The sequence below is a fragment of the Lonchura striata genome, chromosome 19 (genome assembly GCF_046129695.1).
Source record: "Lonchura striata isolate bLonStr1 chromosome 19, bLonStr1.mat, whole genome shotgun sequence".
NCBI lineage: Eukaryota > Metazoa > Chordata > Aves > Passeriformes > Estrildidae > Lonchura > Lonchura striata.
Window position 1 is genome coordinate 4,520,007 of NC_134621.1, and position 119,891 is coordinate 4,639,897.

Below are 119,891 nucleotides of genomic sequence, written 5' to 3' on the forward strand. Positions count from 1 at the left end.
GTGAGTGCTGATGCTTGAGCTGCTGGTGAAGAGCAGATCCTTCCCACGAAGGGGCTGAAGGCAGAGGGCCCTGCTCTGCCTCAGGAGCCACAGCTGCAGCAGATGTTGAACACTGCAGATGAATTAAAACTGGGCTTCAGTTCCTAAGATGGGAGGGGAGCTTGTGCTGATGCTCACAGATGTGTCTGGTCACCTCACCTGGCCCTGTCCACCAGCAGCTCCCACCAGCCCCACCCCACCTCCCACTGCTGCAATTTCCCTCTTCGAGGTAAGCGATGCTGCCACTGCAGTTGAAAAAGCCAATTTAGGCTTCAAGAAGCATTGTGATAAAAAACCCAGTTATTTTAGTGATGGATCCCTAACAGGAATCCTGAAGCCAACCAGAAAAGCTCATGAGCACCCACCTTCCACAATACTCGGTGTCCTGACTTTCCAGGTGTCCTCCTTTCTCCATCTGAGCTGGAGAACGTTTATGTTGCCCCCTGTAAAGGATCTCTGGTGTCACCTGCAGACCCTGACAGCCCCAGGGCTTCCTGACACCCTCTGCCTGCCCTTCATCCCTGCAGCATTGAGCAGCAAGGAGGAACCAGCTCCCTTCTGCCTTTCCAGCTGTGAGAGAAGCCCAGTTGCTCCCTCTGGGTGCTGCCAGAAGAGCTCAAGATACCAATTTTGCACCTTTTTTTTTTGAAACACATCCCCCCAGCACCTAAAAGAGCCCAAGCCCACAGAACATGAGTTTTCCCAGAAGTGTAATTGGGCTGCTTTTACATTTGCAGGGCTGATAAAGGCACATTTTCCAATACAAAGGCAAGTTCACCACCAAATTTTTAGGGCAAAAAATCAGAGAGGTATTAGAATTTTTCTGTAAATACTTATGAGAATATAAAAGGTTTTAACTTCATCTTGGATTAAAAAAAAAAAATTAAAAGGTTGTTTAATGAGTTATCTTTCAGGCAACTTCTCCAAATTACTTCCACCAGGGAAGAACACCAGGTGAACTCAAGTTCTTGCCTTGGATCCATACCTTGCTCTCCCTGCCTGCTGGATCAGGCTTTTGTCACACAAATTTGCTGTTTTTAAGAACAGAGAGCAGGGACTTCAGAGGCAGGGCGAGCAGATTTCAGTGCAGATGGCTCCACCACAGCTCACAGCCACATCTGTGATGAATCTCGCATTTATAAATCAGCGATTCTGCGGTGGCAATGTGGCCTAGAAATTTTTGCCCTAGGAGGAAAAACATGTCGTTTTATAGTTCACATGAAATTATTGCTCTCTCTGCTGACTACCAGTCCGAGTGCCAATTACTGATAATTACAAGTGATTGCAGGGTTAATTATTTTCTTCTCTTTTTTAATGCCATGCCAGCTTGCAACAGAGCCTTTCTTCTTTCTGTCCTGCCACCACAGCATGCCTGGAGACAGCTTTGGGGTTTTTTCTAGGTCTTTATTGCACAGTTACAGCCAAAATCCTGCTGGTTGGAGCACATCCATCTCCTTTTTAAATTCTGTAACAACACACATTACTAAAAGAAAAATAAAACACTTAATACCATCACTGCCCTGTACACTGTAGTGACAATATCCTGCTATGTGGCTTGAATAAAAGGAATATGTAATAATGTATTATTAATGTACATTTAATTTATTGCACTAAATGATGCTTAATGTAATTCCCTGTTCAATTAAAAATGCCAGATGAAATCCTGCCATATTTTCTCCATCAGCTTTTCTCCCAAGGCAGTATTATCTACACATGCCCCCTGTTTTCCAGTAGATGTTCCTTGTCATGAACATGTTCCTAAAGGAAAATCACTCTGATGAACATCCTCGATGAACATTTGCCTCTGGGACAGACTGGCAGCAAGAGGGAAGTGGGAACACCAGAGGGAAACATCAGTAAAGGATCCAGGATACAGCCTCAGCCTGGGGGACAATCCTGTCACCCATTTGGGGACAGCAGGGCGTCCCAGGGGTCCCTCAGCTCCTCACCCACCTGCCAGAGGCTGAGCACACACTGATGTCTTCCATGCAAAACCTTTTTCAGAGCTCTGCTGTTTACCAGCAACACGGAGCACAAGCCCCAGCCAAAGAAAAAACTTCAAATAAACAAAGACCAACTATTGGAAGTCATTGGTGTCCATGGTTCTCGCTTAGAACAAAAGGAAGGAAGTGGAATATAAACAGTCAGAGGAACAGCAGTGCAAGGCTCAGAGGTGAAAAACTTCTCCTGCAGGAATGTGGTGAGGTAAATGTTCCTCCCAAAGGGAAGAGGAGACTTTGGTGGAACTTTATTGCCCTTTCAGGCAGTCTTGAGCCTCCCCAGCAATTTATTTATCTGAACATTTAACATCAGAGAGTCTTGTGGAGCCCTGCTGAGAAGATCTATATTTCTCATTCCCACTCTGGAGATATTCCAGAACTGTCTGGACACAACCCTGTGCCAAGTGCTCCAGGAAAAACTGCTTGAGCAGGGAGACTGGGCCACTGCAGTCCCTCCCAGCCTCACCCATCCTGTGATTCCCTGCAGGTACCAACTCTGGGCTCTCCTGGGCTCACACCATTCCCCCAGAATGAGCAGCTCGTACCCTTTGAAGACTCTCTGGGCAAATTACAAAGCCCACCTGTTTGAGGGGCTTCACAGGAGCTAATTTCTCCCCTGCAATGGAGAAGAGCTGGAAAGGAGCTCATGCAGCTGTTGGCTGCAGCCACCACCTCCCTCACTGCTGGAGCTGTCATCAGCAAAGCCCTGGCATGGCCCAAAGCCTTGGCAAGGAAGACTCTTGCTTTCCTTTTTGTTCATCTCAGTGCATAACTCCCCTAAACAAGACAGTGCAGCAGCAATCCAACTAAAACATAGCTTCAGGTGCTCCCATTCCACGGTTTGAGGTGGGGCTGGCAAGGGCTGCCCTCCCCACCTGCTCCCTCGGCCCAGCGAGACAGAAAATAAAAGCCAGTCCTGAACACACAAAATCCCTTCCCACACCAGCATCAAAGCAGGGCAGATCTCTAAAGCACAACAAGCAAATAGGAGAGAAAATCAACACCTCCGGGCATGGAGGTGGAAGAAAAGACTTCAGAAGAGAGAGGGAGAGCAGAACCAACTCTGCCAAGGATGACTTCATTACTGCAGCTCTCCTGCCTCTGCTGGGGCAGAGACACAGACTTGAACGTGGAGTTTCAGCTAAGACAAAGCTCCTCCAGCTATGAGACACCCCTGCTTAGGAAGGAGATAGGCAGGGAGAAGCCCTGTGGTGTTCAAGGAGCAGAGACTGCAATTCTTGGACTATGGCATGATGAAAATGGGGCTGGTTTTACTCTCCTGGCTATGGTTAGTATCACTTTGGAAGGAGAGGTAGAAATGAGTATCTACAACTTTCAGTCACAAGTGCAGCCTGAGCAGTCACTGTTGCAGCAGCATGAGGAACTTTTTCTCTGTGTCAGCTCTGAGTTTGCCTCGGGACACACTGGGGCAGCAGGGCCCAGCTGAAGTCCTTGAGGGCTGTTTAGCACCCAGGCACTGACAGCTCAGCAGGTCACTGAGCCCTCAGCTGGACTCACACAGCCAGAGCTCCAAGCAAACCAGTCCCAACTCCTGACTGGGGGCTTCAGGCCATGTTCCCAGGCTAGGAAGGATCCGTTTCCCTCAGGACATCACCCTTGTGTGCCTGATGTTCCCTCCAGCTCCTCTGACTGGCCACAGCCCAGTGCGAGTCATCAACCTGTCCAATCCCATTTTCAGAGCTGGGAAAAAGGCATTTCCCTCAGAACTGCAGTTTCTAACCTGAGTATCCATCTATTACCTCTGATACAACATGCAGGACAAACAAGAGCACTGAGTTATTGGCTGAAATTTTGTTATACAGGGTATCAACCTGTTATTTCTACCTTAAGTCTCCATAAATGCAAAGTCTTGATGAGGAGTGACACAAGCTACATAAAAAACTGAAAGGAAAAAAAGAAAAACCAACCCCAAGCCACTGAATTCCCAGAATCTTACACTTTTGCTGATCTGGCAACCATCTCTCCTATCACTGCTTTATACACTAAGACAAAGAGGCTCTGGGTAGAAATTTAACTAAAGAAATGCAGACACATCAATGACACCAGGGGCTTTTTAAAAAGACTCTTTGATTTTTATACAACAAAATTTTCAACTGAAAATAACTTTTCACAACAGTGGAGCAAGCAGTAACTGCCATGTGTGCATTCACAGAACATCACAAGCTAAGACAAGGATGGACAACATCACAAACAGGATCAGACACTCTCCTCTACTTCTGTCCAACCTCATTCCATGGCAATGGAAGTGTTTTCTGCACAGGTCTTTGCAAGTGAGTTCACAAATCAAACCTCTACAGCTTGAGGGTTCTGCATAGAAATCTCCATCCCTGTGAGATGGTAACAGGATGTTCCAGCACAGTTTCCTCAAGAGTTCCACAGTTTCACATGTGGTCACTAAGATCTACACAGAGAGCACAGGGTACAGGTGTCAGTGCTAGAACAAAGAGTGAGCTCACACTCACTGATGCAGTTTGCTTCAAGTGTCTGCTACACATCTGGACGTGGACACTGAGTGGTTGTCTCTGCTTCAACTCCCTCAGAGCTGAGCTGATTCTGCAGGGAGGCACCTACACAGGCTGCAGGCAGCCCTGGAGCACCACCTGGAACACACAGGGGTAACACTGACAGTCTTTCACTGCTTGCCCTTTTAATTTATTTTCTTTTTCCCCCCTAAACCAAACTTGCAAGTAGGTAAGACCTCAATGCAGTAATTAATAAGCAATCTTTTATAAGCTGACTCCAGATGCCACCTTCCTCCAGCACAACACAGGTAGCCTGGTTCTTCCCCCAGCAAGCAAAGGCAGAGGCATGGTGGTCAGAGGTCCATTCCTGGGGGCACAGAGCTGGCATCCTGCTTCTGCCCCCAGCCTTCCAAAGGGGAACTGTAGGCTGCTTCAAAGAATCTTGTCATCTTTTACCAAAGGAGAAATCCACCCTTCCCTTCCAAGGACAATGGCTTCAGTGACAAACAAGTCCAAAACTCCAGGCCCAGCACAGCAGTCACTGCTTGGCCTTTTTTACAATGGTGCCCACAGCTGAGATCACTGTGGTTTTGGAGCCACTGGCACTGGTTGTCACTGTGACAACACCTGGCAGTGTTGCAGTGGTGGTGAGGATGGTGGGCTGAGCTATCGTTGTTACAGGGATGGCAGAGTCCCACTTGCTCTTCCTCTTCTGGGCATCTGTGAATTTGATTAAAGCAAGCACATAAGGATTAGCATTAGAGGTCATCAATCCCTTCCTAACACCCTGTCATGTCAACCCTTAATATCCCACTGCTTGACTAAGACAGCTTCCTTACACTAATTTCAGGATACACTGGCAGTAAATAGTGAGGAGGAAAGACAACTTTTCTATTGGGGTACCAGGACTCTAGACTTGAACTCCAGCAAAAGGGGAGACAGGAGCACTCCCTGCCCCAAAGCAGATTTAATTTCAACAGAGCACATGTATCCCACTTGCTCAGCTACAGGCACTGGACACACTCATCAGCCTCCAGTGGTTTTTGTCCCTTCCCTGCAGTTTCCAAGGCAGGAGAATAATTTCCAAAGTTTCCAAATCTCAAAATCTATCAGTTCCAGGAATACTCTACAACCACAGACAGCAGCAGGCTTCTTGACCCACTAATAAGTCTCTTCACTACCCCATCTGGCCCCAGTCTTCCATTCCAGGATAGCCATGGACTACAGGGACTAGAGGAAAGCTAGTCCATCTCCCCTCAGCAGAAACTCTCCCTTGCATTATCTACAGGATCATTAAGGAGCCTGCAGGCTTCAGGAAGCACTAATCCCAGCATTATGCAGCTTAAGGGATACATTCACAGCTATTCTTTACCTCCCACAGTGGTGCTGGATGTCGTGGTGGTTGTGGAAGCAGCACTTGTTGTAGTACCCTTTTTAGTGCCAGTCACAAATTCAATCTGGGAGAGATGCACAGGAGAAAAAGATTAAAAAAAATGAATTGTTATGATACACAGCCTTTTTTAACCCACTGCACCTCTCTAAGTTTTTTTAGAACAGCTTTAGTGTGATGTAAGACATTGGACTGGCCTCTGAGATGCCCATCATGTGGGGAAGGAAGACATAGACCTCAGGCCATGAGAATTAAGGATTAATTAAGCTGCAACCCAGCTCCTAAGCCTGATACAATAAAAATGTGTTTGTCTACTGGTACAAGCACAAGATTTGAGACAGCTCAGACAGGAGAGATCCTGGTCATTTACCTCTATATTTATACAGTTAGAAGCTCATATTCATTTTCCTGTAAGGAACATGCAAGGCAAGTCCCTGCTTGTAGAATTTATGGTGGCTGCACCACAGCAGGAAACCTGGCAACAAGAGCTCCAACAGCACTGCAGCCTCAGAACTGCAGATCTGGGCAAGGGCATGATCAGATACCTGGGTTACTGTGCAAAAAAAACAAAACAAGCAGCAAGACACAGCATGCACTGCACAAAAAACCCTCCATGTACTGGAGATGGAAGGAGCCTTCTGCAGCTTAGGTGGCAAATCTCTAACATTAAACATGTTCTAATGCCAATCACTTAAAAGAAACACAGGACAGGAATGAAATATCTTCCAAAGCCTGTGTTCTTTTTGGGGCATATCTAAGAATAACTGTGCTTGTCACAAAATGCACAAAGTTAAAATAGGCCCAGTTTTTCTGGAAATTGGATGCAACAAGTTAATACCACGGAGAACAGAAAGCAGGTATTGTCTCCCACTGAGACATGGTGAGGAAATTAAGCTTTAACTAGGCTAGGCACCAGGCAAAATGTCATAAATTAAGGAAAAAGCTGTTCTTTATTCATTATCTTGCCTGTATCTGACTTACTGAATGCCATTTCTAGAGCTCTGGTTTAAAAATACTGACAAAACAACAGGAAATCCAGTGGAACAAACAACCTATAAATGGACCTATAAGGAAGGGCAAATAACTTGATCTGTGAAGTATGGGTAAAGACATGCAAGAAGAAAGGAGAGATCTGGGATAAAACAAGCAGTTTTAGCACAGAAATAGCAAAGCAACAGAATGAAATTCAGCAGGGAAAGGAACAAAAGCCTTGCACCTGCATCTCTTTAGGTTTTGAGCAGGTACCTTTGTGCGTTCCTTCTTGGCCTTCTCCAGTTTGTCCATCTCGATCTTCTGGGCTTTAGCTGAGAAAGAGCAGAAGATGGGAAGCACTAAGAACAGTAAAATTCAACAGTTCTCATTCACAAATTCCCATGATAAAAAAAATAGATTCAAATTCTAGATAGAAAAATTAAACTGCCATGAAAGCAACTGCTGCTTTTTAATCAAAACACTGCAGCACTAATTTAATGATTTTAGAGATGAAAACATCACAGAACCAATTTAAATTAAAAGCCTTTCCAAACTGATGAAGCATCAATAACATTCAGGCACATCCAACCAGAATGGAGTCATTAAAGAGCAGCATGTGATGACTTCTCATTTATACATAAAGTGAAAACTCCAGTGCAGTTAATTAAGTACAAAACACAAAGACCTAAGCTAGGACAAAGAAAAAGACTTCCTGGAATTACCTAGTGCCTCGTAATATGAATCCTCTGACCAGCCATGAGGATCAAACATGTCCTGAAAAAAAAGAAATAAATCAGATTAGAGCTATTCCCACAGAAACACAAAACCCAGTGCAAAAATGTTTTACGTATTTCTGCTCTCTGATGATAATCAGAGGTGACAATGACAATCATCACTGATTTCTTCCTGTATCCCAGTGACACAAAGGTCCCATCAGACCTTCTTTTATGGGACTTTTATGTTCTGTTGTGAATGAAGAAACAGCTTTGAAGAAAAAAGGATGCTGGGGTAAGTCATGCATTTTTCTGTTACTCAGATTTTTCCCCCCTCAAGGAGTTCCATTCAGAGCTCCACACTTCAGCAGTTTTTGTGCAGAATCACTGTAGCAAAGGTTGAGGCACTGAGGCTCAGTGCTACACCAAAATGTTCACTTCACTGCAGAGGCTCAGACTGAGGTTGCCTTACAAGAGTCTAAGCAAGCAGGCTGAAGAAAGCTTGAGGTGAGACTTTACATTTCTGTGTTACCTTTACCCACTCCTTTTCCAGTCAAAAGTGCTGCCCCTCACCTTTGGATAATTGGTTCCGAGTTCATCAATGGAACAAAACTGGATCAGCTTTTCATAGATGCTGCAAAGGAAAAGCAAGAGGTCAGAACGGAACCAGGGAGGTAGAAGGGAACAGAAGTGTTTCAGATGTGCCAACAGAGAGAGGCTGTCACCTCTTCACACTAGTGGAATGAGAACCTGGGAAGCTACACCTGCTATGATGGATGTGGCACCCTATTATTCACAGTATTTCCTATTCCCCAAAACATCTCCCAGCTCCCAGAACAGTCACATCTTCTAAAGTACTTCATCTCAGGCCTTCACATTTAAAATTGAATAAACACACCAACTTCCAGCTGCTGCTTCCCCAAACACAAAGAAGAATTTTACTGTTTCAGCCACAAAATTGAGAAAGACAATTTGTAAGCAGTAGTCCTTCCTGTTCAGGATCCTTCTGTGACAACTCCAACAAAGAAAAAAAAGCTTCAAATTTGCTCTGTAGTGCTGTGGTCACATGAAAAGATGGTGGCTCACCTGGGATTGCGAAATTCCTTTTTCCTCTGGATGATGTAGTTCATATCCATGCCCTCTTTCACTTTCCTCTCATACAGCTTTTGAATTTTATCCTACAGGAGAAAGATTATAGGGTGAGCCAGGATGAAAAGGAGCAGCACACCAGCTGATTACTGTGGAAAGAAGCCAACTGAACCAGTGACCTCCTTGAACAGAGCTAGGATTTCACCTTTACACCAGGGCCAGGCTGCTTAAGAGACACTTCTTCCTTGAATGTCTGAAGTACCTTCATGAACTGTCTGTTTGGTAAAGAAATTCTCTTTGCACTTACTGAAGGCTTTAGTGATTAAAGATCTACATACAAGGCACAGACTCCTCTTTCCCAGTCTGTTCTTTCCCTTTACAGCCATGACACAGAAATCCAGAGGTTCTCCCACAACTCCCAACACCCACCTGCAGCCTCAGGTGAGCACCTGAGAAACAGCAGCTGGGCTACACTGCCCACAGGGCAAAGTTCCTGCTCATCTGTTAGCCAGGCAGAGCCAGAGCCAAGTTCTGCTGGAGAACTCAATCCAGTGTGATCATCAGGTATTGCTGGGGCTGCCCACTGCAGCCAAATGCTCTCAGGGACAATGTGCTCATAAATCCCTGCTTTGGTACCAGTCAGATGGAATCAGCTTCTCTTTGCACATCTCCCACAAGGCACAGGCCCATGCCAAAGGCAACTTAACTGACCCAGGTTGCACATTTCAAGCAGTCTACTCTCCAAAAGGCTAAAAGATTTAATATCAAACATGATTGTTTTCCTTCCTCAGTAAGGTGGATGAAAGTACATAAAAGTATTCCTACTCTGGTGATGGTAAAGGGACAGCAGGGGCAGGAGCTTTCAGATCAGGGAGTTAAGTGGCACTGTTAAAATATCTTCAGTAATTTGCATTATCTTTTATTTATGATAGAAATTTCTCATGTACAAGAGGCACATAAAACAAGACCAGAGCTGGGGCTTCAGTCTTTCAGGATGGGAGAAGCTGAGTCAATTTTCCTTTGTTGCTTCTGGATAAGTCACTTCATGTCTCCCTCCCTGGACAGTCAAACACAGAGCTGACTATTGTCTGAGGGCTTGCTGCAGCCTGAATAAAGGAGGATTGTTAAGAGCTGATATGAAACTCAACGACCTTAAAAAAACTTCTATAAGATAAATTTTCATCAGGTTGTCACAAAATCAGCAAGAGGAAATGACACTATCTCCATGTCCAGCGACACGTTGTGAGGTTTGAAGGAACAAACTGCAAAAAGGTGAATCTGGGGAGTAGAAATGATTGAATAGGTATTCCCTTTTAACCCCTCCCCATGGAGTAGCAATGAAGTTCCCAAAGCCCAAAGATGGGCAACTAGTCAGTCAACTTTATAATAAGAAATCCTCCCTTTGGCAGAGTTCAAAATACAGTTTATCAGAGGAAAAAATTGACAAAAGAGCAAACTACCAAGTGAAAGGCCCAGAATGTTTTGCATTTCTAAGGAACAATCCCATCTCCTTGCTCAAAGTGCTCTAAGATGTGGTTTGACCTGCCAACAGAGGACAAGTTCCCCTTTGATGTAACACACTAAACTTCTGTCAAAGGGGAAAAATTCTGCTTTACTCTGTCTACTCCATCAAGTTCTGTGCATTCCTCAGGTCTAACACACTCCAGTTCATTGATGTCAGAACAGTAAAATCCTCCTGCAGCACTAGAGGAGGTTTGGGTGTGCCCAGGTATGGTGTGTGGAGAGGAAAGCATCATCTGGATGGTGAGGCACTCTGAATCACCACTGCATGTTAGGGGCAGCTTTATAGAGCAGTCCAGGAGTGATTCTTTACTTGTATTTCTGCTGGGAAGAAAACCAGAGTTAAAAGTCAAGCGTGTGTTAGGAGACAGCAGTCCCTGCTCTTTCATTTGCACTCCATGAGGAGAACACAGAAGTTTATTGCAAACTTGGTCACTGCTGTTATTTGGGTGTGCACCAGAGAAAACATGTGTTTGTGTTCTTTTGTTGCCTCTAAGCTATCAGCCTTCTCTCTCAATGTTTACCATCCAGAGACATGTAGGTGGAAAAGGAATCCAGGCACTGCTGCCTCAACTATTCCAGTTTAGGGGATTTTGGGCCCGTAGAGAAAAACAATTTGTTCTTTGCCAGGCAGCTGAATTTGCTGAGGTAAGAGGAAAGCAGCCCTGACACTAAACATTGCTTCTGTGTCACTGCTGGGATCAAGACCTGTTTTAAAGCATAAGTAACCCACAGAGGGTGGAAAGCAGCTTAAAGCTACTTTGAAATTCCTAAACTAGAACTGCTGTAAAGCCTAAAGCATTAACACAATGCATTCATAAACTCAGTGTGGTAAAACCCAGCTTTAATGCTGGAGCTTTGCCTTGTGCAAAATTACTGAGCAGGGTTCCTAAATATGCCCTGAACTACAAATATTAAAAAAAAAAAAAAAAAAAAAAAAAGTGGAGTTATACCAACCTGCAATTGGTTAGAACATCTGCCAGGAGGCTCAGGAGGGATTTTGATCTCATCTGGAGACATGTTCCGCACTCTCTCTGAAAAAGAAGCTGGAGAGAGCAAAGTGGGATGAGTTCTGGCACTACTGATGGGCATTTCAGCCATACAAGTCATTAAATTTGTTTTATGTCAGCACTACTCCCTCACTGGGAACCCAGGGCAAAGGTGATGAGAATGCTGACAACTGGTACTTGTGGTGTTTTCAAGGAGCTGAGCAAGAAGCAAGTAAAGAATCTGAAGGTTGGGTTATTAGAAGAGGGGATGTGGTGCTTGCTTTATTGATACCTACACTCTTGGAGAGAGAATGGGACTGTGCATGTGGAGGAACACAGGATCCATTTTATGCAGTCTGGTTCTTTGCCATTTTGGAGGAGATAATCACTTGGTGAATATTTAGTTCAGGACATACCTGGATGAACCAAAATGGCTCAAGGAGAAAACAACACTCCCCAAGGCTGTCAAGAGTTAACCACAAGAAATTACATTTCATCCTTTAGTTAACACTTCCTTAACAGGCACTTTGATCTTTGCTTACAGAGACAGACTATTGCTAGAAAGAACAACTCATCCTGCAGGACTGGGAACAGCCCAGTCCAGATTGCCAAATTTCCACAGCTGTTTGTACTGGGATATACTACTAAAGTACCTGACTGCCCTATAAAGATTAGTTCACAGTTATCAGCAAAAGAATCAGCCACATTTCCCTCCATTGCTTGCTACTTTCCCACTATTATGGGAAAACCCAGGCAGTTCTCTGGCCAAGCCTTGGAGCAGAGCTTTGTGCCCCATTTAAGCAGCTGGGATTGTTTTCAAGCATAATTTGTCCAGGGAACACATCCCAGAATTGCTCCGTAGTGGATAAGAGACCTGAGAGCAGCACACAAGTCACATCCACCAAGTTTTTCCCATGTGCAGCTCCTCAGTTACACACTGCTCAGTAAAGCTGCCTGAGCTACAATTCCAGCACCCAGAGTTCAGCTCCTCTGGATAAAGGCCAGGAGGGCCCAAAGGCAGACAGGGCTGTTGGAACCCTGGGGAGCTAAGGCTACAGATAAACAACCCCACACATGATCAGTGCTGCTACAGTTTCCATGTCCTTTGTAAAAATGTGAAGCAGTAAGGACAATATCCTTTGGAGAGGAAAAGCTGGCAGGCGACCACTCATTCTGTTTGATCAAGATGTTGCTGAGGGTGAAATTCTTCAGCAGTTGCCAGTAACGAACAAAAAGTGTCCTTTGGCATTTTCCAAGTGGGAGCCTTTATGGAAGGAGGAAAGCTTGCCAGAATCCCCAAAGAAAGGCAGGCAAAGGGAGCTCCCTGACAACAAGGCACACATTTGTTACAGGTTACAGCTGCTGGTGGGATGGGAAGGCCTCTGGGTTAATTAGAGCTTCAGGAAACCCAGAAAGACAGTGGCAAAGACACAGAAGTGTGGGTAATACAGCACACAAGGCTTGCTGGGAAAGGTAAAAGCTGATTAGTGGCTTAAGAGGTTCACAGCAGAAGCATTAAAAAAAGACCATTAAATCCAGATTTCATAAGGAAAGAAAGCACCTGTGTAAAAAAAAAACAAACAAAATCAAGCCTAGTTCCACATTAGACATCCCACAGGCTCCCTTGTCTTTGCAGGTGAGCCACAGAGAACAAAACATTTATGAAAAGGGAATTTATGCTCATATAAACTCAGGAACTCTGGGCAGGACTCTATTTTACCAGCAAAAAAAGTCAAAGTCATAAGAATATCTTCAGCAATCCATCCCAAGCCCCCTTGAAAAGGAAATAATTTTGGAAGCATAACAAGAGCTCCCAATGAGACAATATATTTTGATGCATGACTTTTCAGGTTTGGTGCTCATCTCTTTTGTTTGAGCCTTGTGAAAATAATCCTTTATCAGCATTATGGGGGAAAACATCTTTTAATGGTTTACAATGAGCTGGAACTGAAGAATCTTTGCATCCTGCAATCCCACCAGAGCTGGAGGCAGCTGAACACTGCCAGCAGCAAGGCAGGACATGCACCTCATAAACTGAGCACAAACTTGCAGCATTACTCAGTTATTTCATCACTTCGCAGCCAGACTGAGGTGCCACATCATTGGGAAGAACAAGGTGAGTTTAAGGTGGAGTTTAACCCCTTTGGGCTTATTTACAGTAAGGAAGTACAAATTATCCATGCCCTCCAGCAGTCCTCAAACTTGCTCCCCACACAGCCAGAATGGCTGATTCCACAGCATCTTCCCACCAGATCTTTCCCTAGAGGAAGGGGCAGCTGGGGTTATAATCCTGGCACTTGCATGTATGCCCATATGCTCCTGTATAAAACATTTTGTGTTTTCCAAGTCCCAAGGGCAACTTTCCACCATCTCTACAGCAATAACTGCAGATGAACAGCTCACAACAAGGTGTGTCCTCACAGGATACATCCAACTGCTCTGTGCATCCTGTTATTCCTGTCAAGACCAAAGTTTTACTTTGACATGAGTCACAGGTAGTGACACTGGCTTCAGGCCCTAATTTGCCCTGTGCTTTGCAGGCTCACAGCCCAGAGATCTCCAAGTGTGGACCTCAGGAAGTGGCTGTTGGCACAATTAATCACTCCAGGCACACCCAGATTCTGGCTCACAGTAAGTAAATATCTTCCCCAATCAGATTCTCAGTCCTGACAAAGAACTAAGGCTGTGAAGCAGATCCCATGAGTCAGATGGGGATGCAAGAAAGCAGAGGCCACTGCCCCTGAAAGCTTCCTGCTGCTAAAGGACACTGCTGCTGGTGCTTAGTCTGTGCATTCTCCTTCCACAAGCTGACCTAAAAATTAAAACCTTCATCAGCACAAGCAATGGGTGTTTGTAGCTTTTTGGGCAGTCAGCACATGCACTGTGGTAAAGGAGAGCCACTCCTCTGCACAGGCAAGTAACTTGCAAAGACTCAGCATTTCAGCAGTCAGTGAAGGATATTTCACTGATGTCAAGGATTTGCTCTTGGTAAGGAACTAAAACTAATAAATGGAAATGCTGCATTTAATGTGCTTCAGTTTGAGATAGACCTATACCAAATAGAAGAAGACAATCTGCAAAGCAGGAGACAAAGTGGCACAGTGCAAACTGTGAGCACCACTTCCAGAATGAAATGACTGCTCTCAGTCCAAAGGCTGTGCTGGAGACATTGTCAGAGAGCACACAGGAATTTTGTTTCCTGCAGATGGGTAGGAATGTTTTCCTAGTGCAGAGAAAACCAAAAGAACAGAGAGCACAGGAGCTGGCTGTACAGGACAGACATGGTATGGATTGTGGCTCTTGGATTAACACTGCTCCCAGGTGGGATGAAGAACTCCTGTCCCTTTCAGGGGTCACATATATGCTGTGTTTGAAGCAGCCACAAGGGATTAGAGGCAGGTTCAGGTGCCAGTTTCTTTCTAAAGGTCACACTATATAAAAAAAACAAGGAAAGGGTCAGAGCAACAAGGATCAGAGCAACAAGGGCTTCCCCTGGAGACATGCAAACCGGTGGTGCCTGCTCTCTAAACTGCATTCCCTGGCACTCTAGTCAAGGCTGCTTGGCAAAAACCAGGGTGTGGGGGGGGTTCTGATTTCCTGGCACCAGAGCAGCCAAATCAGAGGGAAGAACTGGAGACAACAACATGCCAGTGAGTCACCCAACCATGGAAGGACACCAGGTCCCTTTCTGCTCTGTGGGCTGAGAAATGCAGAGGGAGACCTGCAACTCAGCCATACTTTCTGCTCTTATGAACACTGACTTTGTGCTTAGATATCCCAAGGGCTGGAGAGAACATTTCTTAAAATCCAAAAGGTAAACAACCATGCAAAGAACTTCAGGGCAAAAAAACTCTACATCTTAAAAGTATTCTTTTGCAGAGCTGCAGGAAACAGCAAATGCAGTGTTGTGGCAGCACTATGAACACTTCAGAGTGGTACAAAAAGCCCAAAATGACAATGCTGATGTAGAAATCTATGAAAATAAGTTTTGCACATATTTCCTTCTCTACCACGGAGCTGAAGCCTTCCCTCTCATTCTGTCAGCCATTGGTTATGTGACCACTACTTTGGCAGAAGTCAGGACAACTGTCCTTTTCCCAGCAGCTCATCCCTGTTTTCTTTGTGCCAACTCCAGTGCTCACCTGGCATGCTCTAAGCACATCAGGGAATGGATCCAGCTGGAAGCCTCACAGGGGAAAAAAATAAAAAAGAAAGAAACAACAAAAAAAGAGCAGTGAAGATGGATCCCAGCTGGCCCCCACTCCCAGAGCTGCTCCAACATTATTGTGCATCCGGGGAGGTAAAACACAAACAGTGCTTTTGGCAGGAGCCTACATTTATTTAATACTTAAGCAACTGCACAATCACAGACTTTAATAAAAGTGATGCTGAAAAATGTAGGGTTATCTCCTGAGAAGGGCAGGCCTGTACTCTTTTAATGGAAAAAGCAGTTGTGGAAAACTGTCCAAGGAGGACCTTGATTTCCATAGACTGATAGGCAAAACTTGAGATGTCCAGATTGGAGCAGTTACTCACTTTCTGTCAGAAAAACTCACACCTTTTTCCATTAAAGACATTTAACTGTGAAAGCCCAAGTTTCCAGAAAGGGAGTGGTTCTTACATTACTCCAACTGTAAGTCTCTTGCTACAGTTCCTTTTCAACTAGATAAGATATGGTCTAATGGAACAGACCTACAGAATCCAGCATGGCAAGTATGCTGGCCTCTAATAACCTGGTTCTGCACAACAGCCACACTGCTGTTGGGAAAGGATATTAAAGATAAGATTGCAGAGACCTCAGTCCAGGTCTCAGATTCTCCAACACTGCTCACCCATGAGCTGTGACACTACCAAGTACTCCCTGTGCTGCTTTTAAAGCCATGTGCAAGTCTTGGTGAGACAAAGAAATCCAGTCTGGGCAGTCACTGTGGGGAAAGGAGACTACCAGAATTGTAACCTGAGCCTTACACCTTCAGTAAGAAAGGACTTTCCACTACATTGCTTCACAACTGCACAGCTTCACCCATATTTTCTGTTCAATACAGAGGAAAAGAGCAGTTGGCTTCCAGAGATTTTGGGGTACTTTTTAGCTGTTGTCTCATCCATGCTTCCAGGGTGCATTTTGAGGAGGATGAGTAGACTGGAGAAAGATTTCTGTTGTATTTGATGATGAGATTTGTTGAAGCAGTTTTGCCCTCTAAAGGCAGAAAATCCAATAGAGCAGTTGCAAAGTCTGGGCAGGCCAACTAAAAAGGACTTATAAATCCCAGACTTCAGTGATGGCTGCTGTAGGAGTCACAGCTGAGCACCTGAGTATTTACCATCTTAATTTACACTTACCACATTTTATGGCTGAAATATAAAACTGATTTAAGAGATGAAGCAACTTCCAAACTCATTACTTTTTAATTATATTATTACATGATACCACACAACTGCAGGAGTCATCTCAGGAAGAGAGAATCAGTTCAAGACAGTCAGAAATGCAATATAAAATGCAGTTTCTGTGCAGCTCCGAAGAGAACAAGCAGAGGATTGTATTTCAAGCTGACAACTCTGGACTTTCCAAATCTAATAGTGGTGCAATGAATAAATGAGATGTCACAAAAATCAAGTTTTAGTAACTATTAGAAAACACAGAGTACTATGTCAGCACAGCAGCTGCAAATCTGTAAATGGCTCACATTTAAATGGGGATACTTTTAGTGAGTTTTGGAAGCCACAGAACAAAGTCATCACTCTTGGTTCCATTGGCTCTGTCTAGACAAAGCTACACTTGGTTTTAAGCTTATCTAGAAAAACACCAACACTGCCCTTTACATACATGTTTTAAACATGAAATTATTTTCATAATTTTAGGTATGAAGCCTTTCTCCCAGAAGAAAAGTTCACTGAAAATATTAAGCAGTAATTGAAATTACAGCATTGCCAGGGCAGAGGGAAGATGCTTTTTACTTATAAGGTCTAGCTTGAATAAAAACCTGTGAATAAATACTTTTGAGTGAACTTACCAACTAGCTCCTGAGGATCTCTTTTCTCCACTTCTGAGAATTCCTGCAACAAAGGAGGAAGAAACAGATTTTAGTCAAGTTTACCTCCAACCTAAAAAGCTACACTGTTAATTTAGAAATGTACAACTTTTTTCTGAGACAAGAGAATAAAAATTAAGAATGAAATCCAATTTATTAGGTAAGAGGACAATGTCCAGACCCATGAAAGTCAAAGTCTAATAGGATGCTCCATTTCTTTGCGAAGCTAAATTTAATGAAAGAATTAAGGCTTTGTTTCACCAGCTCTTGGACACTGAACTCATTTGGAATTCCAGAGAAACTGCTGTACACAAAGCCTTTCCTCAAAACAGATCAAGCCATAGATTCTTCATTTTTGGTGACTGGCCCTGGGCACCAAGCAGGAGTCAGTGTTTTAGAGCACAGTTAGGTGAACACAGGCTGGATCCAGCCCACAGGAGAATCCTTTAGTCCTGGGAATGCCAACCACAGACCCGTGCAGCTCCCAGTGCTGAGCAGGATCAGCCTGGTGCACTCCCCAGAGGAATGTGACAACAGCCCAGGTGCTCCCAGAGCTCAGGGACTTCAGGGCAGCTCCTGATCAGCCTCTCCAGGCTCTGGGAGGCTCCTGGAGCTCTGCAGAGTCCCAGGCTGCAGAGGTTTGCCAGATGTGTGTGTATGATGCTAAATTCATCTCTGCTTTGGCTGACAAACCCTCTGCAAACCAAACTGCCAGGGAGCGTGGTGGTGATGCAGATCCCGTGTTCCTATTTTAGAAGGGTGATCCCACTGGCAGTTCTCTGGCTGCTGCTTTCCAGGAGTGATACAGCCAACCTGCACTGGCTTGCAGTGCTCTGTTTGGAGATGGCCACACAGCTAATCCTTGCCTGGTTGAAGAAATCAAGGACACTTCATTTGCAGATGTTTGCAGCAGAGTGTGCTGAGCAGGAGGCTTTATGTAGGATAAGACAATCTTAAATATGGTTTCACCATACTGAGACCAACACCCAAATATTTTGGTGCTTCTGGGAGATCCCAGGAGAGTCACAAGCAATATCAAGTTCAGCACAAATAAAGTTTCTGAAACATTACCAGCTGTATCCCAACATTGCCCTCTTCCTCTGCCTCCCTCCTAAAGACCTTTTGTGACTCACTGGACTGTTCGTCCAAAATTCCTCAGTGCCTCCAAACACTGAAGCCATTCATTGAACCTGACACTAACAGAATGGTGCCTCCTTGCTGCTTGGTAACAGCTCCCTGACCCCCTCCTTTTCTCCATTTCCAGTCAGGTGAGAGGTGCATCAGGTGAGGAGAGAGCAGTGAGGTCACCAAGGCAGATGTGGGAATAGCTTGTGCCAAACTCACTCTGAAAATGACCCATTTTCAGAGAAGCCAAAGCCCTCTGGAAGCAGAAAAACACATTCTTTGTGTGGCACTAACTGCTACAGGGCATTTTTTTATAGCCATTCATGGAAAACACAAAAAAAAAGAAAAAAAAAAAAAAGGAAAGCGCTATTTCTGCATTAGTACACTTGGATCACAAAAATACAAGGCTAAAGCTATTTTAGAAAAAAAGCTATTTTACAAAAAGAAAGAAGTACACAGAGGAACACACATCTTCTCCCTGGCCAGCTGGCCCCAGGCCCCTCTGAGACGAGCTGAAGTGTCACAGCTCCAACCCCTCTGAGACAATGCCTTTGGTGTGTGCATCAACAGCTCTTCTCCCAGAGAAAAAATTAAATAGGAGCATGACATTTCAAAGCAAAAATTTATGCCAAAGCAGTAGCTCTCTCTGGTGAGGGCACTGGACAGGAATCCAGGGAATCCAGACTGCGTTCTCCACAAACCTACGTGGATGAGGAGTTCACAGACTGGGTTTCAGGTCACCACTGGAGAAGTGGGAGCAGTTCTGTGGTAACTCATAGGCTGTGAGGACAAATCCAGATGACCATGGGGGCTGGAGAAGCTCACGCAGCTGCAGATGCAAGGTAACATCTGTCCAGGCACATACAGTGACTCACCAGCTGTAAACACATGTGTCAGGAGGCTGATCATTCCCTTTCAGGGGGAAGGGAAGATGGGTAATTAAAACTATTTCTCACCTTGGTTTGAGACAACAAGCAAATGTTTGTAGAGGTGAAAGGAGGGATCTGCTTTAGCTCCAACCTTGACTAAACTACATCCTGCACTCTTATCTCTTGTAAATTTTAAGTGGAACTGAGGGGGAAGTGGAAGAGACAGGCTACCTCCCTGAGCACTTCTTGGTCCTTCCTCATACCCAGTTCTGCATTTATTATTCTATTAAGCTTCCCATCTCCTTCTGCTCACTTCTTACAAGAGAAATAATCCCCCAAAATAGCAATATTGCCAGGCAGGCACTTAAGCAACACAGTGGCACAGACAAATTCAGGTCATTAGACATGGGCTACGTGGCCCCAAAAAGGCTGCTCTCTTATTTGGACCACTAACAGCTCTGCAAGGGGCTGTGCTGCATTTCTGACTTGTCCAGAAGCTCATTTTCAAGTCTCTTGTATGCCTAGAGTTAGTACCAAGCATAAGTACACAGCTCTCAGGAAACATGAACTAATATACTGACAGAGAATCCGATGGCTAAACCCTCTCCTGCCATGTACCTTATATTAGACAAAGATCTCGGAAATGTCAGCTGCTCTATGAGCTTCCAGAACCATCAGTAAGTTTGCTTTAACCAGAATTTTCTTCTTTAATTTGTATCCTTTAAGTCTGTCCTGTTTATAACAGGCTAAATCAAGCCAGTGCTATCAGGCTCCACTGTTTTGCCCTGGCCCACACTTTCCCACCACAGCCACTCCAACAAGTCCAGTCCCCACATCCACAGGCCTCAGCCAAGACATCAGAGAGCCCAGAGCTACACCAAGCAAAAGCAAACACGTTCAGCCCTGGATTGCAGCCACACCTCACTGCCCAGGGACAGGAATTTTGCTTAGTGATGAGTTCCTTCATACCCCCACCCACTGCTCCATCCTGAACGGGCTGGAGACATCAACACAGCTTTTCATTAACTTGGGCTGCTTTCAAACCTCTGAAATGCCTTCAAAAAACAAATGGATGACCAACTTCTCCTCCAGTGCTTGTTCATATTTGCTTAGTTTGCTGTTGAAAACTCTGAGGCAAGCACCAACAACTTGACTAAAGTTTGGCAGATGAAAGGTTTGAGATGTCTTGTTCAAAGCTCTGAGTACCTACTGAAGATCCAGAACGTTCCAAAAACTTCCAGTGGAGCAATCACATGAGAAGGGTTCTACACTCCCTTAGGCTAATTTAAGTTTGAGACACATGATGAGTACAATGAACTGATTAGGAAAGACAGCATAAAAACAACAAATCTGCAGATCTTACCTAATACATTAAGTGGAATGAAATGGAGAATCACTAAGTGGAAAAATAAGGTACAATAAATACTGGAAAGTTGCTACTTTTTGGTTATGAAAGAGAAGAAATATTTATGCGTGGATGAGAGATTTCTAAAGGAATTCCAAAGCATTTAAACAATGGAAATTTGAAGGTAACTGAATTTTATATAGGGAAGTTACCTAAACCCACTTAGGAAAAGGTGATCTCTCTGCAGATTACATCACCAATACCCACTGTGTTATGTATAAGTATCTCACATGGAGCATAAAATCAAGCAGGTGAGTGGTTCCAGCAGGAGGGATTTTATGTCAAAACTCCCTATCAGAGTAAATATATGAAATTACTAGAGATTTCAAGCATCTCAGAGCTAAAGGCATCACTTAAAGAGTTAATTTTCATTTGAATTCTGAGGCCTTTCAAAATTAAGGCTAAGACTTTGCTAGTGACAACTGTACCATAGAGTTTTTACAAACCAAACCACTGAAAATCTGTACAGAAGCAACTCTAAATTCACTTATTGCTCAACTGAGTTAAAAAAAAAATGATAAACAAATAAGCAAACCCCAGTACTGTGCTACATCATGAACTCAGCAGGTTGATTTTCTGGCTGCCATCTACTCTGCAGCCTTGATCTCACAAGATCAATGGTTCAAGGGCCCAAAGCCAGACAGCCCCATTCCAACAGAGCCTCTGAAAGGAGTCAAGGGATGGATGCCATGGTGCTCCAGAGCCAAGCTGGAAGACTGGAAACACAAAAACAAGCACGAGGGAGACTCCTTCCCCCTCATCTGGAGCCTAATAAAGAACAGACTGAAGGGCACAAGCTGCTATGGACAAAGTATTTAAAAAACCCCAAACTGCACCTTTTCCATAGATGTCTGTGCTTCCAACAACAATTGTGCACATCAGCTCACTGACAGCAGCCAACAGTTATGCTGTTACTAATCCTGTTTGAGTATAGGAAAACGTTTTTCATTTTTTCCACTTTCCCAAGACAAATGGTTTTTTTCCAAGCCCTGGACAAGATGACTGCCTGCAAGAACTTGGCTCGTGAGTGCTGGTTCAGTTTTCATGTATCATCATCAGTTAAAGAGGAGTAAGATGAAGGGAATGTGTATACACACACATAAGGAAAGTGCTGCATTTTGCCTGGAGCTTTCACCTCACTGGGGTGAAATATAGACCATCTTTTCAGTCCTACAGTGTCTCCATCCAGTTACATAAAAAACAGTGTCTGCTCAAGCCCCAAGGAAAATAAAAACAACCCAACACAATCCTCACAGCATGGAACAGAGATTAAAGGAAGGAAGCAAAACAATATGAATCTGAGACTGATGAATTCCAGTTTGGACAGGCTTGCCCAGAACAGCTTTATTTAATAGAAAGAATGGACAGACTTAAAACAATGCTCACTAAATCCTTGCTGAAACAAGACCCATAAATCCAGCTCAATGCTCACATCTAACATAACTGCTGGCATTAACTGTCACCACAAGACACAAATTCAAGCAATTCTTGCAGAAGCAGGTGCACATGTCAGTGCAGGTGCACTTCAAGCTACCAGGAGAAATGGCTCAAGAGACAGGAGACACAAAACCAGATCGTGATGGCTTTAACAAAGATGTGAATTTTAAGAAATGGTGAAGTTAATGTCAGGTTTGCCACTGCTCAGTTGCATTCCCAGCCTTGCAGCCAACTGCAGCTTCATTCTTCCAGTGACTTCCAGGTAATATTAAAAGCAACTAGCTCAGACAGTACCTTCCCTCAACATTTTATTTTTTTTTCAGCAAGGCTCTTGTGTTGCAGAATTTCTTCTCTCTCCCAACTACTTCATGTGATTGTTTGCACATAAATTTAATGCCAATTTAAACTGTCAGCCACAAAATGTACAGACTAGTCACATCATTATCAAGCAGTATATTAGTTTGAAGATATTGCAGAGAATTTTTCAGTACAGTGCTTCTACCAGTAGCCAGGGGATCTGCTGCTGTAACAGCTGTTACAGTGGATTTCTTGAATCTGAGCAAGTGCCAGCAACATGTTTTTGTAATTTTCCCTCCTCTCTACAATTCTGTGTAGTCCCAAAACACAAACAGCCTCACTTGGCTGAGTATGATGGAAAGAAATAATAAATTAGCAGAAAGTGTTAGAAGAGCTGTCTAAGCCAATAGTGATGATGGCCTTGCCAGAGCAAACAGGTGAAAAGTCTACATCATGCAGGCAGCAGGAGAAAGCCCTGAACCCTGCCTCATGCTTTTTTTTCTCCCCTTTCTTTTCTTTTTTAAAAGAACATGGTAGCAATTATGTTCTTGTTTTTCCTCTACAGAGATCAGAAGTGCTCATGGGAACAGAAGACCAGAAATGTCTCACTTAATATTAAAAGTGCATGACATGATTTCATTTCTTGCTCCCCAGATCTGCCTGATGTTGGTGTGCTCCCAGGCTGAAGGCAGCAGCGTGCATGTCAAGTGCATTTAGAGTCTGGGGAAGAGAAAGCCAGGCAACAGGAGTACAATGCTTTTATTCCTCCTCCCTCCACCCTTTTTCTTTTCTTGTATTGTGAGAGGAGAATCCCAAGAGAAAGCTTGAAACAAGCACATTTCCTACAGCCATATCCTGTTTGCCAGCTCTGCTACATAGCTCCAGGCAAAGCGCCCAGTTCAGCATAAGAAATTTAACTAAGAAAAACCTGTAGGGACCATGATCTACATACCAGGAGAAATACAGCAGCTCAGAAATAAGCCACCATATGAAACCCTGATACATCCACCCTTCAGTGACACTTATATATAGGCTTTACAAATCTGTTTGGAGATAGTCACAGACAGAAAGGAAAGGAGGAACAAATCAAACAGTCAATTCCTGTGCATAGCTGAGACTGCCTTTTACTTTTCCAGCTAAATTACATCTAAAAATACACATTCATTAATGAAATGAAAAAAAAACCCACCCACTGAAAAAATCCCAACCAAGACCTGGCAAAACATTTCAGCGAGAAAGAGCTTTAGAAAAGAAGCATTCATAGCATAAAGCCTTTAAATAACTTCTTTGAAACTTGACTCCATTCACCTGACATATGCTATCTCAGTATTTGACAAAGATTATTTGTTAGGAGTAATTTCCAGTCAAGGAACTGTGTGCCAGAACTTTTGCTTTCCATGTGGAGGTACAATGAGTAACACCTGCTTCCCAGTGAAGCATGGTCCCAAAGCTACCCGATTCCCTTCACAGCCCAGGAGCACAACAGCTTCCAGCAGCCTGCCCCTGATCTACACAGCCCAAGAATTCTTTCAAGTCCTTTTTGCTTACTACAGTGAAAAAGAAATTCATTGGTGAAGAACCAGCAAGACATAACAAGGTTGGAGGTGTCAAGGTACTTCGATGATTTTATTTTTTATAGTTTGTTGCAGTGTAGAATCAAGTAGAAGGTGAAGGCGGGCTGTGAAAATTCTGAAGCCTCACAGCAGCAAAGGAAAAGCTCAGGAGACAAAATTAACTTCTTGCACAAGCCTTCTCCACTAGCACACAGTACTAAAAATTCTTCATGGTTTGGAGTAGAGGCAAGGTGTAATAGCAAGTATCCTCAGCGAGAAATTCACTCCTTCATGAATGGATCCCACGGAGTTTATCCAGATTTTGCTCCTTCTGTACCCAGAACAGGGCAGCTGGAAGGAGCTATTTTCAGCTATTTGCTGGTATTTGAGGCAATGTTCCATCTGTGCTGACTGCTCAGCTTCTCACTGTGACATGCACAGACCTGCACACTCAGAACACTGTTTGAGAACAGCAGCCAGAAATAATTGCAGCTACAGAGCCAGACTTGAAGAACTCAGAGCTTTATCAGGTGAAATATGCAAGGGGAAGCAGCTCCAGAAAGGACTTTTCTTCAAGTTTAAAGACAAACAGAACAAGCCTGGCTCTTCTTTGGAAGAAGGCAAGCCACACCTGTGTCAATAATCCCTGGTATTCAGTACTGCAGGGAGTGAAGAGTCTGCTGCAACATGTATGCCCGGCGGGGAGGAAGGAACAAGCATGTCCACGGACATGTCTCATCTTCCAAACAGCTCCAGAGCTGGATGGAAGCCAGGAGCTCTCCAGGAGGTATTCCAAGTTCAGAGCCCGACAAGGCTGTGATCTGTCTCCCTCTCAGACAGAGCTGGAGACAGGAGTACGTGTGGCAAGGGGCAAAATAATCCCAGTTGCCAAATGTTGTTTTGCTTCCTGCACGCAGACTGCCTGTGATATTCTCTGGCAATAACCAAGATTCGCCCAGATATCAGCTGGTATCAGCTGGTTTCATGTCTGGGCAGTGCAAAGACAGCATTTGCAGCTGAGTTACCTCTACTCCTCCCTAAACTCTCTGCAAAACTCTCTGGTTCTCTCTATAGAGCTCTGAAAAAGCATCTGTTAAACCTAAAACAAGGGAAAAACACACAGAGTTGGAAGCATTTTACACAATTATATTAAAAGGAAGCTAAAACACAGAAAACAAATCTGAGATTGCAGTGCTTATCACTGGCACCTTCAGGCAAAGGAATGAGTGAGGAAACAAACCACAGGAGTTCTAACCTTGACCCCAACCCTGGGAAATGCACAGTTCATGTTTGAAAGTGTTTACAGAGGTATGCTCACAGCCATGCATAATGCAAGGATATTAAGTTAAGCACAGAACATTTCCCAAACATACTTTTCCCCTTCTTTGGAGCAAAATAATTACACCTGAGATGAAAGCTAATGAGTAGGTTCAAGTATTTTTTGAGAACCTGGCTTGATGAATGTGTGCTGAATTCAGAAAAATTAATATGCCATATCAAAGTAAGAGTTAATTTCAAGGATTACATTACTGCACACACACCCATTTACTGGTTCTCAGCACTTACCACTTTTACTTTAAATCAAGATAATTTTGGTATTTAAACAAACAGGTCAATGGGTAGGCAAGATAAAAAAAACCACCGCAGTCAAAAGCCTCTAAGTATTAGTACACACCTACACATCATAACACAGTAGAATTACTTTACAGGTATGCTGGATCAATAAAAGCTAAACATAATAAAGAGCTGATGATTATCAAGAGGAGGTACTTAGACATGCTTAGAGGCACAGTATTCCTCTGAAAATCTGACAGCCTTCTGAGAGATCCCAGCTTGGCTGCCTCTCCATACAACACCTCGAGCAGGCAGAGGGGACCCTTAAAACAAAATGAGGAAACGAAAACATCAAAGTAGCCACCTGTTCTGAAAAACTGCTACCATGTGTCAGACATTCACCTGCCAAGGGAGTGGCAAATTTCTTAGCTTTCCTGCACTGGCTGGTCCTGAAACAACAATGAAGGCTCAAGAGTTAATGATTTCCCTCTGGGAAAACTCCAGGAGCCAAGCTGCAGGGCTGGGCTCTGTCCTTGATCAACACTTGCAACCTGTTATTCATCCAGCCCTCCAATATGAAGCACAGAACCCCTCAGGTGAGGCTTGGAGCACAAGGTCAATATTTTAAGGTTCATTTTTCATTTTCCAGCAGGGCTGGTCCATTTAGTGAGCTCTGAAAGCTCATATCTTGTTACTGCATCAAGACTGTAACCAGAGCCAGCTGCTGGCCAGAGCCCCAGCACCCTGTTAACCCTGTCCTTCCAAACTAACACAACACCACATTTCACACCTAAGCCCAAACCTCCTTTAGTTTGTACCCAGGGCTCTGTCAGCTGAGGAAAGGGCACAAAGAACTCATCCAGGCTGTGGATTTCACTCTTTCAGCATCACTGTTAAAGAACAGATTTTGTTGACTATTTCTTCTCCCTTCCAAGCAGAAGGTTTTGTTTCTAAAGTGGTTTTAAGGCAGATGCTTGTTTACAATTGGTGACTGCTCGGGTAAAAGGGATTGTGGCCATTCACAAACCTGTCCTGTGCCAGAGCCTGAACATCCATCCAGCTTTGATTTCTGGAAGAGCAGTTAGCTCTATCCAGATTTGAATCTCCAATTTCCCATGAATGCCTGAAGCACTACAAAATTCAGTTACAGGATGCAACTGAATAAATCTGAATATATCTGAATCTGTTGCTAAAAAAGAAGGATTCTGCTTTTTGCTGCAAGCACAGTGTGTTTCTGAAGAACTCACAGATGCTCAGTAACATTAATTCCATGGGCTAGAAGTCTGCTCTGGAAGAATGCATCTAGGTGACTGATGAGGCTTAAATATTCTCCTCTTCCTGGCACACCTTTCCTCCAAACAGGTGCATAAAAACTTCTCTATCTCGCCAAGCAGTGTTTGACATGACAATGTTAGAACTTGGAAAGCTTATTGTGGCTTGTTCCTTGCCAAAAAAATTAAAACCACAGGAAAGCTGAAGTCCCAACCAGCACTTTGTATTGGCTTCCCCTCCAGTGAGGAACCAGGGCTGAACAGCCAAAGGAGTGCCCCTTCATCAAAACCAACGAGGGCAGATTCCCTAGAATCAAGAGAAAAACCTGAAAAACAAATATCTTCCCAGTGGGGCTATCTGAGGCAGGCTCTAAATTCCACTCTCCCCATCATCTCTTTACGAAAGAATTTTTACATCATTCCCCACTTTCTGTCCCCTCTGACTCCACCCACAACTGACTGCAACTGACTCTTCTGGAGGTTTTGTGTCTGGCACTATCCAAGTGCACAATGAGGCCAAATCACAGGGTGCACCAGCAGCAAAGGAACTGCTCCACACAACCTGCCTCCATTATTCAAGGTATAAGCTCTAGGTAGTTCATTCACAATATGTACAAAGAGGCAAAGCAAGGAAAAAAATATGTATCTTCAGTGCTTGAAATGACTATAATTGATGATTAATTGTATTGTCTTTTTCTCATTCATGCATTTTAAATTATTGACTTTCTGCCTATGGTCAGATTCAGACTTTGGAAAAGCCCTAGCCATATATAAAGAGCATGGGGAGTCTAAACTTGTTTCCAAGTCTCTGATGTCTCAATGAAACTAAGCAGGCACAACTATAACACTCTGCAGGTTCAAAACAAAATTAAGTTACCCAAAAGTGTAAGCAAGTTATAATCGAGGACCTCCCTTTTGGCTGCACTTTGGATTTACAGTAACTGCAACACCTGTTAGCTGTCACAGACATTACAAGCTCCAAGCAGTGAGGGTGGAGGAGAACACTGCCACTTGGTGGAAAAAGGGGATAGGAAACATTTGCAACTGCTCCAAGCACAAATACTTCCACAGGGATGTTCATCTCTCCCCATCCCAAGTGAATTTCCCAACAGCAGGGCTGGCACAGCTGCACCAGTGCCCCCATAGCCACACCCCAGCAGGGCACTGGGCTGCCTCCACAGCCCCACCTTGCCCAGTGCCAGCTAGCTCTACAGCTATCACTTAATATTAAAAAAAACAAAAACAAAAACAAAAGGCCAAAGGACACCATTCCAATTTTCACCTGTGTTTGAAGACACCAATTAAGGATGACATGGAAGTCTGAAGCTCAGCAGTTTCACACTCAAGGTCAGCTTTGCCTCCCTTCTACTCTTATCAAATTCTCACCTTTCATGCCACACTGGGATGGCAGGAATTGCATTTTACCATTATTTTATTGATTTCCTTTCATTCACGTTTTCAGTTCTTGCAGAGTTACTATTGCACAGTCCACCAAGATACAAAATGCTTTTTATTTTTAATATATTCATCATTTGTTTGCTTCCTCACTGAAGCTGAAATGCTGCTCTGTGGCCACATGTGGCTCTTCTTCAGAAGCACAAAATGCACCTGGACAGCAGCACACAAAACCCACTGAAAGCAAGAGGCTTCTTAAACAAGCCAACATGAAATGCCAGTGATGTATTAAAGCAGCACCCACACAATTCAGTGGTGAGGTTTCTGGCACGTATGATTACTCAGATAAGAGCAACTACAGTCTAATTCAGTTTTTTCTCTCTGCCAGACCTACTCTCCACTGCCCTGAAGTCCTACAGCCCTTTTAGAGAAGACAGGAATGCACACACTTGCAACAGGGCCCTACTACACAACTTCAAAAACTCTATTTACACCAAATTTATCTTCTAAGAAAAATCTATATTTCTACTTCACAGTGCACATTTGAATCCAGCAGTTTTTACAGAAGCATCTTGCTGGCATGTTACCAGGGCAAAAATGTAGAAGTGTAGAAGTAGAAAAAGGATAAAAGTGAGAGATTTCCTTTCCCTTTCTTTAAAAAAAAATCGTTCTTGCAACAAGGAAAGGAGAAAATACATTCCATTTCCAAGTCCTTGGGAGCCATTTCACACACTGAGACCTTACCAGCTGCAGTACAGCTGCCAAGATTTCCAGCTGTGTATCACTGTAAATCCATAAGAATATTGAAAAAAGGTGCTGCTATAAAATTAATTCAAATAGAATAGCTGAACACATCCTTTTGCCTTCATCTTAGCCTATCAAAGCCCTGTGGTAAATCAAATTCTCTACAGATTTTTGCTTTGCAGCACAGTCCTCTGGTTTTTGTAGCAGAGTTTAGGGACTGCCTGCATCCTTGAGGAAGCTGCTGGATAAAATAAATGCCCTTGCAATTGTTCAGCATCCCTGATGAACAGGACTGCTTCTACTGAATTAACATAAAAAATTTAAACACAGTTGTCTATAGTTTCAAATGGATTTGGTCTTTTTTCCTCCAGCTTTTAGCCTGATCCATGTCCTGTGTGCTGTTAAATACCTGCTGTTCAGCAGGAACAAGGTGAAATCCCAAGATAAAGATGATTTCAACTATTTATGATAATAACTATTATCTTATTTAACTTTTTAAATTTATCTATGACCTTTACAAAACTGCTTCGTTCAGAAGGACAGAGCTGGAGAGAACTGAATTGATTTTGACACCTTCCATGGCCTGTAAGAGCACAAGATCATTTATTCATTAAGTTGTTCTAAACAAAGAAATTATTCCAACTAACACTGGTCATACAGAATTCTGTACTGGATGCTGCACCTCCCACATCACTGCAAAACAGGTGAGATACTGTCAGCAAACTTCAGATCTAATGCACAACATGACCAAATTCATGAAGGCCAACCTTCATTGTAATCAACTGCCTTTGGCAGAAGCCAGAACTGAAGTCAGAAACACAGGTTAAAGCTACAAAAGGTGTGGAACTAACTACAGATCACAAATGAACACCAAGCCATGCTGTTAAAACTTACTCCTCTACTGAGCTTCCCCACCACCACCAGACCACACTTTCAAATACCTTTAGGTCACCAGCCTCAGGTTTTTCAGTCTCTGAATCGTCATCTTCCTACAAGACAAGAATTTACAGGATTAAGCTTAAAGAGCAAGTCTGGCAAGTAACTGAACTTACAGCAAAGGGCATTCAGCAGCCCAGCAGCAGTCCAAGACCCTTTCCATGGTGAGCAGTTTTGTCCCACCCACTCATAAACAGAAAAAAGGTCCTACAGTCAGGGGGAGAAGTGTTTGTTTGGTTTTGGGATTTTTTGTAGGTAAAAGCATCACTCAACAGCAGTTGTCCCTACAAAACTCATGCAGCTCTGGAATGCTCAGAATTAGACACAAGAAGCAGCAGAACTGGGGAAAAAAGCATTTGTCCTTTGATAATTCTGTCCTCTCCAGTTGGCAGGTGGTGATTGAAGAGCCTCTGTTCAGCAGTACCCACAGAAAAAGCAGCATTTGCAAGACCTGTGATAGTCCCAAGCATCAGCAACACACACAGGACACACAGCTGGCCTGCCACCAAACCAAACATGCAGCTTGGAGAGGGTCTGGCCTAGCACCAAGTTCCAGGGATCCAGCAGACACCACGTCCGTGCTGGTGCAGAGCTCTCGTGCCTTGCTTGCAGATGCTGTGAACCTCCACAGAAGGGAACACTGACAAATTCCAGGTAACAGTCTCCATTTCTTAAAAATTTATTTTATGAACCAGAAATAAACCAAAGAACTGGGCCAACTTCTGCCCTGTGAGAGCTTAAAATACTGAACACAGCACTGTGTGAAAAACCACACCAGGTGAGCAGGAAGCTCCAGCAGTAAACCTGCTGTCCCCTCACTGGGCATCCTCCCAGTACCCCCGTTTCTAGACATAAACACATTCTCTGGGTTCAAAACAAGTTTGAGGAGCAGAAAGTGTTTTTCACACTCAGATAACTCAGAAAAATGGTTTTTCTTCCAAACTTTTCCATAAATTTCAATGTTAGCCCCAAAACAAGAACTTGGTGTTTCGGCTTCAAAAAGGGCCACAAAAGAAAAAGTGAAATGAGAGGTGCAGCTGAAAGGAAGAATTTATAAGGAACTGCTCACCTCAAAGCATTGGCACATGAGCCAGTTCTGACAAGGCAAGCTAGAGACTGACCACACAATAACCTCAGTAAGTTTTAACTGACTGAATTAAGATGCCTCTCTTACAGGTTTGAGACACAAACTCCTTCACTTCAGCTACTCTCCAGCTTCCCTTTCTGAAAGATGCACATATGACAATAATTCAGTCCAGATTGTCAAAGGTTAATTACAGTGAGCATGTAACTAGCAAAGAACCAATTAAGTTGGTGTTTACCACAAATGAGATTGCTCTCCCCTCTACAGTCTCTATTATATAGATAAAAGTGACTTTCATCAAAGCAATAATGGGTTGATTTATCCATGCTGCAGACAGTAACTGAAACAGCTCCCAGAAACTTCTGACCTAGCAGGGAGTAAGAACATTAACAAACAAAGCAGAATTACTGAGAACTGCCTTTGAGTAAAAACAGAGGCTTTTCAGTCACTGCTAAAGTAGTTAAAACATCCACAGAGCAAAGCACTGGACAGCCTGAGAGCTTCTTTCTAAAGCAGCTCATAACCCCACACGCTATCAGCACAAGCAATGCCAAGGAAGCCTCCAAGTCTGCTCAGAGAATATTTAATGGGGAAAAAAAAAAAGGGAAGTAACTTGTGCAACCTGCACTGTAAACACAAACCAAGATCCACTGGCTGATACCAAAGTGATTGACTGATTGTCCTTTCCTGAACAGCAGCTGATGGTGGAGAGCTGCAACCTGCACCAAAAGCTGTGTATGCGATAAAGCCACTCCATTTACAAGCCCTTTACTAAACTAATACTAACTAAACACAGCTGACCTTGGCAAGCACCTGGATCACACACTGGGCTTCCTCTGAACTAGACAGACCTCCCTGAAGCAGAGTCTTGAAGTGCTGGATATAAAAAGAAGAATCACTGAGGCAGTAAAAAGGTTGACTGCTTTGCTGACGGAGACACCAGGGGCAACAGAACAGAACTGAAAACAAGAGACTGAGGAATTTCTTGGCTGCTACCTGGGCAGACAAATAGCAGAAAAGAATGTCTCCTAAGAGACTGATCCAACACACACAAAGCAGATTTCAGTGAGGAAAAGTTACAGGAGTAGCCCTGAGGTTCTGGCTATGTGGTAGAAGAAAGAACTGGAATAAGATGAAGATAACACAGTGGTAAGAAAAAAGCTGAACACAAAGGAAGGAGATGAGAACTTTCCCTTTTCTCCTCCAAACTTATTGTTTCACTCCCCCAGACCCAGGGCAGAACTACACATCCTTCAGTGTGATGCAGCTGCACTCACAGACTGTGAGTTCCAGGCCCTGTGCCCCCACACTGTTGTTATCTCAGAATTCAGGTGATATCAGACATGTGCCATGCACCTGTGACAGACAAAAGCCACCCACATGTAGACAGGACACTTACATCAAGGTGACTTGATGCAGGGAGTGCATTGAGCTACACACAAAGGAATAATTAAGACAGCAGAGAAATTTATTCTTTTCAATCCACCAGCTGACAGTGTGGTCCTCTTACAAAATTCTTATAGGTCAACTATGTTTAAAGAACAGCTTTTATTTGGAGTGACTATAACAGCCTTTTTCCCATAAAAGAGTCCAGCGACACCAACACAGTAACGAGCAACACGAGCTGTGCCAAGCTGCTGATGGGTGTCAGGGCAAATGCTTTCCACTTGAAAGCAAAGTGGAAAGGCGGAGCTGGAAAGTGCTGAAACCCACACCACGAGTCCAATATTCCAGGTTCCATCACGGGTCGCTATTCAGGGTTTTTAGTTGAAAGAGAAAAGCCTCTACAACCTATGTAAGGGGTCAAGACAAGCTGCCAAAGCAGGGAGGTACTTACTGACTGCCTGCTGTTCTCATCGTCCTCCTCTTCATAGCCTTCCTCATCCCCATCCAGGCGGGTAAAGTCATCTTCCCCGTACCCAACTGACACCAGGCCTCCTTTCTCTCCTAAGGAGGAAGGGAAAAGGAAAACGGTGAGGAAAGGGGAGGTGGCAGCGTGCGGGGCCTTCCCTTCACATAGGGGAAGGCGCCAGGAAAGCGCGGGGGAAGCCTGGCGCCCCAGCCCGCCGCCTGTCCCAGCCCCCTGCCCGCCCTCACCCGTGGGCGCTCCCCCATCGCTCCCCGCCGTGCCGGCCTCGCTGTCCGACTCCGGGTCCGAGTCCTCGGCGTAAACCGCCAGCGAGGAGAGAACGCTGCGCTTCGCCGCCGCCATCTTCCGCCCCGGCCGCGGCGCGCTTCCGGCGCGCGGGGATGACGCACGCGGCGCTGTCACCATGGCAACGCTGCCCTTCTTCCGCCCTCACCGGCTCCTGTTGCACCGGGGGAATCTCGGCCTCAGCGGCTTCCGTTACACCGGGGGAGTTCCGGCCTCACAGCCACCGGAAAAACTGCTCGGGGAGCTCACGGCCGGAGGGCGACACCCTCCGCGAGGCGGAGCGGAGCGTCCCCGGGGAGCAGAGGGGATGAAAAGTGCGCGGGCTGGGCCTTTAAGTGAAGGTTTTGACGTCATTTTGTGGCGCCGCGACAGCATCTGCCGGGTGTGGAGCGAGCGCGGAGGGAGGGGGCCGGGACAGGGCGGAGGTGGGACAGGGGACAGGGAGGGTACAAGGACACAGGGCCCTGGGAAGGAAGGAAGGAAGGGGGGTGGGTGAGAAGGAGCCGTACCCCCCTCCATGGTGGGTTTGGCTTGGGGGTCTGCCCCCACACCCCCTCCGTGTCGGGTTTGGCGTGGGGGTCTGCCCCCACACCCCCTCCATGGCGGGTTTGGCTTGGGGGTCTGCCCCCACACCCCCCTCCGTGTCGGGTTTGGCTTGGGGGTCTGCCCCACATCCCCTTCCGTGTCGGGTTTGGCGTGGGGGTCTGCCCCACATCCCCTTCCGTGTCGGGTTTGAGGCCCCCCGAGCTGTGCCCAGGGGAAGGGGATGGCCCAGAGTAAACACAGTGTGTCCCTCTGCAGTGAGGGGGTCTGGATAAGCGTCCCTGAGAGCCCCGACAAAAGGGGCAGTGTGGCAGGGAGGCCCTGGAGGAGACCGTGCAGGTGGCAGGGGTCGGGGTGGCAGCGTGTCCGGATCTAGCTCAGGTTCCTCTTCGCAGCATCCTTAGGATGAGCGGGAAGGCTCCCCCAGGCCTGGAGGGCAGGGTCCAGAAAACACTGCAGAAGGTCTTCGGGTTCGAGTCCTTCAAGACTTCCCTGCAGGAAAGTGCGACCATGGCTGTGGCGAGAGGTGAGGCTCGGCACGGGAGACGTGTGGAGCAGTGCTGGGTGTCCATCTCCATCCCTGCGGGGTGACACTGCAGGAGCTGCTGTTGTGCCTGCTGTGAGCACACCTCGCTGGACTAAGCAGCAGCACCCAGCCCTTCATGCCCTCCCCCACTCTGAGGTGGTTTTGGTGGCCCAGGGGCACGTGCTGCACACGAGCTCTGCATCTTTTCCTTTCACTTGTTTTGTAACACTGTCATTGCATCGTGGATATGGGAAAATGCAGCATTGTTGGAGTCTTTTCTAGCTGTCTCCTCATGCCCGCTGGTGTGTTTGTGGTTAGATGACATCAAACCTGTAAACATCCAGACATTTTCAGAGTAAAACTGTCATTGTGTTGAAGATAATACCAGTAGAGGACTTGATTTCTTGGCATAGCTGAGATCATCAGAATCATTGGGCCATAATCAGAAACATTTTTGTGCTGATGTTGACACATGCCCCAACAGCCAGCCAGCTCACACAAACAAGCTGCCAGCTCCCCCAGCAGCTTTCTCAGTGTGAGTCAGAACAGTGCCCAGTTCAGTTTCCATCTGTCACCACTCACTGCTGACAACAGACCTGTCAGAAGTGGGATTCTGGGTGCAAGGTGTCCCTACCTGTTAACCTGGTGTCACTGGCACCTTCCTGGCTTGAGCTGGATCCTGGTTAGTGCAGGAACAGTCACTCACTGCAGGATGTTATCAGTGTGGTTGAGATTTACTACTCCTGTTTCATGTGAGGGGGCCTTTCTGGGATAAGCTTTAAGAGGATATGGTGAAGTTCTGTCATAGGGCTGGTACTGTGGTAAGTGGAGGTCTGTAAAATGAGTGAAAGCAGCTTTTCTGGAGGAGATTTAGCATGAATAACTTAACTTCTCTTTATCTTGGTTTCTGTGTATCTTCTGGTACTTTTGTACAGCTGCCTCTAAATGTTTACAAAGCAATCTGAGGCTCTTTGAAGGAAACCACTGCTGGCATGCAAAGTATTGCCATGCTTTAGAACCTAAACTGAAGGGTTTTTCTTGCTGTGCCACCTGGTACATGCACACATGTGCTGTCACTGCCCACCCCTCCTGCCTGAGCCTGAGGAACTCAACACCACACAGAGGCCTTGAGCTTTCTTCTGTTGTTTTTGCAGGAGAGAAGGATGTCTTTGTGTGCATGCCCACAGGGGCAGGGAAATCCTTGTGCTACCAGCTTCCTGCAGTTCTGGCAGTGGGCATCACCATTGTCATTTCACCTCTGATTGCACTGATTCAGGTAACTGTCTCCTGTTAGCTGGGGAATAGCAGACAGGGAAGAGAAAACTCTGGAGGCACAGCAGCTGCCCTCTTGCCTTTCTGCCCACGAGTCTCTGCTGCTGACCTGCCTCTGGATTCTCTTGATGTCTCAGTGTGCTTTCCTTACCTTGGGATAGGTGAGGACAGCAGAGTATCTCTGGTATGATACTTTGCATTTCTCTAAAAGGATGGTTTTGCCTCTAATAATAACCTGGGGGTTTTTATAACTGAGCCTTTCTCCATTTTCTCCAGACATTAGGAGCAAAGCAGACTAACTCAAATACACCAAAAGATGGATCTTTAACCAGGAAAAAAAAAACCTGCCAATTTTACCTATAATCACTCCAGGAGTGGTGAAGTTGCCTTTGAAGGCACAATTCATTCTGCATCAAAATGTCTTTTTGTTGCAGTCAATCTGTGATGGGAAGAAGCTGGTTTAGTAGAGCTGCTCCGTGAGCACTTTAATCTGTGAGACCTTTTTCCCTCTGTTTTGCCTTTTCTACTGTTTCGTCACCTGTTGGGAGAAACAATCTCTTGTAAGAGCAGCTGTAGCATTGCTTAGACTTGTGCAGACCATTAGCACTGCATGACATCTGGTGCTGAAGGCTGCTGGTTTGGGATTTGTTCTTTGTGGAATTATTTTAACTCCTTTACAATCTCACTGTAATACACATTAAAAATGATAGCAGACTTCTCAGAAAGATACCATAAAAAGTGAATTTGTTTCAAGTGTGAGGATTACTGATGAAATTCCAGCATGGCCAATATCAGTGAAATGAAGGTTAAGATATCATTGATAAGAGCATTACAAACAGGTTGAGATGGGCTTGATGAGTCTTAGGGGAAAGAGCTGGAGTAAACCCCTAGAGTCTTCTCATCAAGCCCTGAGAAGGGGTTGCTGTGCCTGAAATTATCATGATGTATTTCAGTGTAGCCAAACTTCAAGAGTTCAGCCTGTGCAGTCCATTATAGGGAAGGCTGAACAGAAAACAGAAACAGACATTAAATCAATTCCTGAAGCCAGATATTGAATAAAATAATGAGATACTTGTTTTTCAGGACTCTTCACATCCTGAAATGTCAGGTGCTAGTCAAGTGCAAGTGAGCAGGGAAGTGAATTTATATGGCCAGTGTTCATCTGGATGTGATGCCACATTTTCTTCTTGGTTTTCATGACACAATTCTCATCCATGCTTCTGGTTCTGCTTCAGTGGTGATTTGCATGATCCCTTTATTTTGTCCTGTCTCAGTTGTGTTAGGACATTCTTCAGTTATGTAGGAGTGAGCTGCTCCCTGTTCTTGCAGGGTGGGAGTGTTCGTGTTCCATCTGTGACAACTCAATAGGGTAAATACTGAGAAGTGTTCAGGTCACTGTGCCTGTGATGAGTTGTTCTGCACAGATCCCTGCTGATGTTCCCTAGCAGCAAAAAGACTGTCTTAAAGTGAATGGATGCACAAAAATGCAGTTGAATGTAAGAGCTGGGTGGAGCTCACAAGTGAAGGAAAAGGCATCTAGAATTGAAGTTGTAACTAACAGGACTGTAGGTGTGTGTTGTCCTGGGATTTGATCCTGGAGGTGGAAGCTGGGGCCTCACCTGGGTCTCCCTACTAATCTTTCTTGGTGCTGGTGACTTCTTTATTCCCATTTAATTTTATTTTCTATTTTGTATTTACTCTAGGATCAAGTGGATCACCTGCTGGCTCTGAAGATCAAAGCCTGCTCTCTGAACTCCAAGCTGTCTGCCCAGGAGAAGAAAACCATCCTGGCTGACTTGGCAAGTGAGAAGCCTCAAGTAAAGCTCCTGTACATCACCCCAGAGATGGCAGCTGCCTCTTCCTTCCAGCCAACACTGAACTCCCTGGTGTCCAGAAACCTCCTGTCCTACCTGGTCATCGATGAAGCTCACTGTGTATCCCAGTGGGGACACGACTTCCGCCCCGACTACCTGCGCCTGGGCTCCCTGCGCAGCCGCATCCCCCACACCCCCTGCGTTGCCCTGACTGCCACTGCCACCAAGCAGGTCCAGGAGGATGTGGTGGCAGCACTTAAACTCAAGCAGCCACTTTCCACCTTCAAGACTCCTTGTTTCAGATCTAACTTGTTCTATGATGTGCAGTTCAAAGAGCTCCTTACTGATCCGTACGCCAACTTGAAGGATTTCTGTCTGAAGGCGCTTGAAGTGAAGGGCGCCACTGGGGTAGGTTGTACCTCTGGGAAGAAAACTAAACTGGACAAAATCTACCCTAATGGTCCCTGGCCTTCTAGGGGTTGGTGGGGCCCTCACAGGTCTGTGGCAGGAAATCAAGAGGTCCCGGCAAGGAAAGTGCTCCTATGTATTTTCTAAGTCATCTAAAAGTGCACACGTATGTTTTTTAGTTCCTCTAAAACAGGTAGAATGTGGAGGCTGTGGTCCAGTCAGAGGTGTCCTCAGAATGGGGTTAGTATAAAAGAAAATAGATTAGGAATACCGAACAAGCATTTCCACTTGGTTTGTCACATCTTCTGTGACATTGTATCCTTATGTTCTGCTCTTTTAGTGTTGTGAGAGTGAGCAGAAGCATTTGAAGTGTTGCATTTTCTGCTCTAACACTAATTCTCAAAAGAATTCTCTGCAGCTCTGATATAACCTCTGCACCTGGGTGTGTTTGTGAGATGCTTCTTGCATTGGTCTGCTAGGAGAGGATGAGGGGCTGTATTTGCAGCTTTTTTGTCTGACTTCAGGCAGTGTCCTGGCCTTTGTCTCCTGCCCCCAGGTGTACTCCGGCTGTGGCATCGTGTACTGCAGGATGAGGGATGTGTGTGACCAGCTGGCCATTGAGCTGAGCTACCGAGGGCTGAAGGCCAAGGCCTATCATGCAGGTACCTGAGTCTGCATCTATCACTGGCTGGGAGAACTGAACTCTGCCACCTGGGTTGGGGCTACCTAGAAAAAAGCTTTCTAGCATGCTCTGCACTCTGTGTGATGCTCACACACCAGGTCTGTGAGGTAAGTGCAGGCCCTTCACCACAGTGGCATTCCCTTGTCTCCAGAACTGCTGGTTTTGTTGGATTTTTCATGGCCTGAATATAACAACTGCTTTTATCCCGGGTGGGGAGCTAGATTTTTTCCTCTGGAATAAAAACAGCTGCTGCTGACTTCTGCTTGGTCCCAGGCCAGTTTAAACACTGGGAAGAGAGGAGTGTGTACACCAGACAATTTTAGTGAGGGAGTTTGCCTGTAATGGGGGAATGGATGAGAAAGAAAATCCTCTTATTTCTTTCATTCTTGCTTTTTTGGGGTTTTGTTTTTGGATTTTTTTTTTCTTCTTGGGGGTTGGGGTTTGTTTGTTTTTGGTCTGTTTTTTGTAGTGTTTAATTTCTTCTCTTTTCCTTCCCAGGGCTCAAGGCAGCTGACAGGACTTCTGTCCAGAATGAATGGATGGAGGAGAAGATCCCTGTCATTGTTGCAACCATCAGTTTTGGAATGGGAGTAGACAAAGGAAACGTCAGGTGTGTGAGGCTGAGTGTTGTGCACCATCAGAGACTGAAACCTGAGCAGGAGGAAGGAGAAGTCTCAGGCTCTGTTACCTAATCCACCTGACTCAACTGCCTGATGAACACTTGCTTAAACCAACAAAACCAGTGCTGGATGTTTTTTATCTTAGAAGCAGCAAAACAAAACCTGGGATGGCTTTGTAAAAACATTAAACACAGGGCAGCAGAGCTCCTCTTTGCCAGTCATCCTCAATATCAAGAAAATTGGAGGAATGCTTTTCTGCCACACCCTCCAGGGTTTGAGCGAGCTATCTCAGTGCAATCACAGCTGTCTCTTTCACTTCTCTTAGTGCAATAGCTGCTGTTTAAAAGCAGTGGAAAGAAAATCTGCACCTAAAATAATTCACCCACCCTCTATTAAAATAGTCAGAGCCAGCTTTTTTTGGAGATCTCTTGCAGTGCAATGAGGAAAAAATAGCCCTTCACAAATGGCAATAACCATATAAAAATACAGCTATGGTCCAAGGACTGAAACTTTGCACATGGTTTGCCATTGCTGTTCCCCTGAGATTGCTGTTCCCATAAGGGCTCTGGGTTAGAATCTCTGCCCTGCAATATGGCTGTGCTGAGTAATTATTGTGATCACTTACTAGAGGGATAATTCAGGTGCAGCTGAGACAACACCCACAACAGACCTGATGTCTAAAATCCACATACAGAAGCTGCTCTGAATACTGTGAGAGAAGGGCAGGATATCACTGAGCCAATCCCATCAGTTCACAACTGTGCCATCCTGTGCTGCCAGTTAACAGGAACCCATAGCAGAGACAATTTTACTCTTTGACACATCTTTCCAAGCAGAGAAGTGAGGAGTCTCCTAGCACATGAATTAATCTCCTGCTGAAGCACTCTGCCCTGTCAGGTGGTCATTAAAAAAGGCAGAGTGACTGAAATGTATAGGGCTGACTAAAAGTGAAATATAGCTGAAATATGCTTGTAATCTGGTTAGTTTACAAGGAATAGAGTTAAAATTACTCTTTACAGGCATTTTAAAAAGTTACTTAACTTTATACCCAAGCCTAGTTAACAAGGCACTGCTGCTTAGCCTTTGCTCTGTGTTGGCAGATTTCTGAGTATGCATGCATATGTTATCAAGTAAGATCAGGTCTGACAACTTCTGGAGGTGACTTTTCTGGACAAAAGGGAAAACAGAGGTGGTGTCCCTTTTTGTTCTGATGGAATCTGCTCCTCTCTCTTCACTGTTAATTCAGTTCTGCTTAAAATTATTTATCAATTTCTTCAGCAAACTTCCTGATGGGGTTTAATTGTGCAGGGCTCTGATGCTTCCTGCTTGGCCTGTTCCTGGGCTGTTTCTGTTTGAAGAAACACATTTGCTTGCTTTTGTCATTTAATCTTTAGCTACACCTATATGCATCATACCTGCCCTTGGGTCATGCTGGCTTTGAGGCAGACTTGAAAACATTGGCAGCATTACTGTGCAATCCTCTCAAAACAGGTACAAGCTGAATAGTCAGGTAAAAGCAGGTTTAAAGCAGTCTTGCAGTGCTGTGTTGAAAAGCTTCCTGCAGAGAGTACATAAAATTTACTAATGATTCTGTAGTCGTATTTGCTGGTTAGGAAGGTTGCCCTCATCTGCGAAGCACAATGAGGTGGAATTTCCCAAAATGAAGATTTTTGGCTTTCCTTTTAAAAGGAAGTATTTAAAAATGTGTTCCGTAATGGTGCAGTTGTGTCCCACAAAATAAATATGACTTCATTATTAATGCTGCATTTTATGGTAAAATCTCCCAAACAACTTAATTCGGTGTCCTTATTCTCAGTCTTCATAGCTGCACAGTTGTATGCATGCATACTCACGTGCTGATTCTTTTTTATCCATTTGGAGTAGCATCCTGCTCACGTGCTGTCCAGCTGCATTTGTTTTCTTACAGCTCTGCTGCTTTCCATGTCTTGTGTGTTAAGAGGACTAAAACTTCAGCGTGCAAATCTTCTTGCTGTGTTCCATCCTCTTTTATGTTTTGCTGCCCTGTTTTTTGCTGTTGCCCACAGACACCACAGTGGTGTGTGCAGTGCTCTGAGAAGCCTGCAGCCTCATGTTCCCTGTTTTACCACATACAGATTTGTTGCCCACTGGAATATTGCCAAATCAATGGCTGGATATTACCAGGAGTCTGGCAGAGCTGGGAGAGATGGGAAACCATCCTGCTGCCGCCTCTATTACTCAAGGAATGACAGGGATCAAGTCAGCTTCCTGATCAAGAAGGAGCTCTCCAACATCCAGGTGAGAGCTGCAGAACAGTACCCACCTGCCTGGATCACACTGCCTTGGCTCTGGTCTGGTTTGCCTGCAGTAATCTCTGAATATGAAAAGATGAAATGAAATGTTCTGAGGCTAGAGCTGTGTGGAGCCCCATTTCAAGGGATAGCAGAAGGAAGGGAAGTAGGGAAGGCAAAGGCTACCAGAGCCAGTTCTATTAGAGAGGAACCGAGCAGACAAGGGAGGTGTCTGTAGCTATTTGCCATGTGGCTCAGAAGGGTTGGATTTAATCATTACTAGAGTTACTCTATCTATGTAAATTTAAATTGAAGACTACAGTTCCTTGTCCCATCTATTTTCAGGAAAAAAAGGGCACCTTAAAAGAGTCTGACAAAGCTGTGATGACAGCTTTTGATGCCATTGTGAGCTTCTGCGAGGAGCTGGGGTGAGTGCATTTCTTTCACACACACACCACTGTTAATGCTGTGGAAAACATGCCCTGTTCTTCCAACAAACTGTTATGGCTAAGATCTTGCATGTGTCCCTGAGAAATCTCTCATCACTCCCACCTCCGAGTTAACTGAGACCTTGGGCTTGGAGTCTGACCAAGTCAGGGGGATGTTTAACTTCTCTGGTGATACATTTTAAAATATTCCATCTTTGATGATGGGTTGACTTAGTTGCATTTGCTTTTGTTTTGACTCTCCTCCTTCAGTACATCACTCCTCTCCTAAGGGGGCAGAGAGCCATGGGATGGGAGGATTTTGATTTAATGTTTCTGTAAATCTCAGCATCTCCACTCTGCAAAGTGTCTGTGATTCTCACTGACCTTAGAAGGACCTGATGGTGCTTAGAATGTTTCAGAAATAGACTCAAATTATGGATGTCCCCAGTCTAAATGCAGACTAGCAACCACAACATGTCTTGTTCAGGTTTAGTTCATGCCTTGTATGCTGTAATTGTACTAATTGCTGTTCTATGCTGGATCAGACATCAAAGCTGTCATTTTGCCAGGAAGAGAGCAGTGTATGTTCACTAACTGAAAATCTTTGTGTGTCATGCTTACAAGTTCTTCATTTTGTTTCATTTTTCACATGTGGGTCTGGGACAGCTTTTTCAGAATGAATGTTACACATGCTGCTTTTCTGGTGCCTTGGTGAGATGTTCTCTCCTTGTCATGTTTGGCAAACAAATCCTGGGTTTATAGGAGTCTTGCTTGTACTGAAGCGTGGCACAACACTGAGCCCTGGGACACATGAAGGGGCACTTCTTTGCCCAAAGTCATGGTGATGCTGTGAAGTAGCTGCTGGGAGACTTCTTGTTCTAATAATTTCATCCACTTGTCTGAGGAGCTCTGCCCTTTCTGGGGTGTGTTCCCAGATCACAGATGGCTGTTGTGGCTGGGTTTTGTATAATCATAGAATGGTTTGGGTTGGAAGAGACTTTTAAGATGACCTAGTTCAATCCTCTGCCATGGGCAGGGACACTTTTCCCCTAGACCAGGTTGCTCCAAGCCCCATCCTACCTGGCCTTCCAAGAGATGGGGAATCCCTAACTTCTCTAGGCAACCTGCCCCAGTATCTCACCACCCTCAAAGTAATAATCTGAGTAAGGAATATCACTGACATAATCAGAAATCACCCCTCCCAGACTTTTTCTTCCCTTACTCAGCTTGATCCATTCTTCCAACTGTATATCATGGGGTGTGCATCCAAGAGTCACATATTGCAGCACCCCTGACCTGGCTTCCCTGCTCGTAACTCCACAGGAGACTGAGGTGCTGTGGAAAGCAAAGCCACGTTGCATTTCTTTTTACATATTGAATTAATACAGTTCTGCTCACTATCCAAACAGTGAAAGCAAACTCAAACCTAACCTTGCAAGGTTATAATTAAGAACAAATAAAGACAGGCTGTGTACTGGCAAGTAAGTTTTTGCATAGTGTATTTAGGCCCGAGTATGACAGGAGAACAATGGTCTAAGCTACTTTTAGAGAGTGGGTTCAGACAAACCTTTCAGTGGCCAATTTCCTACTGCCCTTTTTCAAGGTGAAAAAAAAAACCCATCCCATGAAGCTCCAGCAGCAGAACACATCTTTATCAGCTTTAGGTGGTGGCTGACCATTTGCCATCTCTATCTGGTGGTTTTGCTTTAAAGATGAAAATCTTGAGAGATGAGTTTACTTTGGTATTTGCCAAATGTTGCAGCTCCTGAATCCAGACAGCTTTGTGTATTGAGTTTGCTGTGGCCTGCAGAACAACTTGCTGGCATTGGGACATTGTTCTTGATGCAGGGAAGTTTCATGGAGAGAAATAACCACCCAGGGGGTGAGATGAGAGTTTTCTATGAACACAATCAGGCTGGTTCTTGCTCAGTTGTACCAAGTTCTGTGTCCCCACTTTGCTGGCTATGAGCCATCCCGTCTGTGCCTTGGAGATGTGCAGCACCCAAAGATAGCAGCAAATAAAATGAGAGCAATAAAAACAAAACAGAAGATGCAAATCACCACCAGCCCTCCAAGAGCCCAGTCACTTGTTGCAATCAATCTCTTCAGGTCTTGCAGATCTGAGGATGCGTCTTGCTCGAGTGACATCCTGGCTTCCACCCTGCTGGGGGCAACAACAACAGGGTCAGGTCTTGTATTCTCTCCATACCCTCAGCCACAGCCCCAAAACCAGTGCAGGTATGCATGGTGTCTGTGCCTGCAGGCATCCCCCTCCAAAAGGGAGGGTCACCCTTGACAGAAATGGGAGCAGAAACTAGAGGAAATACAGCTGAGACTGGTTTAACAATCAGATCTGTGGAGATGTAAAGAGGAAAAGCTGCTTGCTCTACAGCATTTTGGCAGTTGAGATTTATTTTAATCATAGCGTATCAATATTTTCAATAATACAGTGTCTCTCCAGCATATTCAGTATAAACTTTGTCAGCTGTACAGCCTATACATGAAAGACAAGTATTCAGTGGGAGAAATTCCTTGATACTATTGGAAGGATCTCTAAAAGGGAGAGTTGGGGTCTTAAACTCTGAGGACACAATGGAGCTTAAATGAACACTTATTTAAAAACAAACAAGCAAAAAACTCTACCAGTAATAAGCAAGGATCACGTACAACTTTTCTTCCATAGGCTTAGAATAGTCCAGTTATGTTTAAAAGGGTGTCCTGCTAATGGAGTTTGCTTTATTAATGGTTTCTGTTACTCTGCAATAGAAACATAAGTTTTCCTCCTACAAGGAGGTCCAGTAATAATTTAAACTGGGATTTCACTTGCTCTTTCACTGATACTTTGAATAATGACTTCACAGTCAGCTTTCTAAAAAACATCCAGCATCTCTTTGTGAGCATCTTGTGGTTTTACTAAAGCTTCCTTGCTTCTCAAGGGAAAGGATGGACTATCTCACACTTCCTTGCAAATGTGACTATGCAGATGTAATACAGAAAGAGATATTGGTTATTTCTGAAAAGTTTCTTGACTTTCTGCCTCTTATGTCTGTATCCTCCATACTCTAAGAAAAAGAATTATACCTGTAAAGTGTTTCATCCTCAGCAGGCTGGATTTGACTTGAAGCACAAGCTCACACTTGCTGAAGTTTTTGTTTCTCAACAGCCAGATTTGTTCAGTTCATTGTTTGTTTTCTGGGTAGATGGCAAATCACTTTGCTTAGTCTTTAACCAACCAGCACACAGGACATCAAAGCTGTTCTGGATTCCTTTGCCTTCAAAAAGGAGGCAGCCTAGATTTAAGTTCCACAGACCCAAAGGCAGAAATCCTGTGGGACTGCACACCCCAGGAAGTTCCTGTCTCTTTTGCTAAGTGCAGTTCACCTCCCAGAACAGGAGAGCTGTATGATATTTTATAAATACCTGGTGCTGTTGTGATTTGTAGTAGGTGTTTCCTCTGTTGCCTCCTCTTCACCCCTCCAAGAGATCTTGGCCTGTGGTGAGGGACCCCTTGTACTTGGAGACTTACAGAGGTAGCCTGGAAGTTGCCTCTTTGAGCTGAAGTAAATGATTAACAGCTGATTAATTCCTGCAAAGGTGTGGCTAATCTAATCAAATCAAAGGCATTGAACCTAACTAAAAAGTCCTAATTCAGCTGCTCCTCAGACATTTCTTTCTCTTCATGGCTTTTTCCACTCCTACAGCTGTTGCAGGGCTTGTAAAGGCGCACTGTGGCCCCTGTTTGGGGCAGGCTGCAGGATGTGGTGGAGAGAAGAGGGCTGTGTTTTCTGGATCCCAACTGGGTCTGTGTTCCAAGCTCCAGTAGGAGACTGGAGTGAAGCTGAGCAGGACTGCCCTGCAGTCCAAAATTCATTCTGACAGTTTAGGTGGATAAACCCATTCCAGAGCATTGCACTGCTGTGAGCAGCAATAAAACTCTTCATCACTTTCCTGACTGGAGAAGACCAGAGGGATGGTGCTGGAGAGAGGAGGGACAGGAGAAGGAGGATTGTGGTGTGTGAGAGTGCCTGTGTGTAAAAGGAAACTTATTTTTCACAAGCCAAGCAAACCAGAGGGATAATGTTACAGAACAGAAGCTATTCCATTAAGTCATCAGTAGAACTTCAACCACTTCTGCTGCAGGGGTTGGCCTTGTTGGATCTTTGAGGTTCCTCAGGGAAAGAAACAATTTCAACACTTTTTATTATTACAACTGAAGTAACAGTATTCCTGTGCAGTTCCTCCTAGGCTTTCACAATATGAATGGCAGTTGCTATGTTAGAAGCAGCCTTGCCTTATTCTGTGCTTTTCTGAATTTCCCTCTGCAGGTTGAAACAGGAGGATCCATCCTCACTGCTGCTCCCTATAGGTGCCTGTATTTGAGTACTGATCAAAGCCAAAACACAAAAGTTTGTGTGAGTGCTGAGCAGGGGCCCAGGGACCAGCAGGTTTGTAGTCAGCAGAAGCTGAAGAGCTGCAGGAAGCTGGGCACTTGCTGGCATCATTCAGGCTACCCTGAATGCATACAAGAAAGCAGCAGATCAGGCAAACAACTGGCATGTCTGAATCCCAGCTGTAGGAATAGTCCAGCTGAGTGCAGTGGTACAAAATAGTCCAAAGCAGAACATTAAGCTGTGAGGTGCAAACAAGTATGTAGAAACTGACCCCCTCTACATGGTAGCTTGTCCTCTGCTCCAGAAAGCCACCTGAATCCTTTAGAGGATTGCCTGTTTTTCTTTCCTTCCCTTTCTTTAACAGTGCTATGTTTATTCTGTTTCTAATTCAGGAACTCGGAGTGGCTGAGATAAGACAGGAGCCATTTCTCTTGTTCCTCTGCCTGGTATCTGTCAGTGGTTTAACTTGTACCACCACTGGGAAACATACATTTGTGGCTTTTCTTGTTGAGATAAGGCCTGGCAGCTTGCTCTCAGTGACAGCAGCTTGTCAGCCCTTGGTGTGTGTCCAGCCTGCCAAGCTTCCCCTGCCTTTGCACAGGCTGGCTCCGTGCTGCTGGAACAGCCCTCAATGGGATGCTGTCCATGTCTGCAGCTGGCACTGTCTAGCACAAGCCTGGAAAGAAAGTGAGCTCTGTTCTTTCCCGGGTCTCGTGACTTAATCTAGATACAAAAACATCTGTTGAGTCTGTCTCTGCAAAACTGAGGCTCCTAATGTCACTTTGATTGCCACTCATTTGTGAGTGAAAAAAGGCTTATGTGACAGGACGTTGCTGTGATGCACCTCTGAATGTTTAAATTGATGCTGTGCTTGAGATTGTTTCCTCCTAACATGTTGGTTGGCAGTGAAAGGTTTGGGATTGCATAATAAAATTTTTCTATTTATTTTCTTTTTTTTTTTTTTTCTTTACACTTTGTTGTCTCAATATAACTGTGCATGCAGTAGCTCATGCTAGTGCAGACTGCTCTTGGTAGTTGTCGAGTTGAAGCTCAAATACTTATTTCTAAAGAACATCCTCATTTTCTACTGGAAAGTTTTGCTTTTTATTAATTTAAAAGTAACACTGGTAATTTCAGGAATTTTATTTTTCTTATAATTCTTAGACTATTCACTGTGTCTCTGGCTGCAGATATATTCCAACGTGCAGCAGTACAAAAATACCAAATACCTAGATCCAGTTTGCTGGCAAAAAATAAAGTGCATTAAATACATAAGAAGCTGATGTAATGTGCCTTTTACTAATATGGGTGCAGGCAACAGAGAAAATACATATCTTTACAGAGTTTTCTTTATTTTCTGTACCTCCTGAAGTGTAAAGAGTGTTTTAAAACCCATTGTTAAATCCTTGATGATTCTGTTCTCCATAGCTCGATGTTGACTTTTTTACATACACTTAGATGGGATACAGAGGCAAAAGATGACTTCTCTACATACATATAATTGTTTATACCTTCTCACAAAGGTGTGTCTCCCATTTGGGGCTGAAACACCAGTGGTTCAGAGTTTAGTACAGAATTGTGGCCTTCTTGTGCTGTGCCACAGCCTTGTATGTCCGTAAATCCCTTTCGGAAGTTCACCAGAGTGTAAACCAAACGTACACAGTGGCTGCAGCATGGAAAAGGGATTTATTTGCACTTGTTAACTCCAGCCCAACAGCCCATTCTTGGCTCTGCTCTGTCACAGTGCCCGCTGTCAGCTGCTGCACACATACCCTGAAGTGATGGCTCCCATCACGTGTCACTCCTCCGAAATGCCTCTGTGCTTGCTCATAAACACACCCCTGGCATCATGTTCATGTCTACTGAAATAAACTGCACACAGTGCAGGAGTCAGGCACACAGATCCCTCAAGTAAGGATTTGTTCATCTCCTGGAGTTCCCAAGCTCTGCAAGAACCATTCATCTGCAATAAGCAGAAAAGTGGAACCACAGGGGGTGGAGAGGGAGTATGTTGAGCAGAGAATGATCAAAATAAGCCATAGGATTGGTGAGTTTTTTCCCTTTTGCCTTCATGTTTCTATTTACAAAGAGTATTCCACATGATCTGTTTTCTTCTTTGGCAATTTCCCATCATCATATCACCAAGGAAACGACACCAGGGGCAGCTGTTACCAGCTGTACTCAGAGCCTCAGCTGGCACATCTGGATGAGAGGGTCCACCATTTGTTTTCAGCAGATATCTCAGCTAAATGTGTCTCCTGCAGCAGGTTTAGCCTTGATCCACGATGACCTGAGCAATTTGACCTCCCAGTGGTGTCAATGGGTTTTGCTAACACCCAGTACCATCCTTCTGGTGAGGAGAGCAGGCAGTGCCCCGTGTGTGGCTCTGTGCGTGGCCTCTGCTTTGCTCCATGGCTCTGTGTCCCAGGGGGAATCCTCAGCTGGTCCAGCTGCGGGGCTATCTTTGGAAAAGCTCTCTCTTTTCTCAGCAATCTGTGTCCATGCCCTACCACCCCATCCCAGCCCAGAAGAGGGACACAGTGATGATAAAGGAGCTTTACCTTTCTGGTCACAGTAGTGGCTGTTACAGAGAGAAGAAATTCCACGCTGTGATTTCTGGTCCTTTGAGTCATGTTAATTAATATTGTTATTGCCATTTTCAGTGGGCTAGTGTGGAAAGTCATTCCCATAGCACTGAAGCATGATGTCCAGGCATGTCCTCGATAGCAGGTTGTGTCACTTCATGAATGGGCAGCTGGGCGGACTTGGCTCTTCCTGTGTCTGGGATCAGGGCGTCCATCACAGCCACAGCAGCTGTAGCAGCAGCAACTGCAGGCAATGATCGTGAGCACCAGCACAGTAACTGCAAGAGAAACAAGGAATATTGCTTCATAGCCTAGGAGCAATCCCTGCAGAGTAACCCTGTGTCTCCTCCAAATTGTTTGGGGAGCAGCAAAATGAGCAAAGCCTGGTTCCTTGAGAATTTGTTTTGCCCTATATCCCCATCTTCCTCCTCCTAAGTTCCTGCTCCTTTGTATTGGTTTTCCATTTAATCTGGACAATCATTACCAGACATTTTGAGACCTTAAGTGCTACATTCCAAACCACATGAGGGTTTCTTTAGCCACTTAATGGGCTGTTGTTTAGGAGCTGACATGCAGTACCTAAGCACAGCTATGTTCCTGGAAAGGATGAAAGTCCAGCTTTGGATTTTTGAGTAACCAGACTTGAGAGAGTTGGTATTTCTGGCAGTTGTATTTCTGAAGAGTGAGTTCAGCATATTCTTTAAGCATAGAGACTTATGACTGGGTTGGATTTACTCTTCTGTATTTAGCTTGAAAAAATAAGATACTTCAAATGCAGGAGTTTGTTTCACAGAACAGTGGCCTAACTTACTGTCCTCTACTCTAGCTAGGATGGCTGGTGTTGGCAGGGATATGTTAGTTTATCTGGAGTAGAAAAGGATGACATGTTCCATCCAGCAGAACATGTAAGAGTGTGAGCATGCCTCTGTGTATGCATGTGTTCCTTTAAAGCCTGGACCTGGGCTGCCAGGTAACGTGACCTGTGGGGAACCAGCTGTAGGGATGAACCAAATAAAGCAGCAGGTATGATATTGTGAATTCCAGCCCAGGGAGGAGTGTCCAACTGAATACACACCCTTCCTTTGGCCGGGAGCAAGCCCTGTCTTTGAGGAGCAGGGCCTGTCTTCCTTCCTGCTTATTTTCCCATTGTATAAACAAACTTCATCCTCCTTGCTCCAGCAGTTCTTGATCCAGTTGTTATTCCTTCCATGCCATCCCCACACAGCAGGAGGCATCTTGCCATTACCAGAGGAGAATAAATAGGCTCATCTGAAGCATATTGGCTTCCACTGAGCCAACACAAGAATGACATTCAGAGCCCCTCTTAAGTGTCTTCTGTGGTAGGGAGATGCTCTACTACCATTTGTCATAAACTGTCTTCTATGCATCAGAACATTACAGCAGCTCTGGGTTGGTTAAAATATTGCTGATTTAACTAATGTTTAAAATGGGAGCTTTTGGGAAAGCTGCACTGTTTCCTGCCATGCCCTACAACCATGTAGAGGTACATGTTGAGTGTTAAAAAATTACCTAGGAATTAACCTGGGCTTTAAAGCACAGCCTAGAAAACAACAGCCAACACCACCAACCCACTTAAATAGCCTGTGGAGCAAGTTGCCCCCATAGGAGAGGAGAGAAATTCTGACACCCCTTTGCCTCCCCCCACAAACTCACCAATAAACAGAAGAACCACACAAAAGCTGACAATTTCCACTGGCTCAGCCTTGGGCAGTTTCTGGAGCTTAAGGAGAAACTTCTCACCAATGGCTTGAACTTCCTTCAGAAAGCCTTCAGAAGACATTCTGTCACGACCTCTCCAGGCTTTATGCTGCAGGAGAACCAAACAGAGAATAAACCTTTTCACTGACTAATGCTAGGGAGCTGCCAGCCTTCTTATACAGCCGGTGAGCACAAGGAAAACAAGTTTATCTGGTCTCAGTCCTTGCTCCCAGTAGCTAAGGTGGAGGACTATTAATTGTCTACGTGTTCTGGCTCTGTTTTAATTTCAAAATCCAGCTTCGAGGGTGTTTTTGTCAACTACTGTTAAGCAAAGTCCAAACGGTGTTTCTCCTACAAGGACACTTCTTCCAGCAGGCACTGAGTTAGACTGGACAGTGCCTGCCCTTGGCTCTCACCCAATCAAAGCATTTTTTTTCCCAGTTGTGCTAACTTGTCTTTCTAGAAACAAATGCAATTCGAACCCAACTTGAATTCTCAGTGCTGAACTCCACTGTACATAGTCTTCAGTTGTTTGTTACTGAGTTACACAAAGTAGACTCCCTTGAAGGCTTCTTCACTTTGAGCTACAGAACCCCCCTTCAAAAACAAAGGCATTTACCTCAATACAATAACATTAATAACCTTTTATTAACCAGTTTTACTGTATGTGATACTAAAAGTTAAAGTGTGCATTCACTAGGGACAGCTGGATGCTTTTTAAGCTCTTACAGATGAACGCAATTTTATAAAGAAAGTTAAATTTAGTTTTGGGTTTTTTTTGTTTTTTTTTTTTTTTAAGCCACAGAGAAGTATATGAAATGAACAGTGGATTCCACCCATCACTGCTGATGATGAGCAAAGCAAAAGCCCCTGGATCTGTTAGGGAGATACCTCCCTTGTGGAGCTAATCCCTCCTGCCCTGCTCAGTAATCTTAGGCCTTCTTTATTCCCAGAGTGATGATCAGGAGCTATTGTTACTGAAAATATTATTAGACTAACTAAAGTGCCTCAGTTTTGTCATCAATATTTGTTGGTCTTTTACCCCATGAACAAGATTTTAGGAGGCATTGCAACCAACTAGCTGGCATGAGACCTATGGATCTTCAAATTTTGCTTCAGTCAGGAATTGGAATTGGATATTTTTGAGAAATAGCCATAGTTCCACCTAAAACAAGTGTTTGGACAGGTCAACATTTGAATGGGTTATAACTCTTTATTTTATTACTATATCAAAATGTACTGGTTTGTGTGTGTTGTAACAGGCAACACTGGGTTTTGGGACTTGAACAATGTAATTTAATATCTTGATCTTGGTGATAAGACAAAGCCAAGTGACCAAGACAGCACTTGCAGAGCAAACCAGCTAGTTCCTTATTGCATATCTGGCTTGGTTACTCAAACAAATGGATGCTTGGAGTTCAATTTTTCTAAACACACTGAGGACAGAGAGACCTTGGCTGTGCCTTTGCATGCTGGGCTTAAGTACTATAGCGCCAAGTTAAATTAGTTTTGTATGTTTATGCAATTCAAAAAGGGTTTTCTTTGTTCTTTAAAATCCAAGCTAAGGAATAAAAATCGGAACCAGCTGGTTTCTTAGAAATGGGGGTGGATGGAAAATCTGCATCCACAGAAAGATCACTGTGCAACTTAGAAAAGAGGCAGAGCTGTGGTCTTTTGACCTGAAAAGGTCAGTTTTAAGACTAGGGTTAAATATTTCTTTCCAGATGATTGCATACCCCAAATGAGCTTCTCCAGAAACGGTTGTTTTATCCTTAGTGCTGCAGGATTCTGCATCAACAGGTTTTCAGGTTTGTTTCCATTCTTAGAGACGGTGGAAGAGGCAGAGGTGAAATGATCTGTATTTTCTGTTCTTGGCTCTAGAATAAAAACATTCAAATAATAAAATTTCTGGCTTTGACATTGTGAAAATGTTTGTTCCCTTTGGAGGTGTTTCTGCCTGCCCAGCTCTCCTCGTACCGAATTTGCTGTAAACTTCCATGCCATGCTTTGGCTTGCACCAGAAGCAAGGAGTATAAGAGCCAGGCTTGTGAAATTTGGTTATACAGGATAGAATTACTGATCAGGATTGCAGAACTCCATGTGGATTAGCAAAGTGTTTAGTCAAAAATTATAAAGCCTGTCTCTGTAATGGACATTCCACTCTGCCCATGGTACCTCATCTTGGAGCTAAGTGAAGGAGTTTTTATTCTAAATCTTGCAAGGAATGCTGCTTGTTTACTTTGGTCTGAATTATATCAGGGATAAAGTTTGATGATGGTGGTGCAGTCTCCAACCTACCTGTGAGGAAGCAAATGTTTTTCAGATTGACTGCACTTTCTGCTGTTTCCAAGGGCTCTCTGCTTTGGGATTTCTGCTTCTGCAGCAAGGTAAAAGGGTGAAGAATAAAATAGTTGTTAAAGGAAAAAAGTAAAACTCCCCCAAGAAAGTCAGTTACATTAATGGTAGTAGTATGTTCCATTCTACTTATGATGTAAAATCTTTGTTCAGGACTAGTTTTGATGTGACATTTTCCCAATTGATTTCAGTGGAACCAAGATTTTACCTTTGAGATGAGCACAAGGGTAAGGATAGTGTGATTTAAACCAGTTGTCTTATGCATCTGCTTCATTTACAACACAAAGGTGATGACATTAATTACTATAACAGAGTGGAGCTGTGAGAATTAATTCCTTTTGTTTTATTATATTGTGTTTAAATAAGCTTCCAGTCACCAGCCGTAGTAAAGGCCAGGTGGTGCAGGATATTCAGTTGAAGCATTATTATTAAAACATGGAAGTCTTAAGAGGTTTGAAACTTAAGGTTGTGGGCCTTAACTGACAGTTTACTTTCAGGATGTTTTAGAGCCTGGAAGAGCCACTTGAGTTAGTACCTCAGATATTCTCAGGGGTTTGTAGCAAACATAATTGTCTGCCAGTGTTTTCCTCAGTTGGGAATTTCTTCTTGCTCATCATTGTCCTTCCTCAAAACTTCACCCACTGAGGATGGGAACCCTCTAGAGCAGAGGAGATTTGGCTGTAGGGCAGCAGAGCTCATGTAACTCATCCATGTCATGGAAAAAATCCTGAATGACCACAGTGCAGTGTGGTCTTCATAACACACTGTCAGACTGATGTCAGGAAATTGTGCTCCACAGCTGTAGTTAAAGCTCACGTGAAGTGAAAATCAGATGAAGAGAGGCAAGATTAGAATCTCACACAGAAAAGAAAGTAACACGATGTCTTGTCACAGACAGTTTGTGACATCCTGCTGGCATGGGGTGGCAACCTGAAATTCATGGTTTTTACTTAAGAAAGAACTCATCTAATCAGTGATGCCAGTGGAACTAGATCATTAAACCTTTCTGCCCTCTAATGTTGCAAGGCCCAGCAGGAGGAAGGAAAAAAATCAAATCATTTAATTTGGGTTTACTTGGTTTTGATGAAAAAAAAGGCCCATTCTGCCATGAGTTATTAGCCTTGGTTGAAAGGACAGAGCACAGAAATGATGCAGGGGAATGGCAAACAGCTGCAGGTGTGCTGCTCAACTGCAAGGATTACATGACCCTGTAAAACCAAAGTGCATGTCCTGTGTTTAGGACTTACATAGATTTAGATTCCCAGAAAGCACTAATGCAGATTCATCTTGCTGTGCCCACTGAAGAAAGCTGTGAAAATTGCCATAATAGCACTGAAATTATCTTTCTAAGTTGTTTTAATGGACTCGTGCCATGCTGAAGCACTTAAAGAAGTTGACTGCTCAGCCCCTTGGAGAATAAAGCCATTAAAGAGCCTCAATCTAGACATTCAAGAGAAAAGCTTCCATCAAGGTTCCTTTTTGCTGTCAACTGGCTGCATGTGGAGGCTTCTTTTTCCAAGAGAAAGAGCTTTGGGGTGACCATGTACAGTGGGGTCTCACATTTCTGTGTCTGCCTGAAGCTGGTGAGGCTGCTGTGAGTCTTTTAGAATTGCTGTACATTTTGGTTTTTCATTTTTGCATTTGGGTTTTTTGGTCTGTCCTGATCTGTGTGGACACAGTTGCAATCCAAAGGTGAACTGTAGGAAGTGGGTGAGCTAAAATTTACTGCTGAGAATGAGACACTTGTTTAGGCATAAGCCTGGGGGTATTTGAGCAGCCTTTTTTAGTGCAAAAAACACAAATTTAAGTTTGTGGTTTAGTCCCAGGACTGCAAGTTAGTAAATACAGGCAGTCTCCCTGGCCTACCAGTGATGCTCCCTGGTTGTGTGACTTTGGGTAAGTCATCACATCCCACTGTTGGGTGACTTCATCTCTGCAAGACAGCAGAGCATGGAACCACATCAGAGATTTGTCTGTTAATTGTTGGGTGTTCAAGTTTCCAGCATGCTTGGGAATCTTTAGATAGAAAGGCAACAAGTCCCTGGTTTTGCAGTTACAAACTGAACTGGCCGTTATTTTGCTCAGTACTTTGTACACTTTGTTCACTGAACCTGTTTAGAATAGATGCAAATGTGGTTTCCACTCTTATTTGCTCCTAACTCAACCATGCTTCTCATACTGTTCTTGCCATAATCCTGATCCATTAGTTTTACTGTGCTTGTGTAAGTTTGTCACTCTAGTAACCTAAAATTGGAGATAGAGCTTTGGAGGGGAGGATTTTGAGGGGAACAAGAACCTGCCAATGCCTTTAGTCCTAATGCAGCAAGTCCCAGTGACAGTGAGTTGGCTCTTCTCCACTGCCCACTGCCCACAGCAAGACTGCTCCAGAGATCTTAGAAAGCAGAACCTTCTGATGTTCCCATCAAGTAGAATGCCACAGCAACAGTCTCATTGGAACCTTGTCTTTTCCTTAAGACTGGGGCTCTGAAGAAGCAACTGTTGTGTTGCTCTTACTCAGACTAGTCCAGTAAATTGGTTGAAATTGGACCTGTACAGGGATGGGAAGCCTGTATGGATTGTGGGGGCTTATCTGGTAGGAAATCTTACAAGGCAAGCCCAACCTCATGGAAGGAGGGTGCTAAGCAGCCAAAGCGGAGGGGATGCTTTTTATTCTGGTCTAAAACTCTAAAATAAGCTCTGACTGTACTTGGCCACTTTTTAAAGAACATGAAGGCTTGGCCAGTTTTTAAACATACCAGCTTTGTTCTTGGTCCCTGAAACGTCCTTCTGATTTTATATGGATAAGGTCTGCAGTGCTTCCTGTTCTCAAACAATGCTGGGTTGCTAGGTGTGCCTACAGTGTGGATGCATTTTGGCATAACGTGTCATAATTCCTGCATGATTGTTTATTGTTCTAAGCTTTTAGTGTACTGCTGAGATGAAAAGGGCCATAGAAATGCAGTTGTATTATCAGTGCATGGTTTTCCCTCATCATTGTTAATGCAGTGTTTGCTGCCATGACTATAGTTGACCAGCCATGTGAATCTTAACTATAGTTCAGACAAGCCCATTTTTCTTAAAACAGGAGTGCACAGAGCCAGACAGACCTATAATTCATTCCCAAGCAGATGAAAATACTTTCCAGTATCAAGAGAATTCAGCCCTTGAACAGCACACACCCAAACTGGTAAATTGTAGCTCAATGCCATGGGAGAAAAGCTGGGACTTTGTCAGTTGGTTTGGAACAGAAGGACACACATTCCTGAGATTTTTAAAGCTGCCCTGCCTGGGTCACCCTTTGGCTGGAATACCCTATCATCTCTACCACCCGCTATTTGGAGATGGGTTTTGAGGCAGCACTTAAATGTGCCTTCTCTTCCCTACAACCTAATATTAGATTAATGGTAAAAAGGCACTGAATTCCCAGTTTCAGTAGCAGAGATGCCCACTGGGGCACTGAGCTAGGAGTCTCTACACCTCTGCAGATCACCCTGGTTTTCTCCAGTCCATCCTACAAACATGTCCACAAAACCCCATAATTCCTCACTGAAGTGGGGAAACCAAAACACGGAGCCATCCAATGAAAGAAAAAGGTCAATTTTAAAAATAAACCTGTAGCTCTTCTACAAGAGAACTTTTTTTAGGGTTGGTGATGCTTGAATCTAGCCTGAAAGTCTATTCTAATATTAGCAAAATATCCATTTCCCAGGAAGCTGACTGAGAGGTTGCTATGTGCCTGTGAAAGCCTTTTAGTGACTTCACAAACAGTGGGATCTTTCAGTAGTTGGTTCTTGAAGTCCAGCATCTGGATGCCCTGAGAGTGATGGAAACTCCTCCACCTTTTAACAGCCACCTCTGTGCCCTGTCCTTGATCTCACATCTACAAGTCTCTTAAATTTACAAGCATTTTTGATTTTTTTGAAATATCCTGGACTAATCCTAGTAAAGGTGCCACTGGGGTGTAGGAACTGAAAAATCAAAATTTGCAGCAGCTGCTGCCTCAGGAGGAATTGATTGGAGGCTCATCAGCTGTGGCTGCATGGGGTAATGGGGAGAGGCTGCAGGGAGGTGCAGGGTGGGTGCTGCTCCCCAGCCCCTGCTGTCCAGTGGGTGCCTCTGGCCCACTGCAGGCTCTGTGCTCAGGGGCTTGTCAGAGAGGAGCTGCTCTATCAAACTTGGATTATTTTGTACCTTCATTCCCACACCCACTGTTGGTTGCACTCAGGCTGAGGCCCATGAACTGTGACAGCTGTAACACAAGCCATGTCCTGCTGCTTTTATCCAGACATGTGTTTCACATTGCTGTGCCTCTCCCCCCACACATGAACAGCATGGCTGCAGCTGGACAAGCCCCCAGCCAAACCCATTAAGATTTTCTTTTGGCCAGGAAAATTTGGCATGTTTCTCTACCTCCTTCTCTCCCCTGCCCTTCTCCCCTCACTCCTCCCTCCTTATTTTTTTAATTTGTTGCTTCACTAAACTTTGTTTTTTCACATGCTTTATTTAAGAAACTCTCTTAACTTCAACAACCAACCTAGAGAGACTCTCCCTTAGCAGGGTGGAAACTTCCCTCCATCCCCTTGAGCTTTAGGGCCAGGCTGGAGGCGTGTGGGTCTGAACTACTACATCTCCTCACTCAGGCGGTTCCAATTCCATGTTTGTACAACACCTAGGTCAGAAAGACCTGCCCTCCATTCCTGGTTAATGGAAATGGAGAGAAGTGGAAATACCTGATCCTTAACATTCCTCCCTACAGGCATGTGTAGGATTGGGAAGACCTTTTCCTGTGAGAATTTGCTTTCTGCTCCTGTTTGTAAACAGCTGACTGCCCGTGCAGATCTGAGCAGAGGCTGAGGGGGTCTCAGCTCAGTGCTGGAAGCTGAGCTGCAGCTCAGTTTGGAACTTCCAAACAGAGAAGTCAGCTTCAGAGAGCAGAAAATGGGGATTTATAAGGCCAGTCTCCATTACCAGCCCCTCTTCCTAGACCCAACAGCAAAACAGAGGTGGGAGCACAGGTGGGACACCTCTGTAAAACCAAAGCCTAAGCCAAAACAGAATTGCCTAAAATGTCTTTTTCAACCTAAATGATTCTATTGTATGATTTCATGTATTTAGGTGATCCTTTTACTCTTCCTTCCCTTCTCACTGCATTCAAACTTCACAGTCTGGTTACTGTAAACCATGAGCTGTGTATGTACATGAACGAGTCTCTCAGAGCAGTGGATTCTCACGCTGCTTTGAACACTAAACCAGCATCTGTGCCTGATACACTGGCTGAATTATTCTTTTTTTTTAAATGTTCTCATTAGCAACTCCGTAAAATCTTCCTGGTTATTTCTATTGGACACAGATGCTTAACTTGCACAGCGTGCCAGTTCCCCTACCGGGGTTTGTTTTCTAAGCTCTCTGCATCAGGATTTGGGGGATAAAACTTAGCTGCAGCTGGGAGGAGCTCCGGGAAAAGCTGTGGCTGGCACCCTCGGGTTTCCAGCCTGCCTGTGCTCCCCGCTAAGGGCAGGCACAGCCTGGCCCCAGCTGCCTCGTCCACACCAACTATTTGTGTACCAGGTCCGCAGCAGATCGGGACACACATTCTGTACGGAAAGCCGAGCAGCCCGCCTTTGTCACCGGCAGAGGAGTTGCAGGGTCCCGCTCGGGCTCCTTTTGTTACAGGGCGGCTGCGGCGCAGCTCTCCGCAATCCCATTAAAAGCTTTTCTCCTGCCCCCTTCGCTCCTCGCTGTCCCTGGCAAGCAAATTCCGCCTCCCAAGCTCTGCTCCGTGCCTGCCCGAGCAGGGGGAGCTCCCCAGGCTGCAGCCCCTCGCTGAGCAGCGGCGGGCATTGACCGAGGAGCGGCGATAGCTCAGCCTTACCCCGACCGCGAGCTCCGCTTCTTGTTGTTCTTTCCGTCTTCTTAAACTTTCACGTCATCTCTCCCCTCATTCTGGCTTGCGGCTCGCTGCTCGTTCGGCTCCTCTCTGCTCCGCTGCTGACAGCCAGCTGTTGTCTCTGCCTTTTTTTTTTTTTTTTTTTTTTTTTTTTTTTTTTTTTTTTTTTTTGTTGCTGGTTGTCGTGGAGATGCGAAGTTTCGTGTTACACGTGTGCCAAAGAGGGAGGGAGAGGAGGCACCGCGGGCTGAGCCGGAGCCGCTGCCAGCTCCCCGGGGCGCCCGAGGGCCGGCACTTGTTGCTGGCTTCCTCTGTGCATCTCCTCCGAGAGACGAGTTTCTTCTTTACCTTCGAATGACGCCTTTTTCTGGCCTGCGACTTGAATCGATCCCCTGCCTGCGATAGTTAGGGGCGATGTTAAAGCGAGTTGACTTTTCTTATGCTGCCCAGTTTCCTTCCGGCTCCTGGTGAAGGAGCTTTTCTCCTGTGCCCATTGAAAGGGCAGAGCAAGTATTCACAAGGACAGTGCAGCACTGTGAGAGACCTGCCACGAGCAGGGACAGTGCTGGGGTGGTGAATTTGATGCTGGGATGGTGAATTTGCTCCGTGTCCTTGGCCGGGTCATTTACTCTCCTGATGCTGAGCTTTTAGCTTCTTGTGTTCTGGGGACAGCTGACTGTCACTGTCTTGTCTCAGAGGGTGAAGCTCGGGTGATGAAGAAAGGACACAATCCTTCAGACAGGTGCAAAATTAGAAGTTCTCATAAACCTCATGACTTGCTCTTCCATTTGATAAAGCTCATTAAGTGCCTTTCACTTGACAAACTGCATAACTAATTTGCCCTCATATGATTTTTATCTTCTTTAACCCTTTCACTTCAGATTATTCCAAGACTTGCTGAGTTGTTTATTTCTGATGAGGCTCTGTACCCTTTGTCTTATACAAGGGAATGCTTTTTTCTAGTGTTTTTTTGGGAGAGGCAGAGCTTCTTTTAGGATATGTGGCTTTGCTTCTTCTCTGGCTGTCCATCTGCTTCTCCCAATTGCAGGAATGGGGCTCCTGTTTTATGTGGTGTATAAAAACAAGAATTACCATAACTACACAGGTGCAAGCTGTTTTGTGGTCAGTTTAGCACTTTCCTGAAATGTATTGCCACAGACAAAAATGTGTTAATAAACCTCATTGTTATTTGCTCTTCATCCCATTCCATAATGTCAGATGAGGGGGGAGGGGATGTCTGAAATGACATAATGATTTTATTTAGATATTTTAGAGACCAGTGGTCAGCTCATACGCACTCTTTTTGAAGGACAAAGGGGGACAAATAATACAGTTGCATATTTAAAAGATGCAATAATTTTAGGACATGTATAATAATACAAACTACCATTAATTTATGTAAATCATTTCCATCTCGTGGGCATTAGTAAGGTGTTGGTGTGACAGGGGAAGCTTTCCCCTCACATGTTAATGCATAACCAACTATCTTGCAGGAACTCTTGTGTTAAGCATTAATCCAGTGATTAACCCCAGCATCCCTGTTGGTAACTTCATTTTTTGCCTTTTGACCCTAATTACAGGATTGCAATTTTAGTTTTGCAACTGAATTTCTGTTATGGCCCAACTCCTGAACACCGTTGGCTACAGTGGGGCTGTGGCCCCAATCTGGGTAATTCTTCAGGAAGAAAAGGGCAATTACAGAAGGTTGTGTGGAAAGGGCTTGGCTTTACAAGCCTGATGAGTTGGAAACTGGAACTCTAAATTCCAGTGAGCTCACAGCTGATCTCTGCTTCCACCAAAGCCCTCCCCTGGGGTTTCTAAAGGACAGAGGTGTGTGTGTGGCTATCCCTCCCCAGCATAAGCCTGGTGAGCTGTGGGAGAGGAGAGGAGAGAAGGCTTGTCCCTCACTGAATGCCTCACTTAACTCTAATACAGATCAGTGCGTGCGAGGGGAAGAGACAGAGACTAATGAGAATGCCTGCCTGTTTTCTTTTGGGGAAACAAAAAGCTGACTTGCAGCTCGCTGACATTTCTGTAGTCACGTTGCATTGGCAAGCCAGGCAGCACCAGTAGTTCTTGTGGAAAGGCAGGACAAGGGTATCGAATGTGTTGCCCCCATCTCGGTCCCCCCACCCTTCCCCTGCGTGTGAAAGGAGCTCTTTGAGTGCAGGAGCAGAGTGAGTCAGTGTGGCTCTGCAGGGGGATAGAATGGCAGCTTTGTGGGAGCCTCTCCAGGCTTTGCAGGCACCCTGCTGCAGCCCCTTGCCTGGGCACTGCCAGCTCCCTGGCACTTCAGCACACTCAGGTGGCTGCTGGGGACAGGAACCTGTGCCCTGCTGCTGTGCTGCCTTCCAGATCAACCTCCCAGGCTGTGAGGAGTGAGCTAGCAGCCACTGCAGCGAAACCCTTACAGGGTTTGTTTGTGATGCTTTGGTAACGTGCAGTTGTGTTCCCTCCAGACACACACAGACACAAGTGAAGAAGAAAACTGTGTTTGTTAGATCTCTGGCAAGTTTTGACGTGCCTTAAAGGGTTTAGAATAAGAGTAAATGAGATGCTTGCTCTCTTACTTTTCCCCTCTGTGACCCACTTTCTGCAGATGAAGTTGGGAAGCACCTTGGTAGTGAAGAAAAATTTCCACCTTGTTTTTCCTTGTAGTGAAATAATTTTCTTCTAAAGTAAATTTTGTTCCCACTTGGCTGCAGGATTTGATCTCTAAAGGCCCAATGAAGTGAATGTTTTCTTAGACTTATTATCAGCATTTTGACTAACATACAACCAGCCACCTCTGCTGAGAAACTTTAGTTTTAAAAATCTCCTCTAAATTATGCTTTCTTTAAAAAAAGGGGGGGAGAGTCACTGCCTGATCGTTCTTTGGCAAAATCATTGTATTCCCTGGTTTAAGTTAGGGAGTGTTTTAGAAGAGAAATTACTTCCTGCCTGTATTTCTAGTGAGCATATTGTCACCAAATTCTTTTTTATGTACCCCAAAACACTGATGCCTGCCAAAAATATTTTTAAATTTCTGGAAGAATCTAATAATCTTCTCATGGCTGGTTTGCTAATCCTGGTAAACTGGTTGTGCAATCCTGTGTGAGCAAATTAACTTGTTTTCATGCATGTAGGACTGACTCCACTCAAACTTTGGGTGCTGATCTGGAGCATGTATGAACCCATCAAGATCCAGGCTGTGTTATCTGAATAGTACTCCCTTGTGGCCTCACTTTGGACTCTATTTCTGCGACTTTCTTTACATTCCTGTGTCTTCAAATATATATTTCTTAGCTTTCAAATCACAAATAATAAACCTAGAAGCTCTTCAATGTGAGATATACTCTGAGGTGTAGTGATCAATGGGGCCTCTTTACCTACAGCTATCCTGATAGGACATGGAATATATTTAGGCAGTGACACAAAATTAATAACTGTATATTTAATCAACTGTTCCTTTTGCAGATCTCAAAGATCTGAAAGGGTTTAGCAGAAGAGATTAACACTGATGGGGAAGTGAAGGCAGAGAGACTTGAAGCAAGGTGCCAGGAACAGAACCCAAATTCTGCTCTGGGGATTAAACCCTGTGATTCCTGCTGGAATAGTCATTCTCTGTGAAAAAACAATACTCAAATCTGTATCTAAAGACACCCTGCATTTGGAGGGTACAGTTTTTGTGGGTAGAAGTGATAACCAGATGATTTTGCCTTGTGTTTCCAAGCTGTCGCCACGCTGCCATAGCGAAGTACTTCGGCGATGTCACCCCACCTTGCAACAAATGCTGTGACTTCTGCAAGAACCCAGGGGCAGTGAAAAGGCAACTGGAGGCACTGGAACGCTGCAGCAACAGCTGGAGCAAAACCTGCATCGGGCCCACGGGGACCTCCTGGGATAGCTACGACCCAGAGCTGTACGAGGGCGGGAGGAGAGGCTGCAGAGGCTTCAGCAGGTCTGTACTAGGGAGGTTACACTCATCTCACAGGAGCCATCAGAGAAAAGAGCATCCACCAGCTGCAGGCCCAGACACTCCTATTTTCAGCACATGTTTCTGTGTGGATGGTATTCTTCTGTAACTTTCTGGCAGCCACAGCTGGAATTTCATTTTCCACACACTTTGGCAGCCTTGTTCACATTCGTGTCCCAGAGAACCAAAAGCTGTTTTGACAGAGCTAAGAATTGCCCTGCACAATGTAATTGGCTCAAGAAACTAGCCTGAAATTTTTGAAAGCAGCAAGTGGACTCAGCCTGCTCATAGTCACAAGGATCAAAAATGTTTAAAGTTGAGACCCAGGTGACATGGTCCAGAGTTCATTCCTGATTTAACGCAGCTGTCTGTGAGCCAGCAGGCCAGGGGCCACTGACAGGACTTAGTCACCACAGAGGATGTTATGAAGTGCCAGTGTCAGATTGTTCTGCAGATTGTTGCATTTTTCTATCAGGCTGACAGCAAAAAGAAGATGTGCAGTGGGAAATATGATGAATTCTGTAAAATGCTTGGCAGTGTGGAGGTGACAAGTTCTCTTTCCCCTTGTTCTCTGGCAGAGTTGCAGTGACTGTGCAGCTGTGTCAGGATGAAGTTTCTGTGCTGGCACTGCCCATGAAGCTGTGCCAGGATACACAGTGCTGTAGGCTGGCCAGGCCCTCTGCTTTACTTTAAAAAGCTCGAGATTGGTACCTCTGTTCTTTGGCCAAGTCCAGCCGAGTCAGAGAAAACCACGACTTGTGACCTAAGCCTGTGTTTGGTCTCAGGACCTCAGAAGTCACAGCTAATGCTGTTGGTACAGAACAGTGTTTGCCACTTGGCTTACTGAACCTTTCCACGATCTGATTGTAGTTTTGCCTTGGAAGTTGCAATTGATAGCAGCTCTAAAGCTCAGATTTGTGACACCTGTAAGTTCAGCAGATGTGGGAGGCAGTGAACTCCTGGGCTACATCTGGTGAGGATCAGCTGCTGCATTTCAGTGTAGTAGAGATAGAGATTTCATTTATTGCAGGAGCCTATGAATAAGTGAGACTGAGGAATGGATGTTGTGCCCTTTCTGCCATCTCTGCTCCGAGGGCTGGAGGGACTGACAGATGGGGTAGTGACTCCTGAACCCCCTGGGAGCATCTGGCAGAGCTGCTGAAATGGAGCCTTCCATTCTCAGGGCACTAGTTACATGCTCTTAGTTCATGCCACTGCCTACTACTTTTTGGGATTAACAAATGCTGTGAATTTTTGGAGGACATTCGCTGCTGTCCTGGTTGGGCAATGGTGGAGAAACTCAAAGTGAAGACATGTTCAGAAATGATGTTGGATGCATCACTAGGGTGGCTTCCCAAACTTGTCCCCCAGTTCATGCTGCAGCTACAAAACTGCTTGTTCCTCTTGCTTTCCTGCCTTACCCAGGTATGATGAAGAGGGCAGTGGGAATTGGGATGAAGACAATGATGAGCGTCGGAAACGGGAGTGGGACAACTTCTACAAGAAACAGATGAGTCTGCGCAAAGTGAGTTGGGGTCAAAGATGCACAGAGGCTTTGCTGTGAGCTTGTCTGACAGCCATAAAGGTTTCCTGGTGCTGATGACAGTAAATTATTTCATCTTGGTGTTGCTTGTTGTCTTTCACTTCTTGTACTTCTGCTTTTGTTCTCTTCTCCATATTCTGGGCCAGTCCCATAATATGAAGAAATGCAGCTTATTCATGAGCTGGTTTCTCTGCAGTGCTAAGCAAGAGGAGCCTGTTGGTTTTAATCCCCATGGTAGCAATAAAAACAGATTTTCCCATTCAGCTTCTCTTAAATATTCCTATAGCAGAGGTGAACTTTTGGCTTTGATTCTCATTCTTTGTCTTCTTGGCCCTGTTTTGGTGCATATTCAATGCCTTTATAACTTCAGCTTTAATTTTCCCTGGAGCAGGGATATAAAACATGTCTTTTATACTTCTAGATCTGCATGTGTGTAGTAGGAATGGAAATGTTTGACTGATCTTTGTTTTCTTCCAGGGCAAAGAACCAGAAAAGGAAGATTTTGTTCCTCCAAGTAAATATCTTCTTTGATTTATAACAGGTTTTCTTTGGGAGAAGAAAGTCTTATATTTTGCAGCTGCATGCAATTTGTGCAGCATCACCACTGGAGGTATCAGTCCCTAGGCACAGAGGTCAAGCTTTTGGCTGTGAAAACTTGGCTGGAGGAGATGGACCACAGCTTAGCTTTGGTCAGGGTGAAGATATGGAATGCATCTTTCTGAACAGCATTTCTAAATAAGCAATAGAGAAGAAAAACTCTGTCTAACCTGACTTTGTAGTGTTAGCTGTTTCTGCAGTGGTTATGCAGCAGTAATAATAATGCTCTAAGGAAACTGCTGAAAATCTTTGCTGTTTGTAACTGTGCTGCTTGGGGCCCTGTCTGGCACTGTTGCAAAAGAACATTTAATAGGTCAAGTTATTCTATACAGCTTGATTTTTTTTTGGTTGATATTGTGAGGAGCACAAAAGTTTTGAATTTCCTAAGGGCCTTAAAGAAAAGTTTTCTGAGGTGGGAAGATTTTGGAATGCTGTTAGTCCTAAACTCCAAAGTGGATGTTCTCAATCAGGGAAAACATTCTCACTTTGGTTTCTGCCTACTCTTTTGGAGTGTGTAGCTTCTCCAGGTAGAAAGGGTAACCACAGTGTTCCTTGGGGTGACAGTGCAGGGAGGAGAAAGCCAGGCAGTCCTGGACCTGCACCTCCCTGTGACAGCTGAGATGTTCTCCATCAGCCTAGCCCTGCCATAGCTCCTTTCCCAAATTCCTCTCCTGTGGCAGGTGCAGACTGTCCCCTGAAGGAGGCTGCCAGCAGGAGGATCTCCAAGCTCACTGTGAAGGTAAGTGATGTTGCAAAGAACAACAAGGCTTCTGCCTGGCCTGTCCTTACTCCTTCAGGGATGGAAGTCCAAGAGGCAGTGGGGCATCTGTAGAGCATGTCTGAGTATCCCATGTTTCCTAGGGCCGGGAACACTGCCTGAAAATGCTGGAAGAAGCTTTGAGCAGCAACCAAAAGACTCCAGCAGCAGAAGGAAGATGGTATGAGATGAGGAAAAAGGGGTGCATACTGAGTCCCTTAACACAGGGCCTGCTCTTCCCTGAGCACAATTACCATTGTAATGTGTATTAAATGTGCTCAGGGAAGAGCAGGGCCTCTGTTAACACAATTAAGGAATGCTTTTTTGAGCTTTTTAAAGTTATTTTGTCCGAGGATGTCGTTTCACTTAACAGCATCTTTCTGGCTCTGATGTTGAAGATCAGACCTGAGGATTTGTGGCTGATTTCTGTTATCAGCTTGATCCCAGGAGTGGCAGTTCTTCCCTGTCCCACAAGATGGGGACAGTGTACTTCTCAAATGGAGCAATGGGCAAGACTCTTGATTTAAAACCGTTTTCATCACCCTTTCCATTCTCCATCAACTCACCACTACATGCCTTAGGACTTAACTGGAAATTATCACTGAATCTTGTACTGGAGGGAATGGATTTTGTACTTTCTGGGAGATACTTAAGCATTAGTGTTCCCTTTGCAGATACAGAAGTGTGTCTTGCCAGGAATCACCCCAGCCTGTGTTTCAGGTCAGACCCTGCTGCCTGGGCAGTGGAAATGGAATACGAAGCTTTCCGGACCAGCAAAATGGCAAATTCCTACAAGGCAGCTGTGCTAAAGAAGGTAGGGACAAACATCTACATCTGCTGCTCCCTGGAACCTGGGAGCTCCAGGGCAAATAGGGCAGAGTTTGTGTGGGAAAGGTGAAGGACAAGCTCTGGTTTGCCTTGGGTATCTTACAAATCTTTCTTCTTGATTTTGTTTCCAGGGGGGCCCAGAATCACCTCGAGTTCACATCTTTGTTGGCTTTACAGGCTCTGAAAACCTACATAGCAGTGCAAGCTTACCCAGATATGTTGTAGCAATACAGGAATTTGGGAATTCCTCAAGTTGCTGCTGGCACTAGAGAAACCTTGGTTTAGGTTATCATCATTCTCTCTGAAGATGTTTCTTGTTCTTAAAGCAGATGCCTCTCCACAGCAGATATTTGTTTTGTTACTATGACTTTTAGTATGTACAAGGGCAGGAAGACATAAAGATTTCTGGCCATTAGAGAATATTTCTGTTCTCTTTTCAGGTGGCAGAAATCAATAAAGCCTCCAAACAAGGGGAATTGTTCTCAGTCTTTGGGTCTGGAACAGATGGGAACAGCAATTTGAAAACAAAATCTATGTCTCTAGCAGAAGAAGACTTTGTCCCTGCATCCCAGGTTCCCTCGGTGAGTGGGATAGACAGGAGGAAATAGTGTATTTTGTCTGTCTGACTTTTTATAAATTTGAATCCTTTCTGTGGCCACAACTGCCATTGTGCTCTATTTCTATTGTAATTGCTTTTTCCTGTCTGTCACATTGTTATTAGTGAATATAATCTGTGTGCAGGCCACAGCTTAAATAAGTTCTTTCTCATCTTGCTTTATCCAAGGATGATGCCTTATTTTCTTACTGCTGGCCTAGGTCTTCCACCTAATCCATTTCCCTCATGTCTCTGTTGATGGGTGTGATGATCAGTCAGATTTAGAGCCTCCTCCAGCTTACAGCTGCCCACACTGGTGTATTGTGTGCAGAAACTTAGCTACTTTCATGATGCTGCACTCAGGGATCTCACATCCAAAATTTCTTATTCTTCCTGTCTCCCTAGTTCAAACCCAAGCGTGTGGGAGCAGGATTTCCCAAGAAGTCCAGCTTGTTCCAGACAGCTTCAGAACTGCTAAAGATCCAGGAGGAGAGTGATGCAAAGCCTGTCAAGAAAGACTGTCCAAGTGGGCAAGACAACAGCAGCTACAGTCTGGACCTGGACACCAGAAACCCTGTTCTCCAGAGGGAAGAAACTGCAACCAAAGCAGTGGGTGAGAGTGCAGGGGTAGAACTACACCCAGAAAAGAAGGAGCAGCAACCCAGTCCAGACACAAAAAGTGCCCTTGGGGAGAGCCCTGCTAAGAAGTCCAAACGTAGCAAGAAGCAGCAAATGCTTGCAGAAGCAGCTAAAAAGGAATCACAGGATATTTCCAAATTCTTCTCCCTCCCCAAAGCTGCCTCTAAAGCCCAAAGCTGCAGTGTAGCAAAGGAAGATGGCTGTTCTGCAAGCACAGTACCTCAGGTTTCTTCTCAAAGTGCTTGTCAGGAAAACAAAGATGGCAACGGAGACCTGACTGGGCAGTTCCAGGGGGAGAATAAAGAACTGAGAGAAACAGAAGTAACACTGCCTGAGAGAGGGGAGAATTCTAAGACCCAGCAAGCTACTGAATGTGAATTCCTTCAGGGAGAAATGGATGTGAAGTCCAGGTAAAATCTCTACTTCTCTGCTCTCTGTGTTGTCCAATGCTCCACCAGTCTTGTCCTGGAAACCTGTATGAGGTTTCTGGGTCAGTGAGGGAGACTCTTGCTTTACCATGCAGTCTTATGGCCACTGACACTGAATGCAGAAATATTTTCACTGTGGAATGATTACAATTGGCCTTCTCTCCACTCTTCCCACTAGTGTTGCTGAAAATGTTGCAGAAACTGAGCTACCTGTTGTTGGAGAAGGTGACAGTGGGAAGCGGCCAGGATCAGATGAGGTAAGACTTCAAAGAATGCTGATTTCCTCTATTTCTTCAGCTCATATATTGTGTCAAATTTCTCTTTGGGAATGACACTCCTGCTCTGAGAGTGTCATTTATCTGGGGAGGGCCCAGATGCAGTTGCAACAGGAAGGAGAACCTCAGTTGTGTTGCATTCCTGGTGTTTCCCTGCTGCCCTCTGGTCTGTGCCAGCACCTTGGGTTGCAGTGGAGAGCTCCCTCTTCACTGCTTTGTTCCCTCCTCTGTGCAACTCATGTGACTGTGCCCTTGTGGTGACTTGCCTGGAATTAGTGTCCCCACCCCCTGAGATCTGCCACTAACTATAATTAGGGAGCTGCTTTCTCAAGGCAAGGGCACAACCACAGGCCACAGACACACGGGACATTGGGAAGTGACCCTTGCTCACAGCTGCCTTGCCATTCATTTTCTGCTTCTGCATTTGGCAGCTGAGATTGCCTGGCAGCTGTCTCTGCAACACTGTAGTCTCCTTTCTTTTCAAACTGAGCAGGAGTGTGGCTCTCCTGAGTGTGATTCTTCCTGAGGGGTGTGTTCTGTTCTCAGCAGAAATCCTGAAAAATCTTTTCCAGTCAGTTTTCCTCTGTAGGATAGGGTCTAGCAATTAGCTGCCCCAATATGAGCACAGGGAATTCTTTAAATGGTTTTTTAAAAAGTCCCTTTGTGTGGGAAGTAGTGTCTGCACAGCAAGTTAAAAGAAGTTACAGAGATTCCTACTGGGTGTTCACTGGAAGCAGAGGCTGCAGGATGCTGCAAATATTCATGTTCTGGGAAGGTGGTGGCTGCTTGGAAGAGTAATGCTGCCACAGGAATTGGTAGGTTTGGTTTTCTTCTGTCCCCTCTCCAGGATATGGAAAGTCCTGCAAAAAAGCGGCTCCGGACAGCAGGAAAATCTTCAATTCTGACCCAGCCCGAGGGCAAAAGTGTTGGTCCAACAAAGAAGAAGGTGACTTTTGACTCAAATTTAGAACAGTGTGACAAAGGAAGCAGCAAGACAATACAGCCAGTGACCAAAGGCATATCCCTCAAAGAGACTGCAGACATCGTTGTCAAGTATTTGACCCCGTTCTACAAGGGGGGAAAATTTGCTTCCAAGGTAGAGTATAGCTCAAGGCCCTCTTTAGCAGAAGGAGAAATCTCTCTAGGGATCTGGGGCTCTGAGAAGGGAGAGATGATCTGGATTCCACCTTTTATTTATGTGCTGTTTAAGTGACTCCAAGTGCAGTAACTCCCCTCTCCCACAAAAGGGTTGGTGTCTGTTGGTTCCACACTTCCTCATGATTGTTCATATTTTCACATTAAACCCTGGCATGTTTTTAACTCTCACCTGTGAAGTAGGAACAGCTGAGGTTTGGTGCTGGTGTAGCTTCTTTGCTGTGCCCTGCAAGGCAGGATGTGTGTGCCTGGGCTTCTCCAGCACTGCAGGGCCAGCTGTGTGTGTTTAGTCTAGGAGTGGCTTGTGCTACAGCCACTTGGAAAAACAGACTTGGAAACAGACTGGTGAGGTAACTGGTGTCTGCTTTCTGCTCTCTGTCTTCCCCAATGCTGCAGGATCTCTTCAAGGGCTTTGCCAGGCACCTGTCTCACTTACTGACCCAGGAGCAGAACCCTGCCCGCAAGACAGGTGTGTCTGGGGTGATTGCAATGCCAGATGGGTTCATGGCTTTAGAGGGGGCAGATGTCTTAAGTATCAACTCAAAAGATGGTGTTTCCTCTCTTGCAGTGAAGGAGGAAGCACAGAGACTCATCAAGGAGTTTTTTAAAACAAGGCTCAGGTGTGAGAGTGAGGGGGATTGGGAGGAGCTGCAGAGCTTGGAGAGCTGATCCCTGCTGCTTGTTGGCTCTTCCTTCCTGCAGCAGCACCACCAGGGGATGTGGAAGAACTCAGCCATGGAAGGTTTTATGAGACTGCAGAAATGAGATTTATTTTTCTTTTCCCCACTGCATTTTTGCTCACTTTTGTCCTTAGTGACACACATTCCCAGGGAACCAGTTTTTTTGAACTCATGGTGAGTTTCCCCAGTAAGTGGGGTGCTCAAGGACCAAGAGGTGTGAAGTTGTACCTGCTGTATTTGTTAGGGTCTGCTGCCTTGGATGTTCTGCACTGTCTCCAAGCTCTACTACCTACAGCAGTCTGGGCAGGGCTCAGACTTCCAGCTGGGACTCTGCTTTGGGATGGCACCTTGCTTTCTAAATGGCTCCTCCCCTTGCTCCCCCTCTCCCTGTCTCTTATTTCAGTGTCATCAATATGTTATAAATTCTCATGCTTTGCTCAGGGCTGCCAGTGACAAACTCAATGTTTGAGTTCCTGGATGGAGTATTTTTGTTTGAAGGGCAGGGGAGGAGCATTTTGTAATTACCATGGAGGCAGTGCTTGCTTTCTAAAGGAGGAGAAATTCAGATTATTTTTCTTTTAATGTGAACTTCTTTAACTTTGTCCATTTCTGTCTGACCTTTAATTTAAGTGGTGATACTCTTTCAGTATTAACCCCTGCAACACTTACAGCCTTTGCTTGTAATCCCTAAAGCCATATTTGCTCCCTGTGCCTCACCAAAAGTCTGCAGTACAGGGGGCAGTGCTGCTGTGACCCTCAAATTGACACTGTGGTACCTCTGCTGCTATGTTTATATGGAACCTAAACCTGATTCCCTGGCAGGAGTCCTTTCTGTTGGATTTTTGTTGGGTTCTGCCTCTATTCCAGACCTACAGGAGCTGGTGGCCTCAGGCTCTAGTGCTGCCAGAGGAACGTACAGCCTCAGAGGCTGCCCAGGGGTTTGGATCACTGCATTCCACAGATGTATTTTTTTAATATGTTCTGAAGGGTATATGCAGGACTGACAATAAAGCAATGTTACAACTGCTGTGGATTCTTCCTGGAAGCTTTTTCTTACCACTCAGTCACTCCAGATGTCTGAGGTACATTAAGCAGCACTCAAAGAGAAGCACCTGCCAGGGAAGATGCTGTAGTTCCCACTGGCATCATCTCACCAGCAAAAGTCTAACTGTGCATCAGGGCTTGCACTGAGCACTCTCAGATCTATCCCCCCTTCCCTGCCAACAGTGACAACATTTTCCTCAAGCTTTACCCATTACCTGCAGCTAAGTTTTCCCAGGTTAAATGAAAGATGTAGAATTTCATACCTTGAGAATATCTCTGTGATTATTTAATTGCAATTTCCTAAAGGGCAGTTATTCCTCAGGTCATTAGGAGAGCTGTGGCAATAAAAATAAATTAAATATTTTTGTACAATCCAAAACACTTCAGTATAATACAAGTTCTGTTTGAAGAAGCTTCCTCCATGGGCATGGAGCCATCATTGAAGTCTGACAGCTGCATGACCATGACTGACTTCTTTATAGTAGAGGGAAGCATATGCATATAATTATGTCAGTGAGAAATTAATTAACAATAAACTTTCTTACCATTGCTGCTCAATCTGTGCCCCAGCATATGTGTTAATTGTATGATTAACACTGATCTGCTTTTCAATTAGGATGCTTTCTACAAACTGCTTCACAAATCCTGCTACAGGACCTCTGCATATCAATTCAGAGACAAATCTGGCTCCTGGAAAACACCAGCAGGCCATGCAGGCATTGCACAGCCTCAGCTGGGCATTGGGATACACAAATCTCTAGCAAGCACCAGGCTTTGCTCGTGATAATTAATTCAAAACAGAAAGGAGGAGTTGGACGGTGCAAAGCTTGAAGGCAAGTGCTTGCTTTGGGTCAGCTGCTCTTTGTTGGAACGGGCTGTGGTGTGGAGAGGCCCTTGGGGTTTGTTTAGCCACAGCATGGGTTGTTTGAAGGAAGTGCTTGAGGGCGGAATGGCAGGTCACGAGGGTTATGATCACTCCATCAACAAACGCTGTGGTGGCATTCTTAGAAAGCAGCTGGCTGAGGTCATGGGTGTCTTCTGGAAGAATTCTCTCCCAAAGACAGGTCAGGGAGCACTGACCAAGTTCAGAGAAAGGGAAAAAGTGCTGTTTTCCTTGGCCATTCTCCTTTCAGGCTCTAGGAGTGCAGCTCTGTTTTATCCAGCATGACAACAATTGTGTGGTACAGTTCTTTGGCCTGTCAAAACACAAACCAGCATCAATCACTCTTTACCACGGAAAGAGCTGCTTCCCCTAGTTAAATATCCCCATAAATCACTTCCTATAATCAAATATCAGCCATATGCTGGGACCAAGCTGCACTTCAGAGCCTGGAAATGCAGTGTCCCCCTCCTCCTTTGGGACACGAGAGAGGAGCAGCAGCACCATCCCTCAGCAGAGGCTCAGCTGGGCAGGGGAGGGCAATTTGGGAGGTACCAGGAGGAAGCTGCAGGTCCAGGATGATCTCACCTGTGACAGTTCCACCCACAGGGCTTTGGGGCTGTCAGGGGAGCCGTAGTGGAGCTCCAGGCCGGGAAGGCCTCCATCAGAGATGGGCCTCAGGGTGCGCATCTTCTGCAGCTCCTTCAGGAGAATCACCTGGGACACAGCCTGCCAAGGGAAAAGCCACCAGCCACTCTCGGGAGCAGTCCCTAAAGTGAAACCATCTGATTCTCACCAAAAGTCACCTCAAGAGCCTGTGGAAAGCTGAGGGAAGGTCTGGGACCCAGGGTGGTGTGTGCAGGATACAGGGCAGGCTCTAGCAGCCCAGCACAGCCCTGGAACTCCCACAGGACTGGGACAAACAGGAATGGCTTCTACATTTAGTGTTACTGTGGATTGTGCTTGTTAGCATAACCACTGGATTTACAAAAGAGCCCATGGCAATAATGCCTGCTGTATACTCCCTTACTTTGGGCCAGTGCTGTGATGCAGGGAAGTCCAGCCTCTTCCTTCACAAGTTCTTCTGAAGCCACAGATATTATCTGACACATCAGGGGGAACTGTCTGGCATACCTGGGTGGTGACATCCACCGCAATGATCTCCTCCTTGTTCACACCAAAGAAACAGGGCACAGGGATCATGCCTTCGCTGATTCTCTCCACTATGAAGATGGTGTAGCCAAAGAAAGGCAGTTTCATCACGTGCTCTAGAAGAGAGCAAAAAGTGGCCTGAGGGCAGCAGCTTTCAGCCAGCAATTTACTGCACCAGCCTGGGGTGGTCAAAACTGGCAGTGTTCCCAAGATTTTCTATATTAAAAACTAACACTGACAACTTCTGTATCCCTCCCTGGCTTCTGAGACTCAATTCCCAGTCGCCTGAGTGCAGGTCCTGTCCTTTTATGACTGGAAAACAGACATGAAGCCAGGATATCAATTAAAACACAGCTTGTACAGAGCTCTGTAATCCAATGCAGACTCTGACAAGAGATGGAATTTCTACCATGATCACCATGCTTGGGAACAAGATCTAATCCACAGTGAGGAGCTGTCAGGGAATTCCATTTTCATGGCTCATTCCAGGCTCCAAGAATCATCAACAACCTCATGAATTGTCCAAAAAGTGCATTCAGAGCAGCTTCCAGAAGCTGAAACAGCATAGAAAATGGAGCAGATCTGGATGTCTCCTCACCTATGAACTGGATTTTTGCATCCCGTGGCTGGAGGGGTGGCCTCGTTCTCAGCAGTGTGGCCACGTGGCTGTGCAGAGCCTTGGGGCTGATGGAGGACTGCAGGGTCTTTGGAGTGTACTCCTTCAGCTCCTCCCTGTGCCAAAAACCAGATTCTAATTCATCCCCTGCCCAGCTAAAATCAAACATCAGCCAGGGAATTAAGAGGAGGGAGGGCATGGGGTAACAATTTTCCATTGTGTATCTGGGAGCAAGGGTGAAGGGGGAGAGGAAGAGCACAACAGGTGATGCCTGTGTTGGATAAGGTGGAGGGAACCACCAGAGACAGTGAGACCACCCTTGTCCATAGAGAATTCCACTGTGCACCACTGACCAGTGCATGGAGAGAAATCCCTCCTTTCTGGAGACAGCAAGAGCTCTTCAGTGACCAGCAGGGTTATGCCATTTCCCTGCTGCTGATGCTTTAAGGGCATCTGAAAGAGGCACTACCTCAACTCCAAGTCAAAGTGCATAAGGAAAGGAAGGAATGGCAAGGTACAGCTTGAAACTGCAGGACTGAAGGTTTCCAGTACCCAGGGACAATTTTGTTCCCATTGAGCATCTCACTACAGATTTCAGGTGGCCAGGGTTGAAACCTCTGACACTTGTGAGAGAGAATAAAGGCTTCACCCAAACCATGAGCTCATGCCCTTCCTTCTTGGTGTTACAAATCCATTGCAATCAAATGAAATTACCATGGCACCCTCATGACCCTCTGTGTCCCCCAGAACTGGACATTTCTTAATTATTCAGAGATGACTTCCAGGTACCTGCCCCTAACCCCTGTGGTGCCTATGGCCATCACAGAGAAATCCCCTCTGCCACAGGCATACCTGGAGGGAGCAGAGTTCTGCTGCTCCACTTTGGCCCAGTGCTGGAGCATTGCCAAAAGGCCCACCTGCATCTCCATTTCTTTACTCTGGTTCAGCAGGATCCTCCCATTCAGGTAATCCCACAGCACCTGAGGGACAGCACAGCAAAGAGGCTTTTGTTAAACCTGCTGAGGGTACAGGCAAGTCTGGGCAGTGCCAGGCTGCACAGATCCACATCCTGCCTTGCTGATAATGCAAAATAAAGGCTGAGCTCAGGAAGAGCCTGGGGAGCTGCACAATGTGTGGAACAGCACTGCTCCAGGCTGAGGCCACAGGCACAGAGCCTTCCTGGCATCCATAGCTTCAGTGTTTAGTCACTCCCACAAACAGCACACAAAGCCTATCAGCACTCCTGCTTTTTCAGCCCCCCCCGGACATTCCTGTTGGCTGGGACACTACATCTCTCCCTGCTAGGGAGGGTCCTGCTCTTCCTTACCTGTCCATAATGGACATCTGTGTAAACATCGTTGTCGAAGTGCAGAGGTGTCCTCCAGATGAGCCTGCGTAAAGTCACAGTGACCAGCTTGTCCTCCAGCAGGTAATCATGGAGATACTCCTCCAGTTTTATTGGTCTCACCATTTTACCTACATGACACAGAGAGAGGGTCATCCATCCTTCTTGGTAGAGAGGCTGGGACAGGAGCCTTCCTGCACACCTCAGTTCCACCCCACCCTAAGACTCCAACCATCAGCCATTCCAAAATCCCACACCTCTTTCAGGAACAAGCTACCCAGACCCTGAGGAGAATCAATCCTTAACCCTAATACAGAGGGAAACTGCTTAAGAGGACCCTCCCAGGAGGCAGCAAGGGTGGAGGAACTATTCCAAGCAGGAGCTGTGATGCTCCCTTTTGCAGAGGCTGCTGAAAGATAGAAGCTCCATGCTGGTCTCTACTTGCCGAGATTTTTGTCGTCACTCCTGATAGCAAAGAGAACAAAATCCTGTATCTCTTGCTGTTCACCTATTCCCATCTGCTCACAGATCTCCTGCAAGAGCTCCTTGGCCACCTGAAGCAAGGAAAGAAGGAAATGAATACCCTGACCAGGTAAGCCAAAGAGCAGATAGACACATTATTCCTTGTCAGATAAGGGATTTCCCTGGTGTGGCTCAGAGTCCAGACCAGTGAAGGAATTCACAGCTGGAAACTCACAGTGAATGTCCTGATCCTGGTGAGGTACTCCATCCCTCCAGGCATCAGCACAGCCAGCCGGCGGGCACTGTGTCCCTTCTGCAAAGGACAATGTTCAGGCAGCAAGACATGCAGGGTCCCATCACCCATGTTTGTCCCTCTTCTTCCTCATCCCTGCTGCCACTGCTTGTCCTCAGCACCTGCCCACTCCATGGCACTGCACTTCCCGAGCTCCTTCCATCCACACGCTCCATTTCCTCTCCTGAAACACCAGCTGCCCCTGTCACACTGCACGTGGCACCTCCAAAGCCTCTTCCCTGTCCCCCTTCCCAGCACCCACCCACTTCCCTGCCCTCCGTACCAGCAGTGCCTCCATCTCCACAGGGAAAGGGAGGTGCCGACGGCCCCCGTACAGGAAGTTCTTGCGCAGGTTGCTCTGGCAGATCTTGGCTATATCTGCAGGAAAAGGAAAAAGCTCCATGTGCTGAGCCAAACAGAGACCTAAACATGGTGTCCTGTGGTGTTGGGTCAACCTGGCCAAGTTGAATTCAACCTCTTGTCTTAGGTTGTGAGATGTGGCTGGCTGTGTGTATCCTATTGCCATCTGTCAAAGGTGGGGCAGTCATCTGCTGCTCATTGGGCAGTTTGCTTTATCTCTCCCACACCCAACCCTCCCTCCAGGAGATCTCTGTTGTTCATGGCCACTGAGTGTCCCTGCATGGCTGAGAAAATTCCATCATCCATGGGGAGATGCTGTGCCCAGGGGAGGAGCCAAGCATTCCTACCTGGATCCAATCTGACCTGGGCACAGCACAGCAGCCTTTGCCCCCTGCATTCCCAGAGGAGCAGCTTTCTCCCCCCTGCATTCCCAGAGGAGCAGCTTCCTTCCCCCTGCATTCCCAGAGGAGCAGCTTCCTTCCCCCTGCATTCCCAGAGGAGCAGCTTCCTTCCCCCTGCATTCCCAGAGGAGCAGCTTTCTTCCCCCTGCATTCCCAGAGGAGCAGCTTCCTTCCCCCTGCATTCCCAGAGGAGCCCAGGCCCATCTCCCCCAGCCCTGCAGCTCCAGAGGAAAACTCCCCCCTTGTGCAGATCCTGCTCCAGCAGAAGCACAGCTGGCACTGCAGGAGGGCTGAGCCCCCCTGGGATGGGGCTGAGCCACCTCCCTGACACACAGGGGGACAGGGCATGTTCTGACTCTGGCAGTGGTTTGTTTTCTTTTTTGTACTATTGCATTTGTATCTTTAATTTTCCTAGTAAAGAACTGTTATTCCTATTCCCATATCTTTGCCTGAGAGCCCCTTAATTTCAAAATTATAACAATTTGGAGGGAGGGTGTTTACATTTTCCATTTCAAGGGAGGCTCCTGCCTTCCTTAGCAGACACCTGTGTGTTCAAACTAAGACACCCCTGGGCACTGCTAGGAGAGCAAAGAGATTTGACCTCACCTCCCACCCTGCCAGGACACGTCCAAACATGGCAGTGTCTGGGACAGAGGAACAACAGATTAGATCTGGAATATTTGCTGTACAGGACACAGACAGTCTTACCATGGTGGGTTCTGGATGGATCACTGCTGGCCAGCTGCAGGAACTTGGTGGCATAGGGCATCAGGATTTTGGAAGGCAGGAAGTACCCAGTGAGCAGGTTTAGAAGCAACCAGCCCCGCAGCTCGCTCTCCCTGTGGATCAGAAAGGACTGTGGGCACCTTGGGACAAGACAATTCCTGCTCTGAGTAGCTCAAAGTGAGCTTGTGCCCTTCTGAACACCTCTGGCAGTTGGCAGAAAAGGAGGTGTCAGCCCTTGGTCAGAGGTTTCTTGTGCCAAGTAAGAGATTGATTCAGTTATTCCAACAGCAAGCAAAGAAAGGGAACAATCAAGGCCACTCCGATGCCACTGCTGCCACCTCCCAGGGCAGCGTGGGGCCAAGCCAGTCCTTGATTGGTGTTTATCAATTCCCCAAGGCTGGGAGGAGGAAATCAGTACTCTGAGCAGCACCTGACCAGGAGCCACCAGGAATGTTTGCTGTGCCCAGATAGATCAGCAGCCAGAAATGTAGGGAAAGATATCTACAAAAGTGAAAATGCCAGACCCAGTGACCAGCAAATTTCCTGAGTGCTCAGCAGGAGCTTCAGCACTGGAGCAGCTGGGGACAACCCATCATGAGGGGACACCCTCTTCCCTGGCCCTGGTGTCCCTGCAGCAGACAGTTCCTCTCCAGCTGTGCACACACAGGAGCTGGCAGTGCTGGTACTCACTGCTGAGGGTTGTGTGTGACTTGTTTGATGACCTGGCAGTAGATCTCATCTTGCAAATTCTCCTTCTCCTTGCACAGCTGCATCCAGAGGGGAGAAAACAGCATCAGAGAGGGGATGAGAGATGTCCCCAGGTCATCCTTGTGCCCTTCCTCTCCCAGCTTCAGAGCTCTGTTAGTTTGGCTTAAAGTTTGGGCTTTGCAGCCTCTGATCCCTTGTGCTATTTAGGCTCAAAGGAGGAGAGAGTAGAGGCAGGTTGTGCTCTCATCCAGACAGTGATATCCAGGAAAACCATTTACATGCAAGCTCTCCCCACAGTCTGTTTCATCTCCCTTCCTCATGTAGGAGGTGCTATTAGGACTCTCCCTGCTCTTTTCCTTCCCAGCAAGGTCTTGGCCCTCCATTCCCATTGGTGCTTCTGCACCTTTCCCAGGGGAAGCTCACAAACCTGAAGGATTTCATAGATGCATTGGACCTCAGTCTGGTGCTTGTGTTTTGGCCGATCTCCCATGAACCTCATCAGTGCTGCAAGGCAAAGCCTGGCCTTTAGTCTGAGATGGGGTGGTTCTGCCATGGGGCTAGCAGTGGGCAAGAAAATGTCCTGAAAACTTCTCTGCTGTTACAAGGCTTGCACTGGACATGTGGAGTCAGCCCAAAGCCCAGGCAGTGTTCTGGGACACTTAACACTCAAGGCAAAGTCCCTTTTGCTGGAAGATTTCAGCAAGCACACAGGGGGTTATGAACTGCAGAAATGCCTTCCTGCCTTGCCAGAACTGCAGAAGGGGCCCTCCACTCCCACTGAGCCCCACAATGTCTGTGTGCACCCACCCTGACCACCCCACTCCCCCTCTGTGCTGTGCTGTCCCAGGGAGGTCCTTACTCTGGAAGTTCTTTGTAGCCAGCTCGTTCAGCTCACTGTCAGCGTACCGGAGCAAAGACTCCTGGATTGGGACCTACAGGGCCAGAGCACAGGGATGAACCAGGGCTTGTCCAGAGACAGCAGCCAAGGATCTGTTCTTTGGCCATGTGGGGACAAAGCCAGAGGCAGTGCTGGAGCTGGGATTCTGGCTGTGGCCGGGGGGAGGCTGAGCTCACCTTGGTGTGCCGCACCAGGTCAGCCACGTTCTTCTTCTCAGCAGACATCCCCTTCAGGCCCTGCCTAGAGAGAAGAGAGGGAACATGTAGTCCAAGAAATACCCCCAGAAACAGCCTGGTGTGGGTCAGGCTACCCAGGCCCTGTTTGGGAAGGAGCACTCACATGGACTGAGCCTCTCGGAAGTAGCTGGTGGCGAAGTCAATCATGGTGTAATGGTCACCAGCAGGGACTAACATGGTGCTAGTGGCTTCTGGTGTCAGGCTGAGCACAGAACTCTGCAGGAACACCACAAAACCCACCCTAAAACATCAGCTGAGGAACTGCAGTGTGTGTTCTCAGCTGCCAGGCCTCATCTGTGTGTGGTGCCTCCCCTCCAACACTGTGATGGATTTGAATGTCTCATCTACAAAGACTAAGCACTCATCATCTTCTTCCCTCTGCCCTCAGAGGTCAGACACTACCAGAGCCATGGACCCACCCTGGCAGCTCCCACAGAACCCAGCCATGTCCCCTGGGTGAGCCTCCCCAAGGACTGCTCACCTCCCTGCTGTTGTTCCTGCTCTCTGGGGCAGCTCTCATGCTCTTCCTCCTCTCTCCCCGTCTGTCTATGCTGGTGCTGAGGTAGTCAATGGCAGGAGCCAGCTGCACCAGGCTGGTGGGGAAGAGACCACAGCGGCCACCGGTGGAGCCAAACTGCCACCCTGGAGGAGCAACAGAGAAAGGGTCAGGAGCCAGGGCAGCTGCCAAGAGAAACGAGCACCGAAGCTCTCAGCAGGTGAAGGAGAGCATCAGACTCACCAGGATTTCCTGTATCCTTAGGAAACATATATATACATAAAAAACTATAACTGATATATAACTATAACTATATATTTTAAAAAGGTTTTTATAAAAAAACTTTATAAAAAGTTTTTATAAAAAAACTTGATATATATTTTTATATTAAAAATCTTTATAAAAAGTTTTCTATAACTATATATAAAAACTATAACTATATATATATATATATAAAAACTTTAATTCCTATAACTGAGGCAACTGGGACAAGGCTTGTCTGGCAGAGCTGGAGGCTGATGATGCCAGCCTACCCTATATTCCTCTGGTTTTGGGCACCATGGGTCCAGCAGGCCCTTGATCCTCGTCCTGCCAATCCCAACACACCCCCTCACCTGGCTCCACGCCCTGCATGGGCAGCAGCTCGATGAGGTCGCCCTTCTTGAAGCTGAGCAGGCTCTTGTCATCCACGAAGTAGCTGCGCAGAGCCACCACATAGTTGGTGTCCTGGGGAAAGGCCACGGCCAGGTCAGATCTCGTCCCAAGGATGTGCAGGGCTCAGATCATGTCATTCCACAGAAACTCTCAGTTTCATCTGGGAAACCACCTTCATTCCCTACTGCACTCCAGCTGCCTCACCTGCCTCAGCTCCTGCATGAAGAGTTCCACCATGGCCTTGATGCACGGAGCCTTTGGAGAGTGCAGGATGAGCTGCTCTGTCTTCAGGGAGAACTCCAGGGAATTGCTGCCTTTCATCTCCACTGACAGTATATCTGCAAAGCTGGGAACACAAGCCAGCGTGCTCAGACTCCTTCTGCCAGAGCTTGGGATGCAGAACGTGGGGATGGGAGCCCATTCCTAGGACTGGGAATGGAGACATGCCTCAACATTCTCCATGCTGGCCTTCCTCCAGCTGCTCATGGCTTTCACCCTGAGGAGCTCCCTGTGATGACACACGGAGCTGATTCACCCCCAGCGCTCACTTGTTGTAAGCAAAGCTCAAGGCAGGAAGGAAAAGGAGAAGCCAGACTCATTAAAAGGAGGGTCAGTGAGTCACAGCTGGCCTAGGATAATCCTGGAGGGCACAGCACAACTTGGAATTTTCAGCTCCCCCATTCAGTTTGCCTCCAACACCCTGCCAGACACAAACTGTCCTCCTGCAGCAGCCAGGGCCCTTTTGCTCACCAGTAGCTGCATAGGATCTTGAGGTGCTCAGGATGGTATCCAGCTGCTTTCTCCACCTTCAGCAGCCTCATGCCCCGGTGAGAAACACCCAGGATCTGCACATCACTTCCCGTTTCACCCTGTAAGGGAAGTGCAGCACAGAGAACTGAAGGCTCCATCCCACCTGCACGGGTGGCACCAGGGAAAGGAGATATCACACAAGAGGTGTGAAACCCTGCAGGGTATGGAAGTACAGAATCACTGTAGTGTGGCCAGGCAGGGGGACAGAAAGAGTGACCTGGAGCCACAGCTAAGGGGTCTGGTGAGAGAATTAAGACTCACCTGAACTGGGAAAAGGCGGGAGAAATAGTTGGCCCAGTTGTCCCGAGCAGCCACGACAATTCTCTTCTTTATCCCATCCTCCTGAATGGACTGGGCATTGTTGCCAACTCGGAACTCCACTAGCAGGGTTACAAAACTGTTACTTGCTTAGAAAGACAAAGGTGGCCAAGTCTCCCTCTTCCCAGGGATTCATTCCCAGTCCCTCTGTGTTCACAGCACAGCAAAGCACATGCAGAGGGGAAAGCACACTTGTACATACCAGTCTACTACTGGTTTCCATCCCTTTCTTCATAAAGATCATGTCAGAGATGACAGTTGGAATTTGAAACAAATCAAAATCCTATCCTTGGGCTTCAGTTTCCTCTCCCCACAATAAACATTTCAGAACTAAGTTTTTCTGGCTCACAGAAATTTCAGGGCCATTTGGAATAAACCAACATTCCTACACTGCACTCTACAAATGTGCTTTTCTGCTGCAGTGACAAACATTTCTCCTCTACCCTAAGTACTGACTGAAAGGGTTGGAGGTCAGTTTTCATTCCAGACCAGAAGCTGGGATGGGCACAGAGGGGAAGGGGTGATGGGGCTGCTAATTACTCAGCAGGTCTTTCATCTTGCGCTTCTCCTCCCTGGAGATCCGAAAGCTGGACTCAGAGAAGGTGTCACGGATGATCTGCAGAGGAAGAGAATGGAGAGGCTTCCATTGCAAAGGCCACACCTGGCTGTGCTGGAGCATCTGAGGCTGTTAAACTGAGCCTCAGAGAGGAATGAACAGGGACTGGGTGGATCTGGGGAAGAGAATGCTCGGGATGGAGAAGTGAAGGTAACTCATGCAATGTAATTATGCAGTGTTTTGTCCCCAGAGAGACAACTGGCCTTGAGCCACACTCACTCCAGTGCTTACCTGTTCACACAGCAAGTTCAGACAATAAGGGTGGCTGAAATTTTCCTTGGGGTAAAACACCTGCAAGAGGAGGGCAATAGTGGTTAGTTACAGATAGTTACAGATATTGCAGAAGTAGCTCCCCAGGGATATTTTGCAATCCATATGCCCTGCTGCCAAGGAGGAGTGAGTTCATCTCCAGGAACAGGCAGGAGGAGACACTGAATGTAAACAGAAGGACCAGGAGTGAAGGACCAAAACCTGAGTCAGACCAAGGGGGATGAACCCTGGTGAGTTTAGCATACTCTCCAGTACATGATTTTAAACACATTTGTACTATATTAACAGGAAAGCACCAGGCAACAACAAATTCAGTTCTAGATTTCTCAGTAGTCTAGAGGGAGGAAAGGACAGGTAGAGAAACTGAGACAAGTGTCAGTAAGGCAGAGCAGGACTCGGATTCCCCATGACATGATCCCCTGCCTCCATCTCCCATGTCTGTGATCCCAGAATTATCTTTGTGCTCTTATCTTGCATTGAGTACTTATGACCAAAAAACCCCATTTTAACTAAAGATGGGACGAGCTCCCCTCCCCAGCCAATCCTCAGCTAAGGAACTGAACCTCTTTACGCAGAAAAATTTTCCAGGCAGGGTCGATATAGGAAAAGCTGACACTGGTGGTGAGCTTGTACAGCTGGGTCTTGATCCCATCATCACCTGCCATTGTCACAGCAGAGTCTGCATGGGGAGAAAAAGCAGTGAAGATGGGCTGGGAGGGTTACAAGGTCCTTTCCACCCACCAAAGACCTACCAGGAGAAAGGGGACAGTTCCTGATGGAATATTCCTGTCAGGGAATCTCCTGAAGGTCAGTGAGCAGCTCATGTAAGCACAAACCAGTCATTCTCAGAATTTCTGGTAGCATTTACACTTCCACTGTCTAGCCACAAAGTTCATTGCTAAGTACAGAAACACTCCAGGCATGGGGAGCACTCAGCCTCCCACGTGAAATACTCCCTCGGTGCTTGAGGTTGAAGACACAGGTTTCACTTTGTGTCATTATAAACAGGCTGCTAAAATTTTCAGAGGAACATAGAAGTTCTCCCCTGAGCTGGGAGGCTGCAAGGTTCTGGTTCAGGGCACCCAAAACTAGCACCAGATTGTGTCTCTGCATATGTGTTAAAGACAGGCTCAGTATGAAGGCAACTGTTCAAAGTTCTTACTTTTTAAGGCAGGAATGTCTTCATTTAAGCACTTCAAACTTTCCAAATTTCAGAGTCTATAGACAAATAATGTAGTAATTCCCATACTTCAGTTGTTTCTGTATCCCTGTTCCAAAGCATGATGGAATTTTTCAGGCTGATCCAGTTACTTTGATTTACTTTCACAGGACTTCCCAAAGAATATTTTTTTAAGAGAGGAGGAGCTAACAGGGAAATTCTTTTATACCAGGGAAGTTGCTGCAGGATGGAGTCCTTCAGTAATGTGTTTGACTGACTGTTCCTTGCAGGTTATGAAATGTGATGCTGATGAGAATTTTAAACAGCTTAAAATACATTGCTACAGGTATCCAATGTATAAAATGAATTCAGGCTCACACTGAAATTCAAAGGCAAAATTAAGACTGAATAACACTTCCAAACTACTGCTGACAAGTATTAGCTCTACTTTTTTAAAATGGGCAGCATCCAAACAGTCTTTATATGTCCAAGGTCTCCCAGGCTCAGCCTCCCTCTGAGAAATATTCCCTATTCCAGAGTCTGTCTCTAAGATCCCTCCAGAGATCTGTAAGGTGAAAGACCTGGCTTTCCATTCCTCCCTGGTCTAAAGTCCACCCACTAATTGCCACTTTAATAATTATGCTGTAGGTAAACAATAAAAGGAGCTTTCTATATTTAGCTGCATTTTTCAGAAGGGAAGAGTTAAGACCTGGGAAGTGCCACGCAGGTTGCTGGGCCAGGCTGGAACTGTGACATCTCTGATTGCTCACAGCTGAGATTGCACCATCTCCCTGGTCTCACACAGCTCCCTCAGCCCCTGGCACACTGCCTGCTGCCAGGACCTGTGCCAAGACTCTCCTGGGCTGATTCCAGCCCCATCCCCTCCTGCCCTGCCACCAAATCCCACATGGGGGAAATCAGTACTCACCCTTCCCTGTGGATTCCTGCCTGCCTTGCTCCTCAGGCATTGGTGGGGGAAGAGGGGGAGCTGGAGGGGCCTGGGCAGCTGGTGGGGCATCCTCTGGTTTGAAGATGGACAGGAGAGGCAACTGCTTTTCCTTGATAGAGCTGGAAGCTTGGCCTGGCTTGGGCTTGACAGGTGGAGGTATCTTCTTCTCCTGTGGCACAGGAGATGGCTGCAAGACAGCAAAACATTTGAGCCAGTCTTTCCCTGCATTCCTGGGCTCTGTCCTGACAGTGCTGTTCCAAATCATCTTAGGGCAGCAGTCCACCCCTGGAGCAAGATCTATGTGAACAGCCCACCACTGCCTTTAGATCAACACAAAATCTACAAAGAGATGATCAACCAAACCCAGAGGACCAAGTATTTGAGATCAAAACATCTGGTTTGGAAGGGAAAAGAGGATGTTAACAAGCCAAAGCCTTGGTGCCAAACGTGAAGAACATGAGTTGCTTGCTTCCAGATCAGCCTTTAGCATTTCACAACAGCACTTGCTGCTCCAGAACCTTTTCTTCAGGACCTCAGATGACTTTGCAGGAACTCAGTCTAGGGTGGGTAGGACCATGGTGTGAGCTCCCAGTTATCTCACAACCCAGCCAGAAATCACCTGGCTGCTACTGCAGCACCAGGGAGATCCCAGCCTGCTGCAAATGGGATGGACAGGCTCTCTCTGCTGAGCTCCTGAAGAGAGCAAAGAACTCACTGATCGCTGAGATGAGGGGTTCATCATTCCCAGCTTGGCCAGAGCCTCATTTTTGGGGTCATTCTTCTTTATAAATGGCTTGGGTACTTTCCTGCAAGGAAACACAGGACAGCATTATGGGGTTTGGGCACAATGGAGCCACATGGCAGAGCTGAGATAGAGAACCCCATGTCCCTCTGGCCCACAGGGGGGATCCCACACTCTCACCTGGTGGGCTGGATGGGCTGGGGCTCAGGGGCTGGTCTGCTCTGGTACATTTTGATGATGTTCCTGATCTCACGGCTGGGTGCAGGAAGCTTCTCAGGGCCTGAAGGCTTCACTACAGGTGGCTCCTTCTTTGGTTTTGGTGTCTCTTTCTTTGGCTTTGGCTCAGGAGGTGGCAGAGGGGAAGCAGGAGCTGTTTGGGTGACAGCTTTTATCAACAGACCAGCAAAGACACAGAGAAATCCCTTTATCTCACTTGACCTTCATTTTCTTTCCCTCTGATGCTGCCTGGCAGTGGCCTGACATTCCTCTTTCCTCTCCTGTCAAGATGCAGACTCCCAGAAGAATCAGATCCTTTCCTCCTCTGCCTAAATCCTGGCCTGATGTTCCTGGAAAGTTCTTCCTTGTCAACCTGCTTGAGTCTCCACTGCATAACATCTTACCTGGCTCTGGTTTAGGGACAGGCTTCACTTCTTTCCTCTTCTCCAGCTCCTCTTTTTTCCTCTTCTCCAGCTCCTCTTTTTTTCTCTTCTCCAGCTCCTCTTTTTTCCTCTTCTCCAGCTCCTCTCTTTTCTCCTCTTCCTCCTCCTCCTCCTCCTCTTCCTCCTCCTCTGTTGGCTGGGGTTTTGCTGGAGGAGTCCAGGTTTTGCTAGGTCTGACTTTCTTCACTCGGATGTGCTGCTCTCCTGTATAGAAAGGGGGACTTGACTAGTCAAACCCACACCAAAAACCTGGCACTGATGACACAGTTCTCACTCTTGCCTCAGTCAGCAAAAACCTCTTTCCTAGAGTGAGGGAGAATGTGGCAGTCACATACCCAGAGATTTCTAGAAAACTGGCCCCACAACAGCTCACAATCTGAACTGAAGCTAGCAGAACAAGAACCCCAAACTCCTGCACACACATCACCAGCAGCTCCTGCAGGGATTAGCTGGATTACAGACAGGGAGAGAAGAACACCTGGGCATGCCAGGAAGGCTGCAGAGCAGAGTGAAATTCCCACAGTAGCAGATGCTCACCCAGCTTCTGGAAGTAATCTTTCTTCTGCTGGAAGGTTTCCCGAGGGCAGTCATCATCATCACTGCTGGAGAACCTCTCTTCCACGTAGTCATAATCCTGCAGACAGTAAACTTGTTTAGTTAGCACCAGCCAGCAGTACCTCTGCAGTGCCCTTCACTCAGGGGTGATTTTGTCTCAAACTGTTCTGATCTAGAACCTCTCCACACCCAGGAGTGTCCCAATAGATCAGTTTCCAACACAAGGAGCTCTCGGCCAAGCACAGAGAAGGGGTATTATGTTAGATGCTCCATACAGCTTGCTGGAAGATAAAGAACTCAGAGTAACTAATTCTCCTGTGGAAAAATTCAGCTTAACTGGAGATGAATTGGCCAGCCTTGCAGCCAAACCTCCACAGAACAAAAGCCACCGAGGTGTGATCCTTAAAGACTCAGCAAGCAGAGTTTGAGAGATCTCAGTATCATCAGGAAGCACAAATCTCTGCTCTCCTCTCTGCCAAACCACAGGCACACACGGATGGATGCAGAGCAAACACAAACACAGTTGGTTTATTCCAAACCCACCACGGTGTTTGTTTCTCATACCGGCTCTTTTGCCACAGCTGGTGGCTCTGGAGACCTTGGTGGTGTTGCAGCAGCCTGGCTGCTGGAAGGCTTCTTGGGTTTTGGGAGAGTGGCTGGGGCTGAGGTTTGTGCTGGGCTTGAGACTCTTGGCCTTGAGTTCTCCAGAGACTTTTGCCGCTTCTGCAGCTCCTGCTGCTGCTGCTGCTGGGAAATGCTCATGGCTTGAAGGGTCATCTGCTGGGCCTGGGGAAGGAATTGCAATGTCCATGAGCTCTAGGCTACACAGACTCAGCCATCAGTCACAGGCTGTCCTGTTTTTCACTGTTAATCAATCCCAAGACATCCACACAGTGCACGGCAAATCTCCCAGTGTGTGGACAAGGCATGCCCAGGGAGTCTTCTCCCACCTGGCCAAGGATGCAGAGCTCCTGACACCCCCAAAGGCTCAGCTGCCAGCCTGGGACTGCCATGCACTCAGAGGGCTTTGCACAGAAAGCAGAACACTGCAGACCTGCATCTGTAGCAAATCCCATCTTAAACCCCATGGGAATTACAGTTGAATCTTCTCAGGGCCTGATCCTCTCTCTGCTCCTCACTCACTGATGGTGCCTCAGTGTCCCCAAAGAACACAAAGGCGCAAAAAGAAGGCTCCCAGTTTTGTAGTTTTAAATAATCCCCACTTTATAATGGGGATTAAAATAGAGTTCACCCCAGCATGTGAGTAGAGAGTGACACAGAGCAGGACCAAAGAGGAGGAGAGCTGGGCTTCCCCCTCCAAGGCACAAACACCAATGTGTGGCTGTTCCCCAGTTCCTGGGGCCTTTCCACTCACCATGAGCATGGCCTGCTGGTTGATAAAGGCTTGCTGCTGTGCTGCCAACTGGCTGGAATCTACAGCTGGAACCACAGGCTGAGGCATCACCATGGCTGTGGAAGACAACACACAAGTCTTCAAAATCCTAAAATCCTACAGGTGAACATTCCCCACTGAGCCCCTCACCTGACACTGAAATGCACAGGCACCACTGACAGCCCCCTTCCACCCCTCCCCTCTGCAGCTACAGAAACACTGCTGTTACCTGGCATAGGTGAAACCCCACCAAGCCCTGGCATCACGGGCATGGCTGCTGGCACCCCCACCATGGAGGGCATAGGCTGGTAAACTGGTGTTTGAGTCATTCCAGACAAGCCTAGATGCAAAAGACCAAATGAACAGTGCTTTGGAGAATCCCAAATGAGAATATCCTGAGCAACCCCAGAGAGCACTTCTGGTGCTCTCCACGTGCACCAACCACAGCAGGACACAGCAAAGCTCAGGTGGGAAAAGGAAACTAAGAAAAATGTGTGGCCTGCCAGATTTTAAATAGCAGTATCCAGACTCTGTTTCTGCAGCCTAGCTTTGGACACCACCATTCTTCATGATTAAGCTTATAAATAATTCCTGCCTGTGTATGATTACAGAGGCTTTCTCTTGAGCACTAGGCAAAGATTTCTGGGGCTGGGACTGTCACACTGGTGTCTTTGCAGTGAGTGGCAAGGCTGGATGAACAATGAGCCCTGGCCTGGATGGCATTGTGTGTCATGGGGAGGAGCTGTGGGGAGAAAGGAATTCCTCTGCTCCCAGCAGTCAAGTCCCATATGGGGTCACAAACAAACCCCACTGAGTGTGAAGCCAGCAGAGTGAGGGGTGTGGGGGTCAGACTCAGATGAGAGGAGTCAGCACTCAGCACAAATCTACTGAATCATTATGTCCTCACCAGTGAGAATGGCCCTGGGATGATCATCATATACCACCTAAGTGACAAACTGGTCTCAGGCCAATGATCTGTAATAGGGCTTGTCATGCTCCAGATCCTCTCCAATAGCCAGAAGTAGTGCCTGTCTCAGGAATGACTGAACTGGATATTTCCCACCTTTCTGAGACTGCTGGATGTGTTCCTACCCATGCAGATTTGTCAGTACCATTAATATATTGGTGTTTTACTCCACCCCGCTGCAAAGGCCAGAGTCTTAGCTCCACAAAAATGAGGAAAAGTAAAGAAACCAAACACACAAACCAGAACCTCTTCAGGGTTCAGACTTACTAACCCAAGGAGTAGCTACAGATGATGGAAAGTTCTGTAAGGAAGTAATAAAAAAGATTTAAACCACCCCTGATAAAGACATCAGCTGCTCTGTGAAAGCATGGGGTGAATAGAAGGTGAATACATTACTTAAAAATATCTTAATAGGGAAGAGGGGTCTGGGTCAGAAACAAGCTACATGCTGCCTTGACCCCAAGGCCAGCTCAGAAGAGAAATTACAAGCACAACAAAGCAGTTCCCTTATCTAACACCTCTGCAAAGCATCTGTCTCACCTAGGAGGAGTGCAGCCTGTGCTAAAGCCAGTGCTCTGCATGAACCAGCTGAGCATGCAATAATTAGCATTTAAGGGGCTCCCTGACTTGTGCTCACTGAAAGTCGTGCAGTCTCAGGTGTTCCCAGTTGCCCCCATGCCCTTACAGACCTGTAGAAGGAAAGATTCCTCTCTGTGTGGGTCCAATCTTCCCACCTCCTTTCATGCGCCTGGTGAGAATCTCCCTGCTCTCCAGATCCTGCATCAAAATAAGCCCAAAACAGTTATCTGAGCTGAGAGGGACAGACTTCCCAGGGGGAAAGACATTCAAAGGGGCTGAGCAGGGGCAGTGAATAGGCAGGAAAAACTTGAAGGATTTACAGGGACTGGAGAACTGCAGAGAGAAGGCAGGAGGGAACATCAGGGCACTTACAGATACTCTGGAGCTCTGGTGCAGCACAGGGCTGAAGAGATCATCCACATAGTGATCCAAGCCTACAGGAGTCCTCAGGTCATCTCTAAACCTTGAATCTGAGGGCAGAGAGAAGTCTGGTGACAAGGCAGGTAAGAAACATTCCCCTGCCTCCAGTCTCTATTAGTCATGTTTCAGAGCAGAGCTCTACAAGAAGAATCATCTGAATCCCCCTCTGCCCTGATGCCCTGGCTGGGACCCATCTGGCCCTTCCCAGTGTCAGCCACAGTCCTGGGCTAAAGCTCACCTGGATGGAAACCAAGAGGTTCTGGAGGCAGGCTGGGTGGGGGGAAGAGAGGGGCCTGGATACCTGGAGCAGGAGGGATCCTGTTGAAGAGGAAAATGGGATGAGGACCAGAGTGTTGAAAGATGGGCCACAAGTGATGGGGCAGGAGGAATAGGTGGCTCACATGTCCAGGTCAGAGGAGTGGAGAATGCTCCTGTCCCTTTCTGGAGTGATGGGGTACTCAGTGGAGGCCTGGGAGGAGCAGATGAAGTTGCTGGTCTCCTCCATCTCTCCAATGAGGTCCAGCACAAAGTCACAGCCCAGCAGGTCCTGCCACGTGTTGCCAGTGAACATGGAGACAGACCACCCTCGAGTCTTCTTGTCACAGCCCCTGGGAGAGGAAAGGTGTCCAGGCAAGCAGGGGAAAGGGAGAGGGAGGAAAACATTACATTCAGTTTCTTCTTGCCTTGTCTATCCTTTAAGTCCTTTAGATTTAGGGTATGAATCAACTATTAAGTGCCCAGGGTTAGAAAAAAACGAGAATCCTTCAAGATTTGTCCTTTTCATCAATTACTCTTTTCTCTGAAGCTGCTCTCAGAGATCACACCAGTGGTTCCTCTGTTCCTTGTTTATGGTTGAGGGTTGTGTTAAGGGTGAAGAAGGGAGCACAGGCTGGAGTGGGCAAGAAGTGACTATTCTACATGTGACCATATAAATCTCAGCCTGAAGACCAAAACAGGCTGAACCTTAGAGCTGGTGACAGCCTGTCACACACCCCCAGCCCTGGTCCCATCCTCTGGCAGTACCTTGCACTCAAGATCCAGGCTGCATACTGCTCCCCAGTCATCCAGGACTCCACCTCAGCTGAGAACTTCTCCTCTGGCACAGAGAGCAAAGTCAGTACCCACAGCAACACCCACATTCCATGGGACACAGGTAGAGCCCAGCTGGAAAGTTTCACACACTCCTGAGCAGGGCCACAGGACTGTGGAGCTAAGACTCTGGCATTTGAGGACTGAAAGCTTATGGAAGGCTCCACATGAACACATTCACTTCCAAAATATCTGTTTCATGGCACAGTTTGGCATTTCCAACCTGACAGGTTTGCTTGGGGATCACCCCACCACTCACAAGGAGCCAGAGTAGGGATGTTATGTGTTCAATTCACAGAGCTGCTAGTTGCTCAAGAGGCAGCTTCAGGTAATACTTGAAAAGGGAGAAGGGTAGAAAGTCCCTTTAACAAATACTGCTGCATTGGCTGTCATGAATAGCAGCCCTGTAGAGATGCACAGGCTGAAAAACCCTCTGTTGAGCAGGGCCCAAACCCAGGAGAATCTCATTCCTTCCCCTGAGAAGCAGATCCCACCCTGCCCAGACTTTGCAAGTTTTGGGTCTAAATTCAGATGCTTGTTTCCCCATGGCTGTACCAGCAAACAGTGTTCTGATCCACTTTACTTAGTTGAGGGAATTATTTCCCAAATGCTGATTACTGCACTGGAAAAGCCCTTAGAGACTAAAAGACAGCAGGAGGGCAGAAGCCTGAGTTACCATTAAAGGTATGAACATCCAGCACCATCTTCCCTCTCCTCTGGTTTGCTGTCCACTCCAGCTGGGTGGGAGGGTAAGCCCGAGAGGGTGCAGGCTCTGTCTCTGTGCACTGAGCTGCCGTCAGCATCTTGCGCTGGCAGACAGCACTGTAGCCCTCCATGCCATAGTCTGACACAAACCTAGGAGAAGGAGCTGCATGTAGCACTGCTCATCCCTCTGAACCCCTCTGTAAGCCTGCCTTGGCCTTTTCTCCTCTTACTTCAGCAGTGGCTTCTCCAGTGCTGGTGAGGGGCCAAAGCAGCTCAGCAGAGTGGCCATCAGGACCCAGCCTCGCTGGCTGTGCTCCGTGTCCGGGTTCCTCCAGGTCTGGGCAACCACCTGGCTGAAGATTTCATTGCGCAGAGCAGCATCCCCCAAACCTCTCCCAGCAATGTAGTTGCCCAGCAGGACCTCCTGCCAGCCACGGAGACTCTGGTCACCGATGAACCGCAAAATCTGGAAGCATCCAGGGCAAGAAAGAGAGAACCAGAGTTGTAACTCTGTCCCAAACTGTGGTGTAGGGACTCGGAGACATCAGGAGCATAGAACCACATTGGGGTCTGTCTTCAGGTTTTTGTGCACCACCAAAGTGCTGGGCAATTTGGGAGGCAATGGTTATATAGACTGGATACTGACTAAAAGTCAGGGTGACTTCAGTCTCTTCTGAGGTATGATTCAGAATTTGGTCTAGGGCAAAATATTTCCCCTTGGGCAGGGCTTAGACACACAAGTAAATGACCATAGGATACTTGCTACTGAGCCCACTGAGTGTCTAAAAGCCTTTGGTACAATTAATATTATACCAAGTACTATGGGATGTGGTGGCTCAACACAGTCACTGAAGAAATTATTCAGCTTCTTGACTATGGATATCAACATCTTCAATGCTTTTTTAGTTTGTGTTTCTCACCCTTAGGTACAGAATTATTTCTTTCATCCTCTATACTTCAATACATCATGAATTACTTTTTTTTTCTAAAATGGATGGTTTTGTAAAGAACATTTAAGCATAACAACACTTCTAAAAACACTTGATGGTACCAAGTGTGTCAGAGATTCACTGAGAAAAACAGGGGATGGTTGTTTAGTTCTCATGGAATTCTTTGTAGCAAATCCCTACTTCATTAGCAAGGCAGAAAAAGTGCCTTTGATCTTCAAAAAAATAATAGTGTTCTGCTTAAACACAATCCTATTCACAGGATTTTATCAAAGCTTATGCTCTTCTATAACTGGGATCACAAGGACAAAACAAGAGACTGTTTTTAGGTATTAACTTTCTTAATGGGCTTATTTTAATTCCATGTAATTCCCAAAAAGATGACTAGATTTACTTAGAAAATATCTTGAGTTTTATCCTATTTTCAACCATTTTGAAGAAGAAATGTTAAGAAATATATGTTTCACATCCACAGAGATGAAATAGCACCATCCCCTTCACACAAGCATTATAGCGTGAGGGTGTGGTTCCAGGTGTACTTTTGCTGATGACAAAGTCCCTGCCCTTTTCCAGCCTTTAAACAACAGTTCATTGTCCCCTGTGGGGTACTGACACATCTGTGAGCCCAAGGTGCAATCGAGATGTTTGCTATAAACCACATCATGGAAAAGGTCTGGGTTAAACGAAACTTTTTTATGGCTGGCAGACAAGTAAGCGGTTGAGAAGACAGATTTCCCTTCTCATTGCTACTGAGTCTGGAATATTAAAGTTTAGCAGTGCTGTTCCTATAGGTCCTGCCAAATTCTCGGGCTCCATCACCAGGCAACTTTGATCCCAGTAGTCTGTGGCTGGTCTGTGCCTCCTCAAAAACACAGCAACCTTAAGGGGCTGTGTGTGATCACTGTCAGTCTGCTCCAGGGCCTAGAAGGAGCAATTTATTCTGCTTTTCCAGCCCTCCATGTATTGTAAGAATAGCATCCACCACCAGCAACTTGTTGTATAAAGTCTTCAAAACATTGACTGTGCCCACCTGTCCTTCAACAAGGTCAAGAACAACGTCTCTTACCAATTTGTTTATCTCAAGTGCACTCTCCTGGTGTTCAGCATCCAGGTGGGTTAAGGGGTGCTGCAGAGGCTGACCAGGGGCAGGGAAATCTGGCTTCTACAATGAAACAAAAAAAAAGATAGAAATATTTGCTCCTGGTGTTGCTAAAACCAGTGTGTCTGCCCACAGGGGAGGCAGTAAAGAGAGATAAAACGAGTTCCCACCTGGAAGTGTGATTTGATGAAGGAGGAGAAGGGATAGCTGTTGATGGTGGGTGGGAGGGAAAGGTCATCCTTGACCTTGACTTCTGGGGGCTGTGTCTCTGTTATCTGGTTGGCCTGTGCTTGGTGTCGACCTGCAAGGGAAGGAGGTCTGGTGTGGTGGCAGGACACAAACAATTCACACAGCAGCTCCTGGCTGACCTGCACCTCTCCCTGCCGAGCCTCTGAACCAGCCCTGGCTGCAGGGACACCCAGCCCAGCTACCTCAGAGCCCCAGCAGGGACAGCCTCACCTCCCTGAGAGCACAAGGACTCCTTTCAGGAGGGAGATTTTACAGCTCTGATCTTTCTGACTCTTCTCCCCAGGGAACACCTGGAGATTCATCTGCTCTGCAGCATTTACAGGCAGGAAATGCTGAGCCCATGCAGAGATACTGCTGACAACAGCCCAGTCCACAAGGAAATGAGAGCTCTTTGTAATGAGGGGTTTCTTGTGGATAAGAGAGGAGCAAACCACTAAATGAAGGGATTTCTCAGTGCAGCACAGCTCCTGTGCTATTCCTCTCTAGCTGTGTCCCCTGATGCTCTCCAATCCTCCCCATTTCCATCCCATCAGCTTTCATTTCCAGCAGTTTCACTGTTCCCTGAGCCCCTCTGGCTTACATTGCTCACTAGACCAGCTGATAGTCCCTGGAGGGCTGTGCCATGAAATGTGAGCTATTTGGGAATCCAGCACAGTCTGCTCCAATTCACCAGACTTTTCTGCCTCATTGTCTCCCTTACTGTCCCCCACAGAGGGCCACAGGCACAGCTGGCTTTGGGTTTGACACCACAGAGAGAGAGAGAGGCAAATCCTGCCTCAACCTATTTGCAGCTTAAATATTTGTACAGAGAGCCACAGAGGAAACACTACTGCCCAAAACTTAATGCTCAGGGTCAGATCAACAGCTCGTGAAATTATTGCAATTAGTGGTATTTTGGACGATTTGAAAGCCAATTGGTGCATCCCTAAATTGCTGAATTAATACATACTCGATTTGTTACATTGTTACATCCTTAAGTTATTTTATTGTTATATCCTTAGACTGATAAATAGTTATATCTCAAGTTATTGCATTGTTCCAAAATCAAGCTGTTACCCTGTTTCTCCTTCCTTCTATTTTAAACTTTGTTTTGAGGAAATAATTTTTAATGAAACCTGAAAATATTTCTTTGAAATTGTCAAAACTGTCATTTTCTTCCCCTTCAATTTCCTTAAAGATTTTAGAGCAGGTAAAAGATGGGTTTGTTTTTCCACCCCTGATACTCATCACTGCCAGAGACCTGGGTTCATTAAGCAGTTTGCTGTCACATAACTTTGACCAAAGAGTTTTGGACCATCCCTGTCATCAGTTCTACCAGCCCAGTTCAAAATAAGAGCTGAAAAATTAACAAAGACACTGATTTTCAAGTTAGTGCTCTGCCCCCTGGTCCAAGTTGCTTTCCTTCCCTACTGTGTCAGGAAACAACATCCATGGTACCGTTTGCCTTTATCATATTTACACTGCAATTATAATTAATCAAATCCAGCCCAGTGACAGGCAGCAAGGAGAAAAAAGACATACACTGGTATAAACAAGGAAATACCCAGTGAAACAATCCAGGAAAGGGAGGGAAGGAGGAGGATTTCTCACCTTCAACAAAGTGCAGGAGGTCTGCGAGCTCTGCAGGGATCTCCAGCAGCCCCACGTCCTGGAGAGAGAAACAGAAACTGGCTGCCAGCAGAGAGAAAACACATCAAACCCTGAGCTGAGCCTGGGTGAAACTGCCTTGGAAAAGCTGCCAGGACAGGGATGGAGCACCTGAGCCAAAGCAGGGACTTCTGTCCCCACAACACTCAGAGCCATTGCAAATGGGGAGGTATTGCATGAACACAGCTGTGTGACATGGGCCAGCAAAGGAGGGGAAGGGGAGCAATTCCTAAATAAAAAAATCAACTGCCACAAGGGGAAGGACAGGAAATTGGCTTTCTTTGACTCATCCCTCATTCCTATTAAATGTGGCATATTGCACTGTAGAGACTGCACCTGAAGGGTAAGGCCATTTCCTCCTGCACTTTCCTGACAGTTTTCTTTTGATTTTTCAGTATCCAAAAGTGCTACAGAATAAAATGAGACCTGATTCTCTTGTTTGATATATGTTGGAAGGTCCTAAGAAAGCTCAGATCTCTACCAGGGTAATCCAGATGAGAATCTGGCCAATGAGTCTTAATAAGTCACTGGTTTGCACCTTGCACTGCTGCAGGGTAGGAAGCAGATGGGCCAATACAACACAGTGTATCAGCATCACTGCATGTAAAGAGTCAGCTCAGGGCATTTCAGACAGAACTACTCAGATTAAGGCACTATAAAACCAAGCCAAAGTCACAAAACTGAAGCTTTTGGGGGCTTTTTGTTTGTTTGTTTTTATGGGTTTTTTTTGTTGTTTGGTTTGTTTGGGTTTTTTTTTGTGTGTGTGTGTGTGTGGTTTTTTTTTAAGATCTGCATAGTAAAGCCTCTTGTCACCAGCACATTATTCTGACATCTCTCTCCACTTAAAGACAGATTCACAGCACTTTTGATCAGTTCGATTTTGCTCATAAGATACTTGACTTCAAATCTGGTTTTTCAATGGTGTATTCAGGACGTAGACTGTGAAATTCCACAGTTTTGGATCCACATCTGAGGAAACAGGCGATACAAGAGCACCCAGGGCTAATTTTTCTTTTTGTTACTGAGAGATCTACACAGAATTGTGGATAATATCAATTCAGATTCCCTTGATATAGACAGTGCAGAAAATGTGTGTCCAGACTAGACACATCAGTAATGGCATTAGTTAGAAGTATTGATACAGGCTAAAAGTGTTATAACACCTTTAATACATCCCTTCCTCTACATCAGCTGCTGTTAATACATTTATGCAGAAGTGTCTCATTCCCACCCCTCACAATAGAAGATGATCACCAAAAATAATCTTCCCTCCACCTCTGAAGAGCAGGTCCAGTGCTGGGAGCAAGCACAGTGCTCTGACAGGACTGGCTGACAATGCCTGGCTGTGCCCAGAGCATGGGAAACACTGAACTAATGAGATGTTTCTGTATTAGGAGTCCTTTATACCATCTAGCCTGCAATCTGTACCAGGTTCCAGACACATTTATACGTCTGTATGTCCTGCTGTTCCCAGCAAACCTGGGCTGAGGAGGCACAAGGGAGGGAGAACACCTGGAGAACCTGATTTTTTTTTTTATCTCAGACCCTCCCAGACCATTTGACAACTCACCATTCCTTGGCTGGGACTATTCTCTGTGTCACCACAGGCCAGGGAGCTCCTTCTTTGTTTCCTTTCCTCTAACTCCTGCTGTTAGGAGATGAAAAGGGGATAGAGGGTGGGCAGATATGTGTATGAAGTAAATTCCAGCTATTTTGGGGGCAGATGTTGAGGGTGGCCAGGAGATGGTGTCTTGCTCCAGCAGATAAAATGAAAGAACAGCTACAGAGCCTTCTTGGGACTCCAACACAGTGTTTTGGGAAGAGGCACCCCAGACAAAGAGCTGAGCTTGACAGAAACACCTCCTGCCCTTCAAGACACAATTCAACAGCAAGAGCCTCCAGCACCTGCCCATCATCCTGCCACACCTTCCCTTGCTGAGCACTTAATGTGGCTCAGGACAAAAGCACCCAGCAGCTGCCAGAAACATTCACCCACCTCCTTCAGCATCAAAGCACCTGATAACAGCCTGAACAGGACAGATGAACTTGTCCATGGAGAGGAAATCCTTCAGAAAGGTGGGAGGGATACCAAAAGCTAAACTCACTCACAGCTCTGCCCTTTCCCACCCATTCTATTGCTCCCCAGCCTCGCCACTCACCTGACTCCTGCTCGGAGATGGGGAAGGAGGGTCTCTGTCTCCTTCTCTGCCTCTCTCCTGCCTGTCAGGGGTGCAGAGCACTGTGACTACATGGGAGCTTATGAGGGCTGGGCTGAGAAAGACAGTGACAAGCTGAAGTCCAAAGGGCAGGGCTGTAGGGTGGGGAAAGGAGGAACTTTGTAGCAGGTGAACTTTGAGGCCTTTCCTGCTGCTACTGCATGTACAGAGACCTCAGCAAACAAACACTGAAGGAACAGAAACAGATTCAAAAGAGCTACACTGTTGTGGTTACCTGGGAGAAAGAAACTCTGGATCCTGTCCAGGTGGGAAGGGCAAGAAACAGAACAGAAACTCAAGCTGTGCTGGACACGGCAAGAGAGGATGCACCTCTGCAGGTTTGTAGCAACACCACGGTCCTTAACTCTCTGCCCCACCATGCCCTCAGCCATGCCAGGAGCTGTGCTGGGTCCTTCCCTTGTAAAGCTGATAGCTATGAGGCATTACTGCTACTCTAAGGATGAGTGGTCTAATTTCCTCTTTCCAGATTTATTTTAATAGTAAGGAAATGGCCCTTTAATAATGAGGAAATGACCCTTAGCCTTCAGGTGCAATATTTTACTTTTCCAATTTTATTTTAATAGTTTGTGCAGAATACATTATACCCATTTGACAGAACCACGGCTCTCTCCTAGACACTATTTTCCATCTTCTCAAAAACCTACCATCCTGTTCTCACCCCAGAGGTCAAGGGCTTGAGCAGCCTGAAGCAGCTGTAAGGGATCAGGGGAGGATCATTGTGGACTGTAAAAATCTTGCAATTCAGTCACCATCAGTAATTGAACTGGGCAACAAAAAAAGCAAGATGAATGACTCCTTACAGCTCGAGCAGAACAGCAGCTCTGAAGACCACAGATGGTCTTGTCTCATGTAGGGCAGCCTGGAGTGATGTCTGGAGAGGCTGCCTAGAACAGAGGCTACACAGAGTTAGAGAATAAAGTAGGTATTCATTAAAGGCCTTCAACAGATACACCTTGGGCAGTGCAGGAGTCTGGCAGAGGCCACACCCAAGATGGACAATGGTCATGACTTTTTCAGACAGATATAAGTTTGGTCTTTTGGCATATCAGAGGTTAATTGTCCAATTATAGCTTCAGGTAACAAAGTCACATTCCCCCAGTTTGCTTTCCCCAATTCACTTTTGTTTGTACTTTCCAGGCCTGAGGTTGTGATGGTGACCCTGGTTCTCAGGCCTGGAAGGATTGTTTTGTCTGACCAAACCGTGAAGAGAGCTTATTCACACCCTATATGGAGTTCAGAGTTATACCCTATGCAGTACAGGATCTGAAAAATATAAAAGCTAAAACTTAAGGCATCATTCTCACCCTGGCTCACACAGCCAGACCCATGAATCAGCTGTGTTTGCAATACCTGCACCAATTCTGCATGTCATTTAGAGAGAGAAGGCTCCAGCCTCTCTAATTCCTTCATTTGGCTACATTTATGTCAGGCAGAGGGTGGTGGACACCTCACTGGGTGAGGACACCTCACCTCACTCCCAACAAACCTTCCAAAGCTATCCCTGCCCTGGCCTCACCCAGTCCCCAGCTCGCTCTGCTTAGGGCAGAAACAGCCCCTCCTGTACACCTTGCTCTGTTGTTACCCGGCAGCGCTTCCTCCTTTGAATCAAAGGTCTGGAGATTATAATCATGCTTTTAAATTGCACCAAAGTCTTCTTCAGCCTCCTGTAACGCTTCCTAGAAGATATGAAAATAATTGTCTTCTGAGAGAAGAATTGTCTGCTGAGGGACACATCAAACACACACAGAGCAGTCCAGGAGCCAGTGTGTGGAGGGGTGGGGACATCCCCACCTGGCTGTCCCTTGCATGGCCAAAGGGTTGTCCCTTGGCTGTCCCTTGGCTCCTGACCTTGCCTGGTAACCTCGGAAGTGAGCCTGGATGAGCGTGACTTTCTCCTGGAGGCGCCGGCGCTGAAGGAGGCGTCGGAATTTCCTCTGCAGAGTGACAACAGCCCAGCTCTGCCTCTGCAGCCATCGTCTCTCCAGCAGCTGCCTGCCCTTCTCCTTCAGGAACACCTGGGCAAAGGCAGCAGCTGCTGACCCACGAGGGAAGCAGCTGATCAATAATAAAAACTGCTGGGTTATCCCTTTGTAGCCTTTAAGGGTTCTTGCTAAGGAAACTGGGGAGGGCAGGAGGCACAGGTGCACAGGACAGAGATGGATGCATTTGTGGTGGACAAGGAATCAGGGAGTGATGAAGGTTAGCAGGTAGTAAAAGTAGAATGCTGGGTATACAAAGGGCTTGGCCATGCTACAAATAGCCTGGAGCTGGAGCATCCTGTTAATCTGAAGTGCTAAAAATGCCTCCTTAGTACTTGAGACAAGAGGCAAAGGTGAGAGGGGAAGGTGTGCAAGGCCCTCCCTCTGTGGGCAGAGGCTGAGCTCCTCTCCTGCTTTGCCAGCCTGGGAATGGGTGGGTGAGGCTGTGCTATCCAGATGGGATTCTCTGTAGGCATCACCTTTGTCACCCCAATCTGATAGAGATCCGAGGGGTTCCCCAGCACGTGAGCCAGCACTGCTGCACAGCCTTCTCTCTGCTGTAAACTGCTGGGCTTGCTCCCAGCCAGGAGCCCGTACCTGCCACAGGAGGAGTGGCTGTGACAAAACCAGGGCTGGTGGAGCCCTCAGAGAGCAAATCCTCCAGGGCTGGGCCATCCCGAGCCAGGACACCCCTGTACCTGGCCAGGAAGCTCTGGAATGGCAGATGGACTGGGAATCCCTCCTTTAGAATGTGGATGGCCTCCAGTATCCCAGAATGTCGCAGCTGACAGTTGACATATTCCACATCAAAGACATTTGACAGCTGCAAAGATAAAGCAGACCAAAAAAACAAAAAACCAACAAAACAACAAGAAATAAAGACAAATTAAAGAAAGGAGACTGAAGGCAGGGAGTTTAGAAAGGGTCTCCTTCTCTTGTCCTTGGATTGGATCCTACCACGGGCTGTGGGCCATGGAACACAAAGCCCAAGGAATACTTTGTTGTCCAACTGACCCTGGTTCTGCTCCTGCACAGGGAAGGGTGGGACACAGAATGGGGAAGAAAAGTCTCAAGCTATCAAAGGAAACAAAGAAATTTACATTCCAGCTGTGAAAGGAGAGCTGATGGAGAAGAATGAAGGAACTGAGGGACTCCACAAGGAGGTCAGGGTGCTGCCCTACCTTCCTGGGATTAGGGGTGATGCATCGGATGAAGAAGGCATGGCTCCTGGAAAACAGAAGGAAGAACCTTGGATCACCTCCTCTCCATGCTGACCCTGGAACACTTCACACTTCTGTGTGCCAACAGCTTCTCTCACCCTCTCAGCTTGGCTGTGAGGTCCTGCAAAGACTGCTGGAATTTGGACACCAGTGTGGAGGGCTGAGGCCTGAGCCCTCTGCCCCTGCCCCCCAGCTCCCTTCGCTGACCATAGGCAGCTTTGGCCCTCTGGAAAATGTGAGACACCACCTGCAAAAACAAAGAAATGACCAAAACTCACTGAACTATTTGGAAATAATTTCTTCTACCTGAAACTTAATGGGGCCATTTTCCCTTGCCCCTAGCAGTGGCAGGAATGCAGCTGCATCCTCAGCAGTCTCTGTGTTTTATATATAAAGTGCATCAATTGTGGGCAAAGACAATTTGCCCAATTCCCAAGTAAACTCAGTAAAATAAAACTTGTGGCTTTTCCGGGTTCTCCTGACACCTGTTCAGCAGCTTTCTGCCACTCACATAAACACAATGAGTGAGTGTCTGCAATAGAGATCTTCCTCCTGACCCACGTCTGTACCTTGAGGCGGCTCTGGGAGAAGATATCCAGCACCTCTGGCCGCAGCTGGTCACGGTTTTTATTGAGAAACTTGTGGACCTGCAGAGGCAAAGTCTGATTTAAAGCACCATTCAGACCACTCAGACAGGCAATCATCCCTGTTACACACAGTGGGACTGGGGACAGGCAGCTGGAGAGATGGAACAAGGGGAAAGCCCTGGAGAATGAAGCTGGTTCTTCCTGCTGCCACCAGGGTAGAGAGGATAATGAGTTCTGCTTTGAGAAGGGATTGCTTCTTTTCTCCTTCACATCACCCAGCAGGCTTTCACCTCTCTTTTTGATTTTTTTCCCAGCAGCAAGAGCTTTCCTGCATTTCCAGGACTCTGAGGTTGTTGTGTCACTGAGAGTAATTCCTATTTTTCTTCTGCCCAGAGGCAGTTTAGTTGGCTCTCTTAAAAACAATTTCCTCTCTTCTGATAAACTGATGCTCTAGAGGGAAGTGCAGTCACAAGGGGAGAGCTTTGGTCACAGAGCTGGTCCATCAGGACACCCACAGCTTGTCCCCAGGGTGGGTTATTTCTCCAGCTGCTCTCAGCTCCTGCCAGCTCACCTGGTAGGTGACAGGGCCAGCAAAGTGCTGCACAGTGAACTCTGGCAAAGGCAGCTTGGGCTTGGTGTACCAAGGGCTGTTCCCATGGTGGTAATGACACTTCTGCAGGAAAGTGTGGTCTGTGGCCTGTAAAAGAGGTTTTCTGATGCTGCAACACTCTCAGTAGGCTGAAAAGTCACTGTTAAACTGAAAGTAAACATTGAATACTCGTGCAATCATTCTGGAAAACAGCCTCACCTTAACCATCCTTTGAAGGGGATTCCATGAGAGGCTGAGAGCTCCTCACCTGAATCAGGGATGTCTGGTCATCCAGGATGCACAGGATGCCGTGGGGCTTTGCAGTAAGGAAATCCAGGCACGACTCACTGCACATCTTGGAAATAGGAATCCAAGCTAACTGCTCCTGGCTGTATTCCTCCTGCAAGTTAAAGGCCAAATCCAGCCATGCAAACGAGGGCAAATGGAGAGAATTATCAGAAGGATTTGGTTGTTTATCAGGAAGTTAGTGTTTCACTGCTGTTAGGAACTTGCCTAGAATTGTCTGGTTTTTGTCTCATGGAATTTCTTCTAAAGCCACTAATGCTTTTCCATATTTAAGAGAAGAAGGCTGCTAAGCTGAGTGATAAAGTGAACTGTAGAAGTCAACAAGTCTGATAAACACACTTTCATCCCCAGAACATAAGTGGTACAGAAAATGCTACAAAGAAGCCAAACAGGCTTTAAAAGTGCCCACTGAGGTCTGGGCTCTTTGACCCTGACCAACTCACTTATAAAATCTGGAAAAGGGAGCAAGGTGCTGACAAAATCTCCTTCCCTTAATTGAGTGTAGAATTAATAAAAGGTATTGAATAGGCAACTCTATGGATATTGCCTAAGGGGACCATTCAGTTTCCTGTTCCCTGCTGAGGGATACTCTGAGGGTGACTCAGTCCCTGTGTTCTGGCTCAAGGAGGTGTGAATTCCACTGAGCTCCACTTACCTCTTCCTGGGCAATGACAGTCTGGCAGAAGAACCACTGGAGGTGCTCGTTGGCCAAGTTGATGCAGAGCTGCTCTAAGCTGTTCACCCCCAAATCCTGCAAAGACAAAAATGTAAATGCTGCACAGGCCCAGCTGAGCTGAGCTGCTGGTTCTGGCCAGTGTGAATGAACCCAAACAGCTCAAACCATCTTCTGGCTGGTTTGCAAGCTCTTAGCCTGACTTACTGACTAGGCTGAACAGCCAGAGGTGAGACAAGCTGTGAAGGAGCATAAAAAAGGGAAGATTTACTCTTGGATGCACAGCCCCACCTCTGTATTCCATTGATTTCAGCATTCATTGGGACACAGGTTTTAACAGGAGCCCTAAATAAAATACTGCAAGGCCTTGGTGAGCCCTCACTGTCCAGGCCATAGCAAACGAACATGAAAAATAACCTCAAACCCATGGATGTCCACAATGCCCACGGCACAGTCGGACTCCCAGGGAGCCAAGCACTCATTGATCCTCAGCAGCAGCCACTCAAAGAGCAGGTAGTACAGAGCCTTGGCAATGCAGTCCCTGAGTGAGAGAGGGGAGAGGAACCAGTTACTGCAAAGACAGCACCTCTGGGTGCATCTCACCCACCCAGGCATCAGCAGAAGTCACCTGGCATCAATGGCTCCTTCTACAGACAGAGGGGTGAAGATCCGATCATAAGATGTAACCTGGATACATAAAGAGACACAATTTTCTTTTATCTCACAGAACCACCACCTTTTTTTCTACTTGGCTGAGAATTTACCCAGGTATCAAAAGAAAACTAAACACAGAATTTTGCTGCCAGAGTGAGAGTCAATTGGCCAAAGTGATAAACCTGAGGCCACTCATGTCAGAGAAGATCCCCCCTAGATGTGAGCTCTGCCATCTTTACAGAGCTGCCTTGAGGGCCTCAGCCCATCCCAACCATTTTATTCCTGCTGTTACCTCCCAGATTTTGAGCCTTCTAAGTTTAGGACAGTGGGGCAGGACATTGCATGCTTCAAGAGGAATGAGGAATCACCAGAAAGGGACTCACAGTGACACGGTGAGTGACAGCACTCTGCAGGAGCTCTGCTGAGACACACAACAGATTGGCCACAATCTGAATCTCAGTGTCACTGGCGATGGCTGCGTGTTCAAAAGATTCTTTCTAAATAATAAAGTGTTCTTTATTATATATGTTATAGATACATATTATAATATTGGCTTTCCGTAAATATTAAAATGGATTTTATATGTGTAGCATTAAAGTAACTTTGTAATGAAGATATAGTTTTTATTTCTGTTGTTAATTAAGCTTAGTGAAATAGCTGCTTGTGTTAAAATGCCTCCTTAGATGGGATAACATCCAACGAACACAGGATGAGGACACCTGCTACAGATACACCAACTATCAGCACTCACCATCTGAAGACAGTGTGGACCAAGGCCCAGAATGGAAGATAACATTAAAAATAGACTAAAACCACAACCAAGGAACATGCATGCTCTAAAAAGGCAGACCCAATGAAGGGCCATGTAAAAATATGTAAACTAGTTTGGGGAAAAGCTATGCATAAGGGTCTATGAATATGCAACAGGCTGACATAAGGGAAAAGGTATTTAGGGGTATCTGAAGATAACAGAGTGCTCTTGGCTGAGAAGCAAGATGCACCCGGCCTTTATAACATTTGCTCTGTGGTCCTTGTCTCTTATTGTCCTTTATTAAAATTTTTAAATTTTCACAGGAGAGTGAACATGTTTTTCACATATATTACTGTACATATATTACTACCTATATTACTATATATTACAAATAGGAGCAATGGATGGGATACAAGGTCCCTCTTGTATAAATATTCTCAACAATACCTCAGCTGCACAGAGCTGGTCACAGCCTGGGTAGAACACCAGGTTCATTTTGGCTCCTTAAAAAGCCACCCAAGCTCTAATGACCTTCCGTTGCCTCCCATCTTCTGTCCCTGCCTAGATCAGTCTAGAGCCCAACACTGAAAGGACAGAAAAGTCTTCAAAGGATGTCATCCTCAGTCCCACCACATGGCACAACAGCAATATTCAGCACAAATACCCCATTGCCAAGGTGTTGGGGTTACTGTACCTCATAGGAGGTAAAGCAGATGTTCCCCAGCTGCAGAATGGCAGCCAGGACAGCCCAGGTGGAGTTCAGCTGATCATCTGAGAGGCTGATTCCCTCCAGAGCTTGCACCAAGACCAGAAAATCCTGACTGTCCTCCTTCCCCAGGACTTCACATGCTCTGCCCTGAGAGAAAAGGGACAGATAATCGTGGTGGGCTCCTTTAGCCTCAGGCAGGGGTTAAGCCACCATCAGGAATCTTCAGAGAAGTAGTTCAATCTTTTAAGGACTGGAGGAATCTGAAGAGATGAAAGACAGCAGTAGTGGAAACTCAGCATTTGTGAGGGGCCAATGTCTTCACCCTGTGGAGTTTTGAGATTTAGATCTCTCTTACCCACACAGGCCAACTTGCTGTTGGAATTCAGTACAAGCTCCCCAGGATGCCCCTGCCTGCTGCCGGGGTGGAACTTGAGAAGTGGCACCTCAGGGTTCTCCCAAGTAAATCATGGCAGAGCTGCCCCCCAAAATGGTACCAGATGGGGTTCTGTAAACCCAAAGAGCCACCCAGGGTCACAGCTTGTCTCATCTCAGCCATGGAACTCCACTACAACGTGGGCTCATCACTCCTCTGCTTTTTTTTCTCTACAAGAGGACACTCCTAGCAGCTGTGTGTGACCCTAAAGGTCACAGAAATCCTGGGTCAGGTTCTGCAGAACCTGTTTGTGTTCATGGGCATTCTTTGACCATAGTTCCCAGCTCTCAGCAGATTTTGGTGAGACAAGGATGAGGTCCAGGCAGCCCCCGGGCTTCTTCTTGCCAAGATCCAAAACAGATTTTGTCAGTCTCTGATAACTCTTTTGTGCATAATCTGATCTTTTTCCCTTGCCCTCTCAGCAGCAGGCTGGGATATTCCTGTTATTATCACCTTGAAGACTTTGCATTACAATGCTTTCCCAGACAGGAATCATTAATCACCCTTAAGAGTGGACCCTTAATTAAGGGAAATTAAGGGCTGAGCCCTTAATTGCCCTCCATCCTAGAGCCATTAATGGTACTTGTCCATTCCTCCCCTGAAGGCGAGGTGATTGCAATCACTATCGAGGATTCCTCCTGACTGCAGCTGCTGAATTTGAATTTGTCACCAGGGAAAGCTGACTCACGTTGAAATAGGAAAAATTTCTTGCTATTGTTGCGACCTCCTTGATTATGGAAAACAATCTTTAAAAAAAAAAAAACCAAAACCCACAGCCACATTAAAAAAAAAAAGTGCCACGATTGTGACTTGATGTAAGTCTGACAAATTCAATTTAAATAATTGCAATCAGCAGTATATTTCACTGGTTTAAAATCTGAGCCCACTGACTCTGTCAATAAACGAAGTATTTTGCAGAAGATAGAAAGAAATCCTCCCTGCTTTTTGCAGTCCCACAGTAAATTGCAAATGCAAGGAAAGGCAATAAGAAAAGGGGTGTTACACCACACGATGGAGCCTTGAGTCTACACAACGACTCCTCGTTAAAGTCCGTCCTTTTAGAGTAGAAGGGGCCTGGAAAGTGAGAAAATGATCACAAAAGAGACAAAGATGTTGATTCTTAGATCAGGTATGAGAAAGAGCAGAGGATGAGAAGGAGCAGAGCTGACTTTAGCATACTCCTGAGAGTCCTTTGCAGGAGAGCAGAGTGTTTTGGTGCCTCTCAAACCAAACAGAAGGGATGCCTGGACCATTTCTCTGTGCCAGCTGCTGCAGAGCACCCTCAGCTCACTCACCTGGTTTAGGTAAAAGTAGGACTCTGCCTCCTGCAAGTACATCTCCTCTTTCTGCTCCACGGGCAGCCCTGCCAGCAGCTCGTAAAACACGTGGTAGTTCCTCTCACCATGGGCCTGATGGGACAAATCCATGGAGTTGATCCATATCCAGCCCCAAACCCCTCCAGAACACACTCACAGAGCAGGATCAGGTTTCCCACTGACACCTTAAGAACATTCCATCTGGGAGAAGTCCTTCTTACACAGCTCTAATATTTGACCATTTCCACACTCCAGACATAAAGAAAAGCTAATTGAGGGAAGATTCAACTTTCAGTAAACCCTAATAAGTGGGTTCATTCAACCTGTTTGAGACAGAGAAACCTTTTTTATTAAAATTAAAGAAGTGATCACCCTGTGCTACATGAAGGGGACCTAGTTCTTGCTGATAGAAGAAATGGAAAGCAATTTTCATACTAATTTTCACCTCTGTTTTTTAACAGTAAACTCAAGACTAAATGTCTTATAAGACTAAATAAGGGAGAGGGGGGCCACTGGTCCTCACCTGAAACACCACACGAGACTTCTCCAGCAGGTACTGGGAGATGGATGTTCCCACCACAATGCCACTGAGCATAAAACAACAGTTCTTGTCAGAACCTGGGGACAGGTTTTCTGCAGACAAGAACGATTTTAGGGACATAATCCACATGAATTTCCAAAATATTTTGACAAAATTGTGGGACTTTCAGGGAAACCAAGCAAGCACAGAATAAGAAGGAAAGTCCTAACATGGGTAGGAATAAAGCTCAATTCTCTTAACAGTCTGAAACAACCATCAGAGTTCCACAGTGTCTGTACCTGACCTGTGAGTGCAAGTGATGCTTTGCTAAGTGACCTAGAAGAGCAGCTGAACAGCAATGGGACAAAGCTTGCTGCTTGTATGAAATTATTCAGTGAGGATGAAGGTCAACTGCAAATAAATGCAGACAGACCTTACAGTGCAGAGGGAGTGAGCAAGAAAATGGCTCATGAAGCCCACTGTAGGTAAATGTGATGGGTACAGACCCAGTTTCACATATAAACAGACAGGCTCCAATTTAACCATTGCTCCTTAGGACTGAGACCTGAGGGTTATGATAGACAGTTCCATGCAAGAATCAGCTCAGGGCTTGGCAACAGTCAGGAAAAAAAACCCAAACAAACCAACCAAATGCAGAAGTTAGAAAGGAGGCAGGCTCAAAACAGAAAGGTGTTTTTCACAGAACTGGTTAGACCTGTGGAACACTTGAAGGCTGTTGTAGAAACATCAAGTTTGTATGAGCCCAAGAGGAAACTGGAATACCTCAGGAGACTGAGGAAAACTCCTGAGCTGCCGCAAATGTTAAAGAGCTCAAGGGGTTTTAGTGAAAAGCATTGTTTGTGTTTGGGCTGTTCTTGCCCCAGGCAGTGCTTGAGGTCACTGCTGAGGACACAGCAAGGTATCAGATGGGTCCTTGGTATAAACCAGTTCAGTCATTCTTATGTTCTTAATTTAACTCATCTTGAGAACCAAGATCTGTTCTTTTGGGAGAAAACACAAAACAAAAACCAAAATAGGGGTGTAAACTCATTCTCTTCCTACCCTGATGATAACAAGAGTGAAGGGGGGGAGGGTTAATGTGTGAGCACTGCTACACTTGGTCTCACCCAAACACCCCTTGGCAGCTGGAGGGACCAGAGGAGATTCTTGAACTCACTGTTGCAGGTGAATATTCAGCAGCTTTCCAAAACGGCTGGAGTTGTCATTGAGGATGGTTCTTGCATTTCCAAAACTCTCTAGGATGGGCAGGACACTGCAGGGCTGTAGAGAAAAGAGGAGGGAACACTTCAGTAGCAATCACAGTTTTTTTAAACTCAAAAGAGTTTATGTACCTTTCAGTTTGAAAAGATAAACAAAAAATAGGACTTCACTGATGTAATTCTCACATGGGTAAAATAAGTCTTTTTAAATGTATCCTGGTATCATTATCTCTAGCCAGTGGTGAGATCTTTACCCTCACTGGTATAATCTTTCCCTTTACTTCTGCTCTGTGTTTGTTCAGCTTCACCTCCCAGACTGCTGAAAGCTCTCCATGGCAGCTACCAGCTCTCTGTTCAAACAGATACAGCACTTTTCACAGCATCAGATTTCCCAGGTATTAAAATACAGAACTGCAAATACACCAGCTCTCCTCGAGTCTTTGTGGGAGCTTCACCTCGGACCACAAACCCTCCCAAGCCCAGCCAAAGAAATAACATCAGCAGCAGCCTCTGCCCTGTCTCTGGCTTCTGTTCCCTGTCCACCCCTCATGGCTCCAGCCAAGCTCACTTGCCTGTTACCTGTCTGATCCTGTGGCTGTCAGATCCCTGGTACAGCATGGTCAGGTACTGCACAATGGCTTTGGCAGCTTCTGTTTTACCTGATCCACTGTGCCCACTGCAGGAACAAGAGGTGGAGAAGTTGGCATCAAAACAGAGGTGCCTGATCTGGGCACATCAGAGGCCCTGCTACAGCAAGTCAGAGGGGTTGTGCTGATTTTCAGCTGGAGATCTGTCACCCATCCCTTGAAACACTGAGACAATCTGACCAAATGGGCCCAAATAGGATTCCCCTGGGGAATATCAGACTCCTCTCCCACTCCTCTGAAGTGAAACTAAATTCAAACTGTTATTTGCACAGAGTGAAATAAAAATCCACCTTACTCAGGTTCTCCACGGGCAGCCCTCACATAAAAGCCAGAAGGATCAACTTACAGGCAGTGAAATACAAAAGTGGAACTTTTACATAATGCAATCCAAGGGCCTCCATCAAAGCCCTTCTCTTCCTACCTGATGAGGACACACTGCTCCTGCCCTGACGACTGGGACAGCGTGTAGGCCATCTCTGCTATGGCAAAGATGTGTCTGCATGGACAGAAAGAAACCCTCAGTGACTGACCCCACGTTTCCACCCCACAAGTGCAGCACTGACCAGGGATCTGCATTAGAGATGGGCCAGGGTCTTCATCAAAGAAACTTGACCTAAAGATCACAGAATGGTTTGGGTTGGAGGGACCTTAAAGACCATTTCATTCCTCTGCCATGGGCAGGGATAACTTCCACTAGAGCTGATTTTTCCAAGCCCTGTCCAGCCTGTCCTTGGACACTTCCTGGGATGAGCTTTAGCTCTGTGGAATTATAGACCCAACCAACTACATCTTGGCCAAACAGACTGTTCACTTCCTGTGACATTCATCCTGCTCTACCAGAGAATTGGAGGAAAATAAAATACTTTCTGGAGCACAAACAGAACAAGGTTTAGAGAGTTATTTGAGAAACAAAAACATACGGGGCATTTTTTGAGAGGGTCCCTTGTTGGTACTTGGTAGCCACATCTTCAGAGTAGATCCTGAGGTCTTGGAAAGGATTCACAGAAATCAAAATTTGCCCAATGTAAGTCTAGGACAAAAATAAGAAAGGGGAGGGGGGAAATCTGGTGGCTTCTTAGAATTTTCTGAATGAGGATTGCAGCTGAATGCATATATTAATACAAATATACAAGTTCCCTTTAAAGGAATATTATTTATTCTGACTATACTGCCAATTTATTGTGGACACAGCATTTCAGTGGTCATTTTCAAATCTCTGTCATTAATATTTTGGGATAAATGAGCACTTACAGGTTTGTGGTCATTTTCTCTAACCACTGTCTATTCTTCACATGAAGTTATAGGCACAGGTTTGAACACTTGAGCCAGTAAATGGAAAAGAGAACAATTAACCATCCACAACCAGATCTGGACTGCAACACTGTGAAATGTTTGTAGAAACTCTGAGGTTTCTTCTCAAGATCCACAATTTTTAACTCAAAACTTCTCAGCTAAAATAGGAGATCCTCACTAGGAGCAACTGAGGCTAAAAAGGAGCCCAAGTATGTTCACAGGTTGGCAACAAATACCAAAATTACAGAGAAACTCTGGAACTTCCAGATTTTACCCCAGATATTTAATGCTACCTGATTTCTGAGCAAAAGCTGTGTAAATATACTTTTTATCATTGTTCTCAGTAATGAGTGAGATACTTGGTGCATTATTTAATATAAACGACTTTCACTTAAAGCTCATTGCTCAGAGTGAATAAGCACTGAAGAAAACCAAACCAAACCAAACATCACTATCCATACATAAATGAGATTGCAATGGAACCTCTTCTTCAGGCACAACAGGACTGAGCTCTCAGAGACTTCCCTAAAAGAGAGGAAAGGACTCATCAGCCATAAGCTTCACTTGCATGTGTTAATATTAAATATTAACCTTTCTGCCCTCCCAAGGATCACAGAATATTCTGAGTTGGAAGGGACCCACAAGGATCATGGAGTCCATCTCTTAACTGAGTGACCCATATGGGGATTGAAAATTTTGTGGGGAGCTGGGGCTAAAACTCTTCACTGCCTTCATGTGGTTCCAACATCCTCAGGATTAAACACGTCAGAGAATGGAGCAGTCAAAGCTCAGAACTTCCTCTGTGTGATCAGAGCTCCTCGCACAGCCTTTACAGGTGTTTATCTCAACAGGATGACAGGAAGGGAGGATGTGTGAGGAGCAGTGTCAGGGGCTTATCTTTCAACAACAGCGGTGAACCAAGGGTTTAACAGCTCTGAAAGATGGAGGATGTGATTTTTTTCACAGCTGAAGGCAACAGGAGTCACTAAAGCCACAGATGCCAATGTCAGTAGGCAAATAACATAGAAATGTGCTTCTCATCCTGCAAGCTGCCCTTTCTTACCACTCACTTCATACAATAAGGAAGACATGTTAAATTTATAATTCTGTCCTTCTGCTACATCACAGAAGTCACATCAGCCTCTAAACCTAATTTCCCCTATCTGTGAAGTATTTTGGGGTATTTTTAGAACCCATTTCAGGACTGGGAAACATTTAACAGGAGAAACAGAGTTCCAGGGATGCAGCTGTACAGAAGTCTGTTAATCAGGCTGAGCTGCTGGCTCTGGGGTGTGACTGCAGAGGTTCAATGTACCCTCTCTGTGCAGCAGAGCCTGGGGACATGCTCTACCAGTCAGGAGCTTCCTCTGCACCTCTGCTCCTCCCCAGTGTTTCAGTGTAGGTCCATAACCTCACCACTAAAATTCAATTTTACTTAGCTTTTCAGAAGAGCATCAGTTACTCAGCTATGATACACATTCAATCCATTCTATTTTCTCCCACAGAGGAAAAATTTTATTTTCTCCTATCTAGCTAATATGTTTTCTATTGTTGAGCAGGATAACAAGCAAGCCCTTGTGACCTGAATGAGCTGCAGACACTGAGGACACCTACTCCAGTCTGGTTAGATCTTCAATCTCCTCAACTTCTGCACAGTGCTCTTCACACAGGTACACCTGAAATGCACAGATACATGTCTGAAAATTAGAGGGAGTTTAGTTCCATTCCAGTTATGGGGACAACACCTGTACCTGTTTCTGCATGAACTCCATCTCCAGCACGTTGTCAGCAACCTCATCTGCCTCCCACTGCTCCTTGCAGGCCCTCACACGGCTGCTGGCCAGCTGGGGCTCCTTGGAGATGGTCCATTTGCTCAGGTTCTCCTTGGCTGGCCATGGCAGCAGCAGCTTGGAATCCAGCCATGCTGCAGGGTCCCATCCCTGCCCCTGCTGCTGGGACCAGTGCACCCTGGGAGTGACCATGGATCCTGCAGTCTGGAGGACACCTGAACCCTCCTTGGTATCTGCCTCACTACAATAATCTAAGGTATGGGTTGGCTCCTCTTGGCGTGGGAGGAAGCCCTGCTTGCTGTTTCTCTGGCTTGGATCCATCAGAGATCTGGGAAGGTCACATTTGAATCTGCAACCCTGTTGCACAGGAGTGACAGATTTTCTCTCTGATGGAGATTTCAGTTTCTGTGGGGAATAACCATTGCCAGAGCCCCTGGACAAGGAGTTCTTGGCCTTAACCAAGCTGTGGACTCTGGGGAACACTACAGCAAACTTGGCATCAGTAGTAGCAGTGTTCTCATCCAAGTACGGAAAGGAACTGGTTCCATGGAGAGGGGAATCACCAGGAGGCAAATCAAAGCGTCCCACTTCCTCTACCATTTTAGGACCACCTTTCCCCTCCACCACTGAAGCAGAAGATTCTTTGTCCCTCGGCTCAGCTCTCTCCAGCTGTCCAGCTGCACCAGGGAAGGCTTTACCCAACCCACCCACCCACCCAGCAGTGCTCAGAATCCGGATTGCCATTCTACTTCTGAACCCAAAAGGTTTGCTGCTCCTCTTCTTCTTCCCAAATTTCTTCAAGAGCCATCTGGAGATACCAATTGCACGTGCCACACTCAGCAGTCGAGCTTTCAGCCTTGCTTTCTTGGCAGGTTTTTGGCCAAGCCAGCTGGTGACTTTTCTAAAAGCAGAGCAGCTGTGCAAGTGCTTGGATCCTTCCCCACCGTGCACAGGTTCTGCTTCAGAAGGTGCCTCTGCAACCATTTCTTCTGCTTTCTCTTTTTTTGACTTTGTAGACTGGCCTGAAGTCTGTTTAACTTTTCCAATAACTTTTCCAACTCTCTTCTTTCTACAGAGCAGCTTATCAGGTGATTTTTTTGTAATTGTGGAGCAGCTTGAAGTATTTAATCTTTTCCTTCCAAAACTCTGATCTGTGTTGAGTTCTCTTTGTTTACTGGGAGTTTCTAGAGCCGGGGGTTTTGAACAGATGCTTTCAACATTGTTCAGGTCTGAGCTGATTCCCAAAGCCATCTGGGCAGGATTTGGTTTCTGGCTTGGTGATAGCTTGGTCTCAGCATTTTTATGCTGGTTTTCCAGACTGAGGGGGATTTGGATTCGAGAAGAACATTTCTTTGTAAGCATCAGTGTTGGTAGGTCCTGCCTGCTGCAGTCTGAACTGTCCTTCTGTCCATCTCCAGCCTCTTCACCTTGTTCTGGGATCTCACACTTGCCAGATTTCTCCCTCAATGTCCTCTGCTGCTTGGAGAGGAAAGAGCCATCTTCTAGCTCTCTGCCTTCATCATTCACCTTCTCTTCCTGTTCATATTTGCTAAGGTGAATGTGGAGTTTTGCTTTCACAGCTGTTGGGAGTGGTTCTAGTTTGTTTTCTTTTACTTCATCAGTGTTCTCTGCAGTGCTGCTCTCCCCACTGCTGTCAGAATTCATGTGTCCATCTTCTGACATATCTTCAACTCTGTCATTTTCTAGTATATTTTCCTTCTCTATTTCGATATTTTCCCTGTTCTTAACTTTGAGTCCTGAAGTGCTTAACTGATCATCTGCCTTACTGCTCTCAGCTGGAGCACATTCTGGTTGTCTCAGCATGTTGTCTGCCTTCCTCATCTTCTCCTCTGCTTCCAATCCTGCAAATTCAGTGCCTTCAACATCAGATTCAATTTTTCCACCTGTGGTCACCTGCTTATTTTCAGGTTCAATAGATGCTTCCTTGCTTTCATCAGCCAGTTCCTTGTAGCCTTTTTCTTCATTCACAGGAGGATCTTTGAGCACAACTTCTTGCTCACTCTTGCCATCTAACTCAGAAGAGTTGCTCTTCTCTTCACTGCAGGAAGTGCTGCCCACCACAGTCTCCTTTGTACCCATTTTGTGGGGTCCATGGCCTTCACTGCTGGAGTCAGAGCCAGAGTTACCTGAAGTTTCCAGAATATTTTCATCCTCACTTTCAGTGATGACAATCCTGGTAAGATTTTCAGCTTGCTTTTTCCCAGTCCTCTCCCCTTTTCTCTGTGCTGTACTGCCTTGGGATTGAGAACCTGATTTCTGCTCAGAAGCCTCCTTGAAGTCCTGATTCCCTCTGTGCCTTACCCTGGGGTTCTGTGCCTTTTCTGCCAAGTTCTGTTTCTGAAAAGAACCTTCAGCACCTTGCTCTGTGATCTCCTTTACAGCACCCAGCTCAGTGCCTCTTTCACCAAGTTTCTTTCCACATCTCTTTTTAAAACTCTGTTTCTTTTTGTTTGTGATGGCTTTTCCCTCCTTGTCACTGCTGTCCTCACTCTCCTGCCCTGATGTCATTTCCCGTTGCTTGCAGGGCTTCCCTTTTTTCCCCTCCAACCTGGACACTCCATGTTTTCTCTCTAAACCAGATTCATTTTTGTAGTTTCTCCTGCAGGCTCTTTTTCTCCGGAATAACTTCTTGTGGTCATTTTCTTTGCTTTCCTGAGGCCTCCCCAGCCTCTGGATTTTTAAGGGCTCTTCCCCAAGGCTGTCACCTTGTCCAGGATGTGACAAGGTGACACTTGTCACTTTGCCCTTCCCCTGGCCTCTGCTCTCACCTTCCCTCCGCTTCCCACAGCAGATCTTGGAGTCTCCTGCAGAGTTTTTCTCACTATTTAACACCTTCTCTTCCCCAGCCTTTTTCTGCCAGGTCTTGGATCGGGAAGGAGGCATTTCCTCAGTGTCCAGGAATATGTGAGGGTTTATCCTGACTCACCTGTGAAAGGAAACATTGTGTATTTTGTTGTGAAATAAGCTACAAAGGGAAGCCAGATGCTCCTGAGTACTAATATGCCTTGTTTCTGTGGAGCCAAATAAATATTTGCAGAGCTTTGCCTGTGCAGTGCCAAACTGACTGCCCTGTTCCAGGTTAATCTCTGGTTTATTTTGTCACAAATCACCCTGATTTTATACTTTTATTAGAATCATACCATCACAGAATATGATGATCTGGAAGGGACCCATCAGGATCATCCAAGTCCAACTCCTGGGCATGTCCTGCACAGGACACCCCAAGAACCCCATCATTAGGCCACATGTCCATGAATTTCAACAGCTGACAAAGGTTTGGACACACTGTAGTTCAAGATAAAATGAGTATTTTATTTCAGTTCCTGCTTCTCCAGTATCCTTCTTTGTGCTGAAGAAGAGAGGAACACATCCAATGGTTATATGAAATAAACATCAGCAGCAAACACTGCTCCAGGGTGTCATAACATGTTCCACTCTGCTGGCCCTGAGTGCACTGGCATTCCCTGGCACTGTTCCTCTAATCATACACATGGGATAAAATATGTAGAAGTGCCCAAAGGATTGGTCCTGATCTTTCAGGCTGATGCAAAATATCATTTCTACCCTTTCCAGCTATCCAGACCCATAATTTTATGAGTCCCTTTGCTGCTTCAGACATCCCACTGGGGCCCCTGTGAGTGGATGAAGTGCTGATGGCAGAGCCTGGGTTTGGGTCCCCAACACCAAACACTGCAAGGAAAGGCTCCAAATCACAAATCAGTAAGAGCACAACTGAAAGAAAATGATGGATCAGAGAAAGGAAAACTTGGAGGTGAATAGATGAGGAGAATGGGCCTAAAGAAAAAATCTTACAGCAAGGAAACCCATCAGTCTGCAACATTTTCCCAAAGAAAACAGATTAAAAGGCTCTTTTTGGGGTATTTGGGACTATCTTGGAAATTACATTACCTAGTGATGGGCAGGGAACAAACCAGCACATGGGACAGGGAAATTCTGATATATTTTGTCCTATAATCTCTTTATTAAAGTTTTCTCTCCATTTTCTCATTTTTCTTTCTCTTTGTTTTTCAGCCAATTCTATGGATTCTCCATAGGCAGAAACTTCCAGCCATTACAGATTTACAAATTCTGCCAGGGGGTAACAGGGGATGGAGAAGTCAAGATTTTGTTACTGATTCCTCCTAACTCCACCAAGCGTTACCTTATTTAAAGGATGAAATCCAGCATCTGGAAACCTCCAATCACTTGTTAGACTATTATGGGATGCTGGCAATATATTTACCTGTCTGACACACTGACCCTGCACCCCAGTGGCCATGGGTACAATGTCTGTACACGGGCTACAAGCCCAAAAGTGTTTTGCCCAAGGTTTCCTGGAACTCCCATCCACAGACATCTCCCTGCCTCAGGGAAGGGGTTGAGGGAAAACACAGTCAAGATTGCAATTCAGCAAGCTTTAAAAGCTTTAAACCTTTACAGCTGCTATAAAATCTGAGAAGGAATGAGACTTTTTAGTACTTACTACCTCAACAAAGATGGAAATCCAGCCACTCTCCATAATATCTTATGACTTGATTGCAGACTGAAACTTGTCCAAGTTATTAAAATAAATTTTGAAAAAAGGCCATTAAAAAGTACATTCCAGTACTCTGGGAGCAACTCTGTAAGAAACCACTCAGTGAATCAAAAAGTTTGTCTCACCTCAGTCACTACAAGGAGGGCAGCAAAACCACATTTGAGATTTCCACGTCTCAGGAAGGATGATGCTCTAAGAAAAGCACATTTGGTGTGTGTAAAGCACAGGGGTTTATTGCAAACGTTGGTTCCTTCTCTGTACCACCTATTTTGTGCTGTTCTGCATCACAGAACAATCTGCAATGAGGAAAAGCAGCACCTCCCTTTCCCCCAGCTGCAACTCTGATACTGAAGTAAAAAACTGCTGCCCTGAAAGCAGTTGCATACAATTAAGGGTTCCCCAACAGTGTGTCTTTAGAGTTCCCACTAAACTTCCATTTGTTGTTCTGGTCTAGAGCTGACTCTGTTTAAACACCCCTGGACACTCTGCCCAGTGCAGAGCTCATCTCTGAACACCGATTACCTTCCCTCCCTCTCTCTGAACAGGACAGTCATACACAGGTGTCTGTCAGCTCATTTCAACCCCCCCTCCCCACTTAATACCCACTACTCCTGGCCTAGATCTCTAAATCCTGCAAGACTTTTGTTACTGAGATTAATGGCAGCTGAATTAGGCTCTAAATCCTCAGTACAGAATAGTTGTTAATATTCTGTCCTCCTGGAGGCTTAAAGTTGATTCAGCTTCTCTACAGTGCCAAATGCAGGAGAAAATAATAAATAAAGTCTGCTTTTATGTGCTGTTGCTACATAGTCATGTGTCTAAAGCCTTCCATAAAACAAAAATGCTGAAATTCTTGGATGAGGACAAAGGTCAGGAACACTTCCCAAATTTGTTGGGAGCTCAGACTTGGGAGTTTGGTTTGACTCACTGTAAAGGCAGGAGCCCAGAGTGAATCTGGGTTACAAAAGTGAAAAAGTGGAGTTTACAATTCTTCAGAGACAGGGCTTTAGAGCAGATTGGTTTGTAACACCCCTGTTATTACTGGGAATGGGAAGATGAATCACTGCTTATATAAACAATTCCTTTGACATCAGACCTGCTCTGATGAACTGCCCTGGACCATCTGCCTGCTGGACACACTGCAGCAGGTGAAAGATGCTCCTCATCAGTTTTTCAGCTTCCCTCACCACCACACCAACTATACCTAAATCACTGCAGGAAAAAGAACAATTCTATGGCATTCTCCCTTTTTAAAAGAAATGAGAATAACTCGCATCAGAGAAAGGAGATCCTCAGTGCTGTCAAGAATCACAGCATGAACCTACAGCTAAAAAGAAGAGCAGAAAGCTCACGCTGCTATTTCAAGACCAAGAGGGAATTGTCTGTCTTCCCTGAGCACAGTGGATTCTCCCAGCTCACACAGAGAAAAGTATTATCATTAATATTAAAGGGACCTGCCTGGAACTTAATTCTTAAATTTCTATTTTCATTCACTGTACAAATTGCTCTAACCCCTTCTTTTATCTTCCTGCACAGTAATTTTTGTAACATACCTACACTGATTCCAGCCAGCTGCCCCTTACCTGGATCACAGGTCACATCCATGCAGTGGTAACATATTCCCTCTCCCAGGCCTTGTTTCCATGCAGCCCAGGGTCTGTTCCAAAGTTCTTGCAAGCCTGCCCAGCTGTGGAGCCTTACAGGGATTCTGGCAGTGCTGTGCTCTAAGAGCAGATAATTACATGTATTTGGAAGGAAAGTGGCATCAATAATTCAAGCTTTCTCATGGTATCTTTTGAACTCTTCAACCAGTAATATCAGCAGCTGGCTTGCAGAGTTCGGGATAAAAGAAGAGGTGGGATTTCATCTAGGTCAGGGTCAGATGTGGTATGATTAGGTGCACCCCCAAAGAAAGGGTTCAATTCCAAAACCAAAACACATCCACTATAATGCAAGAGGCTAACAGACAAGGCACAGTAAAAACTATCTTAAAAAAAAGCTTAGGTCAGTGAAAATAATTAAATCATAGGCCCCTTTCTTTTGCAGCCCTGGAGTTTTATTCCAGGGAGCCAAGCACAGACAGCTCAGCCTCTGCTCTCTCCTTGCCAATACCAAGCTCTCTGCTGAAACAGGAAAGCAGTTTCCAGCTCAGCACTGAAAAAGACAGCAAAACTGGCACCATTTTTGCCCTCATTATGCCTAAATCTCAATCCAAATCAAGCAGAACGACTAAATCTCCTTTCAACTTGAATTTCCAAATAAAGTTGTCCTCCCCTTGCAGACAGGCTGAGGTTACTCACAGCCAGTGTTTATGCCCATGAAATTCTGTTTAATTCAGGGATGGTTTTGCCCTGCCTGGGCTGTTCTGAAGGAATCAGGTAACAGAGCAGGCACAAATGCTCAGTGTGAGCTGTATGTGCAGCCACCCCCTGCTCTCCCAGGCTGCAAAGGGACAGTGCAGGGAGACCAGGATTTAACAGCTCTGAGGATGGCACTGGCCCTGTAAGCTTTCCTGCCCCCTCCCAAAAAGCCTTTCCAGAGGAGCTGGAGATTAAACAAAATGAACTCAGGTCCTGCCAGCCACCAGAACAAGTGACCCAAACATTAAATGTGATAAGATTTTAGATGCTTTGCAGCATTAGTTTGGGCAGGACCAGTTTGTCCATCTCCTTCCAAGAGCCCCTGGCTGTTATGTTCTGTACCTTGAGGACTCCTCCATTAAGAAGCAAAGATTAAAACTGGGGGTTGAGCTGCAGAACTCAAGAATTTTACCTGAGTTTTCTGTCCCTGGATGCTCCACTTCTCCTAGTTCACAAGAACGAGGCTGCAGAGCAACAGTGTAGTTAATTATTTCATCACGTTCTTTTATTAACTGCCCACAAATAAGCCTCTATCCCTCTCTGCAGAAAAGTGAAATCTCTCCTGTAAAGCTCAGAATGACCGATGGCATGTGGATCATCAATT

The 119,891-nt window shown here is 45.9% G+C and overlaps 4 protein-coding genes across 6 annotated transcripts; 1 reads left to right on the forward strand and 3 right to left on the reverse strand.

Annotated features, from left to right (window-relative positions):
- Nucleotides 1–1,422: 1,422 nt before the first annotated feature.
- On the reverse strand, nucleotides 1,423–33,151 carry SAP30BP (SAP30 binding protein). Of its 2 annotated transcripts, XM_021541665.3 has the most exons (11): nucleotides 32,993–33,144; nucleotides 32,733–32,842; nucleotides 29,817–29,864; nucleotides 17,208–17,250; nucleotides 11,165–11,253; nucleotides 8,684–8,775; nucleotides 8,171–8,231; nucleotides 7,607–7,658; nucleotides 7,158–7,216; nucleotides 5,895–5,979; nucleotides 1,423–5,242 (listed from the first exon to the last, which is right to left on the reverse strand). In XM_021541665.3, the coding sequence occupies exons 1-11, from the start codon at nucleotides 33,105–33,107 to the stop codon at nucleotides 5,061–5,063; spliced, it is 936 nt and encodes a 311-aa protein (XP_021397340.1). In that variant the 5' UTR covers nucleotides 33,108–33,144; the 3' UTR covers nucleotides 1,423–5,060. The 2 variants fall into 2 exon arrangements, with proteins under 2 accessions (XP_021397340.1, XP_021397341.1); XM_021541666.3 differs by lacking the exon at nucleotides 29,817–29,864 and having other exon boundaries at nucleotides 32,993–33,151.
- Nucleotides 33,152–33,204: 53 nt separating this feature from the next.
- On the forward strand, nucleotides 33,205–71,029 carry RECQL5 (RecQ like helicase 5). Of its 2 annotated transcripts, XM_021541662.3 has the most exons (20): nucleotides 33,205–33,432; nucleotides 33,989–34,119; nucleotides 35,274–35,395; nucleotides 37,095–37,613; nucleotides 38,170–38,275; nucleotides 38,794–38,905; nucleotides 41,030–41,192; nucleotides 41,531–41,613; nucleotides 62,263–62,490; nucleotides 63,931–64,030; nucleotides 64,526–64,562; nucleotides 65,326–65,384; nucleotides 65,507–65,583; nucleotides 66,123–66,216; nucleotides 66,671–66,811; nucleotides 67,231–67,874; nucleotides 68,071–68,149; nucleotides 69,015–69,263; nucleotides 69,719–69,791; nucleotides 69,891–71,029. In XM_021541662.3, exons 2-20 carry the CDS (start codon nucleotides 33,999–34,001, stop codon nucleotides 69,989–69,991), a joined length of 3,108 nt encoding a protein of 1,035 aa, XP_021397337.2. In that variant the 5' UTR covers nucleotides 33,205–33,432; nucleotides 33,989–33,998; the 3' UTR covers nucleotides 69,992–71,029. The 2 variants fall into 2 exon arrangements, with proteins under 2 accessions (XP_021397337.2, XP_077643477.1); XM_077787351.1 differs by lacking the exon at nucleotides 33,205–33,432 and having other exon boundaries at nucleotides 33,702–34,119; nucleotides 69,870–71,029.
- Nucleotides 47,336–58,648, reverse strand: SMIM5 (small integral membrane protein 5). Its single transcript, XM_021541664.3, has 5 exons — nucleotides 58,536–58,648; nucleotides 52,607–52,685; nucleotides 52,045–52,185; nucleotides 50,264–50,417; nucleotides 47,336–48,867 (listed from the first exon to the last, which is right to left on the reverse strand). Exons 4-5 carry the CDS (start codon nucleotides 50,388–50,390, stop codon nucleotides 48,746–48,748), a joined length of 249 nt encoding a protein of 82 aa, XP_021397339.1. The 5' UTR covers nucleotides 50,391–50,417; nucleotides 52,045–52,185; nucleotides 52,607–52,685; nucleotides 58,536–58,648; the 3' UTR covers nucleotides 47,336–48,745.
- A 1,067-nt stretch (nucleotides 71,030–72,096) lies between the features above and the next one.
- MYO15B (myosin XVB) lies at nucleotides 72,097–115,273 on the reverse strand. Its single transcript, XM_077787435.1, has 67 exons — nucleotides 112,331–115,273; nucleotides 112,194–112,255; nucleotides 111,041–111,104; nucleotides 110,207–110,316; nucleotides 109,708–109,782; nucleotides 109,219–109,315; nucleotides 108,597–108,700; nucleotides 107,423–107,486; nucleotides 106,879–106,992; nucleotides 105,136–105,297; nucleotides 104,074–104,187; nucleotides 103,665–103,723; nucleotides 103,442–103,577; nucleotides 103,019–103,114; nucleotides 102,326–102,457; nucleotides 102,040–102,165; nucleotides 101,451–101,528; nucleotides 100,980–101,128; nucleotides 100,843–100,888; nucleotides 100,360–100,484; nucleotides 100,141–100,258; nucleotides 99,531–99,616; nucleotides 99,265–99,358; nucleotides 98,327–98,374; nucleotides 97,016–97,093; nucleotides 95,927–95,992; nucleotides 95,389–95,446; nucleotides 93,720–93,850; nucleotides 93,517–93,612; nucleotides 91,734–91,969; nucleotides 91,475–91,653; nucleotides 90,733–90,805; nucleotides 90,111–90,317; nucleotides 89,948–90,027; nucleotides 89,662–89,759; nucleotides 89,400–89,487; nucleotides 87,973–88,083; nucleotides 87,726–87,820; nucleotides 86,915–87,136; nucleotides 86,317–86,429; nucleotides 85,887–85,962; nucleotides 85,317–85,477; nucleotides 85,110–85,200; nucleotides 84,374–84,581; nucleotides 82,850–82,965; nucleotides 82,248–82,307; nucleotides 81,941–82,016; nucleotides 81,344–81,462; nucleotides 81,023–81,141; nucleotides 80,477–80,618; nucleotides 80,233–80,344; nucleotides 79,604–79,764; nucleotides 79,226–79,338; nucleotides 79,063–79,126; nucleotides 78,848–78,920; nucleotides 78,416–78,492; nucleotides 77,971–78,047; nucleotides 77,263–77,393; nucleotides 76,077–76,171; nucleotides 75,737–75,814; nucleotides 75,485–75,593; nucleotides 75,022–75,170; nucleotides 74,547–74,674; nucleotides 73,677–73,810; nucleotides 73,037–73,194; nucleotides 72,515–72,628; nucleotides 72,097–72,242 (listed from the first exon to the last, which is right to left on the reverse strand). Exons 1-67 carry the CDS (start codon nucleotides 115,271–115,273, stop codon nucleotides 72,183–72,185), a joined length of 10,134 nt encoding a protein of 3,377 aa, XP_077643561.1. The 3' UTR covers nucleotides 72,097–72,182.
- Between the last annotated feature and the right edge of the window lie 4,618 nt (nucleotides 115,274–119,891).

What these genes read in the sequence shown, in the direction of transcription:
- SAP30BP (XM_021541665.3), bottom strand. Translation starts at nt 33,107, where the DNA reads ATGGCGGCGGCGAAGCGCAGCGTTCTCTCCTCGCTGGCGGTTTACGCC. An exon ending in ATGAGAACAGCAGGCAGTCA is followed by an intron (nt 29,865 to 32,732) that starts GTAAGTACCTCC and finishes CTTGTCTTGTAG; the next exon opens with GAAGATGACGATTCAGAGAC. An exon ending in CTGAGGCTGGTGACCTAAAG is followed by an intron (nt 17,251 to 29,816) that starts GTATTTGAAAGT and finishes CCTTTGTTGCAG; the next exon opens with GAATTCTCAGAAGTGGAGAA.
- RECQL5 (XM_077787351.1), top strand. Translation starts at nt 33,999, where the DNA reads ATGAGCGGGAAGGCTCCCCCAGGCCTGGAGGGCAGGGTCCAGAAAACA. An exon ending in GACCATGGCTGTGGCGAGAG is followed by an intron (nt 34,120 to 35,273) that starts GTGAGGCTCGGC and finishes TTGTTTTTGCAG; the next exon opens with GAGAGAAGGATGTCTTTGTG. An exon ending in AACAGATGAGTCTGCGCAAA is followed by an intron (nt 64,031 to 64,525) that starts GTGAGTTGGGGT and finishes GTTTTCTTCCAG; the next exon opens with GGCAAAGAACCAGAAAAGGA.
- SMIM5 (XM_021541664.3), bottom strand. Translation starts at nt 50,390, where the DNA reads ATGTCTTCTGAAGGCTTTCTGAAGGAAGTTCAAGCCATTGGTGAGAAG. An exon ending in TGTGGTTCTTCTGTTTATTG is followed by an intron (nt 48,868 to 50,263) that starts GTGAGTTTGTGG and finishes TTTCTCTTGCAG; the next exon opens with TTACTGTGCTGGTGCTCACG.
- MYO15B (XM_077787435.1), bottom strand. Translation starts at nt 115,273, where the DNA reads ATGCCTCCTTCCCGATCCAAGACCTGGCAGAAAAAGGCTGGGGAAGAG. An exon ending in CCTACTTTTACCTAAACCAG is followed by an intron (nt 105,298 to 106,878) that starts GTGAGTGAGCTG and finishes CTTTTCTCTCAG; the next exon opens with GGCAGAGCATGTGAAGTCCT. An exon ending in TCTCCCAGAGCCGCCTCAAG is followed by an intron (nt 101,129 to 101,450) that starts GTACAGACGTGG and finishes TTGTTTTTGCAG; the next exon opens with GTGGTGTCTCACATTTTCCA.